Here is a 132,840-nt window from a genome sequence, read left to right on the forward strand (position 1 = left end):
GTTTTAATGTATTTATTTTATATTCATTACATAAAAATATTTAAATTTTTTTATTAATAATAAGTTAAGAACATATATTAGTTAAATTCTAATAATAATAATAATAATAATAATAATAATAATAATAATAATAATAATAATAATAATGATTATGATGATGATGATGATGAATTAATTGAAAATGGTCCTCACATTCTTGACACATGCCCATTGCCAAAGCAGTGACACTGACAGAGACATGTTCTTTGGAAGATTTGTGCTGTCATTTTCCGTCACAAAGTCTATCTGTCCCTATAAATATAATTCATTGTTTTTCTTTTTAGGGTAATGACTTTTGCTACTTAGAGCTTTAATCTTTTTCCTCCTTTGATAATTGATACTATTGGAGTCAACAAAGATGTATGTTAGAGCAACTACTTTTGACTAACAATAATAGACACAAGGAAAATACCTTATTTATTTAAATGTGTTACTTTAATAAAGATTATTTTAAGGAAAAAAATTGTGTAGCAAATTTCTCTCAATTTCCACATATATAATAGATAATAAATATTGTTAAAATATTGGTGAAACAATATACATATTTTTATCCGCATCACATTCTTGTACAATGAAAATGAAAACGTATATCTATTTATTTATAAGTCACCAAAAAAATTTTTCTATTTATTTATATTGTATTCTTTTTCCTTTTTTAGTGGTAGAATTGTGAGATTTTATAATTGATGATTCATTACATCAGGTATGAATGGGTTGGATACACGATTTCATAAAAAATCAATCTAGATTGACATATTTTTTAAAAAAAAATAATGGTGGATATAAATAAAGACTTGATTGAAAATTTTAAACTAAAAAAAATTTAACTAAAAACGCTGTGAAATTACACGTACTTGTAAAGTAATTAAATTTTGAAAAAGTATAGGGTACTAGTATATTATCGCTAATTTATTGTCAATAATAATTAATTATTATATTTTAAACATGTATATAAGGAGACACATCTAGGAGATACATCTATAAAGACACTTTTATTAGACACAATCGTAAAAAAGAGATTTTTATTAAACACATCTATAAAGACACTTCTATTAAACATAATTATAAAGAAGAATTGGCAGAAATTGGTAGAATTCTTGTTGATAACTTAGGAGAATTGTTAAATCTTAACACCTTAACATCATTCACATAATCACATCTCAATTATGAACCGTGTTCAACAATCTCTAGTACTACGGTGATGTCTGTGGTTCCAACTAATACATTGGAAATTTCTTGGAAATGATAAGTGTCCTTATGCTGGATGAGTGGCCAATTGGATTGAAAAAAAAGTGCAATAATTTATCACATGTTTGGTTTCTTTTTTGAAAAATTCTAAACCATGGTTTTACCCTATCTAAGCGCGCGCACACACATACATACATATATATAAAACTACTTTTGACAAAACCATACATAAAATTACTAACTCAAATATTTTATGATTTTGTTCAGAGTTTTTATATGCAATTATTGTGTATTTAATAAAGAAAAACTTTAAAATTTTCTAGTTAAAGTAACCTCTCAATACTTGATATTATTAAATGAATAGCGCATACTTCTAATTAATAGGTTGCCTTGGTGAATGAAAATGAAAATAGGGAAATAACTTCTTTTTAAAAAAAAAAAATCAACTTTAATAAAATGATGAATACTAATATTGGACACATTTTTGGATAAAATATAACGAGATTGCAAGAACTTGGGATCAAATATGACTTTCATTGTGTATAACTATGACAATATAATACCAGTCTCACTCAACTCAATTCAATTTAACAAAAGCTATTAATGTGAATTATATGAATAGGAAGAGACGATGGTGATGATGTTGGATTGTGGGAATAATCACAAAGTGCAAGCTTGTAGCTAACCCTCAACTGCATCTATATATCACAAAATAGCAAAAATGTAAAGGATAATGCAATAATGGTTCATGTTTAATATATATGCCCTTTTTAGAAACTTGGGCCATCATCAGAAAGAACAAGAGCTTGCTAAGGATTAAAACAAGCCACAACCACAAAGCATCTCTATCTGATTTGGTAGTTTTCCAAAAGTTCTGCTTTTACTTGAACAAGTGCCGCTGCCAACAAATCAAATTAGTGTAAGTCAGAAACAAAAGCTTCATGAAACCAAAAGATATTATGAGGAATGAAGAAAGGGTTGAAATGCATACCAATGATTCTGCTTCACAGAGAATCAGGTGGCTGAAAATCTAAGATCACTTTTGGTTTTCTCGCAGCCACTCAACGAAATTGTCGAGGATCAATGGCCATGCAAGTTCTGGATCGTAGTTATCAAGCGCTGGGAAACTTATCTGCGAATAAATGAAAAGATTAAAATAGCAAGTCAAGAAATTCAATATGAAGTACCTAAATGCAAATGGTTAAGAAGCCAATGGAGCTACAACAAATACATATTCTTCATATGTGATTCTGCGAAATGGCTGAAGGGATAATTATTATAATAACATCAAGACATGGCAGAAAAAAGTTCCTACCTCATTGCAAAACCGGAAAAATCCCATCCATTGATCCATGTTTATGACCTTGTAATCATCTTGAGTCTGCCATAAATGATAAAAACACATAGGTAAGAATTAACAAGAACTAAAAGAATATTCTAAAATCCACTACTCAACTTCAAGTATCCCACAGATGATAAAAACATGTATGAATAAACGAAAATGTAAAATCGATTACTCACCTTCAAATATTCCACAAATAAGTTGACTTGGGTTGGAAATGTTGAACTCAAAACAAGTGTAAGTAATTGACAGATGCTCTCTATATCAATGCTTTTCTGTTTCTCCTCTGTAAATGGTTAGGGGAATTAGATATAGTACATACATTACATGAACAAAGGAGAAAAGGGTAAACATTTTCTTTTAAAAAGAAAATTGCATGAGTATACCTGTTAAACAATATTGGAAAGCATAAGAATAGAAATCTGCAAAATTTGACGGCCTCCTAACCTTTACATTTGTCATCAAAATAAACAAGTTAGTAACTTACACAAAATTCCAAACATGAATAAGTAGCACTTTAGACTAACTAATTTCTCTATGAAAATGAATTATAAAAGAGTATCACCTAACAAATTATACCTCTTTTTCCAAGTCTGGAAGTGCTTTCTTCAATTTACTTACTGTATCAGCCCTTAGTGCTTTTAAGCCTCTCCTCCACTCATCCTGCAAATATTCAGTATATGGATGGGAAGGAAAGATAGTATCAAAACTACATGATTGTGCACCAAACATAAAAGAGACTTAAGTAATTCCTTATGCCCGTGCCTTTTATTTTCTATAAGTTTCTGTATTGTTGAGATGAAATAATTTCAAAAGAAGTTCTAACATTGAAATTTGTAATAGGCATATGAAAATTGTCTCTTACCAAAGTAAAATATCCTTGCTCGTCAGCTTTCATTTTCCTGTTGCATTTAGTCCTCATCATCTCCAAACAATTTAAAATAAAGATATAGGAATAATACAGCATAGAAGATTAATTAAGGCTAGCACTGTAGCTTACCATGCCAGCATCAAGATCCTCACATCAGTATGATCCACCTCCATATCAGCACAGAGGGTTTCAATTCCTTCTGGGCTGTATCCAAAGTAAATAAGTAAACTAATTTACCTAGTATTTGCATGAAAAAAGCTACTTATTAAACAATGAATCTCCATCTGTCAACTTTCAAACATACATAACTCTTTTTTTTATGATATTTTAATTTTAATTTCTTTTTGCATCTTATTTTGATTCATCTTTGATGTTTTAAATAGTAAGTATCGTGTCATCCTATGTTTCCCAAGAGGTTGATTCCTAAGCTGTAGTTGATACATTAATTGAGCTAGAACAGTTAATTTACATAACTCAGTAGCCACTGATGATTGGGAACTAAAATAACCCATATGTCCACATCCGAGTCTTGAAAATTGGATTAAGAATTCGACATCATAATATAATTTGGTTCATACATATTGAGTTGCAGAAAATAAAATCTGTGGATGAAGCATACTTACTCAATCACCCCAGATCCATTGGCATATGTATAAAATAGACTATCAATTCTTTCCAATTCCTTTGAGCTCGCTTTACTCGAGGCTGAAAATTTTACTCATATTAGGACATATAGCAACACATTATTTGCTATTTGTCGAATGGTATAAATATGATTCTATTAAAGACACGCACACACCGGAAGAAACAGGTAATGCTAAACATATATAGTTCAAAACACATATAAGCAAGTCTATAGGCATGCAATTCCTATCTACCATATAAAACCAATCCAAGTAGACGCAACATGCTTAGCTTTTGACACGCTCGGGTGGATACCGCAAATATCTTAGCTTTCCCCAATGGCAAATGGATTCATAAAATAACTTTCCTTTGCTATGATTTTCTTCCAATAATATCGAAGAGTCCCCATCATCAGAATAATAATGAGAAGCAAGGTACATCCGACTTCAATTGCAATATTTCAATTGTACTTGACTGCTTCGAGTTATACACTCAGCCGAGTCATAAACTTGCACGAAATCTCTCATTTAGAGGATATGATTAATGCAGCAACGTGTACAAACTAACTTTCCTCTTCAAAATAACTAGCTAGTAGCTATCCTTCAAGTTAAGAGCAAGAACTTAGACTTTTAGGACAAGCAATTTTATAATTGTTTGGCGCCCCATTTTTTCGACCAAACAAATATGCTGTTTATCAAGCTTGAGTTGTCCATACCATAGTTTGATCTATCCCTACTAATTAACTAGATCAAACTTTTTTCTTATATATATATCTATGCCACTTAGTTTCTCTCCTTATCAATCCACAATATCAAAACACAACAGAATTACGAAAGTAAATTTATGTATGAAAATAAAATATTTCCCGGAAAAATTAACAAAACGAAAAAAAAAAAACTTTAACATGACCTGTAATACCTTTAAAAAAAAAGATAAGCCCTTAATTTAGTCATTAAATAAATATTCAATTGAAGAACAAGCATAACAGCAGCTCAAAGCAGCAAAATTGTAACAACAAATTATGGAAAATTACAAAAACACAAAAAATACCTGAACGGAATAGATCAGCAGCAGAGGAATTGATTGAATTGGATTGACCCGTTTTCTTAGATGCAGAGCGTCGCATCTTCAATTTTCAATTCCAAATCGATTCGAATCGGCGAGTGAAGTGAGCAAGCGAGAGAAGAATCTTCGTCGCTTCACGAAAGCACCTGAAGCTGAATCAGAAAGGCGCCAAATTGGAAAATTGGAAGGGAAAAGAGAAAATTTGATAGATGGATATATAGAGAAGAGGAAATTAGGTTAATAAAAATACGATTTTTTTTTTCCTTCTTCTATCTTTGTTGTTGTTGTTCTTGTATTCAGAAAATGACGTGGATGATTACAAATTTACAACTAAGTGTGAATGAGAATTTACCTCATTTAATTTTAAAGTGCTGTTTTCTTTTTTCGTTTCTTTGACTTCGAGTCTTTGACTTTGCATGCTTCTTCGCTCATACTACTACAAACCTTAAATATTTTAGACCTAGGTTTTAGTTTTGTTTTTGAGAAGTATCAGAGTCTAGTAATTTTTGTGATTTGTATTCATTAAGTAGTTATTAATGATGTTTTTAATGGTATGAGATTTTATTTAATAGTGTAGAATTACTCACTCTTCTTTTACTGGTTATATACGGATTAGAATTTAATAAAATTGTTAGTCTCCTAGACTTTTCCTTTGTTTTTTCCTCCCTTAAATTTCAATGTAAAAAAAAAAATTATAAATGTTATTTGGACAAAGTATATTTTGTTGTTGATATTTTTTAAAATTTTTAAAATTATCTTTGATTTATTTTTAGTGTTTTAGAAAATAATTAATTCTGTCTTTAATATCTAATTTAATTCTTAGCATTTTAAAAATAATATTTAAATAGAAGGATAAATTTAGGAATAAATCACACAAACAAATTAAATTGGGATTAATATTAAACAAATGTCTTAAAATAAAATAGGTTATATGCATGTTTAATTTTATCTCTATGTAAATTAAATCAATTGAATTCGATTTATTATATATGCTATATCAATAGTAAATCGAATCTAATTTATTCTATCTATTTATTACTTCTGCAGTATATACATATAAACCGAATCTAATTGACTGATACATATTATTGATATTTCTGTCAATAAGAAAATATTCTCCATTTGGATTCAAATAAAATATCAACAAAATCAAAATGAATAAAAATAGAAATGCAACTTTTGTATTTTAGTTAAAATTTCAGAAAATCTACATTTTTATAAATTTATGAATGTAAAATAAAATATTAAATATTTTTTAAAAATCCATTAAAAATATTATTTGACTTATTAGTATCTAAAAAATTATTATCAAAATTTTTGATGTTGAAAAAATTAATATAAAGTATAACTCTTTAAAGTGACATAAAAGTTAAAACTTGAATTTTTTTCAGAATTAGAAATAATAAATAGTTATACAATATATAATGACCAATTATATTTATACAATATGTAATTTGTGAAATTCAGTATAAAATTTATGCTTGATGATTGTATATATGCTATTACAAATCCAAGTTTAACTATTTAATTTAGAAGTAGGTTATCAAAATAATAAGTTCTATACTTAATTTTATAAATTAAATAATAATTTAATTGATATAATATTTTAAAGGTAATCATACAAACAAATCAAATGGGATCAATATTACACTAATATCCTAAAGTGAATTAGCTTACATGTATATCTTAAAGTAATTCTATGTAAATTAAATCAACTAAATTCGATTTATGATTTTTAATGTAAATTGGATTCGATTTACTATATACGCTATATCAATAGTAAATCGATTTACTATTGATATAGTATATATATGTAAATCGAATCAAGATAATTATTTATTTATTCTATATTAACTTTAAAACATAAATATCAATAAAAAAATACTCTCATTTGGATTCAAATAAAATATTAAAAAAATCAAAACGAATAAGAATAAAAATTCAATTTTTGTGTTTTAGTTCAAATTCTAAAAAATTATATTTTTATAAACTTATGAATGTAAAATAGAACATTAAACGAATTCTAAAAATTCATTAAAAATTATCATTTGACTCATTAGTATCTAAAAAATTATTACTTAGTGTTAAAAAAAATAAATATAAAATATAGCCTTCTAAGATAGTATAAGAGTGAAAATTTAAATTTTTTTATAGTTAGAAATAATAGATAATTATACAATATAATTACTAACTATATTTATATAATATTTAATTTAAAAAAATAATTAAAATACGAATAATTCACATTAATAAAATGAATGGTGATCAAAATTATACAAATATCCTGAATATAAATTAGTTAGTAATTGATTTAGCCATTTACATGTATATCAAATTAGCATAGTTTAAATTAATAAGCCGTCAAATAAATCGAATTAGATCAATTCGATTTACTAAAAAAGAGCTAAAAAAATTAAGTCCAAAAAAATATATAATTTTGCATGAAATTAAATTATCTAAATCTAAAATTTAAAAGCTAAATATCTAAAATATAAGTATAAAATTATTCATAACCTTTATATATTGCTAGTTTAAATAACATATTTAAATCATATCTTCAATAAAAAAGTGTCTTTCACACCAACTTCATTAGATTTTTTATTTTCAATTCACAAAAATTAAATTCTTAAACAAACTCAATATCCAATCTAACAACTTATTTATTTTCATTTTCTCACATTAAAAAATTGTGTAATTATTTGGGCGCACCACTGCACCGTTCAGGTAAGATATTTATTATATAGTCATCGGAGAAGGTAAAATCAACAGGAAGCCCCTCAAGTTAGCGTTATTTCGAAATTGACCCTCTCTTCTCCTCCTTCAGACTTGAGATTAAAACCTTGTTTCAGTTCCTTCCTTAGTTCAAAAATCAAAATACAAAACCCTCCAAAACAAACTCTTCTTTCTCTTTCTTTCAGTAGATTCTGTCTTTGTTTTTCTTCAAAATGTCCACTTTCGGTTCCGCCAATACAAATCCCAACAAATCCTACGAGGTATTGCATTCTACATTCTCCAATTTCTGCTTCAACACTTTCTTATTCTTTCGCACTATTATCATAATTATGGTCTTTAATTATTGTTATTATTATTATTATTATTATTATTATTATTATTATTATTATTTTGGTTGTTAATTTGTGGTTGCAACTTTTTTTAGGTAACCCAGCCACCTGGTGATTCAATTTCCAGCCTTTGTTTCAGTCCCAAGGCCAATTTTCTTGTCGCTACTTCATGGGATAACCAGGTTTCAGTTTGACTTGGATATTAGGGCATATTTTTTTGTTGATGTTTTGTGTTATTTCTATTTTTTAGTGTTAGTTCACAAAAGGAAAATGGTCACAATGTTATCTTTTTGGTGTTTCTGGCTTTTACCATTAACTTCTCAAACTGAAAGTGATATGATGTTTTTTGTAATTAGTATTAGAAAGAAGAGGTGACAGAAAATACTTCTGAAACTAAACCAGCTCTTCAAATTGTGTTAAGAAAAAGCTCTTATGTTGTGTTTAATTGTTTGATAGACAAATGTTTTTTTTTTTTTGGTGAATTTCTTTTGTCAATATCGTAGGTTCGATGTTGGGAGATTGCAAGGAATGGAACTGTTATCAACAGCACACCCAAGGCTTCAATATCTCATGACCAACCAGTAATGAATTTCAGCTCATTTTATTAAAAAAAAAAAAGAAAAAGAAATTATTATTATTAGTAGTATTACTGGAAATTTCTTTTGGACTGAAATGGCATTGTAATTAATGTTCTCTTTTATTGTTTAAGGTTTTGTGCTCCACTTGGAAGGATGATGGAACAACAGTTTTCTCCGGAGGCTGCGACAAGCAAGTCAAGATGTGGCCGCTTTTGTCCGGTGGACAGCCAATGACTGTTGCCATGCACGATGCCCCCATTAAAGAGATTGCGTGGATACCGGAGATGAATCTCTTAGCCACTGGGAGCTGGGATAAGACCCTAAAGTATGCTTTTTGATTCCTTTTCTTCATTTTTAGTTTAATGAGACTTAGTTTATTTTGTTGACAGCTTCAATTTTGCAGGACAAAAAATTGAATTCAAATTGCTAATACCCTTACTATTGTTCTGGTTCATTATAGTTTTGGTCAGAAAGATGCATTTTATAATTTTCTTTAATTTTGTTTTCCAACACCTTTACATGGTATCATTGTTATGGTTTGTATTGAAGTTATAGCTACTTCAGAAATTATTTTATGAATTATGTATTTACTTTTTTATTTATAGGTATTGGGATACTAGGCAGTCAAATCCAGTGCATACTCAACAACTCCCTGATCGCTGTTATGCAATGTCAGTGAAACATCCACTGATGATTGTAGGAACTGCAGATAGAAATCTGATTGTCTTCAACTTGCAGAATCCTCAGGTGGTGTTTATTCTGTTACTTGTTTTGAGAGTATCTTTGTTGCTTGTAACACAGTGAGCAATAGATTGGTGCCTATTGTAAATTTTGATTTTTATACTTAGGAAGTTGAAATTCAACTATAAATTCTCTAATGAGTATTCAATTTGAGTAACATGGATGCTAGTGTATAATTTTGTGAGATAATGTTAAATATACAAGTGTTATGAGAACAGTTATGTTCTTATAAAATATCATAACTTGGATAGCAAACTATTAAAGGGCATTGTGCACTTCACAGGACTTGAGGCTGATCATCCAAACTTTCTCAGTAGAATTGTCTTCTAGGAAAACCCTAAAATAAATAAATAAGTTGGTATAGGTAAGTAAGTAAATAAATACAAGCTCATTACAATTTATCAATACCTGAATGCAATATGCTAAACTTAACTTAGTACTCTAAATGTCTATAAAACCATGTTTTTCTTAGTACTCTAAATGTCTATAAAACCATGTTTTTCTTTTTCTTACTTTGATAAATAAAATTTCATTATCTACATAATGGGGGTCGCATCCTATCTCTTGAGGTGCCCATTGCCCACAAATAGGAGGAAATACATGCCATTTTGAACATATTGTAGAGAATCTGAAAAAGAAAAGGTGCAATCTAACAACTGAACTATTACGTTACTGTATGCAAAAGCTTGATCTTTTTTCTATTAGATAGGGTCAGTTACATGGATGCAATTGTGTAGTGGCATAAACCATGGCTATAGAAAACTAAGCAAACTATTTACTATTCAAATTTACATCTTTACTTGTAATTTTGTCTATTATTTTTCTTGGTTCACTCCACCTCTAATGGTTGGATTACCACCTATCTTATATACTCTTTTATTAAGATTCCTATAGGTCTACACACATGGCCAAACCAGCCAAGAGCATTTTTTTGTTTTATTTCAAACTAGTCACATGGTCTATTTTATTGGTTTACAAGGAACAATTTATGAAGCACTGATTTCATATTAATATTTGAAGAGCAGCTGATTTCAATAAATGTCTATTATTTGATGTTTTTATTCTTATCTGTATTGAAATCCTAACAGACTGAGTACAAAAGGGTGGTTTCACCCCTGAAGTATCAGACAAGATGTGTTGCTGCTTTTCCAGATCAACAAGGCTATTTGGTATGTATTTGCATGCTTTTCCTGATCAGACAAGATGTGTTGCATTCCTACATTCAGTTACACCGACAGAAGTTGTCTTGTCCTTTTATTTTATTTGATATAATTCCTGCTATGATTAGTGTGATGCTGTGAAGAGCCTCCATAGTTTGATGATGCTATAGTTGGTTTATGCTAAAAGGATTTTGAACTAACATCTCTCGGATGACAATGCTGAGGCCTTATTTAACGAGATATAACTTGTAGAAGCTGCAAATTGAATAATTCTATTCCTTATTTTCCTTTGCCATACTTGTTTAGTTGCTCTATGCATGCATGGTCGGAAATCTTCCAGTTTTAATTGTTTTCTCCTCCATCATCACCGGTATTCTCTTGGTGATGTTATTCTCACCATTGGTAAAATCTTCATGTATATATATTCACTGAAAGACTAAAGCATTACTTTAAATTAACACTGTTAAGCATTGATTATTCTCTTTGTAGGTTGGCTCAATAGAGGGAAGAGTTGGAGTCCAACACCTAGACGATGCACAACAAAACAAGAACTTTACTTTCAAATGCCACCGAGAGAATAATGAGATATATTCTGTCAACTCTCTAAATTTCCATCCGGTAACACACCATATAATATCAAACTTAGTTGAAGTTCGTTCTGAAAGGTAGTTGATCTAATATTCTGTAGTGTCATATCTTATTTGACATTTGCATTCAGGTACACCACACTTTTGCAACTGCTGGATCTGATGGTGCTTTTAATTTCTGGGATAAGGACAGTAAGCAGAGACTCAAGGTTCTAATATTTCTCTGAAATTCTCCCTTCCACTTGTCGTTTTATGAAATTGATCATTGGAATTTCCAAACACACTTTCACATTTGTGTTGTAAAATAATAGTTTTTGTGCTAGTAGGTCCCATCTGTATGTATGGCATAAGCTCATCTGGTAGCCATGATATCACTATTATTTGGCTTAGTTTCTTTTCTCATTTGGTTACCCTGAGTGGGAGGCACATGCTCTCTAATTTTCCTGTTTTTCTATATAGGCAAAGTGAAGGGCGAATCCCTTTCAGATTTGGTTTTTAATTTTCTGGATTTTAGAGCCGTTATCTCTATATTGATCATGCATTATTTTCTATGCAGCTTAATGTTTTTCATGAAGTATTTGATGTTGCTATCATTTGACTTATAACACATGAATATGTTTTGCAGGCCATGCAAAGGTGTAGCCAACCCATACCTTGCAGTACATTCAACAATGACGGATCCTTATTCGCATATGCGGTATGTCTCATTGTTTTCACAAACCATTTTTTTTTTCAACTTCCCGCAGAATTCAAGTTGCGATTGGTTTGTTCAAGATACGATATGTAATTTGATTCTGAAACGTGTTTCATTCTGTAGGTCTGTTATGATTGGAGCAAGGGTGCAGAAAATCACAATCCAACCACAGCCAAGAACTACATCTTCCTGCACATACCACAGGTACACTCATGCATATATACAACTTAGTAGATTGTTAAATAATCTTCTGAAGAACATATTATAACAACTTATCTAAGAAGTAAAAAATTAAACAAATTCGGGGTGCTTCATTCATTTAGATGCCTCTTCATTCCATTGTTAACTATGAATTTATAGTTCCATGATGCACAGAACTTCCTATGTTATTCTTGTATTGTTTCCTTTCTCTTTTTTTATGTTCTAAGTAGAGATTAGCACTTAGCAGTTACGTCTTGTGAGCAGGAATCTGAGGTTAAAAGCAAGCCAAGAACTGGAGCAACAGGTAGAAAGTGAGGGCTTTGTTAAAAGGGTCAGAGTTTTGGAGAATTCGTTACAGAGATTTGATACGCGATTCAACAAAATCAGTCATTTGATGTTTTGGCGAAATCTGCTAATATTGCTTGATATAAGATTTTCTTTTTAGGGTTGCCAGTCTTTTCTAGTCTGCCAATGTACTGATATATTGATTTGAGGTTAGGTTGATTCCCTTTAATCACATGTACAGATTGGTTCTGATATCTTTTTGAAATTTTTGGATGGATCTGATGGATTCTTCTTTCATTCATAACTAAAGGTGTGCAATTTTTTTTGGGGAGAGAAAATATTCTTGTTCTTGAAAAGAGAAAATCACCTGTTTGTGGTAACTCTAGAGTCAGTTGTTACCATTAGAATAAAACAGTGGTCTAGCATAGTTGTGTGTCTTGTCTGACCAAAAACAAATAGCTTAGTGTGAAGAGGGAAAAAAATAACACTGCATAACAACCTTTGAAGCCGTGTTAAAAAAATAGAGGATTACTGTTATATGAACATCCTGAACAGGGAAAAAAATGCTTATAACATTTGCGAGTTAGAATTTAGGGATTTGGTTCCTCTAAAGTTTGAATTTCACTTTAGAGAGTAAAATATAATTATAATCTTCTATCCTTGGATAGTTTTTCTTTCATATTTATTTTTGGTCCCACCTATAAAATCAATGGTGAGAGATCACACTTTACATTCTAAAGTAAAATTCAAACTTTAGAGGATCTAAATCCACATTTCAAGACCTGACTCTCTCCATTTTTCTCTAAAACAACAACAAAGTCTTATTTCATTAGGTGAGATTGATTATATGAATCAAACAATGTTATTGTATTTTATTATGTATTATATTTACAGTAAGATGGTTTATACATAAATCTTCTTTAATTACTTCTGTATGGTTTTTTTTGGGTATTTCTTTCGACGTCTGTTTATCTTTAAATAAATAAATAAAAAGAAAAACTTGAAAAAGTAAGGGGAGGAAGAGAGATTGATAAAGGGCGTTCCAAGAGTGGAAAAAATATTGGATGTTAAAGAAATAGAAACTAAATGAGTGGTGGAACAATTGTGTAGCACAATATGATATAGAGTTTGTTGATAGTTATATGTTACATAAAGAGTTAAACTAAAAAGCTAAATTAATAACTTCTAATTTGACAACTTAAACTCTTGTTGAAGTCTCAAACATGTTCTAATAAGGTTTCATTCAGATAACATCATTTATCCTTTTAGTCTCCCCGTCCACAAGTATATCTTACTTTTGACTAAAGCGCACAAAGCTAATAAATGATTAACTTTAGGATAATTTTAAAGTATTTAGACAAATTTAATCTTAAAAAGTTATCAAATCTTAATACATAATCAAGTATAATACAATTCATGAATATGATTATAACTGGAAAAAGTGCATTAGAACATTCTTAAACTAATGAAGTAATTTATATTATTTAAAAACGACTATGTTACGTGGACACCAAAATCAACTACTAAAGTCAGCATCAGTATAAAATACATATTAGAATATAAATACATATTGAAAATAAATTAAATCACACATATATTTAGATACAAATACATTAGTGGTTAATTTTAATGTATAAATAATATTTTTTTATTTTTATTTTGAGTATTTTCTGTTTTTAAGATTTTATGAAAAAAAGAGTAAAAATAATAAAATGTAATTTTTTATTTTTTTTTTTACAAAATTTTAAAAATAAAAAATACTAAAAATAAAAGTACACAATGAAAATGCATGGAATATGAGTGACTAGAAGTAGTAGTATAGTTTGTACATGAATTTCTTCTAATGGATGTATGGATGGAAGATAATCAAAATGTTTTGCACTTTTCACTATATAATGAAAGTATAGTGATGTTAGATTGAGTAGTGTTGAAGAAAGGAACATAAGAGGCCATAACAAAGTTTCTTGTTCATTAAAAAATATGATTGCTTCGGATTTCTATATCATTCTAAAAGCACGCGTAATCTTTACCTTTTCGCCTTGGTCGCTCAATGCTACTTACTACTCAAATCACTTTATTTCCATCGAAATTACAACCACCCCAAAAATAATAATAATAATAATAATAATAATAATAAACTAAGGTAGTTAATGTCAATTAAAATTTAAAATTTACAATACCACACGAAAAGAAATTAATGATCGATTTCTTATCTTATAAGGTCGTGAGTTTTGTTTATAATATCAAAATGACGGTCATTTTAATTGGTAACATTCTCTAATCGTAAACTTTTACGTACCAAAAGAAAATTGCTATGAATATTTTAGTGTTAGACTGTTTAATTCTAAGGAAATAATTTTTTTTTTCATTTTCGTTTTACCCCAAGGCTATCATATATAAGACTGCTTTTTTTAAAAAAAATATATAAATAAATAAATAAAGTTCATAAAGTGATTCACTCGTAAAATGAGATAATTCCAAATTCATACAAAAAAAAATATTGTTTACACATAACAAATGTTTATAGATGATCACTTTTAGTTTCTTAAAAAAATTTCCAAAAAAAATACTCGTATTTATTCTTTGATGAGAGATGACATATTAAAATTGCGTCCTGTTGAAAGTGCATTTTCATTAATTATAATGAATTTCCATTGCATCCAATCCTTCATATATTTACATAAAAGCTTTTAATTTAATTATTTTTATGATGCCATTTTTTTAGCAAAGGCATATGACTACAATTGCTATTTGCGATATCTCAAATTTAGCTGAGAGATTATGATACCGTTTTTTTTTTCTCTAAACAACCGATCAATATTTTAGATTTTTTTTTAAATCAGAAAAGATAATTAATTGGTTAAACATAAGATTTGATTAGTTTGCCTAAAAAAATAAGGAGAAAATTATTTAAAGTCTCCTTTTTTTGTGTGAAGGAGTGCATGATTTAAAATTAGAATTATTCTCCGATTCATGTACAAGCATTTTTTCTATACAAATTTTTATAAGTTATTTATATTTACGCATTTTGTATCATTACTGCACGTTCTTCTTCTTCAAGTGGCTTAGGTGTGGTTCAATTCAGAAAAAAATGTAGCATTAGAAAAAATATTTTTTTGTATCTGCAGCAAATTTGGGTGTAATACGAAGATATTTGGGTGTATTTTTATTCTGATAAATTCTGCATAATTCAAAACTCTTTCTCTTCTTCCTTCTCATCTTCTGTTGTTTCTTCTTCTTCATCTTCTTATTTCATATTCTCATAATTCTTTTTGGAAGGAAAAAATCAAACAAATTAAAAAACAAAAAATATATAATATTGCAAAATCAATAGAAAGAGGATGAGGGAAGAAAATGCAGTAACAACAACAGTAATAGAAAAACGACGATGAAGATGAAATACGTGAAAAAAAAGAGGAGAAACGCAAAAAAGAAGGAGGAGGAACGCAAAGCGCGCTATGAAAACCATTGAGCAACGCGTGTGTTGACACGCTCGTATGGGTGAGCGTCCTTTTTGTTGGGTTTGGCCCAACTTATATAACTTGTAAACCAAAATAACTTGTATGTGTAGACACTTCTCTTAAAATTATTCAGTTTAATCTTACAATTATTATAATTATGTAGAATTCTTTGGTTGCTATATATTGGTTAGTTAATCATAATAATGCATGATTATATTTTATTACCCCTAAAACCACATTATATGTGCATGTTCATTTTATATCGGCCAAAAATGGATCATATAATGTGTTTCTACTTATAACACTAATGATATTATCATGTGAAAAAAGAGAGAAATAAAATCAGTCATTATACACTAAAATTAATTATTAAATTAATTATCACTATTTGTTTTGCAAAAGTTAAAAACCGTCACTATCTGACTCTAAAATCGTCGCTAATTATCAAAATTTATGTAATGTATAAATACATATGTTATTGTTAGATATTAGATAAAAAAGAAATTGAGACATTATTCTATCATCACAATATAAAAGTCTTTCATATTAATTATCATATAATAACAGAAGCTCAAAAATATTTAATGATGATAAATAAATATCTATTGTTATAATATTTATCCTAACTTCGGTAAAATTATCCATGGATTCACATTGACTGATAGTGTATAAAATTAAAATTTGTTGTTAATTACTGCAAATAAACAATATTTTCATTATGTATGTCTAGTCTCTAGAATAATGTGATTATTAGCATTATTATTAGTATTGACAAGCCCGTGTACTCACTGCATATATTTTTTGATGTTTGATCAATCTCATAATACAAATGCACACGGTACCCTAATTATTATTTTTTTATAATCATTAAAAAAAGAGAGCATATAGTAATTATACTATTTTTCAATAATCATAATTGAGAGAATAGAAATAATATCAAAGGAGTGATCAGTGAAAGGCTATAGGCTGGCCAATGGGAAATTCACAATAAAGTCTTTAAAATTTATAAATAAATAAATCTCATTTGCTCTAATTTTTATGCTATTTTTTTTATTAGTAATTTGAACATAAATAACTCTCTAGTTGCACTTATATATATATGTATGTTTTAATATTTTCAAACAATAATTAAGGTATCATTAATATCATTTAAATATAACATGATTAAATATAGATTGATTTATTAAGTTATCTTTTTTCTTTTTATTAATAAAAAAAACTATCTATGTTAAGGGGCAACAATAAACCCTAAATGATCCTAATATAATAGTGTCTAATAAATATTATATTTATACGTGTAATATCATACCTCATCATTATTAACAAAACTCACTCAAACCTTTGATAGTATAATTGATAAATTGTATTAATTATCATTCATTATAAACACTCTGTTTATTTACTTGCTATATATTTCATTCATGTAATTTGCAAAATACAAAATAACTCATGAAATCAAGTATATATATAAATACGGTATTTTTCTTTGTAGCCTCTATAGTATTTATACCCTCATTACCTCTTTTTAAACTAATTAGTTCCAATAAATTATAATAAATAAAAATATTATTTGTACACTAAAATTAGTCATTAAAATCAGCTATTAATGTATTTGTGTATAAATATATGTATAGTTTAATTTATTTTCAATATGTATTTATATTTCAACGTATATTTTATACTGGTAGCTGATTTTAATGTATATACAAAGCATAATTAAATAATACGTATAGTATATTGTCCTTTTGGAATATCCATGGTGATGACTGTATGTATCTAAAAAGAGTTGGCAAAAAAACATAATTATTTGTAATGTGACTCAAGAAAATTGGCTCAAATTATACTAAAAGGCATTGTACACCTTAATTGCTTATGTAACTATGATTATTATCTGCTAATTTTTTTTCTGCTTTTAGAAACTATGAGACACATGTTTATGAAAAAATTAAACATATAATTTAAACAATTTTTTTATGAGTCATTTTCGTGTGTGTATATATATTATGTGCCTTGTGCCGGCTGCTTTCTGCCTCTTCTCAGTAAACTCATTTTTTAAATATTGTTACTTAGGTTAGGTTAAATGATGGATTAAAAACTAGCTTGGGTTACTTAATTAATTAATATAATTATTAATAAAAAAAATTTACTACTATTTGTAGTACATGAAAAGCTTTCAAAAACACTAATAATTTACCATAGTCAGTGACTCTCATAATTATTTACCATGTCAACTACTACATAATTTTATATAGACATATATACATATAAGTACATAATGATTTGATTGATTTTTATGTGACTCCAATACTATAGTTTATACAACTTTATACACCTAAGTATTATTATTATTTTATTTATTTATTTATATTATAATGTCCTTTCATTCTTCTCAGAGGCATTGCGTTACTATCTGAGTGGCCTAATTAGAATGACTTTGAATATTTAATTTATGGTTATAGTTATTTTTTTTAAGGTACGTACCTATCTTAAAAAATTCACATAATAACAAGATTCGATCATTTTAGAAATCACAATAAGTATATATAGTAAACAAATTTGAATGCATGCATCATGTAACATATTTTCACACACAACACATGCATTTATTGGAGTTATTTGCTTGGACATTCAAATTGGATAAGCCTCAAATTTTAGGTGCCAAGACCCAACTTTCTCGGCATGTGCTACTCACCTATAACTCATGAGTACAAAAATAAAAATATTATTTGTATATTAAAATTAATTAGTAAAATTAATTATTATGTATTTATATATAAATATATGAATTGTTTAGTTTATTTTTAATATATATTTTATATTTTAATATTTATTTTATATTAATGATTAATTTTGGAAATTGATTTTAATGTACACCTAATATTATTAGTGTAAAAAAATATTTTTAAAAAATGACAATTGAGCAAATAATAGTATGATGATTTTTTGATAACTCATCGGACAACGTTTGAGTAAGAATAAGAATTATTAAGACTAAGAATGAAATTCTCCTTTCACCATTAAACTTCTGTTTTTTTTTTTTTTTTGTTGGAACAAAACAATTATGATAAAGTAGGAAAAAAATAATTTTAACACAAGAATTCTTATGAAAATATTATTGTATAAGTGAGCATAAAAGTAATTGAAAATTGACACCAGGACCATAATTTTGTGATTCTTTGTTTATTTGCTTAATTTCTATTTATTTATCCATGTTTTATAACATAGTGTTTTCAAAATTGTTTAGAATCACCTTTTTGATAGAAGCCAATTTTAGATTACAATAATCTAATAATAAGCATGTGTCATAGGCAGGGTTGTTATCGGTTTGGTTTGGTTCGATTTTAGACAAAAAATTAATTAAACCGAATCGAACCAAACCAAAAATGGTTTAATTTGGTCGATTTTTTGTTTTTAAATTATAACTAATAGAAAATTAATCTCAGTAATATGATGTTCGAAAACAATTAATAAACTGAAATAACATTACATTACATTTAAATTTAATACAATTTCAACTCATTCCAAACAACTAAATATAAAACAAACACATTTGTTAAGTCTATAATTTTTATTTCAAAGCATTATATACTAAGCCACTTTTTCGATTCGGTTCAGTTTGGTTTGGTTTCTGCTGAGCCAATCGAAAACCGAACCGAACCGATCAGTTTAATTCGAAAAAAAATCCTTTTTTTTATTTGATTGTTGTAAATTTCGTTTCGGTTTTACGTTAAATTTTGGTTCGATTTGATAACTTACCCCCCTAGACATAAGTCATGGATTTATTTATATTTTAGGAAAACATATATATATATATATATATATTATTTTTTTAAACCGTGAAAAACTATAAGATGTAAATAAATAGATACTTAGATCTAGAGTTATGTGTATATATAGGTTTTTGAACGGACTTTTATTGTAGGGTTAGAAATGTTTCATGGATTGCTAAGTTTTGCAAGCGTGCAATGTAACTAATCAATAACAAAAAAAAAGGGTCAAGTATAGCTGCTACTGCCCTACAACTATAAGGATATTATGTCTTGAAAATTACATAAGAAAATGATAAATGAACAAAGGCATTTTTTCCATAATAATTAACCCTCTCGGATACTTGAAATGATTGGTTGAAAAACTTTCACATATCACTCTACTAATAATCCAAGTTCTTAGCCACTTATATTTGAACGAAAATCATCACTTATCTTCAAACTTTGTCCACTTCAAATTAAATCTATGCCATAAGTCGTCTTTTGTAGGATTATATATTAATCATGTTCTTGAAATTTAAAAAAAAAGGATCACTAAATAAATTAAAAGTATGTAGACAAAGAAGGGAGACGCTTTTCAAATGTTGAATCTCTCTAAATATTCTTAATAATATAGAATTTTATATATATATATATCTTCAATTTTTGTATTTGTGTCCCAGAATATTTTGGCAGCTGCCTGGTGATAATGATGATATAATGTAAAATTATTAAAAAATTGACGATTTATTTGTTATTTGTCTAAAAATTAATAGTATAACTAAAAAAATAAATCAAATTAAATAAAAAAATATTATTTATATGTTAAAATTAACCATTAAAATTAGTTATTAATATATTTATGTATAAATATATACGTAATTTAATTTATTTTTAATATATATTTATATTTTAATATATATTTTATATATAATAATAACTGATTTTAATATACATGTAATATAATTGAATTAAATAATATGAGTAATTTCAAAAAAATTTGCATGACTCAATATAATTATTAGCATCTCCAATAGTAATATTCATAGATCCTTTGCTTCCTTGTGAATACACGTGGTTATTATCATGGGGGTGAATCTCATATATATGAACTACTTTAGAATACTACTATTATTATTATTATATTGTAACCCACCTCGCTATATATACTCATTATAATTAATTTGGATATCATCAATATATATATATATATATATATGTATATATATGTTGTGTGCATGGTGGTTATCTCTATTTGAATAAATATGAATTTTAGGAACATGATAATGACTTACATATATACACACGCGTACAATTGATCAATAGCTAATATCAAACCAAATACACAATAATTTCTTCACACTCCCACATACTACCTAATAATCATCCTACTATTTATTCATGAAAACTCATCATCATGAGTTAGTATTGTTAGGAATTTTTTTTATCTTAGGCTATTTTGTGAATATATATAAAAGTATAATCATATTAAGTATTTTATGTTTTGATTTATATAAGGTGGTTTTATTATTATTTTAAATAATAAAATGAATAAATATTTTATTTGGATCTTTAAGATTGAATGAAAATAATTAATAGTCAAATATAAATAAAATTATATGATTTTTATTACCCAGAAAGAAAGAACTACAAGATTTTAGTTTCTAATATATTAAAATTATTTTACAATCGTTATCCATAAAAAAAATTGCTATTCAACTTCAGTAAAAATTCAATAGATTTTGGTTGAAAAAAAAAATATAAAAAAAGTATATATTAGAATTATGAACAAATCTATATAGTAATCAAAGAACGAATCTAAATTAAGAATCAAAGTCATTTTTTAATCATACTCATAAATAAAAATACATTATTTTTATATATCTTTTTTAATAATTTAATATAAATAATCCTATAATTAAATAATTCAAAAATTTCAACAAGTATAAGTTCTTTTTTTTTTGGAATAGTAGTGTTAGATATATAAATAATATTTAACCAAGTTTTTTTTTATTAAGTAATCCCAAAAAATAGGGATATTATTTTTTCTTCTTCTCCACCTTCTACTTTCTTGGAGAGAATACAATAGTATATAGATATATTAAGTATTATATTATATATATGATAAGAAAGTTTAAGGTATTATAAAATTCTTTTTTAAGTGTTAACCTCTCATGTGAAATATTTCTTTGGGTATTAATTCATGGAAACTCATAACTACATACTATTAACATTGCTCACCTTTAGATGGGGTATGTCCTAACTTTATGTGGCACATCTAATAATGAAGTTCCAACAATTGTTCAAACTTTTTCCTCTAATAATTAAGTCGATGGTAATATTGTAGCTGGCGTTCTCTTGAATCACTAATTAAATTTCTTTCTTTGTTTTTATGGATTTAATTATAAATTAACTAATCAATCTTTAATAAACAACAAGTCAACGAACTATAAATCAAATAATATAGTCTTCTCATACTCATTTAGAAGTCGCAGATTCGAGTCTTCATTCCTAACTTCTTTTAAAAAAAAATCTCTAATAAGCAACGAGCACTATGTACTTAATTACCTACTTCCAATTTTCACAAAATTTTAATCGGCTACTAATATATTTATATATAAATATATATTATTTAATTTATTTTTAATATGTATTTTATATTGGTAGCTGATTTTAGTGTACACATAACATAATCGATATAATTTTGTAAAATATTCATTCAATTGGTTAAAATGGTAAGTAAATTCATTTAAAAATAAAACAAATCGATGAAGTTCCAAAAGAGAAAGATTTATATTAAAAAAAAAAAACAAATCCAATTCTTAAAATGAATTAATTGAATTTTTCATAATTTATATAAACGACAAAATTAAAATTCATCACTAATATAACATATATATTAAAATATAACATATATATTAAAAATAAATTAAAAAAATATATTTATACATTAATATATCGTGATCATTAATTTTGATATACATATAATAATTTTAAAAAATCTAAATGAACTTGTAATAATCACTATTCCATAGACAGCAAAGGATTAATCTATTAACAACCTTTCACCACTTCATGAAACTATAAAATTACCCCATTTGTAAATTACTACTAAAAGGGAGAATTAGTAATAAGCAACATAAAATAATTAAAGGAGGGTGAAAGTTGAAACATTCTTGTGGTGGGTCCATTCACAAATTGACATTGAAGAAGGCCGCAAGAGAAAAAAAAAAAAAACAAATAATAAAAATAAAAATTTTAAATTTAAGACCCTTTTGTATATAAATAAATCTTATGCCAGCTTAGCTTCTTCACTCCATCACTTCACTTAACATCTTCTTCTTCTTCTTCTTCTTCTTTTCTATCTTTCTCTTATTCTCAAATACACACTTCACAATCTATCACATATAAATTTTGAGTTCACAACTTTTGAACTTCTTTGTTCTTTTAATTTTTTTTTTCTATTTTATTTTATTTTTATCATCATATCATGGCTAGACCACAACAACGCTATAGAGGTGTTCGCCAGAGGCATTGGGGTTCTTGGGTCTCTGAAATTCGCCACCCTTTATTGTAATTCCACTTTTACCCTTCATCCCCTTAATTAATTAATTCATTATTTTATTAGTACTTCTAATAAATGTTATTAATCTTTCAAGTGTGTTCAGAGGGGGAGCTACATTGTAGGAAAAGGATAATAATTCCATAATTTTAATTTAGTTTTTTTCATTTTATTTTAGTCTTATTTTATTGTGTAAATATTTTTGATTTTCTTCTAATATTTTATCTAATTTCGTTCCTGAACGTGTTACTTACTACATTGCTATCCTGCTTTAAATTAGTTCTTAACTTAGATAAAATGGTACATTATTAAAAAATCAATAAAATTTTGATAAAGCATGAATAGTATTATTATGCAACTAATTAAATTAATTTGATTTTAATCATTTTACTATTTTTTTTGGGGGGCAATTTAGGAAGACAAGAATATGGCTAGGAACATTTGAAACAGCTGAGGATGCAGCAAGAGCATATGATGAAGCAGCTAGGTTAATGTGTGGACCAAAAGCAAGAACTAATTTCCCATTTAATCCAAATTTGTCACAATCATCATCATCTTCTTCTTCTTCTAAGCTACTATCTCCTACTTTGACTGCAAAATTACACAAATGCCACTTGGCTTCCCTTGCCCTTCAAATGTCCAATAACAAGCAAAAATCATCACAACCCAACAAAGATCCTCAACCACCACCACCATCATCATCATCATCAACATCATCAAATAATAGATTATTCAATAATCAATTCCCAATTGGTGCTGGAACAATTGCATATGAGGAGTTACACTGGCTAGAAGGGAATAATAATAATAATAATATTATTAATAATAATAATTGGGGTGGCATTATTGAAGGACATCAAGTTGAGGTTGCACAACAACAATTTCAGCCAGTTCTTGAAGATGATCACATTGAGCAAATGATACAAGAGTTGCTTGATTGTGGATCAATTGAACTTTGCTCAATTGGGTCAAATTAAATTAATTAGAGGATCTACTATATAATTACCTAGCTAGAACAATATAATATGTAGCATATATAAATGCAATGCAAATTAGTAATTACCACTTTTTTTTTGTGGGGTTGGAAGAGGGTGGTATTGATTGAATTCACCCCATGTTGTAATAAAAATGACATTATTATTGTAAGGTTTAGTATCATAGAAGAGTCACCATGAGTTTCAATCACTTCTTCAATTAGTGGACAACCATGTGGAACCTCCAATTTAGCCAATCATGCCAAAAACCCTAATTATGCATATGGTGGACTTTAATGTACACTTAATTATCAAAAGATTACAATTTTTTTAAATAAAAATCTAAGTAAAATAAAAAAAAAACTGTTTTTTTTATTTATTGATAAAAAATACTTTTTTGGCTACGATATATCCAGTATGATAGGCCCAAGACTAATTCATTGCGAATCTAACTCCATTTAATGGTTTACTGTTGGCAAAAAAAATTATTACATATATAAGACGAAATTCAAATATTATACACTTGTTTAAACAGATGAATGAACTGACCACTTGACCAATCAAGTTGATTTGATTTAAAATACTTAGTCAATTAATTTATCACTATTATTGAATGAAATATAAATTTTATTAAATAGTAGATAATTAATGAATTAATATATCATATAAAATAAACACAGCTACCTATCATAATTCAATACTCAAGGTTACAGAAACCTTATTGACGAATAATATTTAGCTATTATATATTGTGAGATTTGTGTCCTTTTTTAATCTAAATTTATAATATTTAAGTTATAATTCTAAATTTCTAACTCTTATATAAATAGAATATATATGAATATCCTAATAAGAAGTTTTTCCATTTTGTGGGACCCACATGTTAATATAATGATCCCACCAGCCAGCTTTTATTTGTTTATTAACATTACTGTACAAACAAACTTTTGGATTATATATCTAGAAAAGACAATAACAAAGAACACAAAGAAGAAAATGGGGCTAATGATGTTTTTTGTAGTCAAATTGATCTGATCTCACACAATTTTTGTACAAAGAAAATTATAGAAAAAGCATAGAAAGTGGATATTTCATGTGAGAAACTTTAACCATTGTATTGCACTGGTAAGGTAAAAAGGCAAATAATTTCACACATGGTTTAGCACATTGTTGTCATAAAGCCACCAACTTTGGCAGTAGCAGGCGTGATGACAAGGGAGTACATTGAAATATATCAAGCAGCACTTTCAATTTTTGTTCACACTCTTCTTTATATATAGTCCAAATATTTTTCAAAAAAAAAAACCAAAAATTTTTATTTAATTAATATAATTAACCATTGAAATTTATATTTTTATATCGAAATTCGTACAAATAATTTATAATTTTAGCTGAAAAAATTTATAACTTTTACTAAAGTTTGTAATACTTTTTTATTATTATATTTATTGTCATATTTTATTACTTTTATTCAAATTTTAGTCTCAATTTAATATGGATACTTTTTTAAGAATTAAATTTGTAAAATAATTTTATACGTGAATCAAATTATATATCATTATATTAATAAAAATAATTATTTTTTAGGTAAAGTATACCTTTTGTTTCTAAAGTTTAACAAACGTTTTAAAAATACCCTTAAGTTTTATCTTGTTTTAACTTTGTCCAAAAAATGTTCGATTTGCATCAAATATATCCCCTGACAACAAATTTTTCAAAAAACTTAAAACCGATTCAACAACAATTCCATAAGAACAACCTCTCAACACAAGCAAATCAAGCATAATTTTCATACATTATTGTTAGATTCATCTTAAGTTTTTTGAAAATTTAGCCGTCGAGAGTATATTTGATGCAAATCGAAAACTTTTGAAACAAAATTGAAACAAAATAAAATTTAGGGGTATTTTTTTAATTTTTACCAAATTTTACTTTACCCTTATTTTTGTATTGATTATATGAATAATTATTTTTTAAAAAAATAATTAAATAATTATATGAGTATTAAAATTAAACTCTAATTTTGAGTTGTTTAAATAACATAAGAGGAAAACAAAAGTCAATCCCTTTGGTGTTAGATCCAAGGAACGTGCACACAAATACTGCCAATTATGACCAAGTATTTCTAATTTGTAGGGATATTGATGAAAGCATTATACACTTTCTTTAACAATATAATATAAAACATTCCCTCATTCTCATTGTTTTCTAACACTGCTTTTTATTTTTTTGCTTTTTCTTAGTTGGTAACACACACTATATTCTCTTTTGAAGTATCCTTCTATCCTTGATCCTTTGTTTTCTGTAAAAGCACATCTTTTTTGACCCACATTCTCATTTTTGCTCACTAACTACAAGACATATATCCATTCATAATCCACGTAGCTACTCCCTTTTTCTTTTCTTTTCTTTTATTTTTTTAAATTTTTTTTCACACATGCTTTTCTTTATTGAAAATAACATAAAATTAGCCAAAATAAATGATATTTTATATTTTAATTAAGAATTTAGAATTCAATCCTAAAATTGAAAGCAATTGTCAGGAATATATATGTAAATTTAATTTTAATATTTTGTTAGTATTGTTAGAAACAAGAGACTAAACTGGAGAAAGAATTTGTGTATTATTGAGTGTATTCAAGTTGTCTACTCAAGTTGTCTCGAACGATACAATATAAAAAAGAGAATCGTAATAATAAAAACGTAATATCCTATAATAAATATTCAGATATGTTAAATAATGCTAATTGATCATAATTATATTCTAACAAGTATAAAGTGATTTTACACATATATCTAATCATGTAATTCTTAATTTTATTAGTAAAAATAACTATTTTTTATTAACCACATGAATAATCATTTAAAAAAATAGTATCATTACACGATTATGTAAAATATTTTACATTATTAGTGTATCAAAATCAGACTGTCACTTTATTTATATATATATATATTATTGAAAGTAAAAGTGAAAATATTATCCACTTATTAATCAAATAAGTTGTAATGCCTATAAATTTTATCTTAAATTATATATGTGATTGTAAGACTTTATTGATAGACAAAATCAGCTGGCATGTAAGATTGTCCTTATTTTTTATACACATTTTACCACCAAAGTGTGTGAACACATTTTCTTTGTCATCTTAATGTCCTTTGTTCTTGGGATTATTGTAGTAACAACGTGATCAATATTCAAGTGTATGTGTATGTGATGAGCTTCATATATTCAACGAGAATCATCTCTTTTTCTTGAACCATATCTTTGGAAAGTCATTATTGTATTTTTAAATTCTTTTGATTGTTTTACAAAGTTGGAATAATGCATGATACTCATCAATTCAGTTAGTAGATAGATAGATACCAATCTTTCTACAATATCTACTAAGCATGTTATATATAATCTCTAACATATAACAAAAATATATAGTAAAGGATTGAATATTGCATCACACTGTTTACTCTTTTGCAGACCATTATTCTTCACAAATTGGATTTCCAAGTCTAAATTTCATAGCTTGTCTAGGTTTTAGAAACAGAACAAGAACAAAAATAAAATGTGTTTAGATTTAGAAATAAGTATAAAATAGTGTATTTTAAGATATAAAATAAAAAAGACACATGCGGTTTTTTTTTTGTTACTTTATATTTATATAATTATGTCATATTAGTCACAAAATTGGTTAGACTTGCAATCTTCATGATGCAAACAAGCACAAAGGACGTCTCTCACAATTCTAATAAAAAAATAAGGTAAAGTATATTTTTTGTTCCTGAAGTTTGACAAAAGTTTTAAAAATATTTCTAAATTTTATTTTGTTTTAATTTTGTCTAAAAATTTTTTGATTTACATCAAATAATATACTCCTAACGACTAATTTTTCAAAAAATTTAAGACCAATTCAACAAGAATTTCATAAGAACAACCCTTTAACACAAGCAAATCAAGCATAATTTTTATGCATTATTATTAGATTGGTATTAAATTTTTTGAAAATTTAGAAGTCGATGGTATATTTGATGTAAATAAAAAACTTTTGAGACAAAATTGAAACAAAATAAAACTTAGGGTTATTTTTAAAATTTTTACCGAACTTCATGGACAAAAAATATATTTACCCTAAAAAAATATTAAAGAATAATATATATAATTTTTTATGTACTTATAAAAAATTTACAAAGATAAATAATCACATATTCACATATCAATAAGAATAATTAATTTTTAAATATATTATTTAACATTATTTAAATGTACGAATATGACTAAATAACTATATAATTTTTTTTATACCGAACACCAAAATTAAACTTATATACAAGTTAAATAAATAAATAATAATAATAATAATAATAATAATAATAATAATAATAATAATAATAATAATAATAATAATAATAATAATAATAAATATTGGTGACTTTGTTCTATTCACTTTGGAAATGTGATTGTTGTTCAGCTAGCAACTTTAATTATGTGCATGGGGAGTGTCCTGCATGCCTACAATCAACACCTTGTTTGTTTCCAACATTGAGGGACCCTTATGTCTTTTTTAGCATTGCAATCATACTTCAGTCATATTATATGATTTCCTCAAATCAAATGCTTACACAACAATAATATTAAGGATAACATAAAATAAATTTCAATGTTTACTATTATTAAGTACTAAGATTCTATTTTACCCATCTTGTCCAATTATATGTGAATATGAATGAAGCACCTACCAAAGAATATTAGCTAATAATGGAAGAAAATACGTTGCTTTGCTTGTAAGGTTAAAAATTAGTCAAAACAAATTAAAGAACCATGACAAGATTTTGATCTCAGAATAATATTCAAAAATTAAAATGCTTTTTTTTTTTTGCATGAGAAATATATTTTAGGGGGTGAAAACAACTGCTGTTATAATCATAAAATCTGCTCCATCGTTTTCTATTACTATGTTGATTTAACTTTCTTAGTTTTAACAATAAAAAAATAAAAATGAAAATTATTGAAAAGATAGGGTGCACAATGAATTCCACTATTGTATCCTCATGCTTAATGATTATTTAGCTATTTGGTAATTGATTTTGTCCCCCACCACCATTTAAAAGAACAAATTTGAGAAGCCTAATTAATGACATGGCAATGAGAACCCATATACACTCATAGTAGGTGAATATTCTTCAATTGTATTTCTATTTTCTAGAAAGAATTGCCCAAAAAGGTTGTCATATTTCTGTCTTAATTAAGAAAAAATTGGATGCTAATGAAGGGTTTAACAATTTATACCCTAATTAAGCAAAATTGAATGCTAATGATGATGTGCTGATTTGTTATAGTATGACGTGGATATGGTCATAACCAGTAAAAGAAGACAACTTTTTAAAATATGATCTACTAGACTACTAGTAACTCAAATTCTTATTTTAAGTTATATTTTTTAATTGTTATTACAAATAAAACACTTATAACATTTTTTACGGTATTTTCTAATTCAACAAGTTAAAAATTAATTCGTTGTGGTTCTGAGTTCTATTTAAAGGTTTGTCGTTGGCCAATAAATTACTACATAAACAAGACGAGTTTCAAACTCCAAATACTTACTTAAACGAACAGAGTGAATTGACCATTCGATCAACTCAAATTGGTTACCCGTAACGTTTTACTAGCACTTAAAATTTCTCTTGAAAGGAAAAAAATGATATTAACTATTAACAGTACCTTTACGTGAACAAATTAAACTGTTGAGACACAGTTTTTGCAATGTTCCAAGCAAACAAATATAATGACATTGATGTTGGTTGAACACATTGAAGAAGATTCATTTATTTGGGGTCATATGAGCTTGATCCAGTTAAGACCCGGATTTGAATTTTGAATCAAATTCTCTGAATTTCATGCAAGCACTTACTGAGAGAGACATGCATAGAAATGAACACATGGCATGCATATGGTATTCATGTTTCTCTTTCTAACTATCCATTTCTTCACATGGGATTCCATGAATCCATGTTATCCAAATATGGAACTCCTATAAAATTCACATGGTTTATTGATGAATTGCATTCTTTCGGGGTCTATTATCGGGTTAATACTCAATTTGACTCCAGCTGAAATTTTAGGTCGGACTCAAATTGATTTCTAAAATTACAGTTGGTTTAAATTGGACTCCAAAATTTACAATAATAACTCATGTCAGCCCCTGAATTAATTTCTGTAAACAGCGTATTGATTTTACACGTTAACTTATTAAGATTTAGACTCCTTACTAGACTTTTTAGAAGTTTGATTGGCTCCCCAACATTCTCCCGAAAAGGTCAATAACAAGTTCAATTTAAAAATTTTGTGGCTATGGAAGCAACAATCAAGTTTCTGGAGTTCTAATAATAGTCTTGTATCACATGGAATCTGGACGAAGAATCCAATAATCGCAACAAATTAGTGTCCCAAATCAACACGTCGTTCATGAAAATCAGCTCAAGGGCTAATGTGAGTTACTATTGTAAATTTCGAGATCCAATTTGAGTCAATTGTAATTTTAAGAATCAATTTACATCCGACATTAAATTTTAAGAGTCAAATTGAGTATTAACTCATCTAATATTATCACTTGATTGCAATATATAGAAAATATTATTATTATTTGGCTTCTCATCATATGTTACTCCTCATGGCCAATTCTCATACTAAGGTTTTAAATTTATTATATGATGGCCAAATTCTAATTAAAATGAAATTTGAAGTAGCCAAAGGTATCTATCAAAAGAGGACAAAACATTATATTTTCAGCCTCAAATATTCAAAGTATTTGCAACCTTTGTTTTCTATGCATAAATAACACACATGGGATGTTATGGATACTTCCTTTTCAGTTCTCTTTGGTGATTCTATTGCATACCTAATTAAGTTTCAGATTTTGGCCTCTTCTTTTTTCACACTATATTCATAGTGTATTGTTTCATTTTGATGTGGACTTGCAATAAATTATTAGTGGGGGTCAACCAACTAAAATTGAAAAGAACAAGAGAAGTATCTGCTGAATTTTGAAAAATTGACCTTTGATATATCAGGTACATTGAATCACAAGGGTGTTGCTGTCACAACCTCTTTAATTCACATAAATCAAAACGGGACCAAATGTTGATATCTATGTATCTCAAGTTCTTAAAGTAGCTGAGTAGAACATATGTCTTGATCGAAATCTTTTATTAAATTGAATTACTTGTGTGTAGCATTGCCTTGCCTCTCACAAATGTTTTAGAATTCATCATTTTGCCTTGCATATGTTCATTTTAATAATTGATGATGAAGATATCGAGCTAATCATGAGACAACTAAAAATATCTAACTGTACTGTTGCCCAAAAATAAAAGTTATGGCCTAAATAAGCACTCAATTCTTTTATAAGGGATTTAAAAAGGTCTAACAGATTTATACAAATCGTCTCTGCTGTCTATGGGTCATTTCACTCGGACACGGGTGATTCGACCCATATCCAACCCAACTTGCACAATAAGAAAGACCTTGTTAGATCCATAGTTCATTCACTATTTTAAATAAAGTGGAATAATTCTCTAGATATTGGAGAAGTAATTGTCGACTACTACAAATGATAAGACTCATAAATTAGTAATCACTTATCTTTATAAATATTTCGTCGAATTTAAGTATTTCTTAATCTCAATTCACTTATATTTATTTAAAATTCTTGGTAACTTAATTTCAGAATCTTTTGCAAGTATCTCCACTCATTTTTTTGAGGACGTCAGACAACTTTGTCTCTTAGGTAAACTAATTAGAACCTTCGTTCAAAAGAGTTTATACCTCATATTTAGACTATATTACTTTAAGTTCAAGTATTTACTCAAAACACTAACAATGGTAAAATTAATAAAAACAAACGCATCAAAAGTTCATGTAAATTTTTCATATGAGATAATCCGCTATCAATGGTACATAAATATACAAATAGCAATAATATCATTTCACTTGGAAGAATGATCAATATTTGAAGCATATTAGCCTAGTTACCAAATTCTTCTACTTATTTTAAACAAGTTAAGAGATCCAAACTAAACTTCCAAAGACTTAACCAGCAAGAATAAAAGGAGAAACAGTTTAGTCGTGTTTAAATTTGTGAAAAAAAGAACGCAATACACTGTATATAATTTTCAAATAAAATCATCATTTTTTTTTGTAAAAATATTTTAGAAAACAAAATTTGAAGATGCAAATGTGGTTGAACAGATTATATTCATGTGCGTGTATGCTATCTACATAGTAAACAAACTAACTAAATCTTTATTTGGTGGAAACTCAGGTGCAGTTGATAGCTGAGAGTCGTTAGATAATTTGACTAAATTTTCATCTAACGAATCTCAGCTATCAACTTCACGTGAAGTCGACTGCACATGAGTTTTCACTTCTTTATTTTATCGTAGTGCTTAGTCCAGACCTTCCTATTTTAATTTCTTTTTTAGTTTTATAATGCTAGGCCACATTTGTTTTTGGTCCACTACTGGGCTACTAAATCGTTGCAACAAAACAGAAGCCCATAAATTTTTTTCAGAATAGGCCGAAAGCATCAAATTGGGCCTAGTCATTCCTCAAAGGCCCAATTCCTCTACAAATACCTTCATCTAGGGTTTTAATTCCTAATGTATATATATTCATTACTTGCCTCCATAACCACAAACCCTAGAAACAAATCTAGCGGAGGAGGAGGAAGAAGGAGAAGATGGTGAAGTTCTTGAAACCCAACAAAGCGGTTATTGTTTTGCAAGGCCGTTACGCCGGTCGGAAAGCCGTCATCATACGCGCCTTCGACGACGGCACGCGCGACCGTCCCTACGGCCACTGCCTTGTCGCCGGGATCAAGAAGTATCCTTCGAAGGTTGTGAAGAGAGACTCCGCCAAGAAGACGGCGAAGAAGTCGCGCGTGAAGGCGTTCGTTAAGATGGTTAACTACCAGCACGTGATGCCCACGCGCTACACTCTCGACGTGGATTTGAAGGACGCCGTTACTGCCGAGTCGCTTCAGTCGAAGGACAAGAAGGTTGCGGCGCTTAAAGAAACCAAGAAGAGGCTCGAGGAGAGGTTCAAAACCGGTAAAAACCGTTGGTTCTTCACCAAGCTTAGGTTCTGAGGGATTCGCTGAAACGGTGTCGTTTTATCTTTTCTTTTTTGAAGTTTTAATTTTGATGCTTTTTTATATCCGGATCTGTTTGGATTTCTAAAGGTTCATTTCGAGATTATGTTAATTAAACACTGCGTTTTATCAAGTTCTAGATTCTATTAGATAGCCGTGGTTGTTGAATCTAATTAGCTGGAGGTATTTAATTTACTGAAAATTTTGTTTATATTAATTTTGAATTCTAGGGGTTTAGGTTTTGGTTTGATATGGCATTGGATTTGTTATGATAATGAGGTCATGAGGATGATAAAATTTGTAGGTTTTTTTTATAAAGATAAATTTTATAGTTAATAGCTGCAAAATCACGAAAATTTTTAGAGTCTAATCAGCGTGTATTTGAACCTATTTGGATACAGATAGAAAGATAAATAGATTGTGAAGAGAAAAGAATGAAAATTGGTTGTAGACTTAGTGGAGACCTAAATGTGTTTCATGCTTCGTTTCCTCTAAAAATGTCCCGAAAATTAATCACTAAATCTTATGGCAGTGGCATCCTTAGAGTATTTGATGGGTGACTCTAGTTTAGCATATACTTTGAATGCAAACTGCTGAGGTAGAGATTTGGCAATCAAGCTCCAAATGTTGTTTGGTGTGGGCTGAAATAAATATATGATTAATTGATTATGTTATGACACTAACATTACACAATTTTTCAATGAGATTCATAAAAATGAATAAATTCTAATATGATAATAATACAAGGTTGAATGCCAACGAGCATTCTAGGCATAATAGACTAAAAATTGTTTTTTAAATTTAAATAACTAAAATTCAAATATTCCCTTTTATACTTTTGAAAATATAAAATGTAATTTTTCAATATTTGAAAAATTTTATCACTAGAATTGAAATTGTATTGGATCGAAATATCACTTTATATTCACATAACAAAAAGTCAAGCCATTTATAAGAGAGTTTATTATTGAAGAAAGACAAGATAATAGGTACAAATAGAAAAGATTCAAAGATGGATATCTTGTAATTTTATAAAGACAAAAAGAGGCTATAATATAGTGTTTTTATGTTAAATCTAAAATTTCCCAATCAAATGTTAATTAATACAACACTTGGAATAAATATTATTATTTTTGGCTAACAATAATTCACACCCATATTTATAAGATTTTGCATACAAAAAAAATATAGTTTACACCTATATTTACTAGAATTTGTATATAAATTAAAATTTATTTGTTAAAGATGATTTAATATTTATATGGGTCAAATGATAGGCAAAAATAATAAAATGGACAAAAATAATAAAATTTAATGACTTACAAGAGTTTCTTCTTAAAACCTACCGCTATAGATTGGAGCCAAATATTGTTCGAATGCACATATTTATACCAAATAATAAATAAATAATATGTATGTCGAAATTTTATAAATGGCATATGGCTTTATCTGGAGCACTAAACAAAACGTGAAGATTTGCAGACCAACTTAAAAACAAGGACCTGAAGTGTCCACTTTGGAAAACAAGAATCTGAGAAAAAAGAGAAAATAAAAAGGAAAAGTCCGACAGAATTAAGAAATTTCAATTTAAAAAGTTGCAAAAATCAAATGAAACAGTTGTATTATTTTATTTTTGTTATTTAACAAAGGTTGGTTTAATAATATTTTAAAAATAAATATATTTATTATATTTTATATTTTGCGATATATCTGAGAATAAAAAATATAGATATTAAATTGAATTCGATAAATTTAGTCGAATCAAATTGTGATTTTGAGATATATCTCTAGTGTTGAGTCAATAAGGCTGCTTTGCTGATTGAGATGGGAAAATGAACAGAAATATTGTCTAATGATACTGAAATATTATATTTTGTATTCATTCGAACAAAAAAGATAAAAATATTAACAAGTAATATAATTTATTTTTTATTTTTTTATTATTCTTGTTAATTTTTTATAATTATATTTTTTATTATTATATTTTTTTTCAAATTTTTTAAATTAAAAAATTATAATTTATTCTACTTTATTTTTAAACAGGATACAAAAACACTAAATTTTATATCTCTACTATCATTTATGTATTGTTTTTATTATCTTATCTTATCCTATTATCAACTTAAATGAATTTGACTTGTTCCTCTTCTTTCCTTTATTTTCTCTCTTAATTTTGGCTGTACATCGATGGTATTGGAGGTTGGAAGATTTTAGCCATGGAAAGTATTGAACAAATCAAATCCGAAAACGTAGATCTTGTTAGCTTATGTTATATCTCATAAATGTTTAAAGTCTAATTAATTGGCATCTATTTGGATATAGATAGAAAAGTTAAATAGATTGTGAAGATAAAAGAATGAAAATTGGGTGTAAACTGTGGAGACCTAAAAGATGGTTCACGCTTTGTTACCTCTTCAAATGTCACAGAAAATTAATCAATAAATTAGTTATTCGAATATATTTGAAATAAAAAATCATTAAATCAGTTATTCAGATATAGGTTGAAATTAAAAATAAACATTAAAATTAAAAGTATGCATCACAAATATACAATGATCGACTTGGTAGTTAAATTAAAAAAATAGAATTATTTTATGAAAATTAAATTTTATGAATACTAGAATTAAGAGTAATGATTATTCTTTTAATGGTTTTTATATATTTTTTTATTTTTGAAAACATAAAATGTAATTTTTCAATAACAAAATTGAAGTTGAATTGGATTGAAATACCACCTTATATTCGCACTCAAACTTGTTATTTATGTTCATTCATATAACAAAAAAATCAAGCCATTTATAAAATAGTTTATTATTTAACTGTTTATATTTAAATCAACTTGAAAGGTTTAACTAACATTCATAACTATAGAAGAAATAAAAGATAATAGGTACAAAGAGAAAAGATTCAAAAAGGGTATCTTCTAATTTTATAAAGATAAAAGATAATATGCTTATATAGTTTTTTTATTCTAATTGGATAAATTAAAAATTCTCAAATCAAATATTAATTAAGGAGACACTTGAAAACTGTAGCTTCAGATTGCAATCGAATATTGACTTGATCCTCTCTTATAGGAACTAACCTCCTATAGATCTGTTACAAATTAAAGAGCTTAATTACTAATATTTCCATTTTTTATTTGATAATACCATTCAACATTGTATTGTATAATTGTATGAAAAATTAGTAGAAAAAAGAGTGACAATGAAACTATGTAAAATTATAAAAATAAAGTAAATCAATCATGTTTATTTGAACTAAAAAACCTATTATAGTTATTTATTATTTAACTATCTATAAATACATACATATATAAAATTTATCTATAAAAAGCACAAACTATATAATTATAATTATAATAATGGTAATTAATTAATTGTATTTAGCGTCATAATTTCTCACTTATTTAAAGAATGAACTTTTCAAAATACATTACCAAAAGAAATTAACATACTTAAAATGTCGCCAAAATTTTGGTTACACATACACAAAAGGAAAAAAAAATTTCTATTTGCAATAGTTAAGAAAAAAATAAAAAAAATTAATTAAGCACGTTAAGCAGATGAAAAAGATAAAAATAACAAACTTAATCTCATGGAATATCTTATATTATTATTATTATTATTATCTAGAATGTGATCTATAACGAATTTAATTTGAATATGAAAAGATAAGAAAGATTAATTAAATTAACAATTTACTTTATAAATATCAAATTGAAAAAAATTGAAAAAACCTTTATAGGCTTGGCAAAGGACCAGGTCCAATATTTCAATTAGAAGGAAAAATTAAACTTGGAATAATAATCCATCCCCCTACAAAATCTGCGTTTTCTGTTACAAAATAAAGTGTTAAGTTGCAAAGTCTTAAGTTACTTCAGTGTACTACAAACACTGTGTGAATCAAAATCACACTTTGTGAGGTAAAATAATGAATGCACTTTGTGATTTATTTTCTCTTTTAATTCTTGGCTATACATTGATGCTATAACAATACAATACAGGATCATCACTGAAGGTGCAATTGGAGGATTTTAGCCATGGAAAGTCTTGAAGAAATCAAATCGGAGAACGTAGATCTTGTTAGTATTCATTATATCTTATTTCTCATATTTTTTTTTGTTTCAATGTATTTATTTCTGCCTATGAATTATGTTCCTGTTTGGTGAAAAATTATGATTCCTCGTTAATCCTTATGTATAATGCTTTGAATCATTGGATTTATTTATTTATTTTTTATATATGTTAACATTCTATGTCATTAAATCAATATGAAATTTTTGGCATTTTTTTAATCATGTACAGTTGCTAAAAACATTCACATCTCAACTATGTTATAAAGCTTTAGATTTTTATATTTTAAGTATGAAACTTTTGCCAATTTAATTGTGATAATATCTACTTGCTTGTGTTCTAGGCACAACTACCATTGGAAGAAGTGTTTGAAAAATTGAAATGCACAAAGGAAGGATTGACAAGTGATGATGCCAAGAATCGATTGGAACTTTTCGGTCCCAACAAGTTGGAAGAAAAGAAGGCAAAGAAATTAAAATCTTAAATCTTAGTCTGTTCATATTTGGTTTACTACATAACAATGTTTTATAAAATTTAATCTTTTAATGAATTAGACATTATCTTACATTGATCAAACTTTCAAATATAGGAAAGCAAATTGCTGAAATTCTTGGGGTTTATGTGGAATCCTTTGTCATGGGTTATGGAAGCTGCTGCAGTAATGGCAATTGCAGTGGCCAATGGAGGGGTAATTACAATATAGCCCCTTAAAATACCTAATATTTCACTAGTTACTTAACTTTTGTTCTTTTTTACTAATTAATTATTATTTTTTAAATCATTCCTTAACAGGGGAAACCACCAGATTGGCCAGATTTTGTTGGAATAATAGTTCTGCTTCTTATCAACTCCACCATTAGCTTCATAGAAGAAAATAATGCAGGTAATGCTGCTGCAGCACTAATGGCAGGTCTTGCTCCAAAAGCCAAGGTATAATGTAAACTTCTACAAAATCCAATATCTTGTTCTTGTTATTATGCATGAATATAAGGTAGCGTTTGTTTTGAGATACCGAGATAGAGATCGAGAGACTGTTTGTTAGTTCAGAAACTGGAACCGAAATTTTTAGAGATGGAGACTGAAACTTTAATAACATTTTATACTTAAAATATCTTCATTTTAATTAATTAATTCCAATTTTACCATTTGTACAAAATACATTAGATCTTCATTCTTGTTTCAATTTCTGTCTTCTACTTTACACTAAAGATTTTTAGCTTCTGTCTCTCAACCAAATCGCTACCTAAAAGTAAAAATTCATATTTATGTCACATTAACAATAAAGTACGATTTAGCATTTTATATGTCTATAATAACACGAGAACGTTAGATGACTAGTAGAATTTATTATTTTTAACTCAACTAATGAATGGCTAAAAATAATAAATTCTGCTGACCCTCTAAGGTGCTTCTAATAACATTATTCTAATACCAGACATATAGTTATTATTTTTTATTCTAACAGTTTTGAGATGGTGTGAATTTGATTGTAAGGTTTTAAGAGATGGAAAATGGAATGAGGAGGAAGCTGCTATATTAGTCCCTGGAGACATCATAAGCATAAAATTAGGAGACATAATTCCAGCAGATGCTCGTCTCTTAGAAGGGGACCCATTGAAGATTGATCAATCAGCACTGACTGGTGAATCATTGCCTGTAACAAAGAATCCAGGTGCTGAAGTCTACTCCGGGTCCACAGTAAAACAGGGAGAGATTGAAGCCATTGTCATTGCCACTGGAGTCCACACCTTCTTTGGTAAGGCTGCTCATTTGGTAGACAGCACTAACCAAGTTGGCCACTTCCAAAAGGTACTATTCTATCAAAATCTTAGGTCAATTTTAGACATTAATCTTCACTTGGTTTTTTTACAGTCGATTTATTCTTGCATCTTCTTTCGAGAGTTTCGTCTGCATTCTATTTCAGCAGTTCAATCTGCATTTGTTTTAGCAGTTCCATCTGCATTCTTATTGTGCTCCACGCACCCTATTTTTTTATTGCGCCGTAGGCGCCTCTAAAGATCAATTTTATTGCGCTCTACGCGTTTTTTTTTTCTTTGCTAAAGATATTTGACATGACTTGTTTAGGTGTTGACAGCGATCGGAAACTTCTGCATTTGTTCAATTGCATTGGGAATGCTAGTAGAGATTATTGTTATGTATCCAATTCAACATAGACCGTACAGGAGTGGAATTGACAATCTCTTGGTGCTTCTCATCGGTGGCATTCCCATTGCCATGCCAACAGTCTTGTCAGTTACAATGGCTATTGGTTCCCATAGGTTGTCTGAACAAGGTGCCATCACTAAGAGGATGACAGCCATTGAAGAAATGGCTGGAATGGATGTTCTATGCAGTGACAAGACTGGCACCTTAACACTCAACAAGCTCACTGTCGACAAAAATTTGATCGAGGTTCGTCTTATTTCATTATAATCTTCTTCGTACTCACTCGTATTCTGTATCGACATATCATTCATCTTCTTTGTATTACAGACTTTTGCAAAAGATGTGGACAAAGACACTGTACTTTTGCTTGGAGCTAGAGCATCAAGGGTAGAGAACCAAGATGCTATCGATGCTTGCATTGTTGGAATGTTAGGTGATCCAAAAGAGGTTCGTTACATAGCTTCCTTCTATTAAGTTCTTTTGGCAGTCTCTATAGTTTTACTAAATTTATAATATTCTAAATTTTGTAATTAAGTCTTGATATACCAAAATATTTCTTTCTAAATTAAAAATGATAGAAACTCAGATGCAGTCGACCTCACATGAAGTTGATAGCTGAGAGCCGTTAGATAGTTTGACTGATTTGACTAAATTTTCATCCAACAGTTCTCAACTATCGTCTCAACATCTATGTTTATTGTCTATAACCATATATGAAACTTTATACACAAACATTCCAAGCTTACAACTATGTTTGCAACTTTCTGTTGCTCCTTATAGGCAAGAGATGGCATTACAGAGGTTCATTTCTTGCCCTTCAATCCAGTGGACAAGCGCACGGCCATAACATACATCGATGCCGACGGTAACTGGCACCGAGTAAGCAAAGGTTCGCCGGAGCAGGTAATTTTAAATTTTTATTTATATTATTAGTTTCAATAATGTATAATTATAATTTATACTGTATAGCTGACATTGCATTTTGGTTTCAGATTATATCTCTTTGTAATCTGAGGGGAGATGTGAAGAACAAAGCTCATTCCATCATTGATGGTTTTGCTGACAGAGGCCTCCGTTCACTTGCTATTGCTAGACAAGTAAGTTCTGAAATTTACACTTTTTTTTTATTCAAAATAAAAAAAAAAGATTAGTTAGTTTTTCTAAATGGTTATCTTTTCTCAGGAAGTGCCAGAGAAGACCAAAGAGAGTGCAGGAGGCCCATGGCAATTCGTAGGCCTCCTGCCTCTCTTTGATCCGCCTAGGCATGACAGTGCGGATACCATCCACACGGCTCTTCAACTCGGAGTCAATGTCAAGATGATCACAGGTGATCAGCTAGCTATTGGCAAGGAGACGGCTCGCCGCCTCGGCATGGGAAGTAATATGTACCCTTCTTCCTCCCTCCTTGGCAATGACCAGGATGGTACCTTAGGTGGAATTCCGGTTGATGATCTTATCGAGCAAGCTGACGGCTTTGCCGGTGTTTTCCCAGGTAAGATGACGGTGACAGCTAAGATATTAATACGTATTATGTTAAACAGTTTAGTCAAATATGACAAACCATTTAAGTAGTCATCATAAAAGCATTAAAAAGAATTTCAAATTTCAATTTATTTTTTAAATCTTAACAAACATTACTTAGAGTGCAAGTTAATTATATAGTTAATTACTAATGTTGGTTGTAGAGCATAAATATGAAATTGTAAGGAGACTTCAAGAAAGGAAGCACATATGTGGAATGACCGGAGATGGTGTCAACGATGCACCAGCACTTAAGAAGGCAGACATTGGAATTGCAGTGGCGGATGCGACCGACGCGGCGCAAAGCGCGTCGGACATAGTCTTGACAGAGCCTGGTTTAAGCGTGATTGTAAGCGCAGTCTTGACAAGCCGGTCTATTTTCCAGAGGATGAAGAACTACACAATTTATGCTGTTTCCATAACAATTCGGATTGTCTTGGGATTCATGCTTCTTGCTCTTATTTGGAAGTTTGATTTCTCACCCTTCATGGTTTTGGTCATTGCCATACTCAATGATGGAACTATCATGACCATTTCCAAGGATAGGGTGAAACCATCTCCTACTCCAGATTCATGGAAGCTAAATGAGATTTTCACAACCGGAATTGTTCTTGGAACCTACCTCGCCGTCACCACAGTCTTCTTCTTTTGGGCTATCTATGCAACCGATTTCGTCTCGGTAAGAAAAGAATTATTTAAGAGAAATGTTAGGTGACTGATAATTTTTTTTAGTTTACTTGCAACACAAGAAACTGATTGAAAAAGCAACATCTCCAGAACCATTTCGGCGTAAAATCGATCCGAGGTAGCGAAACAGAGCTCACATCAGCTGTTTATCTTCAAGTGAGTATTATAAGTCAGGCTCTCATCTTTGTTACCAGATCAAGGAACTGGTCTTATGTTGAAAGGCCTGGCTTGTTGCTTCTCACAGCATTTATCATAGCACAATTGGTAAGTTGTAACAAAAAAAAAAACTATTTTGTTTTGCTAATATTTTCTCCTTCAAAGGAGTTTCAAATTAATCATATTTTTTCATGTTAGGTTGCAACATTGTTGGCTGTGTATGCAAACCTTGGCTTTGCAAAAATCAAAGGAATTGGATGGGGTTGGGCTGGTGTCATTTGGCTCTACAGTCTCATTATTTATATCCCATTGGATATTCTTAAATTCATCATCCGTTATTCCTTAAGTGGCAAGGCATGGAACAATATTACTGAAAATAGGGTAACATTTGAAGTGTTATATGAATTCTGAATTTGCATATATCTAATTTTATACATGCTAACCTTTTTTTTTTGTTGGTGTATGGTGTAGGTTGCTTTCTCATCAAAGAAAGGTTATGGAAAGGAAGAGCGCGAAGCGCAATGGGCTCGTGAAGAACGCACCAGACATAACCTAAATCCACCTGAAGCCGCAGATATATTGAACACAGGAAATGATTATAGGGAATTGACTGAAATCGCAGAACAAGCTAAAAAACGTGCCGAAATTGCAAGGTATAAACATTTTTTGGGTGTTCTTTTTCTGGATTCGGATGCTTGTGCACTCGACTGTCTTTTTTCTTATCTAGATAATGTTATTTATACTTTTTTGAAGGTCTAAATATACAAAATTTGGTATGAATAACATTTTTGTATTATGAAATGCTTGCTTTTGTTACAAGTCTTGTTTAAAGCTGAACCATGTTATTGTTTTGTAGATTAAGGGAGCTTCACACATTGAAGGGGCATGTTGAGTCTGTTGTAAGGCTCAAGGGACTTGACATTGAGACAATGAATCAAAATTACACTGTTTGAGTAAATATGGCAATTTCTACTAGGAAATATTATTAGTCATTAGTAGAATCTTAGGAAAAGATTGGTAGTGTTCATCTTTGTTGTCCTTTTTCCTTTACTATGTTAACTAGTCCTCATTTTTTTGGAGGGGCTTTGAAATAATCCAACAGTTTTGAGATTGTGCAACACAATCCAATGTTGGGTGCAGCTACCTAATGAATTTAATATGTTTTTTTTTATTATATATGCATTAAATATTTTTGGACACCATATTGATTTTGCTTTTATTTTTAGTTTCTTATTTTGGGTCTGCATTGTCCTAAGTGGTAGTGAAATACTGGATTTTAAAGATGGATCTGTTCTTCCTCAAATGCAAAGTATATTTATTATCTAGAAATTCAACTTTGTTAAAATTTTAAAATGAGACCAAATTAAGAAAAAAAAGCAAAGATAATCTACATTTTCATTTACAGGGCACAATGGCACATATACATGGAGAAAATATACATTTAAAATCTTATTTGATTATTGGTCATTGAAAGCTAAAAAATCTGGAAAGGAAAACATGCTCCACATGCAAATTCCTCAACTCAGAAGAATTAACCTCCTCCCCACCCCCTCTCCCCTTTTTTTTTCTCTCTCTTGGGCTTTTCTATAAATGGGCCTACTCTTGGACCAAAAAATCTTAAATGAATCCAAGTCCAAAATGAAAAAAAACTCAAGTCCTAAAACATTAGATTTAAATAAAAAACTTGGATAAAAACTCACTCGCTTAGACAAATGTCGCGATTCGAATCATGCTTTGTGTATGTAGCAACTTATTGGTCAGTTACAAATCTTTAAATAAAACTCAAATTCACAACGAATTAGTTTTTGATTTGTTAAATTGGAATACCATAAATAACTAAAAAAAAAATTTTAATTAGTCGAATAGTAAGCTCTCGCCTTATATATGTTAAAAAACCAAAATATTATCATAAAAAATTATAGTTACCATTTAGGCTTTATTACATGACAATTATTTTGATTTTACTACTTTGTTATAGTTATATATATGGTTAATCTATTTTGTGTCCTAAAAACATATTAAGATTATAAATTAATTTTTTTTATTAAAAATACAAAAAACAATTTCAGTACATTTTACATCTATTAAATAAAAAAATTTAAAATCTTTCACTACTAATAATAAACTTAAGTGTCTTTACTATATACATGCTACCTAAACCTATCTCTATCTCCATTGTTCTTTCCAAAGAATGATTTTTGCTCCCATCTTCATTCTCATTTTTTAATATCTCCGCAACCCCACAGCTACCCACATTTAGATATCCCCATTCCTATTTACAATTTCTCATATTCTACAATATTTATGACTACAAAATTTTCTGTTGCATCTCTAGTTTCTACTTTCTGTTGCATGCAAATACTTTGCATGAGGATTTGACACGCAAAGTGTATGTAACATATAAATGTCAACCCAAGACTGGGTTCTATACACGTTACAGTTACAACATTTTAATTAATTTCAGCCCCCTACAATTTAACATTAGTAGTGCTATTCAAGATAAGTAGTGAAGTAGGCACATACAACTAGGCACACCTTCATCCCACATTAATTCACTTTCACTTTCACTTTCTCAACACTAACAAGTCTTCGGTTCCTTTAAGTCTTGGGGATTTTTTCAGACAAAAAAAAAGAAAGTGAAATGAGAACAAAATCCATTTAGTTAACAATACACGTTAAGATTATTAATTAAAAAAAATTACATAAAAATATTATATAATTTAAATTTTTAATATATTTATTATTTTTTATTTAAAAACTCAAAAATTTAATTATATCAATTGTAACTTTAACATGTATTTATTATTTAAACAAAAACAAAGTAAATGCCTCTAATAACATTATTTTGATTATTTATTTGTGATGTGTCAATGTGAGAGTGTTCATAGTTGGTGGTGCCGATTCAGATATATTAAAAGGTTTCCCAGTGGTATTTATTTCTCTTCTAAGTGTGCATGCTACATCAAGTCTTCTACTCAATTTGATAACACAATCATACATATGGAGTACAGCAGCAAAATAGTTAAGTGTCTAGCTGATTAATATTATATTCTTTATAAAATTTATAAGATTTGTATTTTTATTTCCTTTATCATATATTTATTAACATTTTAAAAACTTTTATTAATATTAACTATAATATTTTTTTTGGTTCAATCCAATTGTAAACACTGAATAATACCTCAAGCAACCGTGTCAAATTAAACATTTTTAAAATAAAAAAATCTCTATTGAGAAAATTATATCTTCTATAAAATCTCAAGCTGAAAACTCAGGTGCAGTCGACTTTACATAAAGTTAATAGCTGAGAGCCGTTAGATGAAAATTTAGTCAAATCAGTCAAACCATCTAACAGCTCTCAACTATCAACTTCACGTGAAGTCGACTACACCTTAGTTTCTACCAAATCTCAAATATTTACAATTATTTCTATAAAGAAGGATATCTCTAATTATAATAACAAGATAAGGGCAAGTTGTTTTTTTATAAGAAAAAGATAATGCATTCCTTGGATATGTATGTATATATATAGAGAGAGAGAGTCATAATTAGTATCTTGCAATTTGAGAGTGTAAAGTAGCTTATTAAGAAAACATACATGAACCAAGTGAAGCAAAAATGAGATCAAATATTGTGATTGTTATAACAATTCTACTACTTCTTTTGTTTACATTGCTGCCTCTTGTAGAAGGTAGAAGGCCACACCACCAAAACAAACAAGAAGAATGGAAAAGATCAAGAGACAAAAGAAGCAAAAAAAGATCATCATCATCACCAAATAATTGTGACCCATTTTTCCTTTATCTATTTGAAACTTGTGGCCAATGGCCTTTTCCTATTTCTCCTTGCCCTCAAAACCCATTTGATCAAACACCAACACTAACACCAAAACCGCCGCCAATAGTATATCATTATCCATCTCCTCCGCCACCAATTACTTACACACCAAGAATCACACCTCCACCACCACCACCACCACCACCACCAATAGTCCAATATTTTCCACCACCATTACCACCTTCTCCACTGCCACCATTGCCGCCATCGCCACCTCCATCATTGCCGCCATCATCACCACCCCCTAAGCCTATTATTATTATTGCATGTCCACCACCACCACCACCACCATCACCACCACCTGCTGCTCCTTGTTGTCCATTGCCACCAATTATTATACCTTGTTGTCCATTACCAACTCCATCACCAACACCATCCCCACCACTACCATTACCACCGGCTCCACCGCTAGTCCCATCGCCGCCGCCACCGTTGCCATTCCCCACACTACCACCGCTAGTAATTCCACCTCCAATGCCAATTGCCTTTGATCCTCCCACACAACCATCATTTCCATGGCTATCACCTCCAAACCCCTTCATCACCAACCCTTCTCCTCCAGACACCTTTCTACTTCCGCCGCCACTTGTCCCCACGTTTTGGACACCACCAACGGAGTTGCCACCGCAGCTTCCGGTGCTGCCGCCACCCATTGATCCATTCTCCTCATCACCTCCATTTCTATCAACTCCAACACCAACTGTTCCAGATATTTTCATTCCTTCACCGGAATATCCAGGTAACCCTCAAGAACCAACACCATTTTTTTCAACACCTTCACCGGATATTTTGTTGCCACCACCTTTGGTTCCAGAGCTTCCGGATCAACCACCGACTTTTACTATGCCAGATCAACCACCGGCTTTTACCATGCCGGATCAACCACCGGCTTTTGCTATGCCGGATCAACCACCAGCTTTTACCATGCCGGATCAACCACCAGATGTTTTTTTTGCGCCGCCGGAACTACCAGAGGGGCTTGTTCCTGATGAGACACGGGAAGTGCCACCATCGCCGGAAGAGTTGTTGCCACCACCCTTAGGAAACTGACGAGTCCTTCCTTCCTTTATTCGGTTTTTTTGTTTATGTTTTATATGCTCTCTCTTTTTTTTTTTTATAATTTCCGGCGATAAATTCTATTATATATGTGTATAAATAATATGCTCATTCTATTAAGTGTATGATATGGGGAAGTCGATCCTCTCTCAAATGAAAAAAAAAATTAGATAGTATCTAGTAAAAAATTTTACCTTTTATTTTTTTTTTTTTTTTTTTATTTCACTTATAAAATTAAAGGTGAAAAATTACATTTTATTTTTTCTCTAATAATAAAAAAAATGGAAAGGATCCATTTTCTATGATATGATAATTATAATAATTATAAAATATTATTAAAATTAAAATAAAATTTTTTATTATTTAATAATATTTCTTAACAAATATTATTAAAAAAATTATCAAATAATAAGAAAATTTTAATTTTAATAACATTTACATTATCATTATAACCACATGCATATTAGAATTTACAATAATAATTAATGGGGAATCTAACTTTTCTTCGTGCTTGTGATTATGATTCAAATTTCATTCAACAATACGCGGTGCTGTAAGAAGTTGGGATTTGAAATTGATAATTGTCAAATGTGTACTCTATATATAATAAAAAAATAAATATTATTTATATATCAAAATTATCTACTAAAATTAGTTATTAATGTATTTATGTATAAATATACGTGTAGTTTAATTTATTTATAATGTGTATTTGTATTCTAGCATATATTTTATATTGGTGGCTGATTTTGGTGTACAAGTAACATAACCTAATCAAAAATGCTATTTGTACACTAAAATCAGCCACCAATGTATTTATATATAAATACATGTGTAATTTAATTTATTTTTAATGTATATTTATATTTTAACATATATTTTAGACCGTAACTAATTTTAGTAGCTGATTTTAGTGTACACATAATATAACTTATATATAATTATCTATATTAGTACTAATATATTACGGTTTTAGACAAAATAATTGCTACTTATATAGTAGTTTTATTATGAGTTAAGTATTTTTTTTGTTTCAAATGTTTGAGTTTAAAATTAAAAGTGTCTTCGTTTTTTTTTAATTAAAATTATTTTAAATGTTACAAAATATTATAAAATTGTCATTTTTTATTTCAATTTTATTTTTTTACTGAATTATCTTTAACTATTAATAACATAGAATAATATTATACATTTAAATTTTTTTATTAACTAAATTCAATTAAGTTAGTAATATAACAACAATTAATTATGACTAATATTATTTTAAGTCTTATTGTTTAACTTAATTAAACTTAGTTTGTAAAAAGACTTGTAATTATAACATTACTCTATAATGTATTAATGTGAAGTGTGTTTAGTTATAATAATTGGATAATGATGTTACCATAATAAGCTTAATTTTGTTTTTCCTTTCCATATCTTAACACAGAGTCATAGACCTTGATCTTAAAAAGTTAAAAGAAAGGCTGATACCAAAACAGGATTGGCTTCAAAGTTAAGAGTAGGAGGGGGTGTAGTACAACTGTACAAGTGATGATCCAAGATAGAATTGGCTTGATAATATGAATAAAAAATGTATGATGGGGATGTTTAGCATCTTGATGGAGTGTCAAAAAGTGCAGGCTGCCATGACTAAATTTTGAATTTTTATTTTAGAGAGTAAATATAATCTTCTACCATTGAATAGTTTCTCTCTCATATTTATTTTTGGTCCCACCTATAAAATAAATAGTAAAAGATCATACTTTACCCTTTAAAATAAAATTCAAACTTTAAAAAATCAAAATCCAGACTGCCAATTGTTGATTACAGATTTACAATATTTATTGTCATTGGAGAAGAGGGAAAAAATTAAAATTAAAACTAAAAAATGTTTAGCTTATGATAATTAAAATTGAAATTGGAAAAGTAGGCATCATCGACCATTCTAGAATCAATGAAGATTGGCACCATCAATGAACTTGTTTCTGATTGAAGGAGCCATGGATGCCGGGTTGTTTCTGATTCCTCTGAGGATTAGGTCTAAAAATCATAATCTGTCTTGTTATTGTGAATGTAAAACTTGCCTCATATATGTTGAACTAGTGTTTTACAAATTTCCTTGTTATATGAATATGAATATGCCAACCTTGTTATATAAATTACATGAGATTTTTTTTTTAAAGCAAAAATAGAATATTCGAATCCGCAACCTTTTAATTGAATATGTGAAGACTATGTCATTTGAGCTATAATTCATTGACGGAGATCTTTCCCTTTTGTAATTAGGATTTGAATTCCATTTGATTCATGAGTTATGTTGCTACTATTAACATCAACATTCAACATACCTTATAAAGGATTTCATGCTCAATTATCACAATTACAAAAAAAAAATTCAAATGTTAAAGTAGATTTTGTTTTCAATAGAAAGTCATCTACTTTCAATTAAATAACCTTTAGTTAGACATTGGCCGGCTAGAAATTTAAAAATTTTTTAGCCAAATAATTTAATTTTTATTAGGTAAATTAATTTTGAACGTCAAATGTTTTTATCAAGGATGATTAAATTTGGTTAGATTAATTCAATAATATTTAAAAAAATAAAGTTTTACATACAATTTTTAAAAAATTAATAATTAAAAATTATTAAATAATAATTTAATCAAATTTATTAAATTATCTAATAATTTTTAAATATTAATTTTATATAGGGTAAATGTTCAGTTTGGGTAAATAACTTAAATAAGTTCTTTTGGAAAAGGAGCTTAAAGTATAAGGACTTTTATCAATAGTAGCTGATAAATAAGTTATTTTGTGTTTGGATTTTTAACTATAGAAGTACTTATTTTAAAGTTGTAGCGTTTGGATAAATAACTCAAAAAATACAATTTGTTTGACATAAGAGAATGGATATTAAATTTTTTTAAATTGTTTAGACTCATAATTTAAACGAGTCTCTTTCAAGAATTTTATTTTTAAATTTGCCCAACCAACTTTGTTAAAATGTGTTCCAGGTCTATTTCGAGCCATCATCTCTTCTTTACATATTTTCATGAATATAACAGTATTTCGTTCATTCCAATTAGCTTTAAATTTTCTTCCGGACTTGCCACTTTCATGAATTTGTTGGGGAAGAACATAAAAAAAAGAAAATTATAAAACTAATTATAAAAATAATAGCAAGTTGTATAAAAATAAAATCACATATAAAAAAATAAAATTAAAATCACATATAAAAAAATAAAATTAAAACTGAGATTTCATAGCATACAAAATATTCAATACAAATTTAATAATAAAAATAGAATGATAAAATGATAAAAAAAGAAATACCTGGAAGGAATACATGGTTCAGATGGAGCAGAAGATGGTGGTGAAGGGTCAATATTTCCAGCAGATGAATCATTACGTGAAAATGGTGGTGGAAGGCTAACACTTCCAGCAGATGGAACATTGCGTGTGAGGATGATGGTGGAAGGCCAGTGCTTCTAGAAGATGGAACCTTGCGTGAAAATGGTGGTGGAGGGCCGGTATTTCCAGCAGAAACAGGAAACATTTTTCCACAGAATCAAGAACGAAAGTAAATTTTTTTGTTTTGAAATCAATTTTTTTTCACGGAAGTGATAAAATGACTTATCAAAAAGAGAAAGTCATCTATTTCTACTTCTTCCAAAAGCTATGAATTAACTTTTCGGAAAGTTAAAAGCTCTTCTTAAAAATAATGCCAAACACACTTATCATAACTTTTCATAATTCAAAAGTTAAAAAAAGTAACTTTTGTACGTTCCCAAACGGGCTCAAAGTACTAAATTGGTTCCCTACGTTGTTTTGGTCTTTAAGGTTTAAAGTGTCTTATTTGAATACAAAAAAGTTTTATTTAGTTTCAATTTGGTCTCACCGGAGGTCAAAGATAAATAATTAACGAAATATCTTATATAAAAGCAGTATAAGAACAAGATCTATAATCTAGAGAATAAGTACAAATTTCAGAGGCAGAAAATTATATTTATTTATCATTTTTCTTATAATTAAAATAAAATATTTTCTATAAAACTAAAAAAAATGTTAAATACATGTATTGATGTATCTACGGTTGATTTTGTGCATCTGGAGTTTGTATTTATTCTCCAAATTATTGACCTTGTTCTTATACTGTTGTTATGTAGGATATTTTATTAATTATTTATCTTTGACCCCACAATGTGACTAAATTAAAACTAAATGAAACTTTTTTGGATTCAAATAGAACACTTTAAACTTTAAGGACCAAAACAGGATAACGTAGGGGACTAATTTAGTATTTTATCCTTTTATATAAAAATAATTACATATAGTGAAAACTCAAATACAATTAACTTTGATAAATAAGAACTGATAGATAAAAATTTAATCAAATTATTTAACAATTTTTAACTATTAACTTTATAAAAAATTAACTGTAGGTGAGTTTTCACCATTAAATGATTTAACTTATTTGATTAATTTTTCATCGAACCACTCTCGACCATAACTTAAACGTGAAGTGGAGTTCACAGTTTTTATCTTTTAAGCGGAGACTGATTTTGTATGTAGTGAAAAATTTGAAACCAGTCAACGGAATCCAATTGAGTTTCATCTCATCTTCATCTTCCTTCATTTCACAGTTTCCACTCATCTATCTCCCAAGTCCCAATCCATGTCAATGTCCTCGTCATCTTCATCATCAGATTCTGAATCTGAATATTCAAACCTACAACACATACCAGATGAATGCTGGGAATCAGTTTTCAAATACCTCAGCGACCCTCTCGATCACGAATCACTCTCCCTCGTCTCAAGCCACTTCCTTTCCCTCACCAACCGCCTCCGCACCTCCCTCACCGTCTCCGACCATGTCCTCCCCTTCCTCCCCGCCCTTCTCTGCCGTTTTCCCAACCTCACCTCCATCAACCTCACGCACCACACCGGTGACCTGAACGAGCTCCTCTCCCAAATCGCTTCCTCTCACTTACCCTCCCTCCGTTCCCTTGATCTCTCTCATCAACCCGCTTTACCTTCAATTGCGTTGAGACATTTCTCTCGAAAGTTTCCAGCTTTGAAGTCACTCAACTGTTCCTTCATGGATTCACTTACCGACAAAGATTTGAACTTAATTGCTGAGTGCTTCCCGAACCTCGAAGAAATCGATATTAGTTACCCACGGATCGCAGATGCGGAATCTCGTGTAAAGGCCTTGGCTTCAGGGTTTAAGAAGCTCCGAAAGGTGAATCTTTCAGGTAGTCACACTGTTTGGTTCTCTTCTATTTTTGATCTGTGTCAGAATTGCGAGTTTCTAGAAGAGTTAGTTCTTCTTAGTACGAACTTCATTGGCCCAACAGGTCCAATTGGATTTGCAAATGCGATCCTCCAGAGACCTGAATTGAGGTCTTTGGCTCTTGGCTGTTCGCATGTTGGGTTTATGAATGAGGGTGATGTGATTTCAAAGTTCTTTGAATTGGTGAGTTTGAAAGAGTTTACTTGTCTTGAATTGTCTTATTCGCCTTTATCTGATGAGTGTTTGTGTGTTGCTGCGGAAGAAGGCTTGCCATTGAGGAAACTCTCACTGCCGGGTTGTTTCCAATATGGATATGGTGGGATTTCTTCCTTGTTAAGAAATTGTAACAATTTGCAGCATTTGGATCTTCAATGCACAGAGTTTCTTGATGATAGGTGTGTCATTGAGCTGTCTATGCTTCTTGGTAATCTGAACTTTGTGAACCTTAGTGAGAATTCGAATCTTTCTGATTCGAGCTTGTTCGCCATCATCCGGAACTGCCCTTTGATAACTGAGATCAGGATGGAGAGAGCTGGTGTTGGGAAGCAGAAGGTGGAGAAGGATTGTTTGGTTGTGAATTCTCATTTGAAGTTTCTCTATTTGACTCGCAATTCGTATTTGGATGATGAAAGTGTCGAGATGATTGCTTCGGTTTGTCCCAACTTGGAGACAATGGATTTGAGCTATTGTGAGAGGGTTTCGGAAGGTGCTGTTGAAGTTTTGAGGAAGTGTTGTAAGATTAGGCATATGAACTTAGCTCGATTAGGATCGGAGCTGTTTCGGATTGACTTTGAAATTCCTACACTGTGTTCGTTGAATTTGTCATGGTTGCGCATTGGTGATGAAGAACTCTCTCTTATCTCAAAGAGATGTCATAGGTTGAAAGAACTAAAACTGGATTTTTGTCAAAAGATCACAGCCAATGGGGTAAATCAGGTAGTGGAAAATTGCAAGCAGCTAAGGGTGATAAGCTTGTTTTCTTGTGAGAAAGTGGCTGCTGATGTTGTTGCTTGGATGGTGTTCACAAGGCGATCGTTGAGAAAAATAATTGCTCCGCCTCGATTTCATCTTACTGAGGGCCAGAGGGATCTCTTCCTGCGGCATGGATGCATTGTTTCCAGTGATCTAACCAATGTAACTGATTCATCTGCAAGGAACTATGAACCTGAGTTGTTGGAGGCATTTTTGTTTCCTTGAGTAACTTGTTTGAGAAACAAAAGATAGGGAATGCTTCTAAATTGTATTGTTTCCTTTCTATGTGTTTATTGAGGAAGAACTTCTACACTTTCATTTTCTGAACCTGAATTGTTATTGCAAGTTGTTTAAACTTGGAATGGATGGTATATGATGTATGAGAAAGCAGTAAATGACTATATTAAAAATAACTTATAAATAAATTATTTTGTATTTGGATTTTTGATTTTAAAAGTGCTTATTTTATAAAAATATGATAAAAAGTAATAGTATTATGAGAGAAGTTATTTTTTTAACTTCTTTATAAGTTCCTAAATAATTTTTTAGAAAACTACAATTTAGTTTTAAAAATTATATCAGACATTAATACTACTATTTTTTATAAGTTAAAAATTCAAAAAGGTTACTTTTAAAACTTCTCAAACGGTCAATACTTTTGTATCAAGTGGCTTCTTTTATAATATTGGTTTGAATTACTCGGACTATAAACACTGTCCCTGTGAAGATGGATGGAAAAAAAAAAAAGAGAGGAAACGTGTGAATTTTAGGTTTATTCTGTGTGATTATAATTTTGACATCTGAATTATTCTTTTAACCTCTAATTTGTATTTTAAAATGATATGAAGATACAATGCACAACAAATTCTGCAATAAACATTATATTACACATGCAAATAAATTTATGTGAGGAAAAATTTTAAATAACTAACACTTACTTCCTTATAGTTATCTTATATTTAAATTAACATTAGTTAATTCTTTCTTTCTTCACACTAAAAATATTAGGCCATAATAAATTAAAAATGTGACTATTAAAAAAATTTGAAGATTTGCATTTTTAAAAATTTTGTTTGCCACAATATCCAAGATATATATGGATATTTAAAATTATAAATGATCCAAATATTACCCATTTTAATAAATATTATATTTATTTAATTTAAACAAAAAATTCCAATCAAACTATGGCGCATTATCCTTGACAAAAGAAAAATCTTAATTAATCAATAGGTTAGTATTAGTTAAAACAAAAAATACGGATATTTAAGAGTTTTTTTTAAATTAGTCTTTTTACTTAAAATTAGTTTTTCTTTTAAAATATACAAAGATTAAATAGATCAACTCGAATATTTTGCCGAATTGACACTAAATATTTGAAATTTATTATATTTTATATATTTTAAATATTTTAAAAATTCAGATATTTTGATTAACATTAAATTTGGTATATTAAAGATAAGTAAATTTTAATTTAAAATAATATTTTTAAAATAATTTTTTAAATGATCATATTTTATTGATGAAAATTCAGGTAAAGTCGATTTAGTCAAATCAGATAAATCAATTAACGACTCTCTCAAATATCAACATCACGTGAAATCAACAGAATTTTTACCTATCTTATTATCTTTTAACAAAGATTTTATCTTTTAACCAATATTTATAGCGTCCGATTTATAAGAAACGTCAAAACCACCTTAATACCCCAAGCTCCCATCATCGTTCTCCAAAACCTTTCCTCACAAGAATGTTTCCATCATCAAGAATTTGCAGACACCAAGAGCTACATTTACCAGATGAGTGTTGGGAATTAGTTTTCAAACACCTTAGCGACCCTCTCGATCACGAATCACTCTCCCTCGTCTCGCGCCACTTCCTTTCCCTCACCAACGGCATCCACACCGACCTCGCCGTATCCGACCGTGTCCTCCCACTCATTCCCGTCCTCCTCCGCCGTTTTCCCAACCTCACGACCATCAAAATCACGCGCTACTTCACCGGTGACATCAACGCGCTCCTCTCCCAAATCGCTTCCTTCAACCTCCCCTCACTCCATTCTCTCGACCTGTCTCACCAACCCACCTTCCCCTCACATGGGTTGCGACAATTCTCCGAAAAGTTTTCAGCTTTGAAGTCACTCAACTGTTCCCACACCCGTCATGATTTGGATTTAGTTGCCGAGTGCTTCCCAAACCTCGAAGAAATCGATGTGAGTTTCCGTAAATATAAAATTGATATCGTTTCGGATTGGGAAAAGGCATTGACTTCAGGGCTTAAGAAGCTTAGAAAGGTGACTATTTCGGGTAACTTCACCCATGGAGACTCTTACCTTCTTGCCTTGTGTCACACTTGTGTGTTTCTAGAAGAGTTAGTTGTTATTCAAACTGGCCCTGTTTCTATGATAGGCATTGCCAATGCGATTCGCAAGAGACCCGAATTGAGGTCTTTGTTAGTTAACTGTTTGACTTATGGGTTTTTTAGTGAGGACCTTAGAAAGGGGAATATGACTTTGGAGTTCATTGATGCATTGGTGAGTTTGAAGGGATTGAATTGTCTTGATTTGTCTTATTCAAGTATATCTGATGAGGCCTTGTGTGTTCTTGCGGAAGAAGGCCTTCCGTTGAGGAAACTCTCTCTAAGATGTTGCAAGGGATATGGATACGGTGGGATCTCTTACTTGTTGAGAAAGTGTAACAATTTACAGTATTTGGATCTTCAAATGACGCAGTTTCTGAATGATCAGTGTGTGGTTGAGTTGTCTTTGCTTCTTGGTAACTTGAAGTTTGTGAAACTTAGTGATAATGCAAAGCTTACTGATTTAAGCTTGTTTGCCATTATGCGAAACTGTCCTTTGATAACCGATATCAGGATGGAGAGTACAGGCATTGGAAAGCAGAAGCTGCAGGAAGATTGTTTGGTTGTGAATTTTCATGTAAAGTTTCTCTATTTGGCTAGCAATACCTGGTTGGATGATCAAACTGTCACCATGCTTGCTGCGGTTTGCCCCAACTTGGAGATGATAGATTTGAGCAAATGCGGAAGGGTTTCAAAAGGTGCTATTGAGGTTTTGTGGAGCTGTCGTAAGATTCGGCGCATGGACTTAGCTCTATTAGGACATGAGCTGTTTCAATTTCGGTTTCGAGTTTGCTTCGATGTTCCTACATTGTTTGTGTTGAATTTGTCCCAATTGAGTATTAGCAACGAGGAACTCTACCTTATTTCAAAGAGTTGTTGCAAGTTAAAAGAACTTGATTTAGAAAGTTGTCACAAAATCACGACCAGGGGAGTAAAGCAGATGGTGAAAAATTGCAAGCAACTAAGAACGATAAGTTTAGCAGCTTGTGAAAAAGTATCTGCTAATGTCGTTGCTTGGATGGTATCTGCAAGGCCATCGTTGAGAAAAATAAGACCTCCGCCTCGATTCTCTGCTACCGAGAGCCAGAGGGATCTCTTCCGGCGTCATGGATGCTTTGTTGGCAAGTGGTCTAATTAATGTAACTGATTCTTCATCTGGAAGTGAACTATGAATCTAAATTGTGTGTGGAATATTTGGTTTCCTTGAGTAACTTGTGTGAGAAATAAAATATAGTAAATATATCACAGTTTACATTATTTGTAGTTTCCTAAAAGGTAGTATTTTTTTTATTACATACTATTATTTTATTCTGCTCATACCTTTGGTTTTTCACCATTCAAGAGTTTGAGCCTTGTTAATTGCAAGAGCTTTAGATGTATATGAACAATTAGCATGATTTAATAGTAACTTTCTTTTTTTTTTTTTCGCTGTGCATTTGTTGTTATCAAAATTTTCTGTCTTCCTTTTTGAAGTCTTGTTTGAACAAAAGCTTTCAGGAAAGAAAACATGACATGAAAATGAATTAAATAATGAAACTCTAAGTCTCTAATGCTAAAAACTGGATTTGTTTCATTTAAAATATTTTTAGGAACATGTCAGTTCTTTTAAGCTTTTCAAAGTGAATCAATCAAATCCAAGTTAATTGGCATAGGTGCCAAGCCACGTCCATGAATCCTTCTTCTCTCAATGTTGAATGCTATGGAAGCCAAGGTTGATCTGAAGCTGATAGCATCAGCAATGCCTCCTTGAGTTATCTTAAAACAATTGAAGAATGAAATGTCTTCAATTGTCATACATAGAGCTACTAATTAATTGGTTTTTGACCATTCAAGAGTTTGTGCCTTGCAAAATTGCAAAAGCTTTAGATGTATATGAAATAATCAGTGAAGATACTATAAACAAATGCATAGTAGTAGTAACAATCAGGTACTTCTTTCATTCTAAAGTTTGTTATTTTGAAGATTCAAATAACTGAATAAATAACTAATTTCACATGCATATATACATAGAGTTATGCATATATTATGCTCGTATAAACATAATTCAAACACAGATACTATACATGAGACATCTGCATAATTTTTACTCACCTTGCTGTACAATGAAGTGTTATGCACCAAGCATTATTTGTTCTCAAACACCAACATAAGAGTTTGTGATTATTCTCCTCAATGATGGCCTTATAAGTTCTAAGGAAGCAACAAAATTATCATTTACAAAATCACAGTTCTTCAAATTCAGCTCTCTCAACTCCATGCAGCTTTCTACCACTTCCTTCACCCCTTTTGTGGTAACATTGTTGCAACCTTGAATATCCAGAACTACTAGTCCACAGCAACATTTTGAGATTATGGAGAGTGCTTCATCATTGATTCTTGATCCTGACAAGTTCAATACCTTCAGTTGCAAAACTTTAAAGTCCATCTTCAACAGCTTCACCCCTGTATTGGCTAAGCCTAAGTGCCTTATCTCTCGGCATTTCCTGAGAACGTCCACGACACATTCTCCTGATATGCTGCCGCAAGAGTTTAAGTCGAGAAGCTCTACATTGGGGCAAATAGAAGCCATTTTCATCAAACTTTGATCACCAAGTAAAATATTTTGACCCAGATAGAGACTCTTCACTTGAGTGTTCTGAACCGGAACAAGAGAAGAATCTGAATCTTCCCCTACTTCTCCAAGATATGTTCTGTCCATTTTAATCTCAACAAGTTTAGGACAACCTCTTGTCAGTGTGTAAAATGTTGAATTGGTAAGCTGATCACAACCACTGAGGTTTATAGAGGTTAAATTGAGAAGAAACATTGATAGCTTGCCAATACAATGATCGGTTAGGAAGTCGGTTTTTCTAAGATCCAAGCATTGTATTAATGGACAATTTGATACCACAGAATATATTCCTGAAAATGTGAAATTGCAGCAGTCTTGGAGGATGAGTTTCTTTATGGAATGACAACATTCTGCAACAGAACAGAGCAACTCATCCGAGATAAAAGAATTCGACAAATCAATACAAGTTAAGCTTTTCAAACTCTTGAGTGAATCAATCAAATCCAAGTTAATTGGCATAGGTGCCAAGCCACGTCCATGAATTCTTCTTTTCTTAATGTTGAATGCTATGGAAACCAAGGTTGGTCTGAAGTTGATAGCATTAGCAATGCCTCCTTGAGTTATCTTAAAACAATTGAAGAAGGAAATGTCTTCAATTGTCATACAGTTCTGACACAGAGCTACCAGTGATTGATCAGTGACTAAGTAGTTTCCAGAGAAGTTAATCTTGCGAAGGCGCTCGAGCAACAAAGACAACTTTGAGATCCCAAAATCTGTTGCTTCTGAAATCAATGGGAAGCTGATGTCAAGCTCTTGAAGCAATGGGAAACAATAGGCCATGATCATCAAATGGCTATCCCAAAGAGAGCCAATGTTTGAACAAATCAACACCCTTAAGTTCTTCATCTTCGAGCCGATGTCCCGGAACAAATCAATGGGAAGTGTCCTCTGATTGGAAAGGTTAAGGGTATCAAGGTCCAAGGTGGATTGTGAAACCTGACAAAGCAGGCCTTCGAGGTTCCCATTGAAGTAACTGAGGTCTAAGACTTTGAGCCTTGAGAATCTCAAGAACAGCTTTGGAATGAGCATTGTTGTTGCATCAAATATTGTGAGGGAATCTTGAAGCTGGCTTGAAATTGTGAGGAACCGCTTGCAGACCATGGACACCGATTCCAAGTCTCGGCCGTGGCCTAGGAATCTGAAGATTGATTCCCAGCATTCATCAGGAAAACTCACTGATGCCTTCATCTTGATCTTGTTCTTGATCTCTGCCATAGCATAATTTTTTTAGAACTAATGCTTTGATAACAATAATGTTGAATGATGTGATAAACAAAAATGGATATATATATATATATATATATATATATATATATATATATATATATATATATATATATATATATATATATATAATGAGAAAAGTCCATGGCAGTGTCAAAAATTTCAGGCTATGAATCTTGGATTATGGTCAGATCAGCCGGCCTTGATCATTGATTAATTGAAATTGATCAAATCATAAACAAAAGAGTTATTGTTTGACATGTATTAAGGTATTGGGAAATATATAATAAAAAAATGTAGCTATTATTTAAAAATGATTCTAATAACCAATGATGCAAATAGAAGTTACCTGAGAATTTCGTTGATCAAGGGAAAGAAGCTTCAGAAGAAGAAGCGTTAATGTTTGAGTTTTGACTAATGGAATTGTCGTCTAAAGGGATGAATCTCTAGAAACTCTTTTTTGCTTTGTTCTTGTTTAGATGGCATCTAATATGGTGATCTGTTATTTTCACTTTGCAGCCTCTTACTTTTCACACTTTTCTTTTCTTTCAATCTGGTGTAGTCCCCAGTCCCCACAATATCGATCAATTTTCTCATTTGAGCATTATAACATTGATCCAATTTAAAAAAATTATTGTCATTATTATTATTATTATTATTATTATTATTATTATTATTATTATTATTATTGAATAGTCTCATTTATATGTTATATTTCCCACATTTTATATTGATTTCAGTTTTTCTATATTTGTCCTTAATGTTTTTAAAACATTTGAATTTTATCCTTTTTTTCCGTCTTATGATATTCAAATTATGAATAGAGAAAATTATATCAAAACTAAATTATTGTTCGTGTGATAAGTTGTCCAAGTATATCTCGGCTCTGAAGAAACTGAATTTCGTTCTTCCTTTCTGAAGACGAGATATACTTTAATTTTCAGAAAAGATTGGGATGGAAATTTATAAAAAATATTTCAACGCTCAAGTTAGTTTAGAGAATATTTTCTGGTGAGTTGTAAAAATGAAAAGTGTTCGAAATTATGATAAAATGGATTTCTTAGAGCAAATGTGTTTATTAGATTTAATAACATCATTTTGTTGTATTCATTTTATAAAAAAAATGTGACCAGTTAACCAACCTTCATAATCACTTGTTAAAAACAACAATTTATTGTTGCATCTAAACATATAGATATTTACTAATATGGATATGAGACGAAAAAAAAAAAAAAAAAAGAAAGAACTCCTATCAACTTGTTCCAACTTAAGATAATAAACTCATAAGCTTAGTCTTACTTCACTTTCAAGAAACGAAAAAAAATTTCATCTCCAAATTTAACTCAGATGTAACTCGGCTTCTTTTGGAATGTAAAACCGTGGTATTTATCGAAAAAATGATTTGATTGATGGGATTTAATATGATACGACCGAAAAAATTCCTATATTTCTTATCAGAACATGTTGATTTGACCCTATAAGTGAGATCCCACCCCTAACATGTTGCCCGCTAGAAGCAGACTTAGAAAGTGTTATTTTACAAAAAAAAAAAAAAAAGCTAAGAATGCTAATTTTTTTTTCATGATAAATTTGTTTTTATTTCACGCATACGAAAAATAGCTTAATGCTTCAACCAAATAATGCGTTGTAGTTACTAGTTAGCATTACATACCAAATATGTGAGAAGAGTTTTATATCAATCCTCATTAAATATACCAACTAACCCAGGCCCAAAAGGGAGAGAGAGACTTAACTATGACTAAATCTTGATCCGAATTAGTCCATCTTAATTTTAATCATTTTTTAATTTAAATGAACATTTAAAATGTACACAATTAAAACTGAGAAAATGCACTAATTAATTAAGTTGACAAACAGATATTCATACCTATCAAATTATAGACATGCATAATTATATATACAGCAGCTACTTAACCAAGCAAATATACACCAGCCTCCTTATAGCTCTCAACAGAATCAATGAGTGTCTCCTCTAATGGCCTGTAACTCCAACCAAGTCTCTGTAGTTTCTCGGAGCTCAACCTTATGTAATAATCCACCTCAATAAACCTGCCAATAACAAAAATTTTGCTTAGAAATGTATTTAACTATGCATACGGTTAAACAATTTCTCTCTCTCTCTCTCTCTATATATATATATATATGTATTAAAAAAAGGTGATGTTAGTCACAACAAAAATGTGAGAACTAAAGCTTACTTTGTAGGGTAGTTGTAGTTTGGATATTCACTCTTCAATTCCTCTACCAAATCCTTTGGTTTAGCAGGGCATGAAGTGCATATGTATCTCCCTTCTGCTTCAATCTTCTCATAAGCCAATAGTAATGCATCAGCTAAATCTCTTACATCTATTATCCACTTAAGCTTATTCTCCACTGGCTCACAGCCTTAAACAAGAAGAGAGACAAGCTTAGTAAAGAAGACAATTATGTTAACAATTATAAATCAAATGAAATACAAGACACTGCTTTAAGTTTGTGTTTGGATTATAGTATATGTGTATAACATATGATTCAAAAGCAAAATCTAGCAAGAGAGCTTTAGTTGTGAACAAACTTTGAATGAACTTCACTGATTCACATTTCCAAAGATGTTTTATTGTTATGTATTGGAAGAAATATATTCTTGTATAAGACAATAAAGCATTTTAACTAGTAATCCAAAACTTACCACCACAAGAAGCTCAGTGTCTTATCCCCACAAAGGCATTGTTTTCATGATCTAAATCCTTGATCTGTAGTTCACAATACAGTAAACTTACTTGCGCTCAAATTAGTGCTTCCTCTACTTTTTATTTGTTACTATTACTTTCTCATACATCTTCAGATTAATGTATTTAGATATATTGATTCAATCCAACAATATACCAGAAAATATAAGCAACAGATAAAAGGAAACAAAATAGAAGTACATTCTAAACAACATTATTAGTTGGCACCTTTTAGAAGGTTGAGGAGAAACAAGCTAGTGGCATTCAGAGAAGTTGACTGCAAAATTGGCCCCAACACAACAGTAGGACAAATTCTCACTAGATCAATCCTGTTTTTTTCTGCAAAATCCAGCGCCAGCTCTTATGCTTCCATCTTTGAAAAGGGATACCATTCCTGGATCAAACACGAGTTCTGTTCAGCAACATAACACAACAAACATTCTTGATGATAATGATTGATAGAAAAAATTATGTCATAGGAATGTATGTTAACAAAATACATAGACCTTGGTTTTTCTGCAGTACTCTTTATCAGACCAATATGATTCATCAATCACTTTATCATTAGGCGAATTCGGGTTCACGATAATAGCAGTTGAGGATGAGACATAAACAACTCTCTCCACTTTAGCTTGAAGAGAAGCTTCAAGTACATTACTAGTTCCCTTCACAGCAGGCTCAACCATTTCTACCTGAGAATCAGTTATAGTTTCAATTGCAAGGCTTACATAATTTAGTTTCTAGTGATGGAATCAGAGAAATAGGGCAACAAACAAAACACTAATTAACTCCATAATCATATGAGTTTCCTCAATACACAAAACTAATGCCAATAACTAACTGAGTTTTTTTTGGACTCCAGGCTCATTCAAAGATTTCTCATATACATGAATTGAAATCCTAATACAAAGAATTTCAAAAATTAATTAAACCACCCTAAAATAAAGTTCAAGGTGAATGAAATCAGATGCATGCCTCAGGATTTTGGAAAGTTGTTGCTAATGCAGGTACAGGGCAAGCAACATGGAAAACTGCACTGCATCCAACAATTGCTGAATAAATGGATTCATAACTCAACAAATCTGCTTTGAACAGTTTAAGTTTCTCAGAAGCTCCTTCAAACTTCATCAAGTGAGCATATTTCCCATCACCTGCTCACAAAAAAGAAAAAAAAATCAAAATTAAAAAATAACAAATTAGAAGTATTTCTATATTTGTGGATTCAGTTCAGCATTAATTTGAAGGAGTATTATCCAGCAAAATTTGATGAATCGAGTTTCAATTGAAAGAAAAAAAAGGGGAAAAGAAAATGTACCAGGTTTTCTAACAGTGCCATGAACGATGTATCCTTTGGAAAGGAGAAGCTTAACGAGCCAAGAAGCTACGAAACCACCGGCACCGGTCACGCGTACCTTCTTCTTCACCGTCGCGATCGCCATTTTCTTCATTATCTCAAGCTCAAGCAGAGTTAAAGAATCTTCTTTTTTTTTTTTCCTATTCAGTTAATATTGTTAATTTATTAGTTAGTTCTGTACCAATTTTTTTTTAATTTTTTAATTAAAAGTATTAATAAAAAAAATAAAATTTTGTCTTTTTGGAAAGTGAACAAATTATTTCTCAGTAAATTAAGGTTAAATTATGACAAAATTTGTGAATGTATTTGTAGATTTTTCAATAAATCAAATTCGTTATATTTTTTTTAGTTGTCACGGTATCGCCCAACTTAAGAGACTAAAGACTAATTTATTGCGGATTGAAACTCCATTTAACTGTCATCGATAAAAAATCAATTTGACTTACAGATTATATTTTTCAAAAACTAATTTAAAGTGTACACATAATTTTTAAGGAGCATTTTTCTGCTCAAGTAGATAATAATCCATTTGGTTAATGAAAAAACAAGAAAGTGATTTCAGTTTAGTAGTAACTTACCTTTTAAGTTAAGTGATTAAGTGAGATAATTGACCCTCGATTTTAAAGTTTATTTGCTTAGCTTGTTAACATAACAGATTTGCTTTTGATAATATAGTACTAGATATGTGAAAAGAGTTTCAGATTCAATTTCCATTAAACATACCAATTAAGCAAGGCAAGAAACTTTGACTAAATGAAAAAATAATTAATCCTAAAACAAAAAAACCAAAAGTGTATAATTTCGGTGAAGACTGAATAGTAACTGTATTTGAATTATGTTTATATGAGTATAATTTTGCAGAATACTTCATATATATGCACGCCAAATTAGTTATTTTATCCAGTTTTTGAATCAGTAGCCACACTTTAAAATATTTATCACTTTAAATTTTTTTAGTGTATTTAGATATAATTTATTGTTAATACATTGAATTTTTAAAATAATACACTTTCAAGGCAAATCACTATATTAAGCCAAGGGCAGAAAAAAATTACAAAATTCGCTAAATCAAAAATTTGTTTATGAATCAATCAAGAGCCATTTATATATAGTTCGAATCAGTCTAATTCAAACTCTAATTACATGTAATTCGAATCACACTTAGTGTAATTCAAATAAGGTTGATTTGAATTGGTAGGTGTGTGCATGTGTGAGTAGTTCGAATCAATGTGATTCGAATTACATGTAACTAAGAGTTCGAATTAGACTATTTTTTTGTGGATAATTAGACTGATTCGAACTATATATAAATGGCTCTCGGTTGATTCATGAATCAGTTTTTAGTTTGGCGAATTTCTGTAATTTTTTTCTCCCCTTAGCTTAATATAGTGATTTGTCCTAAAAATAACATACTTTAAAACGAAAGAAGTGTAGTAATTTTATTAGAATAACATAGATGTTATTGATCTGAGTTATATTATGTTATTCCATAATACTTGAATCGACAAGAATTTATAAGTTATTGTATCATAAATTTTAGGCATATAATTTTTGTATAAATGAATTAATATCATTGGAAGAAAAATAATGCAAGATAGAGAAAAAAGATATCTTCTTTAGCTTATAAATAGAAAAAGAAACAAAACAAAGAACAAGACTAATAAAGTAATAAATGAAGGGAATTAATATTTTAAGTTTTCTTTTTAAACAAGTGTTCTTGGAGGATTGGTAATATTACTACTACTACTAAAAATGATCAAATTTCTTTTAATAAATACATTATAAATATACTAAAAGATTTTAACTATATAATTTTTTTATTATTTATCAAATCCTTTAAAATACTTGTGGGCAAGGCTCAAACTCTTAAATAGTGAAAAACCAAAAGTAAGAGTCCAAAACTCTTCATCCCTAAGAAAGTGTAGAGCTTCTTCCTTAGTAACATACAAGTAAGCAAATGTGGAAGATTCGAATTCCGCTTTGTGAATGCAGTAACTTATTGGCTAGCGATAAACTTTTAAATAAAGTTTAAATTTGCAACAAACTTTTAAATAAAGTTTAAATTTGCAACAAATTAGTGTGTGTTTGAATTATCATTTGTTAATAGAGATTTGTATAAAATTGATTTTGTAAAAGTGGTTTTGATCAAAAGTAAGTTAGTATTAACGTAGATTATGTTTAGTAATTTTATTCAAAATAGATTAAACTAAACTAAATATTATTTGAATTACATTATTCAAAATCACTTTTAGATAAAAAATTACAGAAAAGGACATAAATTTAAATAATTATTTTAATATTTTTTTTAATATTATCAGTATTCTTTAGTACTCTAATAGGATTAATAAAATCATAATACAAAGTAAAAAAAATATTCCATATAAAAAAAATAACAATAACAGTAAAAGAACTCAAATAAAAAAATAAAAATTTTATAAAAAAATAATATGCATAAAAAAATATTAAAAAGATGTATTGGAAAAAAGAAAACAATAAATATATGAATAATAAAGAACATAATTGGTACATAGAACATAAAATTGAATCCAACGTAGAAAGCTGAACGGAAAAGCTAGAATTTTTAGCTTTTGGTAAACTTGGGTTGAAGACAAAAATCACTTCTACGTTTATAGAATAAAAATATTGCCAAACATAGAGATGAAGCGTTCAAGAACTTCAAACGAATTTCTCTCTTCTCCAACGCAAATCCAAACACACCCTTAGTTATTGAACTATCGGGTGAAGAGAGAATCAGTTACGTTAGTAATCCCACGGAATCCCAACCAACGACCGCTTAGTCCCAACCAACCACCGCTTAGATCCCAGCCAACAACGCATCCATGACGTAGGGAGAGATCCCTCCGGCCCGTGTCACTAGCAAATGTTATTTTTCTCAACGATGACCTTGCCAATAACATCCAAGCAATGACATCAGTAGATATGTTTTTACAAGAATACAAACTTATCATTCTTAGTTGCTTGCAATCTTTTACCACCTGCTTTACCCCACTGGCCGTGATTTTGCTACAATATTCCAATTTAAGTTCTTTTAAGTTGTAACAATTCTTTGAAATAAGAGAGAGTTCTTCATTGCCAATTATCGACCATGACAAATTCAACACAAACAATGTAGGAACTTCAAAGTTAACCTTAAACGGAAACTCCTTGTATCCTAAATGAGCTAAGTCCAAGCGTTGAATCTTACAACACCTCCGTAAAACTTCAATAGCACCCTTTGAATGGGTCCCGCAATCGCTCAAATCCATTATCTCCAAGTTTGGGCATACGGAAGCAAGTATAGTGAGACTTCTATCACCAAGCCATAAATTATTAGCCAAATAGAGAAACTTCACATGAGAATAATTCACAACCAAAAAATTCTCCTCCACCTTCTTCTTCCCAAGACTGGTACTTTCCATCCTGATCTCAGTTATCAAAGGGCAGTTACGCATTATGGCGAACAAACTCAAATCAGTAAGCTCTCTATTCCTATTAAGTTTCACAAAGTTTAAGTTACCAAGAAGCAAAGACAACTCACCCACCCGCTGATCATTCAGATATTCTGTGCTCTCAAGATCTAAATAATGTAAATGGTTACACTTTCTCAACAAGCGAGAAATCCCATGGTATCCATATCCGATACTGTACTGCAGAGAGAGTTTCCTCAAGGGAAGGCCTTCTTCCGCAACAGCACACAAGACCTCGTCAGATATGCACGACCAAGACAACTCAAGACAAGTCAAACCCTTCAAATTTACCAATGCATCAATGAACTCCGAAATCTTATCATGCGAACCGCTAAAAGCCAAAGACCTCAATTGGGGTCTCTGACGGATCGCGTTAGCCATCTGTCTTATCACACTAAGCTTGCTGGTTGATTTAAGAACAATAAGCTCTTCTAAAAAATGACAATTCTGACACAAGGTGAAAATGTGAGAGTTCCGAAATTTACTGTTACCTGAAACATTCACCTTTCTAAGCTTCTTAACCCCTGAAGCAAAGGCCATTACACGGGAATAATCTGTTATCTCATCAGAATTATTCGGAGGGAAACTCACGTCGATTTCTTCGAGGTTCGGGAAGCACTCGACAATTAAGCCCAAATCCTGAGGCGTGAAGGAACAGTTGAGTGACTTCAAAGTTGGAAACTTTTGGGAGAATTGTCGCAACCCATGTGAGGGAAGGTGGGTTGGTGGGACAGGTCGAGGGAACGGAGTGAGGGTAGGTCGAGCGAAGCGATTTGGGAGAGGAGCGCGTTGATGTCACCCATGAAGTAGCGCGTGATTTTGATGGTCGTCAGGTTGGGAAAACGGCGGAGGAGGGCGGGAAGGAGAGGGGGGGACAGGGTCGAGAACGGAGAGGTGGGTGCGGAGGCGGTTGGTAAGGAAAAAGAGCTGGCGTGAGACGAGGGAGAGTGATTCGTGATCTAGATGGTCGCTGATGTGTTTCAAAATTAATTCCCAACACTCATCTGGTAAATGTGGCTCTTGGTGTCTACAAATTCTTGATGATGATGATGATGGTGGCGGCGGCGGTGGAGCCATTGTCTACGATTTTTCTGTGGAAAGGTTTTAGAGAAAGAGTTTGGGATTATAAACTATTCCATTTAGATACTCTAAATTTATTATTTTTATTATTAAATAATTTTTTTATTTTTTTTTAATCTCATTATAAAGTAAATATTGTTAGATCATATTTTATCTTTTAAAATAAAATTTAAAATTTAAAAGATGTAAATTTATAAACTATCAAAGTGGGTATCGTTGTAAATTATTTATGCATGAGTTCGGCTAGAGAACTAATTAGGTCCAAAGCCCATTAGAGTTAATTAATTAAAAAATAAATTTATTATAAACATTTTTTTTATAATTTGTATTTTTAAAATTTTAAAATTAAAAATTAAAAGTGTCGGTTGAGGTGATTTATATTGGAATTAGATATTCTTTTAAGAGTTTAGACATTTAATTAATATTATTTTATTTGGTATTAAATAAGAATGAAGTCAACTCTAGTCAATTAATTAAAAAATAAATTTTTTATAAAAAAAATTTTACTACCCTAACTTTTTGAATTTCAAAATCTAAAAATAAAAAGGAGTTAATTTAGTTAGTTTATATTATAATTAGTCTCTAGATTTTTTCTTAATTTAAATATAAAAAAAAGTGTTAGCTATATGTTATGGTTATTAATAAAAAAAGGGAGATACATGAAGGGAGTGCCACAAATTACAATACTGACTTAGTTACAAATACGGGATATATAATAATTGATCAGGATGAGCGGGACCAAGGTGTAGTGCTAGAGAGAAGGTTATTAACAGGAGGTTGCAAGGATATGCCCTTAAAGCGTGTGTGATAAACCTTTTATTCTTCTATTCTTTTTATTGCTACTTCTTTTTTAATTGTTAAACCTCTTCCTCCTCTTCCAAGTCTCTTAATGGATGTTTCTTGTAGTTGAGATGCAGCTGAATTTTTATTCCTTAATTTTTTATGACTTCATTTGTTGTTATCACATTATTTAGTACTTCCTGAAATTACTGTCCATTGAAATTGACGTTACCTCTTCATACATAATTGAATCAATATTCCTTATTGGTGTTTTCACTGACCATATCTGTCAGGGACAACACGAGAATGAAAGGTATGGAGACAGAGATTAAAAAACTTTACCAGATGATTGAATCGGCGGAGGAGGAACATAGAGCTGAGAGGGCCAGAAGCTCTAAGGCTATGAATCTCAAATTTGACACGCTTCAGTCCTCTATTACGCAATTGTTTCATAATCCGCACCGCTTCAACTCTCCTTCTCGTGAGTTCTCATATGGTGCGAGCTCAACTGGGGATCCGCCATTTCGCGCGGGATTGCAACTCCGAAGGGTGAACGTCAATCTGTTGAAATTTGATGGGAGTGATGCCTTGGGTTGGATTTTCTCCATGGATCAATATTTCGATTTCTTCCGGGCTCCCGATGAAGAACAGGTGGGTTTAGCAGCGGTTCAAATGTCGGGAGCGGCCATTCCATGGTATCAATTATCATAGCGAGCGGCACAGTTTTGTTCTTAGACTCAACTCAAGAGGGCGATTGAGCTCGAGTTTGGACATTCATTGTTCGAGTCTCTCAGGAAATTGCTCTTCAAACTTCAACAACATAGAACAGTGAGTGAGTATTATTCTGAATTTGTTACTTTAGCTAATTGTACTCAGATTGAACCGCTTAATGCCTTTAGAGATTGTTTTATAAGCGGATTAAGGCAGGCTATTCGAAGGAAAGTGAAAGCTCAGTGTCCCCCGAATTTGATGCGTGTTGTGACTTTGACAAGATTGTATGAGGATAAATTTACCCCCAAATCTCGTCACACTACAGGGTCGGCTGCCCATCACCCCAGTTTGCTAACCAAGCTGTTGCTGCTACTCCGCGACCTAATGCACGCCAACCCCTTCCTCCACTTCTTTCTACACCACCACAACAGCCCCTACTAAACACTACCAGAAATTCCACTCGTAAACTTATTCCGGATGAAGTCCAAAGTAAAAAGAAAAAAGGGTTATGTTATTGGTGTGATGAGAAGTTCTCAACGAACCATCGTTGTACTAATAAGCACTTCATGTCATTACAACTTGAATTGGGGGATGAGATGGTGCCAGGAGAGCCAATGGTTGTGTCTATGGATGAGACCGCAAACTTGTAAGAGTTAGATCAATATATCATTGAGCATCATTTATCTTATAACGTGATGCATGGTACTGAAGGCCCTTAGTTCTGTACCATTTATTTTATTTTTTAATTAAAAGTATTAATAAAAAATTTGTCTTTTGGAAAGTGAACAAATTATTTCTCAGTAAATTAAGGTTAAATTATGACAAAATTTGTGAATATATTTGTAAATTTTTCAGTAAATCAAATTTGTTATATGATAAATGATATTGATAAAGTGTCGCATATCATCGTCTAATTGATAAAAAAAATCAATTTGACTTAAGATTATATTTTTCAAAAACTAATTTAAAGTGCACACCTAATTTTTAAGAAGCATTTTACTATTAACCCAAAAATATCATTGCGTTTTTCTGCTCAAGTAGATAATAATCCATTTGGTTAATGAAGAAACAAGAAAGTGATTTCAGTTTAGTAGTAACTTACCTTTTAAGTTAAGTGATTAAGTGAGATAACTGACCCTCGATTTTAAAGTTTATTTGCTTAGCTTGTTAATATAACAGATTTGCTTTTGATTACATAGTACTAGATATGTGAAAAGAGTTTCAGATTCAATCTCCATTAAACATACCAATTAAGCAAGGCAAGAAACTTTGACTAAATGAAAAAATAATTAATCCTAAAACAAATCAACCAAAAGTGTATAATTTCGGTGAAGTGTTTCCATAATCTTTAGAAAGAGGTCAGATTTGAAAAGTCTCTATTTGGGTCAAAATATTTTACTTGGTGATCAAAGTTTGATGAAAATGGCTTCCATTTGCCCCAATGTGGAGCTTCTCGACTTAAACTCTTCCGGCAGCATATCGGAAGAATGTATCATGGAGCTGTTGAAGATGGACTTTGAAGTTTTGCAACTGAAGGTATTGAACTTGTCAAAATGGTGTTGTGGAGTAGCAGTTCTGGATATTCAAGGTTGCAGCTATGTTACCAGAAAAGTGACGAAGGTAGTTGTAGAAAGTTGCATGGAGTTGAGAGAGCTAAATTTGGAATATTGAGATTTTGTAATTGATAATTTTGTTGCTTCCTTAGAGCTTATAAGGCCGTCATTGAGGAGAATAATCAGAAACTCTTATGTTACTGTTTGAGATTGAATAATGCTTGGTGTATAACACTTCATTGTAGAGCAAGGTGAGTAAAAATTATGCAGATGTCTCATTAATAGTAACTGGTTTGAATTATGTTTATGAGTTTAATTTAGCATTGTTTCATATATATGAGTATAATTTTGCAGTACACTTCATATTAGTTATTTTATTCCGTTTTTGGAATTAGTAGCCACACTTGAAAATATTTATCACTGTAAATTTTTTGAGTGTATTTAGATATAATTTATGGTTAATACATTGAATCTTTAAAATAACGCACTTTTTTTTTTGACAGGTCAAAATAACATACTTTAGAACCAAAGAAGTGTAGTAATTTTATCAGGATAACATAGATGCTATTGATCTGAGTTATATTATGTTGTTCCACAATACTTGAATAGTAAAAATTCAGGTACAATTGACTTAACATGAAATTGATAGTTAAAAGTCGTTAAAAGAAAATTTAGTCAAGTAAATCAAATTATCTAACGGCTATCAGTTATCAACTTCACGTAAAGTCAACTGCACCTGAGTTTCCACGACCTACTTGAATAGACAAGAATTTGTAGGTTCTTGTGTCATGAATTTTAGACATATAATTTTTGTATAAAAGAATTAACATTATTGGAAGAAAAATAGAAGGAGATAGAAGAAAAAAGATATCTTTCTTAACTTATAAATAGAAAAGAGAAACAAAACAAAAGAACAAGACCAATAAATGAAGGGAATTAATGTTTTAAGGTTTTCTTTCTAAACAAGTGTTCTTGGAGAGTTGGTAATATCGCTACTAATGAAAATGATTAGATTTCTTTTAATAAATACATTATAAATATACTAAAAGATTTTAACTAGATAGTTTTTTTTATTATTTTATCTAATCCTTTAAAATACTTGTTGGCAAGGCTCAAACTCTTTATACTGTGTTACTTCAAGCCCTGAAGCTAAATATTACAACTTACAATCTAATGTCTCAAAGGCTTTCTCAACAAGGAATGGTTATGAATGGCTCTTTGAAAGAAAGGTTGCATGGGATACAAATGAGAATTGATTGTGTTTTTGGGGTTTGAGAATACCTGAAAAGGTCAAGGGATTGATTTAGCTCATCCTGCATGGGGTTATTTTCACTGCCAACTTTCGTTACCAAAGACGCTTAACAGCAACAAATCTTTGCCCATAATGAAGCACCAGAAACAAAAACTGCAAAACACTGCCTTAGACTTTGTAATAAAGTGAAGCCGACTTGGGAAAGGTGGGAATACGAATTTGGGATGTCTCCTTAGATTTTTAAAGCTGGCTTCGTATAAAACTTCGGACTAGTGAAAAAAATTTTGCAGTAGATTTTTGGTGGTTTTGGAGGGACAGAAACAATGATATTTTTAATCCAAATGACATTTGGAGTAAGGAGAAAGTTCTCAAACTTATCAGGCACTCTTGCGAGTATGCTGCTATTAAGCGTTCTAATCAGGTGACATATCATCCCTCTTTGTGTGATTCTTGGCGTCCTCCTCCAATTAATGTTGTTAAATTAAACTGTGATGCTAGTCTTTTTGAACAAGACCAACTTGTTGGTTTTGGGTATGCTATACAAGACAGTATGGGTAAATAGTTAATTGGGTTGTTTAGCAAATATTCCGATAGAAACTATTATTTGGTGTAACTATTCGCAATTTGGAGGGATCTTTGTTTAGTTTGAAAAAGTGGCCACAGACCTTTTAAAGATTTCTGAGGTGCTGCAACGCAATTGGGTGGTTTATGTTCAATTGATTCAACGAACAACGAACTCAGATCGTTTAGCTAAGACAACGACTAGCCATTATTAGGGATGGCAAAACTCTCCAAGACGCGGGGATTCCTGCGGGGACTGCCCCGAATGGGGATCTGACTGTGGGAAATTTTCTCCGTGGGGATGGGACGGAGGACAAAATTCCCCCGAGGCAGACGCGGGGACCCGAGCGAGGATCCCCGCCCCATCCCCGCTAATCCCCGAAGTTCATAAATTTATTAAATAGTCTTTAATAGTTTATTTCTCATATATGTTTTTTAGTCATTTCACACGCACACGCACGCACGCACACACACTTCTAATCCTCGTTTGCATAACTCTTCTTCAATTCAGAAATCTCTAACGTTGTCCATACTCCATCCAACCTCTCTGCAGCCACCCTCTCGCCGCTCTCCCTTCTCACCGCATCGTCACACCTCACCGTGCCATGATCCTCACCGCGTCGTGCTCTCTATTTGCAGCATTCCTTTCCATAACTTTGTCATCGTGTCCATTCTCCTCTCTGTTGCTCTGTCTCCCACCTTGTCCACTTCTCTATCCTCTTGGCTTGCCGTTGCATCCCCCCATTGCGTCATTTCAAAAGAAGTCATCATCTTGTTGTTTAGACTTTTTGTATAAAATCTTGTTATTTTTGTATAGAATGGATACTTACACCTCTATTCATATGAAAATTAATAATTAGTTATAACTATCAGATAAATGGGAAATGGGGTTCCCGTGAAGAATGGGGCCTATAGAGAATGGGAATGAGGAGCAATATTCCCCCCACGGCGGGGAACGGGGCGGGGATGGGGAGTAAATTTGGGGGCGGAGATGGGGAGCAGGGAGGCATCCCCCGCCCCCGCCCTGCCCCATTGACATCCCTAGCCATTATCGTCTTTACTCTAAGTTTTTACTTCCTTGTAGTGTTGATCATATATTCATATCATTAGGAGGGAGATGATATCTCCAACTTAGTTGTTCTTTGTTCTTTCCTTTATCGGACACCCAAAAAAAAGTTCTTGAATGATGAAAAACCGAAGGTAAGAGCCCAAAACTCTTCATCACCCTCTAAGAAAGTGCGGAGCTTCTTCCTCAATAACATACAAGATTAGCATTTTAGGAAACTATAATTAAGCTCCTCAATAACAAACAAGATTAGCATTTTAGGAAACTATAATTAATGCAAATTGTGATACATTCACTATCTTTCAAAGTTCCTAAGAACAACTCCAACTAATTGAATTGATTTGAAATTAAAATTTGTATTAAATATATAATCTTTGAAGTGATATTCATATCAGTAATACCATATCATTTTAAAGAAAAATCAATGCAATGCAATCATATATATATCCATTAAACTCATTAAATGAACATTATAATTTGTTAATAAACTGAAATGAAACCAACTATTAAAATAACAAATTTCATATTGACTATTGAGTATCAAATCAATTTTTATGATATATGATCCCATAAATACTTATGTGACATATTGTAAAATTCAAAATAAAATTAAACTAAAATCAAGTATTGGAGATGCTCTTACAGAAAATGAAGATTCCTCCACGTTTCACATCCATATTTTACTTCCCGACCAAGATTCAGTTAAATTAACTTAGATCCCAGCCAATCCCAGCGAGCAAAGCATCCATGACTCAGTAAGAGATCTCTCTTGCCAACAACCGCACCACTAGCATATGTTATTTTTTTCAACGATGGCCTTGTCAATACCATCCAAGCAATGACATCAGAAGATACATTTTCACAAGAATACAAACTTATCATTCTTAGTTGCTTGCAATTTTTCACCACCAGCTTTACTCCACTGACCGTGATTTTGTCACAATATTCCAATTTGAGTTCTTTTAAGTTGTAACAACTCTTTGAAATAAGAGAGAGTTCTTCATTGCTGATTCTCGACGATGACAAATTCAACACAAACAATGTAGGAACTTCGAAGTTAACCTTAAACTGAAACTGACAGAGCCTATATCCTAGATAAGCTAAGTCCAAGTGCTGAATCTTACAACACCTCCACAAAACTTCAATAGCACCCTTTGAAACCATCCCGCAATAGCTCAAATCCATCATCTCCAAGTTGGGGCATACAGAAGCAAGCATAGTGACACTTTCATCATCCAACCATGAATTATGAGCCAAATAGAGAAACTTTAAATGAGAATTCACAATCAAACAATCCTCCTCCTCCAACTTCTGCTTCCCAAGACCAGTTATCTCCATCCTGATATCCATTATCCGAGGACAGTTTCGCATAATGGCTAACAAGCTCAAATCAGTAAGCTTTTTATTCCTATTAAGTTTCACACGGTTCAAATTACCAAGAAGCAAAGACAACTCAATCACATACTGATCATTCAGAAACTCTGTGTTCTCAATATCCAAATACTGTAAATTATTACACTTTCTTAGTAAACAAGAAATCCCATCGTATCCATATCCCTTGCAAGACTGCAGAGAGAGTTCCCTCAAGGGAAGGCCTTCTTCCGCAACAGCACACAAGACCTCATCAGATACACGGCAATAAGACAAATCAAGACAAGTCAAACCCTTCAAATTCACCAATGCATCAATAAACTCCGAAAATCTATGGTACAAACCGCTAAAAGCCAAAGATCTCAATTGGGGTCTCTGACGGATCGCATTGGCAATCTGAGGACGACCGCAGGTATCAAGAAAAATAAGCTCTTCTAGAAAATGACAATTCTGACACAATGTGACAATAAAAGAATTCCGAAATTCACGGTTACCTGAAATATTCAACTTTCTAAGCTTCTTAAGCCCAGAAACAAAGGCCTTTACACCGGAATAATCTGTTATCTCATCACATTTGTACGGAGGGGAACTCACATCGATTTCTTCGAGGTTGGGGAAGCACTCGACAATTAAGCCCAAATCCTGAGGCATGAAGGAACAGTTGAGTGACTTCAAAGTTGGAAACTTTTGGGAGAATTGTCGCAACCCATGTGAGGGGAAGGTGGGTTGGTGAGACAAGTCGAGGGAATGGAGTGAGGGTAGGTCGAGCGAAGCGATTTGGGAGAGGAGCGCGTTGATGTCACCGGTGAAGTAGCGCGTGATTTTGATGGTCGTGAGGTTGGGAAAACGGCGGAAGAGGGCGGGAAGGAGAGGGGGGACAGGGTCGAGAACGGAGAGGTGGGTGCGGAGGCGGTTGGTAAGGAAAAGGAGCTGGCGTGAGACGAGGGAGAGTGATTCGTGATCTAGATGGTCGCTGATGTGTTTCAAAATTAATTCCCAACACTCATCTGGCAAATGTGTTTGTTGGTGTCTACAAGTTCTTTTCGATGATGATGATGATGGTGGTGAGGGTGGCGGCAGCGGTGGAGCCATTGTCTACAATTTGTGTGTGGAAGGGTTTTGGAGAAAGATGTTAGGAGTGGCAAACGGAGTAGTTCGCTACTTTGCTTTCCCAGTCAAAAGTTCGTTATTTGGGGGCTGGCCCTTTTCGTTATATTTAGTAAGATAATTCGGAAGGATAAATACAGTGTGATCTCTCACCTTTGATTTTATAAGTGGGACCAGAAATAAATAAGAGAAAATAATTAATGATTAAATTAAACACTAAATACTATCTAATTTTTTTTACTGAAAAGGATTCACTCCCAAGATAATTCTAAATTCGTCTGGTTAGATACACAATAATTTTTGTAAATAATAAATTTTAAAATAGATTTAATATAATAAAAAAATACTTTATTATTAAATTATTAAATAAATTTTAATATTAAGATAATTATCTACACATTTAATAAATTGAACATTCAATCATTATTAATTATATATGAGTAAATTGAATAAAAATAAATAATTATCAAATTAAGAATAATTAACGTAATCATCTACATATTTATTAAATTAAACATCTAATATATCTATTATTCACATTATTTAATATTTTCATTGTCTTTCTATACTTCTCTTTAATTTCTCTTCCGTTATGTGTAACAGTGTATTAACAGGTATTTTCTTCTGTTTTTTTATTAATTTTTTAATAAATTATTAAATATTAAATAATATTTAATTTTATACTGATTTTAATAAATTTATAATTTTTAAATTTACAAACATTAAAATCTTTATAATTTTACATATATAATAAATATAATTATCAATCAAATTTTTTAAAATAAAATAATAAAATTAATATTATAAAAAATAAAATAAATATTGTCTAAAACATATTGTTATAATATAATTAGGATCAATTAGGATCAATTTAGCATTATTTAGCATATCTGAATATTTATTATAGGATATTACGTCTTTATTATTTCGATTCTCTTAGTACCTATAAATACCCTTTTATATTGTATTATTCTAGACAACTTGAATACACTCAATAATATACCATCCTTTCTCTAATTTAGTATCTTGTTTCTAATACATATAATTAAATATTTTTAAATCTCTAATCAATCAAACATAAAATATCATTCAAATTATAACTTAATACATTTTTAATTATCATTTTCAATTACCAAAAAAAACAGATTCGCCAAAAAAGCCCGCCCCGCCAAAGCATGCGAATTAGGTGGTGCAAGTTAAGCGGATTTTTAAATTAAGCCCGGCCGACCTTTTTTTTGGCAAGCTTTGCGAGCCAGTTCGGCGAATGTTGGCCCGTTTGTCATCCTATATAGTGTACACCAAAACCAATCATTAAAATTAGTCAATAATATAAAATACATGTTGGAATATAAATACATATTGAAAATAAATCAAATCATAAATATATTTATACATAAATATATATTTTGTTGGTTTCTCTCGGCAGGTCAAGAATTAATCTGTCGCATATCTGAACTCTATTTAATAATTTGTCGCTGGCCAATGGGTTGTTGCATGTACAAAGCAAAATTCGAATCCCTAACACTTGTTTAAGCGAATTAGTGAGTTAACTATTAGGTCAATTCAATTTAGTTTATATATACAAATATATTAGTGACTAATTTTAGTGGTTGATTTTAATGTGCAAATAATATTTTTGAAGTATAAACTATCAAGGTGCGTTTCGTTGTAAATAATTTAGACATTTAGCTTATATTAATTTAAATATAATTAAAAAAAGTGTTAGCCATAATGTTTATTGCAGAAATTGTTGTGTAAATTATATCTGAAGAGAAATATTATCTAAATAAATTATTTTTATAATTAAATTTAATTAATTTTTTTATTTTTATTGTATTAATAAGTTATTAACCAATTTAATTAAACGTGATCACTAAAATTAATTATTCATGTAGTATTATTGAAACTTTTTTATTTTTATGACCATGCTATTTTATAATGTTTACGCAACCCATAAATCGATTTATGCTATAAATATGACAACCAAGTTTTTTGTTTCTAAATTCAGTTAAATAAATTTAATCCAAGGGTGAGAAAACAAGTATGGACACAAAATACAAAAGTTTTGGTGTTAAAAAAAAGTATATGCACCAAGCATTATTAGTTTATTACTATTCTGCTAACTAACAATTAACAACGCAGGATCCAATAATCAGCTTCTCATCGGTAATAATCAACAGCAATGCCCGCAAGGTGTTTGATTATTTTCCTCAATGATGGCTTTGAAAACTCCAAGGTGGCAATGTACTCATCACTCACCAAATCACAGTTCTTCAGATTCAACTCTCTCAATCCCATGCAGCTTTCCACTACTTCCCTCACCCCTTTTGTGGTTACATCACTGCAATTCTGAATCTCCAGAGCTACTAGTCCACAGAACCATTTTGAGATTACTGAGAGTGTTTCATCACCAATTCTTGACCCTGACAAGTTCAACGCCTTCATTTGTGATACTTGAGAGTCTATAGTTAACAGCTTCACTTCTGTGTAGGCTAAGTTCAAGTGCCTTATCTCGCTACATTTCTTAAGAACCTCAGCGATACCTTCTTCGGATATGCTGCTGCAAGAGTTTAAGTCAAGAAGCTCCAGATTGGGGCAAATGGAAGCGATTTTGAACAGAGTTTCGTCATCAAGTAGAATGTTGTGACCCAAATAAAGACTTTTCACCTGAGGGTTTGGAACAAGATCAAGTGAAGGATCTTTGTCTTTTTCTTCATCAGCTTTTACCCCAAGATATGTTCTCTCCATTCTGATCTCGGCTAGCAGAGTACAGTTTCTTGTGAGTGTGAAAAATGCTGAATTTGTAAGCTGGCAACAACCACTGAGGTTTATAGAGGTCACATTGAGAAGAAACATGGATAGCTTGGCAATGCATTGATCCGTTAGGAAGTCAACTTTTCCAAGATCCAAACACTCAACATATTGACACTTTGATAGCACACAGGAGATTCCAGCAAATGTGAAATTGCAACAGCCTTGGAGGATAAGTTTCTTCAGAATGTGACAACCTTCTGCGACTGAAGAGAGCAACTCGTCTGAGATGAAAGAACTTGACAAATCAATAGCAATTAGCCTTTCCAGACACTTGAGTGCACCAATCAAATCCTGGCTAATTGGCATAGGTGCCAAACCAGGTCCATGAATTCTTCTCTTTTCAATGTTGAAAGCTATGGAAGCCAAATTCCCTCGAAAGCGGATAGCAGAAACAATACCTAATTGGGTTATTCTAAAACAGGACAGGAACAAAACCTCTTCCAATGACACACAGTTTCGGCACAGAGCGAGTAGTGATTGATCAGTGAGCAAGTGATTACCAGAGAGGTTAATCTTTTGCAGATTCTCAAGCATTAAAGACAGCTTCGATATCCCAAAATCCGATACTCGAGAATCCAATGGAAAACTAATGTCAACCTCTTGAAGCAATGGAAAACAAGAGGCCATAACCTCTAAATCACTATCATCCAGAGAGCCAATGTTTGAGCAGATCAACACCCTCAAATTCTTCATCACCAAACTGAGTTCGCTCAAGCCTTCAATTGGAAGCTTCCTCTGATGGGAAAGATTAAGGGAATCAAGGTCCAACCCAGATTGCGAAATCTGATGAAGCAGGCCTTCAAGATTTCCATTGAAGTAACTGAGGTCTAACACTGTGAGCTTTGGAAATCTCATGAACAGGTTAGGAATGAGTTCAACTGTTTGATCAAATATTTTAAGAGAATGTTGAATTTGGCTTGAAATTGAAAGGAACAGCTTGCAGACCATCGAAATAGATTCCAAATCGCGGCTGTCGTCGAGGAATCTAAAGACTAAATCCCAGCATTCATCAGGAATATCAACTGTCCTAACTTCCATCCTCCTGAACCTTTGATCTTGATTATCTATTAACATGTTCAACGGAAACAGAAATGATACCAGATATAGTATGATACTTAGAAAGTTAGAAACTGAGAGAGAAACTGTGTGGCTAATGCTGCTTAAAAATAATTTTTTCAAACAGTGCAAATTGTCTGAATTTATGTTTTGGTCAAATTGGTGAATGAAACTTGTAGAAGAAGAAGAATTATATTTGTGATTGACTAATAATGATAATCTAAAATTCTAAATTAAATTATACTATTTAATAAAATCTAGAAACACTGTTTGGGTTCTTAGGTAGATAGCCATCTGGTATGTAATTTTCACTACTTTTAAGGTATATGTTGTTAACTTTGGTTAAGAAATAAAAAAATACTTGTGTTTTATTTTATTTTATTTCTTTTTAAGGTCAAGTGTTGAATGCATTAACTACAATACTATATTGAATGTTTGAACTTTGAATTGTTGAATGCATTCATTGCACAGGTAAATCCTTTACTTTAGAACAACCTTTTTTATTTACTTAATTTAACTTAAAATAATTGTCTAAAAGCAAATGCTTAAAAAATAGCACTTAATTAAAAAAATAAAATGTAAGTAACCACTATACATAAAATTGCATAAGTAAACAAAATTGCCACAAACGAATAGTCGCATAACTAATGATTATTCAACTATTATAATTAAATAATGGGTTGATTATATATATATATATATATATATATATATATATATAACAACTACAGCATAATTGTTACGTTGGGTAACCGGAGATTAACAGAATAGATGACGTTGGTTGGCCCAATCGCCCGCGGATGGTAGTCTCCGAGCTGGTTCGCACGCTGGAGCCTCCTTCCGACTTGTGTGCGTGAGTGAATGGGGGGTGGTACCTGCAAAGACACTCTGATGCCTAAGTTAGCAAGGGCGTTAGCAGGTCTAGAGAGTATTGGGCTTAGAGATACCTGAGGGGTGTCAGTGTATTTATAGTGGTGAGCCAATAACCCCCGTTGGAGTAGTGCCGCATCTTTTGGGTGTTAACCGTCCCTCTATCTTAGGGAGGTTAAGATATGGCTTGATGAAGCGGTTAGAGAGATTTTAGGGGCGGTTACTCATTCAAATGAGTGTTTATCCGCCAGCTAACCTCATGTCCGACTTCTTCGAAGTGAGTCGTAGTCAACACCGACTTCTTATATGAAGGTTGGTGCTTAGCTAGGCTTAATTCTTCGGATTAAGCCTTTCTATTTGGACCTGGGCCTTTATCATTGGGCCAGGGTATGAACAGTAATTATTATTTACATGGTGGAAATCCTATTTATATATATAAAGAATATATAATAATTCCAATTTACATTATAATTATATTTGTGCATGAGAGCTTATAATAGTGTCTATTTTGAGAGCTTAATTAAACTAGAGTCCCTATTCAACGAAGGATTTAAGAAAATGGCTTTAAAAAATATATCAATGTTTTTTGGTGTCTAAAAAAATAAAAATAAATAATAAATAATATATCAATTTGCTAGAGGAACCAATTTAACTGCTTAAATAAAAGTATGGTCAGCATAAAAATCCAAGAACATTTATTTTGAACAATTACTACGAATTTGGACTTCTTAAATGTTGTCGGTGCACACACACTGCAGAAATTACTCTGTTTTTTGTTTTGTTTTGTTTTTTTTTCTTACCTAAAGTGTGTAAGATATTGTTATACTTTCATTTAAAAGAACTTTTATTACCAACCGAAAATTCAAAAAGATTAAATAAATTAATTGAGCTGGTTGTTTTGCAAAGTATTATTACTAATGCTATGCATTTGTGTTTTAGTTATTAAATCCTTTTTGTTTTTTTGGGCACAAAAGGAAGGTTTTGGTTACATGGAAAAGTCCTTTGAGATTGAAAGTTCAAACATTTTTCAATCAGTCAAAAGCCAAAACTAAGAATGTAGAATTTTGCATCCAATTGAAAACATTTGTGTGTGGAGAAAAAGTGCCACAAATTGGAATTATGTTCTTAAAACTCAACTACTTAATTAGATTGTGCATTATCTTTTAATTTAAATAGATAAAGTAATGGTAGCTGCAGTCAGAATCAAAATCTTTTAAAGAGGTATATACTTTATTGTGTTGTTAGGTTTGAATTTCATGACTTCAAATTTGATATGAAATCACTTTTACAGAAACTACTAAACATAGATTACCTGGCTATGCAGTGTGAATCTCTTTGATATGTTGCAATAATTGAGGATTACATTATGTTCAATGCAGCTCAAGTTTCTCTTGTGACTATAAAGCTTGTTCAAGACTTATTGAATATGTTTCACAATCTAAAAGGATTATCTGGGAAATCAAAGAGTTGCTCAAGATTTTAGGATTCCATTGTATTCAATACAGCTCAAGTTTCCCTTGTGGCAATAAAGCTTGCTCAAGACCTATTGAATACGTTTCACACGTATTAAAAAATTTCAAGAGAGTTTAATTTTGATGCACTGGCGTACAATCAACATTTGTTCTTTTTGATGATCATTCACAAAAATTAGTTACTTTTACTTTTGGATGATCATTCACGCGATCAATGTAAAAAGTAGTTACTTTTACTGATGTGACATCGCGTAATTGAATACACGTGTAAAACTACTTTACGCTGACAGTGCATATGAATTGAATTTTATTTTATATGAAATGTAATGATATATTTTAGAACATTGGCCTTATATTGGGGAAAAGGGCCCTCTTTTTAAGCATGAATTGGTCATATAAAAACAACATCAGTGATCACACATCAATACAATCACATTGCAACAACTGAAACATATTCATTCACAAATCCCTTCCAATAGGGAGATGCTGAATAACAATTTTATTTATTTTATTCCAAGACCAACAAAGTTTACTTTGATTGCAAGAGACCAGCTTCTTTATAGCTCTCAACAGCATCAGTGAGTGTCTCCTCCAATGGCTTGTATCTCCAACCAAGCCTCTGTAGTTTCTCTGAGCTTAACTTTGTTTGATGATCATCCACCTCAACAAAGCTACCAATAATGCAAATTGTGTTTAGAATTGATACTAACAAGCAAAAGATCTGTGTTTCCTAAAACTTCATCCTTTTGTCATAAATAAGATAGGAATTTAATTTTGATACACTTTCAGTGTAGTATAAATAGTTTGACTCGTGCATCCAATTACGTAATGTCACTTCAGTAAAAATAACTATTTTTCACATTGACCGTATGAATGGTAATTAAAAAAACAGATGTGATTGCAAGACGGTGTAAAATACTTTACACTGTCAACGCATCAAAATTAAACTCACAAGATAGAAATTGGTTCATCATTGATAATTGAAAATTTTCATCATAGATCATGGGGAAAGTGAAGCTTACTTTGTAGGGTAGTTGTAGTTTGGATATTTACTCTTCAATTTCTCCACCATATCCTTTGCTTTAACAGGGTGTGAAGTGCATATATATCTCCCTTCTGCTTCAGGCTTTTCATAAGCCAAAAGAATTGCATCGGCTACATCTCGCACATCAACTATCCAACGATGTTTGTTCTCCAATGATTCACAACCTTAAACATGAATTCATATATACATTTCAAAAAAGAGAACTATGGATGCTAAAAGTTATAATTTACAAATAGAATGAAACATATGACATCTGTTTAGATTAGTTTACTTCATGGTCAACTAAATTTACAAACCAAACGTGGAATCTGCTTGCACAAGAGGAAATTTTATGCCAATTTTGTTGTTCATGTGTCTCAAGATTTTAATTGTTTGCACTTTAAGGTATACGAGAAGAGCTTCGAATGAACCACACCACAAAAGTTAGCTATTTTAACCGTTCAAGTCTAGGCCGGTGCATGATAACTACCACTGCAGAGTAAATAAACTAGCATATTGTAGAAGACAGTAATAATTAAGCATTTAAGCACCTTTCAAAATCTTGAGGAGAACCAAGCTACTTGCATTCACAATAGATGACCTTAAAATGGGTCCAAGCACAAGGGTAGGACAAATGCTCACCACATCAAGCCCGGTTCTTTTCGCAAAGTCTAGGGCCTGCTCTTCAGCCTCTGTCTTGGAGAAGCAATACCAGTTCTGAATCATACAAAAAAACTTGAGAGTTTAGTCATATATAACACAAATGTTCTCTACAACTGATACGGTTGTAATTATAAGACCAATGACAAATTCGTATCACAAGCATATATGTAACAGAATTATACTGACATTGGTTTTTCTGCAATAGTCTTTATCAGACCAACAAGATTCATCAATCACTTTGTCATTTGGAAAATTTGGGTTCATGAAAGCAGCGGCTACAGATGACACATAGATGACTCGTTCCACTTTAGCTTCAAGAGAAGCTTCGAGCACATTGGTAGTTCCCTTGACGGCAGGCTCAATCATTTCTACCTGCAGAAATTTCTACTATTACTAGCATCATTGATTCCACAGGAAAAACGTGTTAGAGATATAATCATTCATGTTGCTTCTTTCTATTAGCTTAAGATTTTGGAATGAGTGATTTCATGACATGGTATCAAAACTCTATGTCCGAAAGATCTAGAATTCGATTCTTGGTGAACTCCAAAAGTGAAAAATAGCATAAGGCTTATGCAAAAAACAAACCCAAAAAAGACTTTTGCTTGAGAGGGAATGTCAGAGATATAATCATTCATGTTGCTTCCTCTCATCAGCTTAAACTTTTGAGATCAGTGGTTTCAAGACAAAATGAATATATAGGCCTCACACTGGTTAACATGTAAATTGGATAAATAAGAACATAAACACAACATTAACTCCACAACCATAATAATTTTCCCATTAATCACAAAACTAATGCTACTGCAGATTTGTCAAATGAACTATTTTGAAGACAATGATCAAACAAAATAAATCCTTTAAGCTTTGACATAAATAAATCAAAGAGTATTATGATATTAGAAGATTCCATGCCTCAGGGTTGGTTGATGTTGTTGAAGGCACAGGGCAAGCAACATGGAAAACAGCATTGCATCCAGCAATTGCTGACTGAACTGATTCATAACTCAACAAATCTGCTTTGAAGAGTTTAAGATTCTCAGAAGCTCCCTCAAGCTTCATCAAGTGAGCATATTTCTCATCACCTACTCACAAATTAAAACAAATAAAATTATAATTTTGTATTGAGTTTAGCATTAACTCAAAAGAGTATCTGCAAGAGATTAGTAAGAAAACAAAATTATGAGAGTGGTTTCAATTTAGAAAAAGAAATAAAATGGGGATTGGTGAAAAGTACCAGGTTGTCTAACAGTGCCATGAACGATGTATCCTTTGGAAAGAAGAAACTTAACAACCCAAGAAGCTAAGAAACCTCCTGCACCAGTTACACATATTTTCTTCTTTGCTGCAGAAGCTGCCATTGCCATTTTCCTTCCTTATGTCAAGCTCAAGTAGAGTTCTTTTCTCTGCTTCTTTCTTCAATCTTCGCCTCTTGTAAAGAATCTTCTTAGTTTTTCTATTTGAGTCCTGAGTCAATGTTATATATTGTTTGTTGGATTTTGTTATATATAAAAGGCAAGTGACACGCCACGTTGAACAAAAAACAAGAAATGCATGTGAATGCGATGCCACGTTTTAAAATAACATTATATTATGTTTATACTAAAATTAACCACAAAAATTAATCATTAATATAAAATATATTAAAATATAAATAAATATTAAAAATAAATTAAATTATATATATTTATGTATAAATATATTAATAATTAGTTTTAGTTTATAAATAATATTTTTATTTAAAATATCAATATGTTTTCACATTCTTTCATTATTATTTTTTTCAACTATACAGCTTTACATTTCTTTTCCGTAGTTGTTGAATCGGATTATTTATGAAAAAGGTTCTACAATGGCACTGTAATGTTCCTTCCTTTTTTTCTTTTTTTTTTTTATCAACTAACCCAAAAAAGTCTGTGAAGCGTATACATCTAAGTCCAACTGATAATTATTCTTTCCATATATTATCTAGAGAAAATTATTGTAAAAGACCATTAATAAAACATAATTAATGAAAAGGATGGTTAATATTAAAATAATTAAAAAGGATTAATTTATATATTATTAAAAACAAAAATTAAAAAAACATTGAAAAGATAATATTATTCTAATAATTTCTCTTCTCTTTTTTTTTTGTTTTTTTAGGATTGAATACAGGTAGCGGGTATTCAATTATCTGTCTGAATTCGAACCGAACCAATTAAATTGGTTCTAGAATCAACGGATAATCGGGTCCAATTCCAAACTAAACCAATGGTCTTTATCAGTGATTCATTCGGATATCAGTTCTAAGGGTGCGAAACTCTAACCAACCCGTGAACCTGATCGTATATTAATTAAATAAAAAAATAAAAATATATATGGCTTTTAGTAGCTTTTTAGTGAGATTATTCGCTGTTAATTGTTTGGATTTTAATGAGTATAATTTTTAATATATTTGGTGTTTAACATGTTTAGATTATTTATATTGATGTTACATGTTTATTGTACTTGTTGAACTTTTAAGATAAAAATTTAGTTTTTTTTTATGAATTTCAAAGTCATTAGGTACCTAATTATCCAAACTGAACCAATCCGTTCTTAATCGGTTTGGTTTGGTTCGAATATATGTACAAAAAAATACAAATTTAAACCAAACCAAATCAATTACATTTTGATCGGTTCAATTCTAATTTCACTTTGAACCCAAACCAAACCGACTCGTGCTCACCTCTAGTTTTCTTTCTCCATCTGAATTATTTGTTTTATACTCATTGTTGACTACTTTATATATGATAATGATAAGACATTAGTATACTCCCAGGTCCTAAGTCTTAGATTTTGTGATTGGCAGCAACAAATATCTCTATAAATTATAGATGAAGAATAAGAATTTGAGTATTATAAACAATTCGAAAAAAAAAGGGATATATTTACAAAAATAAATAAATAAAAAAATAATCTAAAAATATATTTGTCTTTTCACAAAAAAAAAAAATTAATCCTTCTCTTTAAATATTATAAAATTAATCTTTTTAAATAATTTTTATATTAAAAATCTTTTTTAATAATTAAATCTTCTTTATGATCCTTTATACTAATTTTTCCTATTATCTATTTAAATTCGATTTTGAAAGTTGAGTATTGAATTGTATGCATCTATTTTTTGTGAGTGATCCACAAACTAAAAACATTTCGAGTCTAAATTGAGAGATGCCTTTTATGGGGAAAAAAAATATTTAAAATGTGCATATGTTGCAAGACATGTTAAATTGAGAACATAACGATAAGCAATCATGCGACTTGGGACTAATACGACACAATTTTGGAGGTGAATAATGATACTATGATAGTGATGTGGAGATTACCAAATCATTGGTACTAAGAAAAGACCATTTGCATAAACAATAATAGATTTGGAAAAAGAGAGTAGCTAAGTAGGTATTACCGTATTAGATGTGAAATTCTTTTGTGAACTCGAAATAGTCACAACTCAAATGACACATGGTCAATAAATAGCATGTAAAAATTATCCAAACTTCTTTTTCCAAATTAATTTCAGGATAATGTAAACAACCAGACGGGAAAAATAAAACAGATAAGCTCAGTTAAAATTATGATATAAATACCAACATACCAGGGTTTCAAATTCTGGGTTGTGCACCGAATAAGAACTTGTTTGGATAAACTTAAAAAAAAAAAGAGAAATTTCAAACGATCTTTTTTAAAAAAATAAAAATACTTTTTATGTTCAAATATTTCATTAAAAATATATTTTTATCTAATAATTATATTTAGGTAGAATAATATAAAAATATTTTTTGTTTATTTATAATATTAAAAAAAATTTAAGTTAAAAAATTTAAATTATAACTTCTAAAATAGGATATCTTTTATTTTTCCAATGATTTTACTTTTACTATTAAAAAGAAATAAAAAACAGTAATCAACAATCTAGTTGCAATAATCAAAGAGGATACTCTGGGGAGAATCTATCGTGAAAGCAGAACATTTTGCTAACCTAATTATCTGTTTTCCCTGATACATGATATGATTCTTGTGACAAACAAAAAGCTATTTAAAATTAAAAATTTTCACAAAATTCAACCTAGAATTGATAGAATGATATAATGGGTTGACCATAAGACTAATCTAAATCTTCTCCCTGGAAAAATGGACCAACATATCTCTTCAACAGTTGACACAGCAGAATCATACCAATCAAAACTACAAACAAAACAATGACTCACCCAGTTGGCCAGTTTCACTGAAAATGTTTAAAACTGGACTAACCTTCTGTATGAGGAATACTTGCGTAGTTCTAGAACACATTTAAAATTATCAATAACCACTATTTTTTCTTTGCATCCAGATCATAGAAGTATTTCTCCCTGGTATACCTGGTCAGATTATCAACAACAATGATGGGTAGTTGTCTTTTTGTATAGTCCAATTAGTTTATGTTCAGAGGGGTCTTCTCATTAGCTTACCAGAAGAATGACCATATGAACTGATTGCATGACTTGATCTACCTCTGGCCTATGTTTTGCGACCATGATCTGGATTATCACGTAGACCTAGCTTAGATATAACGAAACAATAAGATTCCCAATCACTTCTTCTGAGGTATTTCAATAATCTTTTTCTCCTCTGAACCATTGCTATCAAGCCTTTACGAGAATGCACATCCTAAATCATGATAGAATGAATCAAGTAAGGTATATGAGAGTAATATGCTAAGAACGATTTTCACCATGTAATCCGAAATAAAAATCGAAGGGTCAAGAGACGGGTTGAAATCGAAACAGTGGTGACATTGCACAAGAGGGATCTCAAGGGTGAACTAATAAGATGGATCATGGCAAGACTGCAAAAGTGCAAATTGAATTAAGAAGCAATCATATGACCAGCAATAATAATACACTATTTTTCGTTCATCTGATATACTAGTAGTAAGGATGCTTATTCGGACCATTGGTTTTTATCTATAACTTAACATACATACAGCTTAATAGAAGTCCAACTCAAACAGAAATAGCTCCAGATTCATATGAAATTGGTTGGTTCAAAAAATTTCTGCCACCAGTAGTTATTTTCATTTCAATATATAGAAGATTAAGATCAATGAGAGATGTTGGAAGAAGTAACTCACCTTCTTGTGTAGAACAGCTGATAGATGCTTAATCTTAGTTGTGAGTTGTGCAACTGCATGAAGCCAAAATGACATCATTGATTCCATAACAAGTTCTTATAACCATTTTCATAAGCATTTCCAATACACTTTTGATATCATCACTTTCATCTAATTATGAACCTATATTGCAATAAGACAGTCACACAATGTTTCAGATTTGATAGGAAGGTAACTAAAGCAAATTCATTCCCTTCCTTCCACATGCTACTCATAAATAAAACAGTTAATTAATAATAGCCCTTACCTTGAACTCGAGCAGATCCACAGTCTGACTCTGACATTTTGAACTCATCTCTAACCTTTGCAAGTTCAATTTTCAACTTTTCTTCTGAGGACATATTATCTGGATGGAAGTACTGGAATTAGCAAAAAGTGGCAATGTCAGGGTATCAAATTTGTTAAAACTCAGAACTATCGACAATCTAATACCGCAAGTTATTATAGATATTTCTAATAAAACCAACACATATCAACAACGGATGCACTCAATAGTATCAAGGAGAAAGCAATTTTGAAGTATAGAACTGTGAAGTTAATGTCAACAACAATGGATTCGACATGGAAAAACATTTCTCTAAATAGGTAATGTCGCAAGTTTTGAGTTTGACAATGGAATGAAGGTTCAGATCACCAAAACAAGAAGGAATATAGCAAATAAATAGAAAATAGACCAAAGCAAACCATTACTTACTTTTTCAACAAGCTGCTCTTTAGGGAGACCCGAATAGTAGGCTGGAGTCCCAATGAACTGGCTTAAGATATCAGATTTCTGCACTGGATAATTCAAACAATTAGTAATTCGCTTTTAATCAAAATCATGCCACATTAGTTTCACACTACTATCAGAGTCAAATTTAACAAATATACACAAGAACCGAGATTGATTCCAGCCCATCACATCAAATTAATGGTGATTCATGACAAGCCTATACTTCATCAACCTCATGCCAAATTTTAAAATACAGCAATGACCAAGGGTCTATTTGAGATGGCTAAGGAGTGAACCGGAGGACGTGTCACAGTGGGGACAACTGCAGAGAGCATGCTTGAGGGAGTTAAACTAGGAAGGAGAGACAAGGCGAACAAAGGACACCAGGTCCATAACTCGCTACCGCAACCAAATCCGGGGATTAGAGACAGGGTGGATCCCCTCCACCCACACAAAACTACAAAACATAGGCTAAGCTTTATCTCACTAGACGGTGTGGAACAATGTCATCACGTTCTTATAATCCTATCCTAAATCCTAATCAATGTTATCCAAGTTGAAGTGAAGTTCTAAATTCAATCCATATATTAAATAAATAAAAATGACAACCACCAAGCTTTTACTGATTCCTATTATGTACTAATCCCTATAGTCAACTCAGCCCCTCAAAATTGAAACCTTCAATATCATGTGAAAGATAAAATCAAATCCAAAAACACAAGAAATTAAAGCTTGTTACTAACGTGAACTCTTCCTAGACTTTTCATCTTCAGATAGCAGGCACTCTCTCATGTCCTTGAATAGTACCCCTCCTGTGACATTGGACTCAGCTTCCTCCACCTCCTTCTCTCTCATCCTCTTCAACCTCTCGTTCAATTCTTCAATAGAGAACCACTCTTTTCTCATTCCCTCAGGTCTCAGCTTCTTCAATTTCTCCCCCAATTCGCCAAAGCTATAAACCTTCATAAACTCGGACTCTTCTTTGCGTCTCTTCTGCTTCAACACAGAATCCGGCAACGAGCTCGCAGTGCCAACCACATTCTCCGGCGAGGATGCTCCAGCTGCTGCGGTGGCGGAGGAATCTAACGGCCTCGATCTCAGCACCTCCCTGTACGCCTCCAACGACATCGAATCAGCTCTCCTCCGGTCTCTGGCGCGAGCCTCTCCTGGCTTCCGCAAGCCATCGCGAACGGCGCCGAGGTTGAAAGGTCTCCTCCCTCCTCCGTGCGCCGTACCGGAGGATTCCACGTCCGGAAAGGGCGTTTTCCGGCACATGGTTCGGTCGTAGATATCACTGAATGAAAGCGGTTCGGCCGGCGGGGATTCGGCGGCGGTGCGGCGGCGAAATTCGGAGAGGGTTCGACGGATATCGTGGAGAGAGTTCTTCTGTTGCTGCTGATGTTGCTTTTGCTGTTGCTGCTGATGATAATGAGTGTTGGTGAATGAGGATTGCTCTGAGGGTGTTGAAGGATATTGTGATTGTGATTGTGATTGTGGTTGTTGGTGTTTGAGAGTGTGTTTAAGGTCCCTGAGAGAAGAAGAAGAAGAAGAAGAAGAAAAATATTTGGAGAATAAAAAGAACAAAGTCGGGTTTGTGAAAGGGTTGTTGTTGGGTTTGGTCCTGAGTTGAAGAAGAAGAAGAAGGGCCATGGCGGAAGGAGCAAAGTGATCAAAGCGAGGGGTTTTGGGAAGGGTTCTAAGGGTGCTTACAATTTGCATAGTAGAAAAAGGGAAAAATTACTGAAGGGTTTACTTGAGATAAAAGTTTTGTTTTTTTCTTCGTATTACTTGGGATAAAATTTGTAAATTATAGTTAATAAAAATTAATTTTATACGAAGTTAATAATTAAGAATTATTAGAAGATAATTTAACTAAATCTATTAAATGATAATTTGATTATATATCAAATTATTTAACGAATAGTTTTGTTGTTAATAGTTTTGTTGGAGGTGTAAATCAAAACTTTTTATGTTGGAGGTGAAAGGAAAACAAAACTTAGATCCTAGCCTAAAGGAGACCCATTTATATTTTGGGCCTAATTGCTCACCTTAAAATACTGGGCCAAACATTGACCAAAACAGATACTGGGCCATGCTAACTCAATTACTCAGCCCGTTTTATTAACGAAAAAAAAGGAAAGAAAATTACTCAATAAATTCGCTGCATTCTACTATTCTACATCCAATTTTCAAATCCTAAGAATTATATTCACTGAAAGAATTATATATAAATGCTCATCTTTGCTTTTAATCTGGCTCACAAGAGGTACGTATAAATGTGACATTAAGTTTCTTGCTTGGTAGAGAAAACAATATAGAACAATATGAAAAAAAGTTTAATTTGTTGTGTCTGGTTAATTAGAAAAAATGGTTTTATTCTTTTGTTTTACTTTCTGAAATTAATTTTGTTCCAACTTTAGCAACAGATAAAAATAATCAACCTATAGAACTAAGGAGAGAAATAAAATTATAAAACAAAATAAAAAGAACACAGCTAATGAAGCAAGTTGGCAAACACTCACCGACTCACGTGCATAGCAAGAAGACAAACGTCCTCTTGCATAGCAAGACAAGGTTTTTCAGCAATTTTATATAATCTTTTTTCGTTGAACAATATATATATCATATATAAAATTTAATGATGTTAAGTTCACATCTGAGTTTGACAAAAGAAACAAGGCAACACATGTTACGTACACTTTGAAATTTAATGAATGCATGGCGAAGTTCGTACCTTATTGGATTGAAATGAATTGAAATTACAGTTTTGAGTTCGATGGTTTTATACAACATACATTACACTACATGACATGCATATTGGAAAGGAAGAAACCTTTTCTTCCACGGTCAAATTGAAGCATCTCTTCATTTATCAAAGTTCCAAAACATATATATGTTATTCCAAAGACATTACATTATAAAACATAAATTAATTTAAATTAGTCGAATAGTCAGCTTACTTATTCACTTAAGTATCGAAGATTTAAATGGCAATTCATTAATCAAACAAAGTTACTTTCTTCTTGGCAACAAGTAACTAATTTTCAGATCAATAGAATGCAGTGTATTACCTTTTGTTGTGCTTTTGGGTTGTATTTGTTTACAGTGATAAGATACTAAAATAGGGACACAAAAACACAAAATCGTGTTTGCCAGAGGAGACATGGATAGAGACAATGTGTCTAAGGACATTAAATTAGTATATTTTGTGTCCATCCTGATAGAAAGAATACGGAGACACTAATAAGAGACACAACTTATTTTTCATTTTTTTATTATTCTTGTTAATTTTTTATAATTATATTTTTTATTATTATATTTTTCGTCTCAAATTTTTTAAATGAAGAAAAATGAGAATAAATTAAATTTTCATAATTTGTTCTAGTTTATCACCAAATAGAATACAAAAACACATTTTGTATCTTTATCCTTTATGTCTTGTTTTCAGACTTATCTTATTCTCGATGTTTTGTCTTGTCTTGTTCTCAAAAACAAACGCAGTCTTAATGTCTAAAATAGATGTCTCACCTTTATTTATGAGATACATTATTTTTACTCACTCGATCAGTCAAAGACTAATAGACACAAATTTAAATTTTATTTAAAAAATTTAATATTAGTTAATAAATTATTATATATAAAAATAAAATTTAAATTTTTGATACTCGTTTAAGTGAACCAGTGTTCAGATTACTCGACAAACTCAATAATTTGGTTTGGGTCCACATAGTTTCAACTAAATGCAGAATATACACAACATAAGTATAAATAAAGATGAATTTATTAGGACCAAAATTTGCTGACTTCAATTCTGTGAAACAAGATTGGACCTTATGGTACTTTAATTTAGGTCACTAATAAATGGGCTACCCTATCTTTGGCGGACAGTGGTCCTATATCTCATCGTAATGATCATCCAATGATAAAGATATCCACAACATGTCATCAAGACAAATTTTAGATCCAACGGTTCAGATTTGATATGCATGTTCAGCGAGTCTTTCTCTTTTGGTTTTTCTTTTGTGTGCTTTTAATTCACTTCCATTCCCCCATATTCACATTCATATTCATCCTTCTCTTCAATTCCTTCTTCATCCATTTCCAATGGGGGAGCCATGCCACAATTATTGGTACTCTGACATGGTAAATAATTATCAACTATATATATCCAATATATATCATTTTACTATTATAAATTTATATTTATAATATTCTACGTATTTTTTGGACTAGGTTATATTATATATTAGAGTATATATATGATGAACATAGTTTTATGTATAGGTATATAAATGTTTGTGTGAATTTTGAATTAATGTTAATTTGTTCTATATATTTAAGGGGATCCAAGATGATGATATCTTCAGCCAACGTTACAAGATTAACTCATCACTAATTGTTGATGAAGATCATATCATTAGGGAGATCATGGATCATCATCATCATCACCAACCAGCTTTCTCATCTGAAAGTGATAATAGTCACTCTCCCACAAATAATAATCAAAGTAAGTATATATTTTTTAATAATATAAAAAAATTTTCAAACGTTCTTGAAATACCGCTATTTCAGTAACTTTAACGGTTAATTTTAAGTAATATATATTATATATTTTTTATAATTGAAATTAATGACTAAAATTATTAAAACATTAGTATTTTACGGAAATTTAAAATTATTCCAATGATATATATTATTCAATTTTAGGTGCAGTTTAATTTACGTGAAGTTGATAATGAAGAACCGTTAGATGAAAATTTAGTCAAATCAATCAAATCATCTAACAACTTTCGACTAACAACTTTCGACTATCAATTTCACGTGAATTTAAATTTTCACCTTAATTTTATATGATTATTATTATTTTTTATTTTTTATTTTTTGCCTTCTAGTCAAAGGTGGTGGAAGTGGCAATACTAGTAGCTTTGTGTTCAACAACAATAATCAACATGCACCATTATTGTTGGATATGAAAGCTTCTACTTCAACATCTTCTCCAAGATCATACATTCTATCTTTCCATGATTCCACCGTTATTGCCGCCACGGTGGCCGCCGCGGCTACTCCTCCTCCTCCTCCATCATTAGAAACCTATAATAACAATGGGAAACGACCATACCAACGCATTGAAGTGCCATTAGAAAATCAAGCAAAGAAGGTTAGAAGCTCCTCAGAGACAGTTGATCACATAATGACTGAGAGAAAAAGGAGAAGGGAATTAACTGAGAGATTCATAGCACTTTCAGCCACTATTCCTGGCTTGAAGAAGGTTAGTACTTAGTATATACAAGTTATTATTGTGGTATTTATTATATCCATTTAATTTCTATTCATTATTAGTGTAAAGATATTTTACACAAGAAATTAATTATTTAAATAATATAATAATTTAATTTTATTACATTGTTGTATTGTAAAATAATTGTAAACGAAAATTTAATCACATTATAATTTTACTTCAGCAAAATAACTATTTTTTAATTTATCACATAAATATATAATTATTTAAAAAATAAATATATATAGAGCACATATTTTATTTAGAGACCACTTTAATAAAGACACTAAAAATATCTTTTTTTTAAGACGTTTACATGTGTCATATTATTATTAAATTTTTTATTAAATTGGTTAATAATTTATTTTTTAATAAACCAGAACAAAATCGGTTTATTATAGCAATAATAATAAACTCAATTGTTTACATTATAATTATTAGACCCGATTTGATCTGATCGAATTAGATAATTTAAATCGAATATCTTTAAAAATTTTGATAAAAAGATAAATATATTCTTGATTTTTTGTTTTGTGGACATTTAAATTCTTAAAAAATTAAAAATACAATTAAATCTCTAAAAAAGGAACGGGTTATTGTTATTGTTATAAAAAAATCGGTTTTATTTTAATTTTTTAAGAAATTTAAAATAATCAATTCATTAATACATCTAATAATAATAAAAATGTAAGCGTCTTTATAAAAAGACGTTTTAAGCGTTTTTATGGAAGCATTTATCCTATTACCAATAGAATAGTTCTATATATATTTCTTTTATGTCAATAAAAGGTAGAAACTTGTAGAAAATGTATAGAATGTCCATGTTAAGAATTCATTAGAATAATAATTAATGTAATTAATTATAATGGTTTATGAAATGTAGATTGACAAATCCACTATACTTAGCGAGGCAATAAGTCATGTGAAACAACTCAAACAACGAGTGAAGGAATTAGAAGAACAAAAGAAGAAGATAAGTGTAGAATCAGTGTCATTCATTATTAGGAAATCCCACCTCATGAATGGAACTAATAATAAGGATGATGAAAAAGGTGCAATCAATAATAAAGCAGCAACAAGTGAAGCACTACTCCCAACGGTGGAAGCAAGAGTGCTCAAAAATGATGTGCTAATAAGGATCCATTGCATGAAACAAAGTGGTATTATGCTCAAAATATTGCGACATCTTAAGAGTTTTGATCTCTCTGCCATTAGCAATAGTGTATTGCCATTTGGAAATTCCACTCTTGATATCACCATTATTGCTCAGGTATATATGCACAATATTAAAAGGGTGGAAATTCGGGAACAGTCAACTTCACATGAATTTAATAGTTGAAAACTGTTAAATGGTTTGACTGATTTGACTAAATTTTCATCTAATGACTATCAGCTATTAACTTCACGTGAAGTCGACTACACCTGAGTTTCTACCTATTAAAAAACTTTAGATATCATCTTAATCTTGTTTTTTAACAAAATTTTATTATTTAAAAATTTTTGCGAATTAATTTTGTTAGATAGATTAATAGAATATTTTATTATTATATTTTTTTGAGATATAATTGTCTTATAATAAATTTTATTAGAACTTACTTGTTTAATATATATATTAAAATTTTGATTAAAAATAATGAAGAGACTACTCTGTCAAAAATAATTCTCGAAAATTTTTAGAATAGTGGATTTTTTATGTACTAAAGTGTTTGAATTAAAATTCAATGTAAATTAATTTAAATATTTGCTCTTTAATTAATTATTAATATCAATATAATGTCCTAATTAATCTTTTAAGGAATTCATAGTTAAGGTCCATTATTATGTGTCTTATAAATTATGATCACCCAATTGCAATTACAATTTTGCTTATTATTGTTACATACTTGATTTAATATATATATATATATATACAAAATTTTTAACTTTTTTTTAACCATGACACAATTACTAAGCATTATATAACCATGGCTTGCATGATTGGAGCTTTAGTGGCAAAAAAATTATATTAATAAGTCGTTTAATTTTCTTAACAAATCCTTTCATAAATCAGTATTTCGTATACAATTAATTACATTTGGATATATTGATTTATGAAAACATTGAAAATTAAAACGACTTATCAATATAAAATAGAAGAAATATAAAATCAAACATGACTGATAGTAAAAAACTAACTTTAATAATTATTATGGATTTTCTCTAAACTTTTATTACTGATAATTACTGCAGATAGGTGACAAATTCAACGTGACAATGAATGATTTAGTGAAAAATCTGAGATTGTCTATCTTGGAGTCCCCTAATGATGATGAAGAACCACACAACAGTAATTGATTCATGTTAGAGCGCCAAACAAGATAATAATTTTGATGAACCAAAATAATTTCTGAAAGTCCTTCTTTGCTTGAGAGTGTGAGTGTGATCCTGGCCAATTAGGGTGCTGTTATTATTTATTTTGTTATTCATGACTTAATTTAAGGACAATAATTATGTGGCTATTTTTTTTACATATGGGCGATTTTAACGTAAGAAAAAGTAAATGAGTGAATTTTTTTTTTGGTCATACAGTGAGTGAATTTATTTGATTGTGGTATTTATTAATCGATGTTCGTTGATTTTTTTATTGGGGTCGCTAGTGGACTTGTATTATTATTATTATTATTATTATTATTATTATTATTATTATTATTATTATTATTATTATTATTATTATTATTATTATTGGAATAAGAGGGTTTTTATTTTTTATTTAACTTGTAGGTGTTTATAGAGTATGAAATTCAGGTATAGTCGACTTCACGTGAAGTTGATAATTGAGAGCCGTTAGATAATTTGACTAAATTTTTATCTAACGACTATCAATTATCAACTTCACGTAAAGTCGACTGCATCTGAGTTTCTACCTTATTAAAGTCTTAGAGATATAAATATGGTGGTGCATATTTATCGTTTGTTTGTCGAAAGACAAATTTTTTATAGACACAGTAGCACAGTAATGCATATATAATAGATGTATTTAGGGTTTTGCAAAATATTAAAATATAAAATCACAACAAATTAGACACAATTTTTACACATATTTTTATCCCTTATTATTATTATTAATTTTTCATATACTAATTTCATCCCTAATTATACCACAACCTCTTTGCTTCTCATGGAGTGCAGCTTTTGTCATTAATAGTTGAATTTATTGTTAAAATTATTAGATTTTTTTGTTATTTAAATTATTTAATTTTGGTTATGAATAATGGTGGAAAAGAAAAATAAGTGGTAATAGATAAAATATTTGGGTCATGATAATAAAGATAGATGATAAGAATATTAGAATATTACAGGTTTTTAATATTTTAATGTATTTTGTGAATTTATTTTATCAAATATAAAATATATATTCATATGTTTAATTTGTATCTATGTCTTTTTTTTTTTTTGGTCAAGGTATCTATGTCTTTTTAATCTATGTTTTAGTGTCTATATCTCATAGTATACACTAACTAATAGAAATTATTGGTCATAGTTGCAAATTTTTTTTTTTTTTGCTAAAACTTGGGCTGACAATTTTGTTAGCAATCATGGCCACATTAAGCCTATTCTGTTATAGATAAACTTCGTTTAGAAAAAATAAACATATTCAATTTTGACAAATAAACTTTACGTAATTTATATTTAAAAAAAAATTGACCTTTTATACATAAAAAGTTAAAAATGCTGATAATTTTATTTATTGATTGATGAATAAAATTTGTCTTTGAACTTACGAAAAATAATAATTTATTATTTTTGTTTATAAAAATTAAAATACTGGTAAATTTATTTCTAAATAAAATTAACAATTGGATAAATTAATTTCTATTCTGTTGTCTAGATTTTTTTTATTAATAGTAGATCTAAATTTATTTGTTATAATTTTTTTATAATAAAAATACATAAAAAATACAGTATAAAAATAATTCAACAAATATTTTTAAAATTTTTTTATATGAATAAATGCCAATCAGGTGAGATCTTCATAAAAAAAATGTCAGCAGATCAATCTCATGCTCACTAAAGATATCCCTAAAGAATGGAAGACAATCTTGCTCCTTAATTCCAATAGATAGAATTACATTATAAATCAGGTTCTTGGTCTCCCTTGCATAATCAACATTATGAATATTATATTTCTTAATCAACAGAAGGAATAGGTTATTGGATGCTACTCAATATAATAAGAAGAAAATAATTTAGTGTGAGAATTTTGGTCAATATTTTATCAGATATGTAGAAAATAAAAGTAGTAATACTAATAAAAGAGACGATATTTACGCTTCTTAACCTCTTTTCATAAAATATGATCCTTGCATTTTTTTTTTATTTAATTTGTACTATACCCAATACATTGGTCGTTTGTCTTTGTCAAATTTTCATCCTATAAACTATAGTAGTATTTTATTGTTATTTCGGATCTAGCGTTCTAATATCATGTCATGATACCACTCATCCCAAAAATTTTAACTGATAGAAAAAGGTAATACTAATTATATATCTAATACTCCATAAATCTCCATTGTACACATTATACAAATATTCCATTGGTTTTTCATACTTTTCCTTTTTCAAAATTTACTAATTTTATTTTAGAGAAAATGCCACTTCCCTCCCCTACGAGATGCTAAAATGTCACTCCACTCCCCTCTATTTTATAAATGTACGTTTTTCTCCCATCTAACTTTTAAAAAACCTCCTCTTTAATCCATTTTAAATTTTTTGTGTTAATAATGTTAACTTTATCCATTTTTTATAAAAAAAATAAATTATTTTTTGAAAAAATATCCATTAACAAAAATTTTATTTTTTATCATTAAATTTTGCTTACCAAAATATCCTTTAATAAATTATTCTTTTATTAATTAAATTGTATTTTTAACGAAATATTTTCAAAAAAATTAATAATTAAATTATTTTTTTCTAAGATACCTATTTTTCAATAATTTTTTAATTATTAAGTTGTGATTTTACTAAAATTTTTGTTAACAATTATTTTTATATTTACTATTAATTTTTTTATATTAATATATATTATTTTAATATTAAATAAAAAAATCTTACCACTGGTAATATGTATAACAATTAATATTTATTGATATTGAAAAATAATCTTACTAAAATTTTTTATTTAATGTTAAAATAATATATAGATATCGAAAAATTAATAGTAAAATATAAACAAATTGTTAACCAAAATTTTGGTAAATTATAATTTAATAATTAAAAAATTATTAAAGGGTATTTAAAAAATAACTTAATTATTAAATTTTTTAAAAATACAATTTAATCAATAAAAAAAATAATTTATTAAAGAATATTTTATTAAGCAAAATTTAATAATAAAAAATAAAATTTTTGCTAATGAATATTTTTTTTTAAAAATAATTTTTTTCTTAAAAAATGGATAAAGTTAACATTAGTTAACACAAAAATTTTAAAATGGATTAAAAATGAGATTTTTTAAAGGTTAAAAGGGAAGAAAATGTACATTTATAAAATAGAGGGAATGAAAGTGTCATTTTAACATCTCACATAAGAGGGGAGTGAGATTTTCTCTTTATTTTAATTTAAATCTTACCCAAAAGCAAGGATCATTGCGATATTCACAAGCCAACAAATAGCCTTATAACACTTCTTCGCGATGTTGAGAGGTAAATAATCAAGCATTAAATAATTTACTCTTTCAAAATCTACTAATTTTAAATCTTACCTTAAAGCAATAATAGTTGTTATATTCACACGCAAGCCAGAGCTTAGTTGAGATAAGAGGGCATGGTGTCTTTAAATTTTTATTAAAAAAATTAGTAATATTTTTTTAAAAAATAAAAAATAATTTAGTTGGCTTAAATATTTTATTATGACTTAAAATATCAAAGTTCAATCTTCATCTCTTATTTTTATTACACAATATAGCTTTAGTTTTAAACATTTAAAATATGTTGGATTTGGACTAAACTGAGTGTATTCGCATTTTGCAGCTCTCTATTCAATAAGCAACACTCACTCAAATTTTGAGTTCAAATATAAAAAATTAAGTATTTTTTATTTATGTAATTTAATATTATTTTATATTTTACTGTTTATTTAATTTAATTTTTTATGTGATAAAAATATTAGAATATTCAATAAGTATTGATATTATTGTATTTGTATAAATTGATAAAAAAATTCAATAAATATTATAAATTTTAATATTTGTCCTTCTAACTTCTTTTTTATGTATTTTACAGGATATATATTCAAATTTTTATATAAAATAATCATGAAAAATAAAAAAAATGATGTATTTTTTAAGAGAAAGGCTAATATTCAAGAAGGAGAACATATAACTTTTACAATATCAATACATGTATATAGTTCTTCTACTTTAATTAATCACGAAGAAAGTGAGATATAACTTTCAAAAGTTTAAAGAGTTGCATCTGATGAATTTGATCTTAATTCTTTAAAACGAGATCCTGAAAAAACGTTTTTAAATTTGGTAATATTATCTAAATTAGAGAGATGAAACAAGTTAGACAATCTTATCTTAAATGGTCCATATAAAAAATATCTTAATAATTATCTTCTATCTAATTCCCAAAATTTTATTTCAAGTTTCGTCACTGTTCACACGTCAACAAATATAGCCTTATAACACTGCTTAAAGAATGATGTTAATGTTGAGAGGTAAATAAAACATTAAATAATAAGATGTAATTAAAGAGAATTATAATTATTAATCACATGTTGGAAATAATAATATATGATATGTTATGTTCATGGGATTAGCCGATTAGGTATCCAAAGTGAGGAATGTAAGGACAAAATTTTCAAAAGAAAATGTGAATGTGAATTCAGCCGTGATATATAACAACAACCATATCACACTCTCAAAAGTTGACACAACATCAATGTATGTAATCTTTAGCAGAATTTTTTTGTGTACAATAATTGCTTTTAGTCAAAAAAGCACTTGATATTCAATATAATATGCTGGATTTTTTTTTTATCACCTTACTCCTTAACCAACATTTGAATTTACTTTAAATACAAAAAATATTTTATAATTATTAATCATCATTTATATTTGTAAGTAAGAGTATTTATAGTGAAATTATTTTCGTAAACTATACTGAATTTGTACCAAATTATTTTAAATAATTCAAAAATAATATTAAATAACTTTTTCACATAGTCAGTTGGTTTTAAACTAGGTTATAATATGATGCACTAGATTAAATCAATTCAAAAGAAAAAATTTAATTTTAAAATTTAGTTTAAACTGTTTTATATAAAAGAACAACTATATATAACATATCAAAAATTGGTTTTATCTGGTTTATATACAACTACTATACAAGTTTTATTTAGTTTAACCGTGATTTTAGTTTAGTTTTCTTATTTGAAATGACGGATTTATTTAAAATAATTTGGTTCAATTTTAGTTCAGTTTTGGTTATATTATCTTTTTAACAATCTTACACTTATTTCTTTGAGTTGCATTTTTGTCTTTAATAATAATAATTCATATATACTTATATTTTGTAATGTTTTCTTCTTTTCATTTGTTATTAGAAGTCTTACAGCAGTCAAGAATAATATTTTTATAGAATTTATAAATATGAGAAATTTTTTGTTTTACGAATTAATTTTTGAAATTAAATTAAATTCACTTCACTCAATTTTATTTTAATTATAATATAATGTCAGACCCTATTTAATCTTAGGCCACCAAGATGTAAAAATAATATATTATAAATCTTACCTCTCTCAAAAATAAAACCGTGACTCTTATCTTATCTTAACGTGAAGTCGATTGTATCTGAGTTTCTACCTTTTTATTATATATATGGACTTGACCCTTTATAAATTGAGCCTATTCTATTTTATTGATAAAAAAGCCTATTCAGCTTTGATGACACCCACAAAAGTTATTAACATATTCAATTTGACAAATGAAAACACAAAGAAAAAGCCTATTTCAATAGAATTATATTTATATGATGATGACTCATTATTTTTAAAAGAATGTATAAAAATTAAAACATGTGATGAAAAAGAAAAAGGGGAATATATAATAGAAAAAAAATGCTGAATCGTTGTCTTAAATTCATTAAGTAGTTTAGTTCATGTTTTATTTGATTATATTTTATTAATATTTGGTTCAGCATGTTTTAGTCAAATTGGTTGATGATGTCGGTATTTGATCTAGTGTGAGGATTTTATCACTTTTTTTTTTCATAATATCACTCTCTATATATAATTTGTTTCATTTATTCTTATATAAACATATAAAAAACAGAAGTAATAATATTATTATCAAAATGGGACCAACTTTTCTCAACTTATTTTCACAAATTATGATGCTAATTTGTATTTTTTATTACTTAATTTGTACGACCGGCCAATAGATTATTCTTCCTTTACGGTTGTCAAATTTACATCCCATAAACTATAATATATATTTTATTCTTATTTTAATTAACTCATTTTCAAAATCTACTAATTTTATATCTTACCTAAAAGCATGCATCAATGTGATATTCACACGTCATACAAATAGCCTTGTAGCTCTTTTTTTTAATGATGATGTGGATTTTAAGATGGAATTAGAGTGAATTTTAATTATTAATCACATGTTGGAAATAATATACGGAATATATATAGTGAATGTTATCATGCTCTTCATAAAATAAAAGATAAATTATTTTCTGTGATATATAGTACTTATAATTATAATTAAGTTAAATATTAATAATAATAATAATAATTAAGCTATAAAAATATTATCTTTATTTAAAGTATGACAAAATAAATATGTCATATTTTTTAAACTAAAAATTATCATGAGAAAATGTTTTTAATATTTTTTTTATTATTAAAGATAGAGAAACTTAAATTTGCGATCTCTAAGGTAGCGTTTGTTTTGAGGTACTGAGAGACTGAAATTTAGTATTATGTTTGTTAGTTCAGCGATTGGTACTAAAATTTTTGTCTCTGTCTCCGAAATTGTAGTATTTCAGTATCTTCAAAAAATAAGGACATAGGGGACTAAAATTTTTAAAGATAAAGACTGAAACTTTAATAATATTATTTACCTAAAATACCCTTATTTCAATTAATTAATTCTAATTTTACTTTTTGTACAAATTAAATTAAAATTTCATTCTTGTTTCAATTTCTGTCCCCCATTTCGCACCAAACAAAATATTGAGATTTATTTCAATCTCTGTCTCTTAGCCTTTGTCTTTCAGTCTCAGTCTTTTTATTTTTGTCTCTCTACCAAATACTACCTAAGTGAGTATGAGAAAACTATGTCATTTGAATTATACCTCGTTGAAATAGTTGCCATAATATAGTAACTTTTCAAAAATTTAATGATATAATACAGTGAAGACAAACGGTCAAATATGAATTAAATGAATAACAAGAATCAAACCACAGCATAATTTATTACAAAATGTACTTTACTTTTATTTATTTATAGATAGATGTTATGAACATGGAAAGTGCTTGAACTAAAAAAAGCAACGAAATCAAAACTTCTGTTCGACCATAAACATGCTGCAGAGTTGTCTGATACACTAGTACGGATCACTTTTTAAATGCCATGTGAATTTTGATGTGCCTTCAAGAACACTTGCCTAAGGTTTCTGACCACATCATTCACTGTCATTTCACACGAATCTCCCATCTGAAAATTAATAAAAATAGAGTGCATCAATTATTAGAATTATTTCATGTTCATAAAAAAATATGCTGCATGTATCACGCGCTATATTAATTTATTAATATAATTTTAAATTAATAATAATTTATTAAATCTAACAACTATTATTTGTAAATTTGATATCAAGTATGTTATACTCTCTAGGCTAATTGTTTAGTCTTTTTGTTGTTATTATTATTTTGGGTCGTTCTTCCTTTTATTTACAATAAAATAAAATTGTTACAAATTAAACCAATTCAAATGAATCTCATAAGTTATATCCTATCTAGACAATATACAGATTAGTAAAATATCCTATATATATACTTATTATAGATTTAATTATTCTATTATTTATTTTAGTTTATTATTAAATTTTTAATTTAATCTTTATAGTTTAAAAATTTATAATTAAATCTTTACTAATTATTAACCTTTTAGAAAAAGCACAGTATAATTCTAAAATATTTATTTTAAAATATTGCATAATTCATTTTGCATCAAATACAAAGCAAATATTCCAAAAAAAAATTGTATTTTTTTAAAAAAATAGTTTAAAAAGATATAACTATTAAAAATTTATCTAACTCAAAAATTCGTTTACAAATTTTTAAATTATAAAATTTAAAATAAAAATTAATAAAATATACAGACTTACAGAATAATTAAATATATATATATATAATTCAAATAATATGATTGTTAACAATAAGTAATATATAACAGAAAGGTGTAATTAAATTCATAATAATTTATGTAAAAATTTAAGTTGCACAGTTAACTTTACGTAAAGTTGATAGTTGAGAGTCGTTAAATGACTTGAATGATTTGACTAAATTTTTATCTAACGACTCTAAATTATTAATTTCACGTAAAATTGATTGTACTTGAGTTTCACCGTAATTTATGTATGTATGCATACCTTAGCAATAATAGTGATCCCCAGAGCAGAATTGCCAAAAGGAAGAACACTACTTCCAGTGACAAAAAGATGAAGATTTTCAAGCTGATTAAGTATTTTCATCTCAATGCCATTCTCCTTCTCACAATGAATCTCAATCAGAACATCTTTCCCCATAAATCTTGCTTCAATATCAGGGAGCCCTGTTCCACCATCTTTACTTCTTCTTGTTTCACTTGATATTATTGTACTTTCTTCTAATAATATTTTTTCATTATTGCTCTTCGATTTCTTCACCAATATCACTGACTCTCTGCTCCTCTTCTTGTTTTTCTTTTCTAATTCTTGCACCTGCTCTTGAAGTTGCTTCACATAATCTATGGCTGCTCTAAGTATTGATGCCTTGTCTGTCTACACATCACAATTTCATCAACAAAAAATTAAAATTAATTAATTAATTAAATATCATAATCGATTGTAAAAATTCACGAATAGTCGTCTTCATATAAAATTGATATTTAATAACTATTAAATGATAATTTAGTCAAATTTATCAAATTATCTATCAATTTTCGACTACTAATTTCACATGGAGACAACTACTGCTACACGTGAGTTTTTATTTTTTTTTAAGGTTTAATTACTCTGTTGATCCATATAGTTTCACTAACTTTTTAATTAGGTTCTTATACTTTTTTTCCTTTCAATTGGGTTCCTACACTGTTTTAATTTTGTAATTAAGTCATTTCTAGTATAAAAAATATTAAAATTAACCGAATATTTTTTCATAAATTGAAGGTATCTATAATTAAAAACTTAATTAAATCTTTAACCGCATGTATTTTGATAAAAATATTATGTTAATTTTAATATTTTTAACATAAAAAGAACATAATTATAAAATTAAAAATAATGTAGAGATCTAATTAAAAAAATATAAAAACTTGATTAAAAATTTAGTAAAATTATAAAGATGACAAAATAATTAAACTTTTTTTAATCATTGAATCGACTTATTACCTTTTAATTGTTAAATAGAATAATATAATATTCAATTATTAATAACATACATAATGAAGTAGTAGTAATGAGCTCATAACACAACTAGTGGAATTATTTAATTTATCAACCAAATTAATTAAAAAACAAAAAAATGTTATCTCCATATAATAATAATAATGCATCATTGGGTCCCTAGCTATCTTCCTTTTCAACTGCTTGCTAATTCCAAAAGTTCCACGTCCTCTTTTAGTGGCGCATTAAAAAGTCATATGGGACTCAGAGAAAATCTGAATCTACTAATTATTAAAGTGTATACTAATATAGACTTTAATTAAATAGTACTTTTAAAATTTAAAATAGAAAAACAAATTAAGAGTAAGACTATGAGAGATAAATGAGTTTGAAATTTATAATTAAAAATATATAACAATAAAATTATTAGTGTCAACCAAACCATTATTTTAAGTATAATAATAATACAATGATTGTGTAAGCAAAGTATTTTGTTATCGAGGGGTTAGGTTTGAATTACTTAATTAATTACAACTTTAGTAGGAGTTATATAATTAATAATACAAGAAGAGACAAAGTACATATCTTTTTATATGGGGTTGGGTGACGCTTGCATATTGATTATATTTGATTTGATTTGATTTTGATAAAATTAACACTAATAATGTTCAAGGACAACTCTGCCTTTCATATGATTGCCAAAAGTATGCGACTTTTGATTTTATTTTAATTTAATAAAATTATTAATTAAGTATAGTAATATTTTAAAAGCACTAGTTACACTCATCATGTTTGGGCAAGAGGTGTACTAATATTATTATACAAAATGCATGTAGGTGTATGTGTGTGCATGCATGCTAAACTAGCCAGGTTGGTTAACAGGTGGACATGGCTGGGCACTGAAAGCTGAGAATCAATAATCTCTAGTCTAGTATAATAATAATAATAATAATAATAATACATAAAATTTAATTATTTTGTTGTTCTCTATTTTTTTATTAATTTTTAATTATGTCATTATATATTTTTGAATTAAATTTTTATACTATATCAGATTTTGTAATTAAATTTTTACTGTTATAAAAATATTAAAAATAACTGAATATTTTCTATTAAATAAGATAGAATATTCAATCAAGTATGAGACATATTGATTTTGTTTAACGAAATATTTCATTAATTTTAATGTTTTTATTATAGTAGAAACTTAACTATAAAAATTAAAAAATATAAAAATTTAATTAAAAATTCGATAAAACATAAGAACTTATAACATAATTAAACCTAATAATAATAATAATAATAATAATATATAAAAGTAAATGAATCGTTCAACATTTCAACACAACATTTGATACATTTTTTAAAAGAAAAAAACAAACACTTCTTTTAGCACACTCATTAGTAGATTTGCCATGAATTGTTGGATAGTGATTAAAGAAAACTATCTACAAATCACAGTCCCATCAATTTTCTTAGTAGAAAAAGAATAGTAATTTCGAAATTCAAGAGGTAGTATCGACTCAAATTTCTTATATTATTATTAAATCAGAAATAAAGTCTAATTAAATTAAGTATAATAATATAAAAATGAGATAACAGTAGACACATAGTATCTCACATCTAATTTTATACATGCTCATAAGTCAAAAAGAAAAAAAAAACAAGACAGCAGGTAAAAACATAAAAGTGAGCCACCAAAAATTTCTTGAAAAAGACATTAGCCTCATTAAATTAGTAATTTTTATTAACAAAATAAAAATTTAATAATAAAAATTTTTCTAAAATATTTTCAAGAGCCGATCTTAGTTTTACTCAACTTTTTAAAACACATGTCACTACAATATAAATCAGAGATAAAAATTTGCAAGCAATTATTTTTATATAAAATCAATAATCAACAAATAATTTAATATATTTAACTAAAACGACTTTTATCTATTAATTTTATATAAAAATAATTGCAATTAAATTTTTACTAAACTAAATTAAGCAAAAAAATCAAATAAAAATGTTAAAAGAATGGATTAATTAGTACCTTAGTCAAGCCAGGGATTTTAGTTTTACTCAATTTTTTAAAAATAAAAATTTATATATCATTATTTTCATAAAAATTTAATAATTAAGAATTATCAGATAATTTAATATAAAATAAAATAATTTTTAATTATAAATTTTACATAAAAAGAACTGCATGTAAAAAAAAATGAATTAGTACCTTAGTCAAGCCAGGGATGGTAGCTGAGAGTGCTATGAACCTCTCAGTGAGTTCTTGTCTCCTCTTTCTCTCTGCCATGATGTGATCCATTGTTTGTGAAGAGCTTCTTGCCCTCTTTGTTGTTATTGCACCTTCCTCCTTTTTATTCTCACTATTATTAGTACAAATCGGCACCACCCTTTTTGGAGAAGAATAATCACATGATGATGGATCTTTGTTCTTCTTGTTCTTATGATTATTATTATTATTGTTTGCATAATAAGGGTCTTCTTGTAATTGATTTGGTGTAGCTGGTGTCATGGTTGAGTTATCAAACGACAAAATGTATCTCCTCGGAGAAGAACAACGTAGTGATGATGATGATGATGATCTACGAGGTTGTTTCATAGTATTATTCTTCTTGTTCTTGTTGTTTGAATTCTCAGCCGTCAGATCTTGCGGCACTTCTTCAATAACCGGTGATGATGATGATCCAACGGTGTTTTGGAGATTATCACTTTCACTATTTTCAGAAGAGAAAGATGGTTGCAACATTAGGATTTCTCTTAAGAACTCATCATCATCTTCATTATTATCATCATCAACGCCATTATTATTGTTCATATTCTCATCATCCATTTCCTACAAAAAAAGAAGAAGTAATAATTAAAAATTAATTAAAGAGTGGTATTTAATATTTATATAGACTTACCAATTGAAGATGCAAATGCTCCCATGAAAAATCATCCATTATTGGAAAAATTTTAATGTGATAAAGTGATGTGTTTAATTTGAAGGAAGAAGAATTTAATGATGGAGTAATGAGGTTTGGTCATATATAAGAATGGAGGGGGGATGGAGATATAATAATATAAGACACTAACTCTTAGAAGTTGTGGGATTTTGTGTGAATGGTGAATTGTGTAGGTGTGGGAAAAAGACAAGAAATTGCTCGTTTATCATGCGACTTTAATCTCAGCCGTTGGATTCATTAATGATATAGATTAGGTGGACCCCACAACAGACAAGATGAGATTCTTAATAAATGTTCTATAAATATTAAATAATATATTGGTAAATTACTAAATCATATCTTGCTATAAAATTTTATCAATCTTTCAAAAATATAATTAAAATTTTAATAAGTCAGAGTTTAAGGTTAAAAAGTTTAATTAAGTTTTTTTAAAAAAATAAATGATTATATTAAAAATAATTTATAAATAAAGTATTTTGTATTTGGATTTTTAGTTCTAAAAATGTTTATTTTTTAAAAATGTGATAAAAAAATAATAGTATTATGAGAGAAGTCATTTTTTTAACTTCTCTATAAGCTCCTAAATAATTTTTTAAAAAATTGTTAATTAATTTTAAAAATTATACCAAATACTAATACTACTATTTTTTATAAATCAAAAACACAAAAAGATATTATTTTTAAAGGTTTCAAACGTACTCTAAATTCATAATGGAAAAAAACCTAAAAGATAATGGCCATGAATGAAAACTAATCTATAATTTAAAATTTGAAATATGACAACATATATAAATTTTAGTGATTTTTTTTTGTCGACAATAACATTTTGTTACGATATAGTCATAATTCATTCATACTTATTGAAACGAAGTCAAATTCGAATCTTATAAGGAAGATAAATCACTTACAAATTTATAGTAAAAAATTTGCAGTATAACTAACTTAATATATTAACAATATTTCATAAAAATCTCAAGTTATAACTACTTGACGAACTTGGTTTAAAGTTTATTTTAAAGCTTATTTAATTATTTATAATTTTGTCTCTAATAGATATTTTTAAAGGTGTAAATCCACATGTATTTTTTTTATATAAAATTACTTTTATTATTGATTTTATATTAAGACAATGGCATAAGAATCTTAACTATTTCCAAATTTTAAAATAGGACTTGTAAAATGATTATTCAAATTAAAAACTACACTTAAATGCGAATAAGATTATCCTATTACAATCCAAATATAGCTAAAAGTTATTTGAGTCATTCTTTTTTCAATATATTTCCTTTTTTAGTAGAAAAAAAATTAGGCAATATATTGTCTCTATCTTTTATTGTTTATAAATATGGTGGATATATTTCAATAAAAAATTTTATAATTATTTTGTGTGAATTTTTTTTTAACCTTTAAATAATGAATTAAAAAGTTAGATTTTAATATATTATAAAAATATTATTTTTATTTAAAATGTGGCTAAATAAATAAAATACACTTTCATACAAAATATTTTTATAAAAGAATATTTTTGACATTTTTATTTGAGTAGTAGCTCCTTATAAATATTGCCGTTCATCCACTTTCTCACATTTGATCATAGAAAAAACATTTATCTTTTTCAATGTAACTTTTTCATTCCCATTCTAATCTTTTATCAGCACAAATTTCATTTATAGATTGTTGAAGAAAGAATCCTTTTTGAGCTCATCAAGTAGGATATTTTAATTTCGTCATTGATAAGCTCATCATTTATTCTTATCCTTTTATTATTTTTATTAATAGTTAATAACCTATCGATTTTTAATTAAATTCTAATCACCTCTAATTTTAAGATGAATGTTGTCATAATTAAATAAAGTGATAGAGTTAGAAATTTTTTATGTCTTATTTGATTTTTATTGATGAGTGTCCGTAATTATACATGGTCACATACATGATAAATATTTAGTTTTTATAAATATGAGTAAAGTGTGTCACCAAAAGAAAAATAACTGAATGAAGACATACAGTAGAGGGACCAATGATAGGCTCAATGCAACAAGCTGTATCGCATATCGATCCATCTATGATTAATTAGGAGAATTATTACACTTTATTATTAGTCGTGTACATGTTTTCTCTAGGTTATTGTAATCAAATCATTTTAGAACTTGATAATTGTGTTTATCATTTAAAGTAACATTCATTTGACTATATTAACAACAATATATTTATGGTTTAATTATTCTGTCAGCTTATAATTTTATTAAATTCTCAATTAATTTTTTATATTTTTTTATTGAATTTTTATAATATATCAAATTTTATAATTGAATTTTTGTTGTGATAAAAATATTAGAATTAATGGAATATTTTGTTAAACAAAATAAATATGTTCATCACTTAATTAAATATTTTATATAGTTTAATAGAATATTTCGTTAATTTCAACATTTTTGTTATCATAAAAATTTAGTTACAAAATTCGATATGGTATAGAAACCCAATATATATATATATATATATATATATATATATATAAACTTAATTAAAAATTTAATAAAATTATAGAACCGATAGAATAATTAAACCTAAATTTATCGATCCGTCTCCATTTTTTTATTTTATTCAATAAGTGATAACTTGTTTAAGTATTTATGAGAAACAATAATATATATAATTAGGTTATTCTATATATATATATATATATATATATATATATATATATATATATATATATCAAAATATTTTTATTTAACTGATAATATATATACCTATACCTATATTATATTTATGCATCTATATATACATGTTATTGAAGAGAATTTGGGGTGATAAAAATTATTAATCTCTCTTACATTTGTTCTTTTTCTATAACTATACTTGATTTTTTTACAATTCACAAATCAACTCATTCCACTAAATCCTACTAAACAATAGGAAATAAAATTTTATATTAATATATACAAATTAGAAAGGCACCCTACGCTAGTTAATTTATTATAATATCTTTATTTATTAAGTATTTTTGACTTCATCTTCTACACTACTCTAGATAAGGAACATAATATACATTGAAATGTTAACACAATATACTATTTGTTATTGCGATTTTGTGACCAGTTATTGAAATGACAGATGCTATATAAGAAAAATTAATTTATTTAATTATTATATATCAAATTTTATTATTTATATTGTGTTTAATATTGAATGAAGAATATAAAATATTTGAAAAATTTAATTTGTAACTTTTTTAATAAAACATAAAAATGAGAGATAATTTAACCAAAGAAGTTTAAATTATTATATATTATTTGTGAGATATATTTTGAGTTGGAGAGAATTAATACTTATATGTACAATAATAATTATAAAAGTATTTTTTTTCAAAAAGTGCTTTAAGAAAAACTTAATATTTTTCATTTTTTATTTGATTTAGATTTAGTATATCTATCTGATTTCTTCAATTTTTATAAGTATCGTTCAATCTATCTATGGATAAAATTCTTTTGTTTTTTTCGTCGAAAAATGTTATTTTCAAGTGTAAGTTCTTGTTTGAATATTAATTAATTTAATTTAATATTTATCTTGGAACTTGGAAGCTAGCTTCCCTCCCCCACAATCCAGCGTCACAAATTCTCACACACTTCCAAAGACAAAGAATAATAAAAAAAAAAAGGACAAATTAAACCGGCCAAAACCTCTCTAGATCTATTCCCATTCCACCTTGGAGCATTCACACATACTAGCATGCTATAAGGCCAGGATTGAATGCTGGAGACTGGAGACCAAATCTCTTGTTAGGGTATAATCGTTGTGGAAATGTTTGGTAACTAAATAAAATCAACAAAAACTACTCATAATTTACCTTATTTAGTATTTATTAATTGTTGTGACAGTTAATAAATATTAAATAAGGCAAGTTTGAGCTGTTTTTTTGTCTTCCTAACATTATCCTAAGCATTTAATCAAACTAACCAGAAATCCGGATGGTTTTTAGGGTTAAAAAAGTTAAAAAGAAAAATGTAAAAGACAAACAACATCATGCTTTGGAACCAAAATAAAGGGAAAAAAAAGAAGCAGAAAAGTTATCAAATTCTAAACAAAAGCACAATAATAATTATTGTAACAAGCAGATCGGAGTGGCAGCTATATATAATGGAGGATGCTCCCACAAATACGCGTAAAACGTTTTTTTGTAAAAAATATTTATCTTATTTAATATTTATTAAATAAAAAATATTTAGTAACAAAAAAAACATCTAAAAATAGTCATAATTTGCTCTATTTAACATTAATTAATTATCACAACAATTAATGAATGTTAAATAGAATAAATTATGATTATTTTTAGCTATTTTTTTGTTATTAAATATTTTTTATTTAATAAATATTAAATAAGATAAATTATAAATACTTTTGACTGATTTTTTTTGTTACCAAACATTTTTGGACGAAATGATAGAAGTAGTTGCAATATTGAGTGAAGAGTGAGAGAGATCAGATTATTGAGAGGCTGAGAGCTTTGAGAGGAAAGTAGAGGAGTGAACATAATTTGGCTTAAAATTAGGGTTAGAATGATTTTTTTGGGCTTTTTTTTGGTAGTTGGCTTCTAAATTTATTCTTAATATATAATTAATAAAACAAAAATAATTATATTTAACGGACTGCATTATAAACAACAATAATATAATTATGTTTTGTGAGTTGCACCGTAAGATTATGATATCTTTAATAAAAAAAGTAAGAAAATCAATAGCTACTAAATAAACTAAAATTATGAAAATATTTATAAAATTCATATATTTATGTAATAAAAGCATAATTAATTACTGATGTTTGTATTTTTGTAATTATTTATGATTTTTTATAATTCAATTATTTTGACTACATTTTTAAACCTCTAAACGAAAAGCTTGAATAATTTGATGTCCGATCCCATTTTTAGAAGGTGAATCTCCTAATCTCCTAAAATAATGTCTTGTTCCCTGGCCATGCGGGAACTGCTGGTTTCATAGAGATTGGTGAACACTGAAAATTAATTAATAGCCTCACATGGCTCTATCAATATATACTGTAATGTTCCTATATATAATGTTTTATTCGAATAAATTACTAAACTAATATTTAAAAGTTTATATCATTAATAAAATAATTCTAGAAGATATAAATAATAAATGAATTTTGGAAAAAAATTTAAAACATAATAAAAATGAAATAAATAGTTATTAATAAATATATATATATATATATTTACAAAAAAATTAAAAATTAAATTTTAATATATTTTTTTATAAATTAAATTAAAAAATAAATATTTTTATTTTTAAAATTTGATAATTTCATATCAAATGAATTCTTTTAGATTACTGAAAAATAATTTTAAAAATAAAAAATGTTTTATAGAAATCAAATTTTGTCTTGATTTTTCGCATTCATTTTGTAAATAGCTACCTTAATATTTTCATAATAATTTGAATCAAAGTAGAGACCGTTTCACAAATGTCAAAGTCATTTTTCAGTTATAAAAATATTATTTTTGTTATAAAAAAATTATTTTATTTCCTGCATTAAAAAAATAAACTTACAAAATATTTATTATTTATTATGCCAATTAAGTAATTAGCTAGATGATAGTTATAAGATACACAATAATAATAAATATTTTGTTAGATTTTTTAATGCATAGAATAAAATAATTTTTTTAATTTTTAAATTATTAATTATATAAAAGAGTATTATATTTGAATCTCACTTTCATAAAAAATTCACGTTGAACTCGTATTTATAAATGTTAGAAGTGTCTAAATCGAACTAAATGAATTTCATTTATATAAATGGTGCTATGAATACTAAATTGACCTTAATGGCTTCGATTTATGTAAAAAACTACTATAAGAATAAATCGAATCAATACAGCAGAGATCTTAAATCGATTTCACTAGGTTCAATTTATACATGGCATTTAAATGCATGCAATTTGAATTCATTCACTTCGATTTAGTACATATTTGACTAAATCGAATCTTTTAAATTCAATTTATATAAAGTTAAAAGTTGAGACATTCTGATAGTAGTCATTTATATTTTGAAAGATCTGCGTAATATTAAAATATTTTTAGTTTAATATAGTAATTTATCCTAAATTTTTTGTATGCTCTCAAATTCTAATACCACTTTTTCTCCGTTCTTAATTAAGTATTTATCTTTGAAAATTTATTTTTTATAAATATATACAATTTTATTTAATAAATTAACATAATTAGTTTTATTTTTCTAGTTATATCCTTTAAAAAATAAATAAGAGAGGATAAATAAAATATAATAATTAATATTAATCATCAAACAATTTTCTGATTTTATTGAGTTCTATTAGATGTTGGCTAAATGATTGTATTATAAATTTTTCGTTACACCTTATCTCAGTTTAAAACCGTCACAGATTGTTGTATTTTAAAGCGGCCAAACTCCACCAATTTAAAAATTTGTGAAAAAATAATTTTAGTAGTGCCACTCTTTTAGACTACTGTAGTTTAACTTAATTTTCCAAAATGTCCTTCTTTTATTTAATAATTAAAATATACAATCTAAACTTATTCTTAATATTATTTATACTTAATATTATTTATACTTAATGTTATTAGATATATATATATATATATATATATATATTAATGAAAAAAGAGACTTCTACTTCTCATGTCTTAAGTTTAATATTTAATTTCTATACCATTCGAGCTGTTTTAATTTTACCAAAATTTGAGAAAAAATTAGTTATCAAAATATAGATAATTTTATTTTAAATATTATTAAATTATAAAAAGAATTTTAAAAATAAGAGTGAGGACAAACATATTAATAAATACCTATAACCACTCATTTCTATTTTATTGTAACTTATCTATATATATAGACACACACAATGGATATTTTTTAAGTTATAAAGTTTTATATATTGACTATAATAAGCCCAATAGCCCCTCTCCCTATAATCATCAAAAGCAAAAATTAGAAAAAATGAGAATGTCATGAAATCGTTTTTTTTTTTAAGTTAAAACTAATAAGATGAGACAAGATAAATAATTATATTTTTAATATTTTTTTGAAAAAGAGCTTTTTTTTAGATTTGTTTAGTTTTTGATAGACTTTTAATTTTATGCTATTTTTTTAAGAATTTATTAAAGATTGGATTTTAAATTTTTTAAATATAAAATTCTAATATTATGTTATAACGGAGTAAATTACAATTATCACATAAATTAAAGTAAGAAGATCGATATCATCGAGTGTAAATAATAAAAGACAAAATGATCAAGATATCCAGTTATCTACCACCTCAAGCTGATGTGTGGTGAGTTGTGACAAGGAAGTAATTTTATTACCAATTATTATTTTTGTAAATTATTTTATTAAAAATGGCAAAATCCATGACAATTTGACCATGATATATGTGTCATTTTATTCTTGTTTTGTTTTTAAAGTGATGTCGTTTTAGATGGTTAAAAGTTAAAACTAAAAAACGAGCACTGTGTTTGATGATGTCATAAACCAATAGGTCAATGACGTCTAATTTATTACGCACGGCTATTTTTTATTTATTATGTAATTTAACCCAATGTAATATTTATAAATTTCTTTAAAATTATATAACTAAATAGTTAGTCTATGAATATATTATCTTTTTCTCCAATTTTTTACTGAAAATAAAACGGATGTTATTTTACTTAAAAAAGTATTTTTAGAAAATAATAATTTATAATTTATTAATTTATTTTTAATATGCACTTTTATTTTTCTTTCCATTTTTTAAGGGGATAATTCGCGATAATATGAAAGGCTCTAACTCTTTAAGATAAAAAGCAATGAAGAACATGATGATGACACTATGCTAAAAACGAAAATAACTTTCTAGCTGGCGTTTTCCTTATTGCTATCCAATTTTAGATGTCACCCCCTTCCTACGAAGCACTTTCTTAAAGAAATAAAAACATGAAACAGAAAAAAAATTGCTTTTCACATTTATGAATGATTTCTTTTCAAAATATGACCTATTACATATATAATCTTTGTTATATACTAAGACATTTCATGTAATAGCCTTTTTTTAGACTTTGATTAGTAGATTATTTAAATGTAATTTTTAAAAAATCATAAAATAAGTTTTTAAAAACTTAATTATTAGGTAAAAATTGATGATAGATGGGTATCCTCGTTTTTTTTTTCATATTTTGTAAAAAATAACCTACTAACTCATCGGTTAGAGTATTATTTTCATACAACAGTAGTCATTGGTTCAAATCCAATAGTTAGTAAATATGTATAAATCAAATTTATTAAACGTGAATTATATGCATAAGTATATTTTAAAGGGACCTACTACACATACAAGTCTTTTTAACTTACAAGTCTTACAAGTTGCTATACATACGGGCCTTTTAATGCATTATTTAACCGTTTCCTGTTTTCAAAGCGCTACACTCACCATATATTATAAACGACTCTTCTTCTTCTTCTCCCTCTCCCTCTCCCTCTTCCTCTTCCTCTGCCTCTTCTTCTTCTTCATTTCTTTTCGATTTTTATAATTTCTGAAATCAAGCTTTGAAATCGTTTTGAAGATAATGGAACTTCAGAAATACACTCAAACAATTACAGAAATACACCCAAATAGTTACAGGAATTCACCCAAACGATTATAGAAATACACCCAAAAGATTACAAAAATACACCCAAAGGATTACAAAACTACACCCAAAGGATTTAAGAAATACACCCAAAATTCGTTGAAGTACACCTTATGCATAATTCAGAACTCTTTCTCTTTCTCCTCTTCATCTTCTGCTTCTTCTTCTTCTTCAAAAACGATTTCAGAACTTGATGTCAAAAAACAATGGAAATCGAGAATAACAAAAAAAGAAAACAGAGAGAAAAGCACGTAAATGAATAAGAAGAAGAGGAAGACGAGGAAGAATAACGTACAACAATAAGAAGAAGAAGGAGAAAGAGAAGACAAGAAACGAAAGAAAAGGAGAAAAAGAAGAGTAAGAGGAAGAAAAATGTGCAACAAGAAGAAGAAGGAGGAGAAAAAAAAGGCAAGAAGAAGAAGATGAAGAAGAAGAAGAACGGTTCGAAGTGCGTTTTGAGTGTTAGTTTTAATTGGACTTGTAAGGCTTACAAGCCTTAATCGCTTGTAAGCGAAGAATTTCTCTATTTTAAATATAATAAATTTAAAAAATATTTAAAATATACAATAATATTTATAATAAAATATAATAAATTTAAAATATCTATCTAATGACTTTATTAATGATAATAAATTATTTATATATTTATTATTTATATTTTAAAAGATTCAGGTTCGACTCCGATAAATCTAACAAGTCAATAAAACTAATATAATTAATAAATCAGATTTTAGTCTTTAATATATTTAGGCGTTTATAATAACTTAAATCTGAACTTATTTTAGAATAGGTCAAATTATAGACCCCATCAGACTTATTTATAACCCTAGCTGCATTAGCCAACACAAACTTTGAAAATATAAAGCAAGATTATCAAATATAAAGTAAGATTATCAAATATAAAGCATGTTTGATATACAATATAAAGCATTATTTTTATGTATGATGCTTTTTATTCGTTATTATTTACTTATCTATATGTTTATTTACAATGGTTATGTGGTCGAAAATATATCTAAGGTGGTTTTTCTGGAGTCATCGATAGTGTTTTTCATTCTATCAACAAATTAGAGAAAATTCCATCGATAGTGTCCATTTTGTCTTCAGTTTATAACCTGTTCCTATTACTGCAATCAATTAGCAATAAACTTTATATGATAAAAAAATCATAAAACGTAATACAAGACTGTTTAGGTTGTTTGAAGTTTGAACGTTATTTTTCACATGTTTAATATAAAATGAGGAGGAGTGATAGGGGTCAACAATTTTTGTGATTTGTAATCATCATGTAGTCATCAATAATGTCTTTAATGGCGTAAGATTTCATCAAATAGTGTGAGATTACTCACTTTTTTTTGCTGGTTACATGCTGACTAGAATTTAATGAAGTTGTTGTCTTCTAGACTTTTCCTAAAATGAAGTGTCCATAGAAAGATAAACTTCGACAAAAATTCGATGAGAACTTCTGAAAAAAAAGAAAAACAAAAACTCTACATAATTATAAGATGGAGTTTAATTTTAATATATTGATACTGTAAAATATTTTACATAATCATTTAATTGTATTTAAATTAAATTCAATATTTTAAGATGGACAAATGACAAAGGAATAACACGGTTTGGAGACAAAAATTTGAAAGAAACATGCATGCTGATGAACCTCCTACAAAGCACTGGACCACTAGAGATTCAACTCGCGAAAATGCAAATAAATTGTGTTTTTAGGAGAGTTGATTGGAGATTATTGATAGAAAAGGAGCAAAATTCGAATAGAATAACTTGGTGTTGATGATTCTTGTCTATAGGAGTACTTGGATAGGAATGATCATTATCTTATTATTTTAGTGGCAATGCCAAAGGAATGATTTGATAACGATTATTGATTGTAAGCACTTTGAGAGTTGGATGATATTCCTACTTACATAACTGGTTTTAAGATATAGTTCGTTTTATTTAGTGTTTGAATTCGTCTATTTTCGAATGAAACAAAATATACGTCAATTTTTTAAGGAACAGTGATGGTCCTACAAAGACATTCTAACGCTCAGATTAAAAAGAGTATATAAGACAATAGCAATGATATTGAATAACATATCTGTAACTAATAAAATTATTTGTATTTATAAAATTATTATGTTCGTAGCTAAATAGTTACGAATATGTAAAAATTCATGGGTAGTATACATGTTAGCCTAATTTCTAGCTAATCTCACATGTTAATTGATTTAGATTTCGATCTATAGATATATCTAAATTATTATGTTAACGAATCAGATGAAATATCTAAAAAAACCGATATGATTATTATAAGTTTTATATTTTTCGAAGAATAAAATTTTTAAATAATTTATAAATACGAGATATTTTTTTTGTTATGAGTTAATTTTTCGAATTGAATTAGATACATTCAATCTGAATACTAATAAAATGAAAAGAATATCTTCAAAACTTGCTAAATATTTTTTTTTTGTATAAGACAATCAAATATATGTTACGTAAACTAAATGTTTATTTAGTAACTATATATTTTATATTAATCTTATTATAAATATGTTGCACAACATGTGCTACAAACCAATTACAATTATTGCTATCTGTTAACATATATTGCAATAAATGAAGCAATTTCTTTTATATCATATAAACTTACCCCCAAAACCCCAACATTCACAAGTATCTTACATGATACTTTATTTATGATAGATATAGAAATTTTGTTAGTTAGTGGGTGGTGATGAGAAGCAGATTGATGATTCTTATTTTAGAATATCCTCTAATCAGACAGGTGAAAGACTAATTTATCACAAATTTAAATTAATCACTTACCTATAGTGCTACTTTTTTTTTTTTTTTTATCAAGCTATGCAGGTGTTACTTGCTAACAAAGTCCTTCATCCATTTGGACGCTGACTTGGGCCATGGTGGCCCAACCTCTTCTTTCTCAATGTTCCCTCCGATAGGGCTACACAAAACACCTTTTATTCTTTCCTAATTTGGGTGAGAAAGAGAGGAAAAGAACCAGTCCAAAAAAAAAAAAGAGAGGAAAAGAAGAAACAGCCACCCATTACCCATATCTACGGGTCCTAATGGGCTAGGTTTTTGTCTATCCAATCCAATTTTATCCTACAATAATTTGTATTAAATTTGTTCTATATTTATTTGTGAATAGTCAAAAATTATATATTTCTTATTCATCTCTATAATTATTAAAATTCAATAATAAAATTAAATTTTAAAATATATATAATTATCATTACATACATAACATAAATTAAAAGAATTAATATAATAAATATTATTAATTATTTTATATATATTATATATGTTATATATTAAAAGTATATATATACCAAGATGAATAGAGATGGTTCAATCGCTTTGACACGAAGTGGATAATTATACATCCCAAATAAATAAGGATAGAATGATTAACCACGAATTCGAATAATATTGTCACTTCTATCTATATCACCAATAAAGAACACAATTTAGTTCCACCAACAAATAGGGTTATATCTTATTTAATTATTGGTTAATATTATGAGAGGGGTTAAATATTAATGTGTCTAGATTTGTGCCACCACGTTTACAAATTCTTGGGGTACAACTTGTCTTAGTCAATATAAACTAATTTGATATATTAGTGTTGGATGAAGTTGGTGGGAATGAATTATGGGCGAAATTATTCACCATTAGACCCTTAAGTACTATTGAGGGTGTCATGGGAATTGGGATTAAGGGTGATATATTATTAAGAAAGAATGATGATGAATTGGTTTCGTTTGATTTGGGTACTCAAGTGATTGAAGAAATTGGTATCAAAGGATCAAGACTTAGCCAAACACTAATTTATGAGAAAGAAAAACTTTTTACATATTGGAAGAATAAATAATTAGTTTTATTTTATAATTTTGTATTTTTTAAAAATTATTATGGCACAATATTATCTTATGAAAAAAATTTAAGAGCAAACAAATTTATTATTTTTTGCTAGTACTTTTAATTATTAGTCCAATTCTTTTAGTTTAGTAATCCAACAATATATTTTTAGATCATATTTTTAAACATTAATAATTAACTATTACTAACCAAATTCTACTAGTTCTATAGCATTTTTCTTATTTTATTAGAAGACTTGATAAAGGCAGATGTTATATATAAAGATATATATCATAAAACCACTTATTTTAAAAGCTTAAACTAATAAAAAAAATAATATAAATAGTTATATCTCTAATACGTTCTCTCAAGTAAGAGTTTCTTTTTAGATTTTTTTTCATATGAATTTTTTTTATTTGTTTTATGCTATTTTTTTTAGATTCACCAAATATCAAACTCTAAACATTTTAGATATAAAATTCTGATATTATATCATAAAATTATTCATTCTTAAAGTTTAAACCAACAGAAAAAAATAACATATATAATTTTATATATAATAATTTATCCACTGGAGTGAGGTTCTGATTTATGATTTATTTTCCTTTAAATAAAAATTATGTTTATCTTAAACTGCAAATTAGAGATCAGAAATCAATAGTTAAGCCTAGAATTTTATATTTTTTGTTTGTGCAACAAAAGCAATAATATATATTGGAGAAAGATTATAGAATCCTTCCCCTCATTTTTTCTACTAAACTAGTTTAGAACCTCAAGCATATATAACATAATTACTAGCTATAGTTTCTCAAACAAGGCGATAAAAGACAGTTTTAGAAGAAAATTGGTTTGATTATTGATACACTAGCATGGACCACCATTATTATTGCTTCTCATAAACTTCAAAAGATACTCCCTCAACGTCTTCACCAGATCCTTCAATGTTAAGTTGAATTCCTCGTTCATCTGCAATAAAATTCAGAACAACTTAGAACATACTCGATTATCTAACTCAAATTACTTGCAATATATTAAGTTTATAATAAATAAATAAATAAATAAAGCATCTAGATAATATCATTTTCATAATGGAATTAATCTTATTTGAGTCAAATTAATAAATTTAATTTTAAGTAATATTTCAAATCAATTATTAGAAAATATTTAGTTGGACACTTTAATTTCTAACCAATTTTAATTACTAAATTAGTCTATATGAACAAATTTACTTGAAGACTTAAAAAAAAAAACACTTTGATTGGCTTTTTTAGAGAAAACAATATATTTTTTTAAATAAAGTATTTTTATTCAATTTAAAATCTATTTGAATTCGTCTTTTAAAGAATGTACTTTTATTAAAAAAATAAAAATAAAAGACATTTTTAATACTTACAAAATTCTTTTTAAAAAATCTATTCAAATGTGAAATAATTTTTGTCTGTTAAAAAAATATTTTAAAAAAATAAAAAAATAAGTATTTTTTTTCAAAAACCAATCCAAACTAACCTTAAACTTGTTAATATTTAATAGAAGAATTTGATGTAAAATTAATTAATTAATTTAATTAAATAAAATATTAAAAAATTAATTTCATAATTAAAATTTACTAAAAACTAAAATAACTAATTATTACCATACCAAAGCAATGATGATAACATTGAGAGTAGAGTTTCCAAATGGCAAGAAGCTGCTACAAGCCAGAGAGAGATTATTATTTTCCAAAAATGCCAAGAGCTCCAACATGATTCCATTTCGTTTCTCACAATGGATTCTAATTAGCAGTTCCTTTTCTAACAATCTAGCTTCCACTTCTGGTAGCACCATTTCATTACCACCAATGTTGTTGTTATTATTGTTTTTGTCACACGGCAGAGAAGAACAATAAAATTGTAAATTTTTCACAATCAATTGTTCTTTGTTGTTGGTCTCTTTCTCAAGCAGTGCTATGCGTTCTTGAAGTTCTTTCACATAATTTATTGCTTCTTGAAGTATAGATGCCTTGTCTATCTATATAGAATAAATATATATATAGAGAGAAAAAAATGTCATCTTTTTCTTCTTCAAAATATATATTTTTTCTCTCTTACAAGATTAAAATATATTTTTTATTTATTTAATGAAAATTGTAAATTAATGATATTTATTGTTGATTCAAATCACAATAATAACAATATATGTAACACCCTACCACACTAAGCTTTACGCTTAAGTCGTAAAACGAAGGTGGTGAGGTATTACGACCTCTAAAATAAAATGAGTACATATAATAGCAGAAGAATTATAGTATGCTAGGAGCCCTGAAGAAAAGGGGGAAATAAAAATCGCACAATAAAGGCGCTACGCTCAAGGAACGAGTTAGCTTACATGCTAAAAAAAACCATAACTATTTAACACAAGATAACAGAAGTGGGAATAGAGTGCCAAAGATACATAATATCAAGCTCCTAGCTCAGCCTGCGAAGTCAAGACTGGCCGGAGAATATTTACACATATATACATATATATCCAAAACCCACAAGTACATATATACAATCCTGCCTCTCCATAAACCTCTAAGAGGATCAAAAAGAATAAGTCATGCGGAGAGAAAGCTAAGTACATATATATATACATCATATCATAACAAAATATCCCAGTAACCACTCCGCCTCAAGAGTCCAGACGCCTAACGAGATGCCTCTCGACCTGCATCTGAAAAACAACAACATAGTATGGAATGAGAACCGGAGGTTCTCAGTATGGTAAAGGTGCCCGCATAGTTAATATAAAAGGTCTCGGGAAAGCCAGGGGCATTCCTAAAACTTCGACACTCAGAATCATTCTTAAGGAAAATAAACTAAACCAAAAGTTAGGTAAGCTATCTAAGGTATTCTAATTCTGAATCTAACTTTAACCTAATAATTCACGTTCTGTCTCCTCTAATCCTCCAAATCATTGGTGGAACAATCCTCTCTCCTCACACCTTCGTCAGGAGGAATTTCCCAAAAACATACACATACAATTCAAGCAAAGAAAACACAGATAGAGAAGCATTTACAGCAAGTAGAACAAGTAGCAGATAAGTAGAATTTAACAGTTAAACAAACTAAAGCAATGCACACCCAAACAAAGCAAACAAATGCATATGATGTATGCCTGTCCTATGGCTGATGAGTCTCATCTGTCGGTTATACAGCCAACCCGACAAGTCCTGGTAGTTAACCATTGGACAGTCCCTCTGTGCGCGCATCCCCAAGCTCAATAATATTCCATGGAGTCAAACTCCAAGCTCAAATATAATATTCCATGGAGTCACACTCCAAGCTCAATAGTATAGTATTCCATGGAGTTAAACTCCAAGCTCAATAATATTCAATATTCATATTTATGCATGCCCATGGGGGAATCCGGGGAGTTAAAGTGCCCGGTCACATCTTGCGACAGAGGGTCAATAAATAGTCTCAAATGCACAAGCCACATAATAATCTCTTTCTTTTTAAAATACCACCTCAAATCAAACTCCAATTCTTAAAGAAATTTTGGCATTATCTCCTCTAAGACTCAAATTTCTGCCACCCTTCAAGGGTCCCAACTATCAAACCAAACACCTCTCAGTCACTCAAATCATTTCCAGTAACAAATTATTTCATAATCAAACAAATACCAATATTAAATCTTTTTCCAAACCGACCAACTTCAACAGCAAATTATTGACAACAGCTAAACCTCACATTTTATACCATATACACAAACCATCAATTATACATTCAGTTCATTCCTATCTTAAGGTCTTCTAGCCTAAGTTTTCACGTGACATTAAATGTTAACTACGAGAAACCAAAACCATACCTTCGTACGGAATCAAAATATTCAAAACTTTGGAGAAACTTTCTGACCGAGCTATCGAAGAAGAAAACGTCCAGAATCGTCTATGCCTCCTAAAATTTCCGTTGGCCAAACCCAAAGAAAAGATGAGCTATGTCACTGTCAATTTCCACTAATTAAAAATGGTGCCAACGTGTAGAAGAAGAGGTTACGAATACTCTTACCGAATTAGATTTTTGACTGGAATTACAAATCACAAGAAATCGGGCTCAAAAGAGTTGAGGTTCCAAGGTTTTCGTTCTTCTCACTCACGGCTTACTCTCTCTTTTCTTTTTAGTTCAATTGGTGATTAACGAAGGGAAAAGGAAGATAAGTATGGATTGATAATATTAACTGAAGCTTTGTGGTTATCAAAGCTTCATTAGGTGTCATTTATATACATATACATGCATGCATGCCACGTTTCAGTTTCAATTTCATATATATATGTAAATGTATATATAAGTTATGCTTTAGTTTTCTTTCTTTTTAGTTCCTTTAAGGCTTCGGCCAAAAGGAAAATAAATAATATGATATAATAATGATAATATTAGAGTGAAATTAAGTGATTATATAATAATAATAATAGTAATAATAATAATAATAACAATGAAAATTCTTATATATATATATATTTTGAAATATATTATTATAGTAATAAAAATAACTTAAAACTTTTAAAAAATTTTAGATTTAAAGTATTATAAAATTTATTTAATTATTGTAAAAAAATAATTTTCTTTAAATATAATAATAAATTATGAATAATTAATTATTTAATTTTTTCAAAAATTCGGGATGTTATAATATAACATATATTTTTTAATATAATAAATTTTAGGATAAAGTATATCTTTTATCTCGAAAATTTGGCAAAAGTTTTAAAAATACCCCTAAATTCTATTTTGTTTCAATTTTGTCCTAAAAGTTTTCGATTTGCATCAAATATACCTTCGACGGCTAAATTTTCAAACAATTTAAGATCAATATAACAATAATGCATGAAAATTATGCTTCATTTGCTTGTGTTCAGGGATTGTTCTTATGAAATTGTTGTTGAATCGGTCTTAAATTTTTTTAAAAATTAGCCGTCAGTGGTATATTTAATGCAAATCGAAAACTTTTGAGACAAAATTGAAACAAAATAAAACTTAAGGATATTTTTAAAACTTTTGTCAAACTTCAGGAACAAAAAATATACTTTACCCTAAATTTTAATATTTTATCATCACATAATATAATTAATTTTTAAAATTTAAAAACTGATAAATTATTAATTATATAGCATTTTTGTATGGATAATTATAAAAATGAATGTTTATACTTTATAATACTTTGTAAAATCAATTAATTCATTTAAAATCGTAATTTCAACAAATTTTAAGAATTAAATCAAGATTTTAACTACTTACCTTCTTCAAGCCAGGAATAGCAGCTGCAAGTGCTATGAACTTCTCAGCCATTTGTTGTCTCCTTTTCCTCTCTGACATTATGTGATCCAATGCCTCTATTGAATTTCTTGCCTTCTTTGTTGTTCTCTTATTATTATTGTTATTCCCTAAACTACCCCATTTGGAGTTCTTCTTCTCTTGTTTATTAGCCTCATCACCAATAATAATAATATTATTATCCTTATTATTGGAGCTATGATCACAAGATTGACCACCATTGAAGCTTAAAATCTCTTCAAATGATACACTGCTTGAGCCACTCCCACCACCACTTATTTCCTTCCACAAAATAATTAGAACAAAAAATGCAAATTAATTTTAACAAAAATAATAATAATATTTAGAACTAGCATAGCTATAGTGGTAATTATTATTATAATGATAAGAAGAAGATAATTACCAAATGAGAGAGCCAATTTTCCATGTTAGGAAAAAACTGAAGTAGCTTCTGTTTCTTTTCTTCTTTCTTCCTCTCTTATTTTTTTTTAAATACTTTAATTAATTTATTTATTTATTTTCCACTCGGTGCTTCAAGTTAAAGGAGAGGTATGTATGTGTGGATGAAGAGTAAAGATGGAAAGAGACAACTCATCAGAGAAAGACATGTGATTTATTATTGGTGGGGTAACTTGGAAAAATCCTGACATATATAGATACAGTATTTATTTCCTCTCTACAGTGAAAATGGATTTAATATTATAAATAAGAAAGTTTTAATTTTTTTTAATGTATTGAAATTTTAATTTTTTTTTGTTTTAAAAATATAATGTTTTATTAGCTTTTGATTTCTTATTAACGAATACTTTTTAAGACATTATTATTGATCACCAGAATTCTTTTATATTTTTGGTATCTATAATTAGGAGAATAAAAAACCTTCAACAAATTAAAAAGAATTTAAATAAATACAAATTAATTTTAAAAATATATTTATAACTATTTTTAAAAACACCTCAAACTTTTTAAAAGAGTATACAAATACATATTTTTTTAATATTTCAAAATATTTATTGACTGCAAATTTTTTTGGGTCAAATACAAAATCTTGGAAAGAAAACAACAATGTAGCCCAAATAGTCGAAAGCTAAGCCCAAAAAAAACCCATATACAAGCATTCACGTAAAGAATTCGGGATATAATTTGAACCAAAAAAAAAAAAAAAAAGAGAAAGAAAGGATTTGAGCCTTGAGGGATGGTGTTGGCGATTTTGTATTCATGCTTGTGTAATTAGAAGGATCTGTTGATTATATGTTAGTAGGAATATTTAATTAATTAGTTAAGATAATACTAAATTTGAGACAATTTATTATTGTCTTAACTAATTTAGTATTGTCTTAACTAATTTAGTATTCTTGTCGTATATAATTATATTGGTTTAACTAATATGTATTTTTAAAATTAACATGTGTTTTTAGGATATATGATAAGTTTATTATTAATAAAAAATTTTAAATATTTTTATTTAATAAATATAAAACAAATGCATTGAAAACTTAAATTTTTTATACTTTTAATAAAATCTTTTTTAATTTGTAAATTTAACATGTGTCTTTAAAGCATAAAATAGATAAACTCTAACTATATATTTCCTTTCTTGTATTAGGAATAGCGTTGGATAATTATTTATCTTTATCAACTATAAGCGTATTCTAATCAAGGTAGAAAAATTTAAGATCTTTTTTTGAAATAAAAAAGAAGTAAATAAGTATGTAAAACGTAAAACAATAATAAGATTTAAATTTTGTTATTATGTGTTCTAAGAGCATAAGTTAAATATATCATAAAAATAAATATTTTAATATTACTTATTGTTTCTATGTATTGAAAATATATATAAAATTTTTTTACAATAAATAACATTAAATTTTTTTATGATATGCTTAATATAGGCTCTTAGGACAAAATATCCAAATCTATACAATTTAAATTATAAAATCATCAAATTTAGTATATATTTTATAAAATTGATTGATTTATTTAAAATCGTAATATCAAAATATTTTATATTATAAATAAAAAATTTTAAAAATATCTTTTTAATGTATTAAAATTTTAAAGCCTTTTGTTTTAAAATATGATATTTTATTAGCTTTTGATTTATTATTACCGAATACTTTTTAAGATATTATTGATCATCAAAACTCTTTTATATCTTTGGTATCTATAATTAGGAAAATAAAAAACCTTCAACAAATTAAAAAAAATTTGAATAAACACAAATTAATTTTAAAAAAATATATTCATAATTGTTCTTAAACGTACCTCAAACTTTTTAAAAGGATAAATATAATAGAAAAGCTCTGCATACAAGCCCTAATGACTTGTATGGTTTACAAGTTCATTAAAAAATAAAACCCCAAAACGCGCTCCAAGGGTTACATTATATACACGCGCTATATAGGGATCTCGCGTATATCTAACTACCAAATTTAAAAGATTTGTTTCCTTCTTCGTTTTCGTTATTTGCAGATTTGCTCGTTCTTCTTCTCGCGAAGCTTTCCCTGGTTTCTTTTATCGTTCTTTTCCTCTCCTTTTTCACTCGTTTCTTCTTCGTCATTTACATTAGTTCCTCTCTCTGTAACTCCAGCTTCGTTTTCTATTTGATTTTTCGTTTTTTGAAATCAAAGTTTGAACTCGTTTTGAAGATAATGGATGATTCAACCTCAGATTGTCAGCTGAATCCAGGCAAAGTGGACTATGAATTTGAATCTAACGAAGTTCCTGAGGTTTGATTTACATAGGATTACTATGAATTTTGTTGCAGTAATTTGTATAGCATTGTGTAGGTGAATAATTCGTGAATATTGACTGTCAAAATAATGCATGAAGATAAATCTGTGGATTGAATGTAATGTATTAGTTTTGATTAATTTTCTGGAATTTATAGCAGACGATCAGGTGTAGATCAGAACTTTTTTGGGTGTATTTTTGAGGGAAGTGTGGGTGTATTTACAATTTACTGCTTTTTCTGTTATTTTAACTGAGTTGTTGTGGTTCGGGTGTATTATATCAAACACGATTGGGTGTGTTTCTAGTTTTTGACATGGTGTATTATGCAGCCTGTGTATTTACAGTTTATGGCTTTTATTGTCATTTTAGTTGAGTTGTTGCAGTTCGGGTGTATTATATCAGACATGATTGGGTGTATTTTTAGTTTTTGACATGGTGTATTCTGCAGCCTCTCTCTGTTATTGATGACCAGTTTGTTCCCAAGGTTGGAATGACTTTACCACCCTTGAAGATGCTGAAAAAGTTTACAGGAACTACGCCAAGACTGCAGGGTTTTCTACAAGAGTCGGAGCACAAATAGGAAGGAAAATGAGATTAAGAACCAATTGATTACATGTAGCAGAGAGAAAAAATGGAAATCTAAAATATCTCAAACAGCACAGGGAACTAAGCATGTCCATTCGTCGTACAATAGAGAATAACGAGGAGGTTGGTATTAGACTAAACAAAATTTATCAATCATTTGTTGTGACTGCCGGGGGTCATCGCGAGTTAAATTTTATTGAAAAGGATGTGAGGAATTACATTGCGAGAGAAGTGCGAGAAGCGTGGGTGTGCCTAAAGACTCATTTGATAGGAATTGAAATGATTTTCTACTGAATTTTGGTCTTGTGGACAACAAGTGGCTTTCAGGTAATGTTTGTTTAAAATCTGCAGCAGAGGTGTAAATTTAAATTTTTTCGGGTGTATTTATAGTCTGTGTTTGGGTGTATTCTGCAGATCTCTATGAAGACCGTCATATATGGTTTCCAATCTATCTGGATCACCACTTCTGGACAGGGATGAGAAGCACACAAAGGAGCGAGAGCATGCATTCTTTTGGGTGTAAAAGCAGTGTTCTTTTGGGTGTATTTCTGAATTTTCTTGTATTTCATATTTTACATATATATACATATATATACTTCAGAATCTTGTTTTTATGTTATAAAATACTGTTTTTTTTTACAACGGTTTAAGGGTTTTAGGTATTAGGGTTTAGGGTTTTAGGGTTTACGATTTAGGTTTTAGGGTTTACGGGTTAGGGGTTAGGGTTTAGGTTTTAAGTGTTTAGGGTTCAGGATTTTAGGGATAAAGCATCAGGAGAATAGATTTTTGGGTGTATATTCAACTTTCTTTGGGTGTAAAAAATGGCAGGTTATGGGTGTATATTTAGTTTGATGTTTTCCTTCATATTATAGTACCTGTAATTCATACATTTTGAATACAGCAGAGAGAGTTTAATTATTGAAAGAAATTTTACAATAAACTGGATTATAATTGAAAATTTTTTACACTATGTGTTCAATTTGTTACAGAACTATATAACATTTACATTAATCAGTGTCAATATCCTTAGAATCTATCTGACAAATTGGTGATGCACCCTTAGCGGCGGATGTGCATCAAGCCACCGAATCCCAAATCCCTCACAATTGTTTTCTTCTCCTCACTCATGTTTCTGAATTTATCACTTAAGAGATGTGTTACACACTTAAGGTCTTTGATTTGCTGTAAACAAAAATAAAATTATAGTCAGATATATTTCTATTATATAAAACTGATTTCATGTAAGACATATATTTGTTCTTACATTTCTCCAGATTGGTTTCTCGCTGCCATTTTCTCTTAAATGAAAAATACACCCAAAGATATCAGTATGATACACCCATATATATGAGTCAGATACACCCATTGATAACAGTAAGATACACCCATAGATATGATTCAGATACACCAATATATATCAGTCAGATACACCCATAGATATGATTCAGATACACCTATATATATCAGTCAGGTATCACTCAAACATGCATCAATATCAAGTAACATTACAAGGTCAAGCAATATACACCCATGAACAAGCAAATATAAGCAAGTGCTGACTATTACAGTATATCATTTCAGAAATATACACCCAACATTTTATGCCATATACACCCAACAAATTACTGCATATACACCCACCAAACTACGGAATATACCCCCAAAAATCAGTTACCAGGAGAACTAGAACAACAAGAACAGTAACACCTACAAGAACGAAGAAGAACAGTGTAACATAGAAGTAAGAATAACAGTA

The 132,840-nt window shown here is 29.0% G+C and overlaps 18 protein-coding genes and 1 long non-coding RNA gene across 24 annotated transcripts; 7 read left to right on the forward strand and 12 right to left on the reverse strand.

Annotated features, from left to right (window-relative positions):
• Positions 1-1,741: 1,741 nt before the first annotated feature.
• On the reverse strand, positions 1,742-5,569 carry LOC112709756 (uncharacterized). 2 transcript variants are annotated; one of them, XM_072203782.1, is made up of 11 exons: positions 5,482-5,569; positions 5,115-5,281; positions 4,064-4,145; positions 3,570-3,644; positions 3,435-3,471; positions 3,149-3,232; positions 2,956-3,016; positions 2,749-2,855; positions 2,543-2,608; positions 2,219-2,359; positions 1,742-2,125 (listed from the first exon to the last, which is right to left on the reverse strand). In XM_072203782.1, exons 2-10 carry the CDS (start codon positions 5,188-5,190, stop codon positions 2,264-2,266), a joined length of 684 nt encoding a protein of 227 aa, XP_072059883.1. In that variant the 5' UTR covers positions 5,191-5,281; positions 5,482-5,569; the 3' UTR covers positions 1,742-2,125; positions 2,219-2,263. The 2 variants fall into 2 exon arrangements, with proteins under 2 accessions (XP_072059883.1, XP_072059882.1); XM_072203781.1 differs by lacking the exon at positions 5,482-5,569 and adding an exon at positions 5,380-5,476.
• A 2,286-nt stretch (positions 5,570-7,855) lies between these two features.
• Positions 7,856-12,775, forward strand: LOC112709757 (protein RAE1). The gene is made up of 11 exons (XM_025761672.3): positions 7,856-8,122; positions 8,287-8,373; positions 8,695-8,772; positions 8,901-9,094; positions 9,375-9,516; positions 10,599-10,679; positions 11,160-11,288; positions 11,389-11,466; positions 11,883-11,954; positions 12,075-12,155; positions 12,417-12,775. Exons 1-11 carry the CDS (start codon positions 8,075-8,077, stop codon positions 12,465-12,467), a joined length of 1,041 nt encoding a protein of 346 aa, XP_025617457.1. The 5' UTR covers positions 7,856-8,074; the 3' UTR covers positions 12,468-12,775.
• Positions 12,776-22,937: 10,162 nt separating this feature from the next.
• LOC112709758 (ethylene-responsive transcription factor ERF003) lies at positions 22,938-24,352 on the forward strand. Its single transcript, XM_025761673.3, has 2 exons — positions 22,938-23,217; positions 23,622-24,352. The coding sequence occupies exons 1-2, from the start codon at positions 23,135-23,137 to the stop codon at positions 24,181-24,183; spliced, it is 645 nt and encodes a 214-aa protein (XP_025617458.1). The 5' UTR covers positions 22,938-23,134; the 3' UTR covers positions 24,184-24,352.
• An 8,480-nt stretch (positions 24,353-32,832) lies between these two features.
• On the forward strand, positions 32,833-33,453 carry LOC112709759 (large ribosomal subunit protein eL27). Its single transcript, XM_025761674.3, has one exon. The coding sequence runs from the start codon at positions 32,910-32,912 to the stop codon at positions 33,315-33,317; it is 408 nt and encodes a 135-aa protein (XP_025617459.1). The 5' UTR covers positions 32,833-32,909; the 3' UTR covers positions 33,318-33,453.
• Positions 33,454-38,907: 5,454 nt separating this feature from the next.
• LOC112709760 (plasma membrane ATPase-like) lies at positions 38,908-43,123 on the forward strand. The gene is made up of 11 exons (XM_072203783.1): positions 38,908-39,205; positions 39,482-39,808; positions 39,890-40,009; positions 40,343-40,465; positions 40,555-40,663; positions 40,749-41,054; positions 41,248-41,762; positions 41,861-42,034; positions 42,125-42,307; positions 42,398-42,579; positions 42,783-43,123. The coding sequence occupies exons 2-11, from the start codon at positions 39,530-39,532 to the stop codon at positions 42,877-42,879; spliced, it is 2,088 nt and encodes a 695-aa protein (XP_072059884.1). The 5' UTR covers positions 38,908-39,205; positions 39,482-39,529; the 3' UTR covers positions 42,880-43,123.
• Positions 43,124-51,342: 8,219 nt separating this feature from the next.
• On the forward strand, positions 51,343-53,499 carry LOC112709762 (F-box/LRR-repeat protein 14). Its single transcript, XM_025761679.2, has 2 exons — positions 51,343-52,056; positions 52,360-53,499. The coding sequence occupies exons 1-2, from the start codon at positions 51,477-51,479 to the stop codon at positions 53,289-53,291; spliced, it is 1,512 nt and encodes a 503-aa protein (XP_025617464.1). The 5' UTR covers positions 51,343-51,476; the 3' UTR covers positions 53,292-53,499.
• A 1,317-nt stretch (positions 53,500-54,816) lies between these two features.
• LOC112712741 (transport inhibitor response 1-like protein Os04g0395600) lies at positions 54,817-56,562 on the forward strand. The gene has a single exon (XM_025765670.1). The coding sequence runs from the start codon at positions 54,817-54,819 to the stop codon at positions 56,560-56,562; it is 1,746 nt and encodes a 581-aa protein (XP_025621455.1).
• Positions 56,563-57,335: 773 nt separating this feature from the next.
• On the reverse strand, positions 57,336-59,826 carry LOC112709763 (F-box protein At-B-like). 2 transcript variants are annotated; one of them, XM_025761681.3, is made up of 2 exons: positions 59,609-59,826; positions 57,336-59,243 (listed from the first exon to the last, which is right to left on the reverse strand). In XM_025761681.3, the coding sequence occupies exon 2, from the start codon at positions 59,221-59,223 to the stop codon at positions 57,559-57,561; it is 1,665 nt and encodes a 554-aa protein (XP_025617466.1). In that variant the 5' UTR covers positions 59,224-59,243; positions 59,609-59,826; the 3' UTR covers positions 57,336-57,558. The 2 variants fall into 2 exon arrangements, with proteins under 2 accessions (XP_025617466.1, XP_025617465.1); XM_025761680.3 differs by lacking the exon at positions 59,609-59,826 and having other exon boundaries at positions 57,336-59,301.
• Positions 59,827-61,094: 1,268 nt separating this feature from the next.
• LOC112709764 (cinnamoyl-CoA reductase 2-like) lies at positions 61,095-63,524 on the reverse strand. 2 transcript variants are annotated; one of them, XM_072203784.1, is made up of 7 exons: positions 63,304-63,524; positions 62,964-63,139; positions 62,495-62,680; positions 62,217-62,382; positions 61,949-62,012; positions 61,479-61,665; positions 61,095-61,329 (listed from the first exon to the last, which is right to left on the reverse strand). In XM_072203784.1, the coding sequence occupies exons 1-4, from the start codon at positions 63,434-63,436 to the stop codon at positions 62,350-62,352; spliced, it is 528 nt and encodes a 175-aa protein (XP_072059885.1). In that variant the 5' UTR covers positions 63,437-63,524; the 3' UTR covers positions 61,095-61,329; positions 61,479-61,665; positions 61,949-62,012; positions 62,217-62,349. The 2 variants fall into 2 exon arrangements, with proteins under 2 accessions (XP_072059885.1, XP_072059886.1); XM_072203785.1 differs by lacking the exon at positions 61,949-62,012.
• LOC140173059 (cinnamoyl-CoA reductase 1-like) lies at positions 61,191-62,191 on the reverse strand. The gene is made up of 3 exons (XM_072203750.1): positions 62,146-62,191; positions 61,479-61,665; positions 61,191-61,329 (listed from the first exon to the last, which is right to left on the reverse strand). Exons 1-3 carry the CDS (start codon positions 62,189-62,191, stop codon positions 61,191-61,193), a joined length of 372 nt encoding a protein of 123 aa, XP_072059851.1.
• A 2,550-nt stretch (positions 63,525-66,074) lies between the features above and the next one.
• LOC112712742 (uncharacterized) lies at positions 66,075-67,349 on the reverse strand. Its single transcript, XM_025765671.1, has one exon. It carries the CDS (start codon positions 67,347-67,349, stop codon positions 66,075-66,077), a length of 1,275 nt encoding a protein of 424 aa, XP_025621456.1.
• Positions 67,350-74,514: 7,165 nt separating this feature from the next.
• Positions 74,515-76,275, reverse strand: LOC112712743 (F-box/LRR-repeat protein 14-like). The gene has a single exon (XM_025765672.1). It carries the CDS (start codon positions 76,273-76,275, stop codon positions 74,515-74,517), a length of 1,761 nt encoding a protein of 586 aa, XP_025621457.1.
• A 2,175-nt stretch (positions 76,276-78,450) lies between these two features.
• On the reverse strand, positions 78,451-80,178 carry LOC112709765 (F-box protein At5g51380-like). Its single transcript, XM_025761683.3, has one exon. It carries the CDS (start codon positions 80,176-80,178, stop codon positions 78,451-78,453), a length of 1,728 nt encoding a protein of 575 aa, XP_025617468.1.
• A 2,601-nt stretch (positions 80,179-82,779) lies between these two features.
• LOC112709766 (cinnamoyl-CoA reductase 1) lies at positions 82,780-85,699 on the reverse strand. Its single transcript, XM_025761684.2, has 6 exons — positions 85,427-85,699; positions 85,105-85,274; positions 84,376-84,561; positions 84,078-84,243; positions 83,525-83,711; positions 82,780-83,173 (listed from the first exon to the last, which is right to left on the reverse strand). The coding sequence occupies exons 1-6, from the start codon at positions 85,554-85,556 to the stop codon at positions 83,032-83,034; spliced, it is 981 nt and encodes a 326-aa protein (XP_025617469.1). The 5' UTR covers positions 85,557-85,699; the 3' UTR covers positions 82,780-83,031.
• Positions 85,700-88,148: 2,449 nt separating this feature from the next.
• On the reverse strand, positions 88,149-91,930 carry LOC112709767 (uncharacterized). Of its 3 annotated transcripts, XM_025761686.3 has the most exons (6): positions 90,815-91,930; positions 90,054-90,136; positions 89,607-89,718; positions 89,321-89,373; positions 88,659-88,857; positions 88,352-88,568 (listed from the first exon to the last, which is right to left on the reverse strand). In XM_025761686.3, the coding sequence occupies exons 1-5, from the start codon at positions 91,788-91,790 to the stop codon at positions 88,708-88,710; spliced, it is 1,374 nt and encodes a 457-aa protein (XP_025617471.1). In that variant the 5' UTR covers positions 91,791-91,930; the 3' UTR covers positions 88,352-88,568; positions 88,659-88,707. The 3 variants fall into 3 exon arrangements, 2 of the variants coding, with proteins under 2 accessions (XP_025617470.1, XP_025617471.1); XR_011866172.1 differs by having other exon boundaries at positions 88,149-88,857; positions 89,321-89,482; XM_025761685.3 differs by having other exon boundaries at positions 88,149-88,857.
• Positions 91,931-94,131: 2,201 nt separating this feature from the next.
• LOC112712823 (transcription factor bHLH18) lies at positions 94,132-97,971 on the forward strand. Its single transcript, XM_025765735.3, has 5 exons — positions 94,132-94,214; positions 94,413-94,578; positions 94,964-95,340; positions 96,233-96,619; positions 97,579-97,971. The coding sequence occupies exons 1-5, from the start codon at positions 94,176-94,178 to the stop codon at positions 97,681-97,683; spliced, it is 1,074 nt and encodes a 357-aa protein (XP_025621520.1). The 5' UTR covers positions 94,132-94,175; the 3' UTR covers positions 97,684-97,971.
• A 6,781-nt stretch (positions 97,972-104,752) lies between these two features.
• Positions 104,753-110,049, reverse strand: LOC112709769 (transcription factor FAMA). Its single transcript, XM_025761688.3, has 4 exons — positions 109,895-110,049; positions 109,204-109,824; positions 105,993-106,382; positions 104,753-105,055 (listed from the first exon to the last, which is right to left on the reverse strand). The coding sequence occupies exons 1-4, from the start codon at positions 109,931-109,933 to the stop codon at positions 104,963-104,965; spliced, it is 1,143 nt and encodes a 380-aa protein (XP_025617473.1). The 5' UTR covers positions 109,934-110,049; the 3' UTR covers positions 104,753-104,962.
• A 13,274-nt stretch (positions 110,050-123,323) lies between these two features.
• LOC112712745 (transcription factor bHLH25) lies at positions 123,324-128,350 on the reverse strand. The gene is made up of 4 exons (XM_025765673.3): positions 128,170-128,350; positions 127,731-128,048; positions 124,114-124,482; positions 123,324-123,441 (listed from the first exon to the last, which is right to left on the reverse strand). Exons 1-4 carry the CDS (start codon positions 128,191-128,193, stop codon positions 123,340-123,342), a joined length of 813 nt encoding a protein of 270 aa, XP_025621458.1. The 5' UTR covers positions 128,194-128,350; the 3' UTR covers positions 123,324-123,339.
• Positions 124,879-127,724, reverse strand: LOC140175421 (uncharacterized). The gene is made up of 2 exons (XR_011866173.1): positions 126,304-127,724; positions 124,879-125,166 (listed from the first exon to the last, which is right to left on the reverse strand). It is a non-coding gene; the product is annotated as an uncharacterized lncRNA (long non-coding RNA).
• Positions 128,351-132,840: the final 4,490 nt, after the last annotated feature.

This window comes from Arachis hypogaea, chromosome 9 (assembly GCF_003086295.3).
Source record: "Arachis hypogaea cultivar Tifrunner chromosome 9, arahy.Tifrunner.gnm2.J5K5, whole genome shotgun sequence".
Taxonomy (NCBI): Eukaryota; Viridiplantae; Streptophyta; class Magnoliopsida; order Fabales; family Fabaceae; genus Arachis; species Arachis hypogaea.

Excerpts from the sequence above, each read along its gene's own strand:
- LOC112712745 (XM_025765673.3), bottom strand. The coding sequence starts at position 128,193 with ATGGAAAATTGGCTCTCTCATTTG. Across the intron at positions 128,049-128,169 it reads AAAATTGGCTCTCTCATTTG|GAAATAAGTGGTGGTGGGAG; the intron begins GTAATTATCTTC and ends ATTTTGTGGAAG. Across the intron at positions 123,442-124,113 it reads ATGTTATCATCATTGCTTTG|ATGAACGAGGAATTCAACTT; the intron begins GTATGGTAATAA and ends ATTTTATTGCAG.
- LOC112712742 (XM_025765671.1), bottom strand. The coding sequence starts at position 67,349 with ATGGCCTTTGCTTCAGGGGTTAAGAAGCTTAGAAAGGTGAATGTTTCA.
- LOC112709762 (XM_025761679.2), top strand. The coding sequence starts at position 51,477 with ATGTCAATGTCCTCGTCATCTTCATCATCAGATTCTGAATCTGAATAT. Across the intron at positions 52,057-52,359 it reads CCGAAAGGTGAATCTTTCAG|GCTTGCCATTGAGGAAACTC; the intron begins GTAGTCACACTG and ends CTGCGGAAGAAG.
- LOC112712743 (XM_025765672.1), bottom strand. The coding sequence starts at position 76,275 with ATGGCTCCACCGCTGCCGCCACCCTCACCACCATCATCATCATCATCG.
- LOC112709758 (XM_025761673.3), top strand. The coding sequence starts at position 23,135 with ATGGCTAGACCACAACAACGCTATAGAGGTGTTCGCCAGAGGCATTGG. Across the intron at positions 23,218-23,621 it reads GAAATTCGCCACCCTTTATT|GAAGACAAGAATATGGCTAG; the intron begins GTAATTCCACTT and ends GGGGCAATTTAG.
- LOC112709763 (XM_025761680.3), bottom strand. The coding sequence starts at position 59,250 with ATGGCAGAGATCAAGAACAAGATCAAGATGAAGGCATCAGTGAGTTTT.
- LOC112712741 (XM_025765670.1), top strand. The coding sequence starts at position 54,817 with ATGTTTCCATCATCAAGAATTTGCAGACACCAAGAGCTACATTTACCA.
- LOC112709765 (XM_025761683.3), bottom strand. The coding sequence starts at position 80,178 with ATGTTAATAGATAATCAAGATCAAAGGTTCAGGAGGATGGAAGTTAGG.
- LOC112709767 (XM_025761685.3), bottom strand. The coding sequence starts at position 91,790 with ATGCAAATTGTAAGCACCCTTAGAACCCTTCCCAAAACCCCTCGCTTT. Across the intron at positions 89,719-90,053 it reads AAGAGCAGCTTGTTGAAAAA|TACTTCCATCCAGATAATAT; the intron begins GTAAGTAATGGT and ends TGCTAATTCCAG. Across the intron at positions 88,858-89,320 it reads CAGCTGTTCTACACAAGAAG|GATGTGCATTCTCGTAAAGG; the intron begins GTGAGTTACTTC and ends ATCATGATTTAG.
- LOC112709769 (XM_025761688.3), bottom strand. The coding sequence starts at position 109,933 with ATGGATGATTTTTCATGGGAGCATTTGCATCTTCAATTG. Across the intron at positions 109,825-109,894 it reads AGCATTTGCATCTTCAATTG|GAAATGGATGATGAGAATAT; the intron begins GTAAGTCTATAT and ends CTTTTTTTGTAG. Across the intron at positions 105,056-105,992 it reads GGATCACTATTATTGCTAAG|ATGGGAGATTCGTGTGAAAT; the intron begins GTATGCATACAT and ends ATTAATTTTCAG.
- LOC140173059 (XM_072203750.1), bottom strand. The coding sequence starts at position 62,191 with ATGTACTTCTATTTTGTTTCCTTTTATCTGTTGCTTATATTTTCTG. Across the intron at positions 61,666-62,145 it reads TCTGTTGCTTATATTTTCTG|GCTGTGAGCCAGTGGAGAAT; the intron begins GTATATTGTTGG and ends TTCTTGTTTAAG. Across the intron at positions 61,330-61,478 it reads AACTACAACTACCCTACAAA|GTTTATTGAGGTGGATTATT; the intron begins GTAAGCTTTAGT and ends TGTTATTGGCAG.
- LOC112709760 (XM_072203783.1), top strand. The coding sequence starts at position 39,530 with ATGCTAGTAGAGATTATTGTTATGTATCCAATTCAACATAGACCGTAC. Across the intron at positions 40,010-40,342 it reads TGTTAGGTGATCCAAAAGAG|GCAAGAGATGGCATTACAGA; the intron begins GTTCGTTACATA and ends TGCTCCTTATAG. Across the intron at positions 41,763-41,860 it reads ATGCAACCGATTTCGTCTCG|AACCATTTCGGCGTAAAATC; the intron begins GTAAGAAAAGAA and ends CAACATCTCCAG.
- LOC112709756 (XM_072203782.1), bottom strand. The coding sequence starts at position 5,190 with ATGCGACGCTCTGCATCTAAGAAAACGGGTCAATCCAATTCAATCAAT. Across the intron at positions 3,472-3,569 it reads AGGATCTTGATGCTGGCATG|GAAAATGAAAGCTGACGAGC; the intron begins GTAAGCTACAGT and ends TAAATGCAACAG. Across the intron at positions 2,360-2,542 it reads TTTTCCGGTTTTGCAATGAG|ATAAGTTTCCCAGCGCTTGA; the intron begins GTAGGAACTTTT and ends ATTTATTCGCAG.
- LOC112709766 (XM_025761684.2), bottom strand. The coding sequence starts at position 85,556 with ATGGCAATGGCAGCTTCTGCAGCAAAGAAGAAAATATGTGTAACTGGT. Across the intron at positions 85,275-85,426 it reads TGGCACTGTTAGACAACCTG|GTGATGAGAAATATGCTCAC; the intron begins GTACTTTTCACC and ends ATTTGTGAGTAG. Across the intron at positions 83,174-83,524 it reads AACTACAACTACCCTACAAA|CTTTGTTGAGGTGGATGATC; the intron begins GTAAGCTTCACT and ends CATTATTGGTAG.
- LOC112709757 (XM_025761672.3), top strand. The coding sequence starts at position 8,075 with ATGTCCACTTTCGGTTCCGCCAATACAAATCCCAACAAATCCTACGAG. Across the intron at positions 8,123-8,286 it reads ATCCCAACAAATCCTACGAG|GTAACCCAGCCACCTGGTGA; the intron begins GTATTGCATTCT and ends AACTTTTTTTAG. Across the intron at positions 10,680-11,159 it reads CAGATCAACAAGGCTATTTG|GTTGGCTCAATAGAGGGAAG; the intron begins GTATGTATTTGC and ends TTCTCTTTGTAG.
- LOC112709759 (XM_025761674.3), top strand. The coding sequence starts at position 32,910 with ATGGTGAAGTTCTTGAAACCCAACAAAGCGGTTATTGTTTTGCAAGGC.
- LOC112712823 (XM_025765735.3), top strand. The coding sequence starts at position 94,176 with ATGGGGGAGCCATGCCACAATTATTGGTACTCTGACATG. Across the intron at positions 95,341-96,232 it reads CTATTCCTGGCTTGAAGAAG|ATTGACAAATCCACTATACT; the intron begins GTTAGTACTTAG and ends TATGAAATGTAG. Across the intron at positions 96,620-97,578 it reads ATATCACCATTATTGCTCAG|ATAGGTGACAAATTCAACGT; the intron begins GTATATATGCAC and ends TAATTACTGCAG.
- LOC112709764 (XM_072203785.1), bottom strand. The coding sequence starts at position 63,436 with ATGAAGAAAATGGCGATCGCGACGGTGAAGAAGAAGGTACGCGTGACC. Across the intron at positions 63,140-63,303 it reads TGGCACTGTTAGAAAACCTG|GTGATGGGAAATATGCTCAC; the intron begins GTACATTTTCTT and ends TTTTGTGAGCAG. Across the intron at positions 62,681-62,963 it reads CAACTTTCCAAAATCCTGAG|GTAGAAATGGTTGAGCCTGC; the intron begins GCATGCATCTGA and ends ACTGATTCTCAG.